Below are 121,643 nucleotides of genomic sequence, written 5' to 3' on the forward strand. Positions count from 1 at the left end.
CCAAACATTTTAGTTCTAGATTCATTTGTAAACGTTTCTCTCCTTTTCAGAATTGTGGCTATCCTTTGTATTTTTTGTAGTGAGTTGCTTTTACAAATAATTTTTAAATGAAAAAATATCCAACTATATAGCCAATTTAAGTTTTGGAACAATTTGTTGTATTTATAATGTCACAATTACATTTGATCTAACAAATAAATGTTTATTCAGAAAAAATAGATGGATTTTAGGAATGGGGTCCCTCATAAAAAGGTTCATCATATTTAGGGGACCTTGGCATCATAGTTTGAAAACACCTGTTCTAATGCATTCCGTTCTCTATAAGGAGAACACTTTTAGCTTTTATAATTCATTGAAATACGAATATTACTTCTTTATAATTTATGTCACGGGACAACAAACCTCTTCACCGTGAGTAAAATCATTACATATTAAAATCATAATGCCCATGAAAATTAAATAATAAAATAACTTGTTGTGGGTTATGTTATTTCATTTAATAATAACAATAAATAAAAAAAGGGCTATTAATTAAAAATAATAACTTATTCTTTTTTATTAAATTAATTTTCATACAATTATGACTTCTTGGTTGAAGCTGGCATAGCTTGAAAAATACTAAAATAAAATACTTTGTTGACCCTGCAAACAAACAGCTTGCCCCAAACAAACTGAGTTAAATTACCAAGAGAGAGTGTCCCAGTCGGGATGGGCTGCGAATACCATTCGGTAGGAGGTCCCTTTAAGTTTCCATTGAGGGAGGCAGCACTATGTCACATGATGGACATAATATAATGAAACGGCGAACTGAAAAGCCAAGTGTGTGTGTGTGTGTGTGTGTGTGTGTGTGTGTGTGTCCATGACTACAAAATAAGAATGTAAAGCTACGCAGTCGTCCAGTATACGCTCCATTTCCAGAGTTGAAGCTACTTGAGCCGCAGTATTTCAAACATCCCCCAGTGATGGGTTCAGTGCGGACCGGACTGCACCTGCTGCCACGCATAATACGCAAGAGGACGCACGAGAGTCCTCGCGTTCGCATGAAGTTATTTCAGTAGGGGTGGCTTCTTCAAATGATGAATGCCACAGTTACCGCAAACTCCTTGCTGCTGAAATGTGTGGATTGTTGTGAACATGACCATCTCTTAAAGTAAGTATAGAAGAATTCCTTGGCTTATGGTAGGCTAATGTAAGCTATGTGCATACTTGCTCAAGAACAACAACGGCTCTACCGTTGCTAAGAGGAGAATTTGATGATGTGCCACATTTAATGCTCTTTCTACCATCCCTTGCCAACGTCCGCATTCCGGTCTCTGTTGCGCAGAATAAAATCCAAAATTGCGAGCGAACATGAAAAAATATGATTTTTTTTTTTTTTAAATCCTAGATTTAATGTTGTTTGGGGATGGTGTCTTATTTAAAACCTCTAAGCGGTTAAAGAACAACATCACGCCCCCTGTAAGTGCGCAGTTGACGTAGGATTTTAGCAAGCGAATAGCTATCCCATATCTGCGTATAGCCGACTTCAGGCTTTAATATTGACAATTAACGAAATACACTGAGGTATGAAGCTTCCAGAAACGCGAGAGGGATCTAAAGCAGCAAAACCTCGAGCACTTTCAGAAGTTGCGCTGTTTTTCAGTACCATCGTCATCATCATCACAATTATACAGATAAAGCGGAACAGACGCTTCGGCGATATGAAGCAAAACTTCGCTGAGCCGGGTCGATGCCTCTCATAAACACGTAAGACTTTGGGGATTTTTAATTCATCATTTGAATGTTATTTTATAGCTATGTTTACGTATGTAGGTATAACGTTACATATATGTAGGTATGTGTTATATAAGCCTGCAGGAATTTGCAAATAATATATTGTTTTGGCAATAACTAGTTTGCCGCGTCACTATAAAGAGTATAAACATTGTGTTTTGTTGAGTTTCTGACACAAAGCGTTAAATCAGTATAAAAGTAGTTTATTTAATTTTTAAAAACATTAAGTGAGCGAGGTGGTTCGGCCAGTGGGGCAGGTCCAAAAGCTCGCGCTTATTTTCTAGATACGCAGAGCGAATTTCTGAGCATGACGCGCGAATATAGGCTACTCTAAACAGACGACGTACAGCTGTGTGGATCCATATATGAAACAATTAGGCGCTCTCAGATATCTGACGGAGTATGTTAAGATATTTATCCGCTATAACGTGCGACGCCAATACCTTGTTGTCGTGTAGGAAGAAAAACAACCCGAGCACCTGACAACAACCTGAGCGTGCGCGCTGCCAAGTCGAGAACGCGCAACATGTAGGTTGAGTGGCGTGCGTCGGACAGAGAAGCACTGCAAACCGAACATGCGTGACATATGTGCTGAATTCAAAACCGCATACTAGTACTATCAGATCTTTCTATTATAGAAATAGTAAGAGTAGCCTAGCATGCTAGTATGTGGTTCCGAACATAGCGATGGTTCTGATTTATTCAGTGACGTAAACCCGGGTTGTTATAAAGTAGGTCGCTAAGCAACCACGCAGGTCAAGGGCGAGGATTGACGTTGACGGTTCCGCAAATTATGATCACTCATCTTAACTTTGCTAATGTGTGCTATAAATAATAGGCCACTTTTAAAATATCATATTTCTGGGCATAGCTTGCATGGATTATGTAAGGCTTATTACTTAATTTACTTTTTGACTAGATTTTTTTAAGCCTTCGACCAGGACATATAGAAGGAGAGGAGGGGTGGACATTTAAACAATTTGAAATCTGCCATCTTTGGTTATGGCCACTCATCTCATTCTGCTGCCAATCATATCAGCTGAAAAAAACACGTGACTCAGGGAGGAAAATTATGTAATGACAAAGCTGATAGATCTTAAGCCTTTAACTATGAACTGGTCACTGGTAAAACATCTACTTTAATGAAATATTGGCTATTTACATACACATTTACATACGCATGTCCATTTTTACTTTTTTTTTTTTACATTTATGTATGAATATAATATTTTAAAACGAGGTTAAAATAATTTAAATAAAAAAATAAACACAAAATAGGAACCCAAATCCATCAAATGTGATTCATCACAATAACGAATGCTAGAACCACCATCAGCATTATTTACCTCTGCTAGATTTACTTCTGTGGGTAGCAAACAATGTATGCAGTGACGCCAAAACACCTTTTTACGTGTTGTGTGAACACAGGTTCTTTCAGCTTGTTGCTGAAAATGCATTTTCTATCTTGAGAAGGTGCTTGTACAGAGAGGATGGCAGTGATCATCAGCAGGTGTGAGGAGATATTGTTATGGCAACCATGCATTTCAAACTGATTCACTGAAAGATGCTCTAGTATGAAAGCATTGGCAAACCTGCATTGGCAATGAAACACCTTACCTTTTCTGCAGTGTCATCCAATTTTGGAGACTTAAAGGGTTAGTTCATCCACAAATAAAAATGACATAATTATTTACTCACCCTCATGTAGTTTCGAACCCATAAGACTTTAGTCTTTCAGAACACAAATTCAGATATTTTTAATGAAATCTGAGAGATTTGTGTCCCTCTTTTGATGCATCAAAATGTTAATAAAGAGATCGTAAAACTAATCCATATGAATCAGGCGGTTTAGTTCAAATTTTCTGAAGAAGAGACTTAATCACTTTAAATGAAGAACACATTAATTTAGGCTTTTCTTCGCATGTAAACATTGAACATAAACAGAAGCTACGAACCTGTTTGGTGCGCGAGAACAAACCTCATTGGTTCTTACAGAAGCTGAAGCGTGCTGCGTAACACGAGAATGAACCTCATTAGTTCTTGTAGAAGCTCAAATGTGCTGCGTAACATGAGAATGAACTTCATTGGTTCTTACAGAAGCTGAAACGTGTTGCGTAACACAAGAATGAGCCTTATTGGTTCTTACATTAGATCAAACGTGCTGCGTAACATGAGAATGAACCTCATTGGTTCTTACACGTCAAGTGAACATGCTTGAGCTTCCATTTACCACAACTGATGTGTTTTGTATGGTGTTCATCATATAAAAATTTTGTTCAGAAAATGTGGAGTAAACCACTCAATTCATATGGATTCGTTTTACGATTTCTTTATGAAGTTTTTGAAGGGTCAAAGTAATAGTTGCATGGACTGTCAAAGGAGGGGCATACATTTCTCAGATTTCATTGGAAATATCTATATTTGTTTTCCAAAGACGAATGAAAGTCTTATGGGTTTGGAATGGCTTCTGGTCACCCTAGATTTAAGTGATCTCAAACATCACAAATGGCTGTTAATGTGGTAAAGATGAGTGGACAGATTCACACTATATCTATAAAAACATCACAACTACCACCGAAACTCCATCTGTGCCTTGCGTGTCCCTTAAATAGCAGAGTAAGCCAAACGGCTGGCTTGTGTTCGAACTTATGTTGCCCTGAAAACCTATTGGCTGTGTGTCAAGTCACTTGACTTGACGTCCCTTGAAATGCAAGTCATTTGAGTAATAAGTGACAGAATTGTAATGGCTTTCCTGATTGTTTTGTATCTTACAAACATCCCCCGAAAAGGACATACATATGAGACTTGCTTGTCTTTTGTGAATGGGAAAAACCGACTTGAGGTCATGTTGTTCTGGGGAGAGTTAAGTGGATCAGTGTGCTGTAAGGAGTTATTTCCACTCTGGGGTGAATTAACAAGGCACATTTACCCACCACTGCATGGAGGAAAACAATAAGATTAACATTGCATTTAAATTGAACCAGGAGCTGCTGACGCATGGGAGAGGTTTGCTGTGGATGTTTGTGCGTGCACGTTAATGTGTGTTGCCGCTCGGCAAAAACAAACAGACATCATGAAGTGCGTCATCAGCTATGATGTACCAGGATTATTGGTAGAAATGCAGATCACATAAGCTTCAGAACTGAAACAAGCTACTTCTGGACGTTAAATTTGGTCTAATTTAGTCTATTACCTTACATCCCTTTTGCTAAATCATCATGCAGTTTCAGCTCAGATAACATCATTTTAAAGCTCCGTCTGACGTTCAACAGCTTCCTCTTTTGATGAGTCAACTATGACATGTCAGCTAATGCAAACATTTTACTGGAAACCCAAGGTAAAAGTACGCTTCTTGAGAACAGCTCAAAAAACAACAGCATGTGTGTTTCATTTCCTGATAAAAATGGCACTATTTAAATGCACGCTCACTGTTTGTCCAAGTGTTAATGTGCGTTTTATTTGAGGCATCTGCGTATGTCAGGTTGTTAAAGTTTAAAATAGCATGTCGTGATGATGTTCAAAGGTGCGTGATTAGGGGTTTGTTCAATGTATATGACTGTGTATGATTCATGCTCAGCTGTGAAACCTTGGTTTTCCGCTGTGGGGTGTGTGTGTGGCCATGATGTACTGCTCCCATGTGACTGCGTGTGTTTACATCCGACGGTGGACGGGAGGGGAAGTGAGCGATGACGCAGGAGCAGCAGTACAGAGGCAGAGGCTGCCGCCATTACCCTGAGCAAAAAAAGAGGACAGAATATGTGAAGAAAAGGAGACTAACAAGGCTTCAGAGAGGATATATGGTAGTAGAGTTGTAGAGAAAGCAAGAGAGGTGAAAAAATAGGACAACAGAGAAACTAGAAGAAAAGGTCAAACAAAGTGAACAACTTAATGCAGCGTGGATCATTTCAGAGCTATTCAACATGATATCTAAATTGACCGTGATTTCATTATATTTCCTCTAAAAATGAAGCTTTACCATTGGGCAGGGGTGTCTTGCAGTGTTTAACTCCAACATGCCCCAATGCACTTGCCTGGAAATTTCCTTAGCTGCGTTCTGACTGGCAGGGTCCCTACACAGTGTTCACTGCTCCCTATTTCCTGAGCACATGATATCTTTTGAAATGCACTTCACTTGACAAAACGTCAATGTCATCGTTCCAAACTCTTAAGACTTTCTTTCATCTTCAGAACACAAATTAAGACATTTGAGATTTTTGTCCCTTCATTGACAGACCACACAACTACTGCTTTGTCTCTTCAAAAAGTTCATAAAGAAATCGTAAAACAAATTTCAAGTTTAAACAAGTTTATATTCACGTATAAACATTCATCGACGCACATGGTAAACAGAAGCTCAAGCATGTGTGACGTGCGCAAACCAATGAGGTTTGTCAACTTGTTTGACGTGTAAAGTGGTACTAGAGGGACAGAAATCGAATTATTCCCTTCAGATTGGAACGTTACTTCACAGGGTATTCTGCCATCTTAAAGGGTTAGTTCACCCAAAAATGAAATTGTCATTCAACACCTGTAAGACCTCCGGTCATCTTCGGAACACAGTTTAAGATATTTTATATTTAGTCAGACATTGTATCTAAGTGTATGCACACTATACTGTCCATGTCCAGAAAGGGATTTAAAACATCAACAAAGTAGTCCATATGTGACATCAGTTGGTTAATTAGAATCTCTTGAAGCATCGAAAATACATTTTGGTCCAAAAATAGCAAAAACTACGACTTTATTCAGCATTGTCTTCTCTTTCGCATTTGTTTTCAAACCTCAATTGAAGTTTTATTAACTAATTTCGGGAGGAGCACTAACAGATAATTAAACAACGGAGCCATCAGCTAATCAAACCTAATTAACAAGGGGAGCACGTCAGATAATTAAACCTAATTAAACACAGGTGGACCATGGTAAGCTAATCGATACTCTGGGTTCGGGCAAAAATCCGAGCCCGGAGTCCTCCCCTGGACAGCACGCCAAATACGCATAATCTTTACTCTATTTAATTTGATGTAAGTGGGAACTCGTGAAATAAAGATTCAAACAGTCATGAATCAGCGTATTGATTCATGATTCGGATCGTCAATGTCACGTGATTTCAGCATTTTGGCAGTTTGACACGCGATCCGACATCAGGTTGAGTCATTAATGACATAAATTTCATTTTTGAGTGAACTAAGCCTTTAAGTCCACTTTCCAGGGCATTTTGGTCAAATGGAGCGCAGCTCTTGATGAGCTGGGTCAGGTATTTTTAATCAGGACTGGAGCAATTTTCAGATAGTGGCCCTTCAGAAGTACAATTGTACAGCCCTGACATTTGGATACATTGAGAACTTGATCTTCAGCCTCTTCGAAAATGGGTGCTGGAGGTGCGTCAGGAGAAGGGTAGTCCTTCAGAATCCACTTTTCAAAATCCAATCATTTCCAATAAATAACAACAAGAAAAAAGCAGTTTTACCTGGAAAATAAGTTACACAGTTAAAATAAAACGTAAAAAAAAAAAAAAAAAACGGGTTTTGAAGGCTGTCTCTTTTAAGTCTCTTTTAATTTACTTTGAAGTTCATCTATAGCTTGTAGCTCTCAAACTTGATCACCCAGTAGCCAACAAATCATTCTCTTTCATCTTTCCTTGCTGGTTTCAAGCATGCTAAGCCAACCCACAGCCATTTATGATATTCAAAGCACTAAATACCCCTTTGTATTCAAGAAAAACTCTGGTACTTATGGTTTAAAAGCCTTTATTCAATCCTTGGCTTTGAGAGAGATCCTTCCTCTCTTCCCAGGGCTTCTCAGGTTGGCAGGGAGAGTGTGGCGATGGCCGATATTTGTGTCGCGAGTTCCCGGTTCCCAAAGTGCTGAATGGGATAGGAATGCGCCCGGACAAGCAAAGCTGGCAGGGCCCCTGCCCGAGCCCTCCGCTGCCTAATGTGAACTCATATCTCACTCGGGATGCCAATGACAAAGAGCAACTCTCTACGGGCACTGTGTTCCACCCTACTCTAAACCTCATCTATCAAGAGTGAGGTCTGAGTGTGTTTGTGTGTGAAAGAGTTGGAGAGTTACTGTGGCTTGGCTTTCAAAGTGACCAGCATAAAGAGGATACATTTTCACAGAGTAATGACACAAGCTCGACTTGGCACCGGCCGGCAAAAACGCTTTGATTCCGCCGCACCGGAGAGCACAACGTGTTCCTTATGCAGATCCCTTAGCAGAGGAAGCAGTTCGGTCAACGTAATGCAGTAAACTTTAACAGGAAATGTAAAACGCTACATGCAAGAAGTCTAAACTGCAATATTAATGAAATTTTAAGCATATTTGCATCACACACAAAAAAAACACACAACAGTCCACCAAGGTCAGCTTCTGTTCTTAATTTAGCCATTTGGTCAATGAAAGAAACAATGTTGAGCAAGTGATTTCAAGTCAAATGACTTCCTTTAAACATTTAGCCAGCATTTCTATTGAGACTGCATAATAATGAGTCATTTTCTCTGGACTGTTTCTTTTGGACAGAACTGAAATGATTCCGGTAAATTCTGAACATAATTGTTCTGTTACAGAGAGTCCCTTTACAGATGTGTTTTTTTCCTGGTGGCGGTGGTGATTATTGTTGTAGAAACTTCCTTGGCGGTACAGTCTCGACTTGTTTTTCAACTAATAAAAGGACTCAGACAGGGTGTTTGAGTTGGAACCAAGGCCTTTGGGGACTTTAGTGAAAAGCAGGTCAATTCCACTGGGTCATTCCAGTCAGAGGAAAGCTGCCCTCATCCCATATTTAAAAACCATCCCTTCTCTCTATTTTCCTCATCTTTTTGTCATCTGCAAAGTAAACAAGCCAAAGGAGTTAAACCATACAAACAAATTAAGGAAGTCAATTGTCCATAGATAGTATTTTTCCCCCTCTAGCAGAGCCTCATTTTTATTTTTTGAAAACAGTGAAGCGTTTCTCCTTCTCGTTACCTTTAGTGCTTGCATTTCTAGCCATATAATTGGGATGTCCTTCTTTGGGATGTCTAAAAATGCTTTCTGTCAAGCTAAATAGAATGAACTGCTGACTCATAAGCTAACAACAAAAGATGTAGATAGTTGCATTTCTGAGCAGGTTTGCTGAACGCTGCTTGAGCCTTTTGGGAAAGGAAATGTATAAGCAGCTAGTTTTTTTATTTATTTTTTTATCACTGAATTTATTTTGTGGACGTGTGTGTTTTTATATAGCAAATTTGATTGATAGAATCCATCATATAATTTTAAATTTTTGTAGGACAGTCATTACAATAGGCCTGTGTATTCATTCTGTTTTCTTGTTTTATTTATAGGGCTAATAGTTTATTTCATTCATTGAGTCAATTAAATGTATGTGCATACGGTATCACGTTATATTGTTTGCATAGATTATGTGTCTTTGATTCCAAATCTGGATATCTAAAACAAATGAAAACGACTCGGCTTTGTCAGTGCATCTGTTGGTGAAGGCTTATGCAACATTTAGGAAAGTGTGATTTTTTTTTAATGTGTTAAGTGCTTGCATAATTTAATATTACACATGAGGATGATGGAATTATTACCCTAAAGGCAGTTCTATCGAGGGCTTGTTTTTAAAAGGAGTGGTTAAAAGGAAGAGGAAGCATGCTAAAAGATTTATTGGTGAATATTTCACGTCACATTTCACCTCAAAATCAATGGAAAACTAGTATAAAGTTATACAAGTTAAATTATATTTTGCATAAAAAAGTAGACTGTTTAGGATTAATAAAATGTTTAAGATGTGGCATGTTCATGCTAATTACGCAGATTTTGTTCCCATGTTCCTGTGTAAAGAGGTGTTTTATTTTGGCATTTGTTTATTATTTCTCATTGGAAAATTATTTAGAAATGCTGTAAAAGATAACTTCTTAACATGCTTCATGAGATTCACAATACTCCATTCCACCTAAATGCACAAGTCTGGGTCCTTGTGTTCAAATCCGTTCCTCTTTCTTTCTTCTTGTGTGCTCAAATGGCCTATATGTGATAAAAATGGACTTAGCATGCCTGCCATATTTAGCCAGATCACTGATTTCCCCTTATGAATTGCTGAAGAAAAACAGAAAGGAGAACCAATTGCAGCTTCTCTGCTAATAGCCAGAAAATTTACAGAGCATGTGTTGATAGAGATAATCTTACAGAACAATAACACAGAATATATTTCCCCCTTTCTTTTAGCATTCTTAGGGGCCAAGCACTGAAGGTGCTTAGGCACCTATTGTATCCGTTCCCGTTCTTATTATTATTCTTCCTTCTTCCGCTCTTGAGTCTATGGCAGCCCATAGAACCTTATGGTAAAAAAGTTGTGAAATTTGGCACACAGATAGAGGATAGTCCCAACTGTCACTATAGCATATTTTGAGAGTCTAACTCAATCCCTCTAGTGCCACCACCTGTCCAAATTTGCACTCATGTTTATGCTAATAACTTTTGATAATAACTCTAACCATAAGGGCTAGAAACAAAATAATTTTTCCTTTGATTCCTTGGCTCAAGCTGATTCGAGTGCACCATATGACATAATTTTCCGTCATGAAATCTTTTTCCAAAAAAACTACTTTTTTATAAGAAAAAGTAGTTTTTATGGGAAAAAGTAGTTGGCCGTTGCTCTGATTTTCACGACAATTGAACCAGATCATCTTCAGACCATGGCAACAAAAAGTTATTAAATTCTAGATGATTTGTCAAACCATTTTTGATAAACGCGTGAACAAATTTTAGGTAGCTGTTGCAAAAATACACTTAAGGCTCTATCTCTGCAATGCTTTATCGTATTCAAACCAAACTTGGTACATGTCATCACAACTTCACAAGCATGACCTGAAGTGATCTGCAGCGTTTCAGCGCAATGCCACCTGATATACAAACTGCTTATAACTTCTGATGGGTTTTTCCAAAAATCATAAAAGTAATGTTCTTGTTAGTAATGGTCATCATGCCGAGCCGACAGATATCCAATTATCCCATATCAGCCACTTTGGGCGTCGGCCATTTTGAATTTTCTCTAAAAATGCTGTATATTACGAATGCATTAACATATCGTTACGAAACTCGTTATGCCTCTTCTGTACCATGCCCTGAAGGTACTCTAACAGTTTCGGGGCAGTGCGACCTTGTGGTCAAAATGTGTAACAAAATTTACTAAAAGGTTAATAACGAAATATAATACATAGTCATAATACATTCCTTGGCTACTGCTGAGAACATAGATATCCATTTTGCTATATTTGGTAAAACTTCCTCTCCTCCATCTTGTTATTAGTTAAAAACCTACTTTTTCAAACTCCTCCTAGGCCGTTTGTCCGATTTTCACCAAAATTGAATCGTATCATCTTCAGGCCATCCCGACAAACGGTTACTGATTTCACATCAAAAGATGAAATTGTTTTTTGTTAAACACAGCGACGAAGCTGAGGCATGATGCCAAAATGACTCTTAAAGGTTGCATCTCTGCAATGTTTTGACAAACTGACACCAAACTCACCAATATGCGCTACCTATTGGACAAAAGTGATACATTATTAAAAAATAAAAACAAATTGACCCCTATGTATAATTGTATATTTATTTTGTCTCAGCTTATGGTAATAGGTCTTTAATGGTTCATTGTTGCAGCTGGTTACTCCCAGCCATGCTGGCATGTCTTATTTTCTTCTTTGCGCTTGGCCCCGGAATTACTGCTTGCAGCTATATTTTTGGCTTGCTTTTGTCATATAAACCTAATGCTGCATCTCTGATTTTTATCTACGGTTTTCCAGTTTTTTCTTCTATCTTTTTTTTTTTACCATGTCAGCCTGAAATTGTAACTACAGTCCTAGTATCCACCCATATGGTGCTGAAACATCAGCTTAAAAAGAGAAATCTCAGGGCATCATCGGCCAAAGGGTAGCTCATCATGACCAAGCAGTATCAGTACAGGCTCTATTACTCCATTACAGCTGCCTCCACCTAGTGGCTACTTCTCCATGCATTCTAAAACACATAATCGTGACCACTGACCCTAGATCAGGCTGTACGCTCAGATAAAGATAAGCAGATAGAATGCTTGTCAGGGATCAGTTCTCACCAGCATAAAGGAAGTTGAATCATGGCTAACGAAAAAGCCATGGCTGCTAGGCTTCCAGATCTATAGCTAGGTCAAGCTGCTAGGCTTCCAGATCTTTCTTTAGCATGGATAGCGTAGAAGGCCTCTGACACCTCACCAGACACGTAGGCAGATGCTTGGTCAGGAAGTGCTCACTATGCCAGTGCCACGTCACGGCACATACATATGCAAATACATACATGCACAGTGTGTCAAACATACTCCCACGCTAACACATAACAAATGCAAACATTTCCCTCCACAAACAGTGAAAGCGTACACACAAGCTCCCACACGCCGACCAAGTAAAAGAGGACAAACGCCCACATGCAGACGCTCACAAATATGGCTACACAGAGAAGCCACTATAATGTGGTCTAACTTTTCCTGATAACCGTATCGGTTTCGCTTTTGCATCTTTTATCCATTTAATTATTAGCATTGCTTTGAAAACATCACTGTTACTATTGCTTCTATATACATTTATTTATTATAAAGGGTGCACTAAAGGGTGTAGTCTGCTGCTTTAAATGCTCAAGCTCTTTAAAGTCAAGTTGATTCTGATTGGCTGTCAGTGTTTTTATCATTTCATCAGCTGGAAAAAGAAAACGTTCTGAAAGTGATTCCAATGATATTGCCCTTCTGTTTTGTCATCGTTTTAGCTGTGCTGTGGACCCCTATTCTCGCTGAATAAGTGTTAAATTTATTGTTATATATTGTAATTGTTATAATTATAATTTATGGTGTGCTACTATTGCACCAGAGCAATGACCTGAATCAACAGCATAGCAACCACCTATAACGCCCTAGCAATGACATAGCAACTTGCTAACAACCAGTCAGGGGTATGTTTCCAAAAAGCATCATAAACCATTAGCACCAATGGCCATTATGATCTACACTTAGACCAACTGTGCTTTTGGGAATCTCATCCCAGAACAAGTTAGCAACCCCATAGCAACCACCCAGAACACCCTAGCAACAACATAGCAATCTGAACATGTTGGACTGATTTTTGCCTAGCTTGCATTAAAATGGATGGGAAGGAATCTGTGTAATATAGCAATAGTAACTTATTATTGTAGCAACTTGCAAACAATCAATCAGAACATATTAGCGACACTATAGCAACAAGCCACAACATCCTAGCAATTACATAACTTGCTAACAACCAGTCAGGGCTGTGTTTCTAAAAAGGCACAAATGTCTCTGCAGTCTATATAGGCCAACTATACTTTTGGGAATTGCAGCCCAGAACATATTAGCAACACCTTAGCAACAACATAACTTTTTTAACAACCAATCAAAATATATTAGCAACACCATGGCAACCACCTAGAGCACCCTAGAAACAACACAACTTGCTTAAAAGATGTTAGCAAATGCATAGAAACTCATCGTCAGCGTGTTTATTCAGAGCAAATCTCTTGTCATTCTGATCTTCTCATCTATTGTAGTTAATACCTCATGTTGTGGTTTAAGTGCATGTGTTCTGTTCAATGTTTAGATGAAGGAAGTTATTTGTGAGTGTGTTCTGTGTTGACACAGTCCGTGGTTCTTTCACACTCTTTGCAGCTGCCGCCTCAGGCAAACACACCAAGGAAGTGATGGATAAAGAATAAAGAATAGCTTGGTTTAGATAATATGTACGGATTGGTAAGTAGAGAAATCACGTGACAGTTTCCAGCTGATGAGCAAACGTCTCTTCCTATCTCTGTTCTGCTGAACATGCGGGTGTATATGTGCATTATGTAACCATCTGTCTCATAGCTTTAGCATCACACACGCTATGGAAGTTGTTTTTCCGAAGGCAGTGCAGTCCAGGGACTCCCATAACTCCAGTTAAAGTGAGTTTTCACAATAAAAATATTAATCAGATCATGCAGGAATGCTCCTGGAATATGTGCGTAATATAACCTCAACGTTTTGGTTTTACTGTGTAGTGCATTTTGCTTCCACTAGAGGGCCGTAGTGCACTGATGCATGATGTATTATTAAGAGGGTGTGTGTGTGTTTGTTTGTGTGTCACACAATCTTGAGAATGTGTAGAATGTTATTTATATGTGTCAGCTGTTTATTGGCTGCAGGGATTGTGGTCTGACCATGTGACCCCACATTGTTATATCATTTACTAAAATTAGCTCTTGACAAACACACATACACACACACCACTTTAATTAGTAAGTAGTTAAATGTGCTTGAGCAAACCCATAGCTATTGTTGTGCTTCTATTGGTGTATACATAGATTTATGCAAATTTATACACACATACACATGGTCGTCGTGGGGAATTACACTCACACACACCAACACAAAACTCATGATAAATGCTCACACTCATTTGCTGAAAAGATGACAATGTGTGCAGACACTGTAATATACAAAGCAGTCATGCTCACAAGTACATGGACACATTCGTGCACAGCACACAAATCTGGCACATGGCATACAACACAACTCAACACATGAAATTGTGCGCTATTTCCCTTGCCCCTGCCTCCTCCCTGCTCCGATGACCATTGGCAACCTCACACTGAATGGCCCAATAGTCATTTTCATTGCATGCAGTCCTACCACACACTCTCCAACATTTGTGGAAGACTGTAAATGCTCTCTTCGATCAAGTGTAAATGTGTTCACACTTCTGTATGCACACACGTACTTGTCTCCAACAGTTCTGTGTCTTTCAGAAAAGACATGTCTTGTTTCCCAACTACATTGTGAATATTGCAGAAAGTAAAAGTCCACATGCACTTATAGACATAATTACAGGCAAATTTCCCACTCCAGCATTATTAACCTGGACCACGCTGAAATGTTGGGTCTCAGTTTGTTAATTTGTCTAAACTTAAATAAGGGTTGTCACCTTTTTTTTTTCAATTGAATTATGGTAATTATATATAATTAATTTCAATTTATATGTATGTGTGTGTGCACATTCATACTATTTGTTTAATTAAGCAATGTTAAATAAATGAAATTGACTATCCTTGCTTAAATGTGTTTTTTTAAAACAGTTAATGACTTAAATTTACATTTAATCATTTAGCAGACGCTTTTATCCAAAGCGACTTAAAAAAAGGGAGAGCAATTGCAACAAACAAGGCCAACAACCTGTAAGAGCTGTAAGAAGTCTCAATTAATTAGCACAGTACACAATTTTTTATTTATTTTTATTTTTTTATAGCCATCTACAATAGCCACCTACAACAAAAACTCACGTACGCAAAATACAGAACACTGGATTTTATAACAACCCATTAGGACTAAGGCTGTTGCCCCAACTGTTGTCGTTAATGCAGATTCAGTGGCCCAATGGGTTGGTTTTGTGTGGCATTCTAGCTAAACGTGCAGCAATAGCCATCTACAACAAAAACTCATGTGAACTTAAACTTGAACTTATTATAGGGATAGTTCACAAAAAATGACCTTTCTATCATTAATTCCTCAACCTCCTGTCGGTCCAAACCCATAAGACTTTCATTAATCTTCGAAACACAAATCAAGATCTTAATGATAAATCTGAGAGGTTTCTGTCCCTCCACTGGCAGCTACACAACGACCACTTTGATGCTTCATAATAGCTGAAATAAAGAGATCATAAATCAAATTCATGTGAATTGATGTTAGCTCAAAAGTGGTGCGTGTAACATGAGAATGAACCTCATTGGTTCTTGTAGAAGCTCAAATGTGTTCCGTAACACACAATAATAAACCTCATTGGTTATTGCAGAAGCTCAAACGTGCTGTGTAACACACAAGAATGAACCTCATTGGTTTTTGCAGAAGCCAAAACGTGCAGCGGAACACGAGAATGAACCTCACTGGTTCTTGCAGAAGCTCAAACGTGCTGCGTAACATGAGAATGAATCTCATTGGTTTTTGAGGAAGCTCAAATGTGCTGCGTAACACACGAGAATGAATTTCATTGGTTCTTGTAGAAGCCCAAACGTGCTGCGGAGCATGAGAACGAACCTCATTGGTTCTTACAGAAGCTCAAACGTGCTGCAGAACATGAGAATGAACCTCATTGGTTCTTGTGGAAGCTCAAGCGTGCTGCGTAACACAAGAATGAACATCATTGGTTCTTGTGGAAGCTCAAACGTGCTGTGTAACACAAGAATGAACATCATTGGTTCTTGAGGAAGCTCAAGCGTGCTGCGTAACACAAGAATGAACATAATTGGTTCTTGTGGAAGCTCAAACGTGCTGTGTAACACAAGAATGAACATCATTGGTTCTTGAGGAAGCTCAAACGTGCTGTGTAACACAAGAATAAACATCATTGGTTCTTGAGGAGGCTCAAACGTGCTGCTTAATGGGTCCTGGACACGGTGTGATTTTTCAAAATTCCTTATGAATGTTGCTTGTCAGACTGTACGAACATGATGCCAGATGTAAGCCATGTCACACTGTAAGATCTCTGTTGTCATTAATGTCAGACTGTACGATGGTCAAGGTACGGACGCACAGAAGAACACTCATCCGGAGTTTTATATCATCAATCAATGACGCGCTTGTTGACAGTGAGCTGCATTACACACAGAACTGAAATGTTGGCAAAGAAACCCACAGCCACATTACAAAGAAATCTCTAGCTCTCGTTTTGGTCATAGTTTGTCTTGAAAAACCAAGATATTTGAAGGTCGTCGTAGGAGAAGTAACATTGCAGGATTGTGCACCAAATCTTCTGACACCGCCAGAATTTCATCTGAGGTAAAATTTGATCGCAGTGGTCATTAATCTGCTGCCGGTGAACATGTCAAACTAACGATTAAAGACTTCAGATTTTAGCCTAGGATCAGAGGAATCTTTTAGGATTTGCAAAATTTGTCTCAGACGGAAAATCGCACTGTGCACCCGGCTTAACACATGAATTAACCTCATTGGTTCTCACACGTCAAGCGATTGTTTGAGCTTCTGTTTACCACAACTGATATCTGAGTTCATTAATCTTTACATGTGAATAAAAGCCTAAATTCAGTCTATTCATCATATAACGCGATCATGTCTCTTCAGAAATCTTGGACTAAAACGCTCACAATTCATATGGATTATTTTATGATCTCTTTGTGAACTTTTTGAAGCATCAAAGCTGTCAATGGAGGGACCAAAATCTCTCCGATTTTATTAAAATATCTTGATTTGTGTTTCGAAGATGATCGAAAGCCTTACGGGTTTGAAACAACATGAGGGAGGGTAACTAATGACATTTTTGTTAATTAATGTTTTTTCAGGGTGAAATAACTCTTTAAGTGCCTTGGTTCAACATGTCCAAACTGCAATGCATAATCACCTATGATTCTGAATTTATTTTTAACTAAATGTATGTACAATTATGCATTTAGGAGTTTTACCCAAAAAGATTCAGAAAGCATTCAAGGTACAATATTATATTAGTACACATTTCTATGCAAATTTAACTGATGACCTTGCCGTTGCTAGCACCATGCTGTACCAGTAGAGCTATAGAAAGATAACTTTGTGGGAGTCATTTCAGGAAAAAGGAGGGGGGAATAATAGATTGTAGACATTGCATAGCGATGGACTGTACATTTGTGCTAGTATATTGTACCTGATTGTATAATGAGCATAAGTCGGTTAGTCATCAGGAATCGTCATCAGGAATGTGGTTGCAATATTCATTACCAACCTCTCTGCCCTGGCACTGTTCTGGTTTATACAATTCTTTCCTTATCACAATGACTCACTTGGATTCTCTGCCAATAAAAAGCTCACACATATACCGTTCTGATAATCATTTTGATACCATTGCTGTCAGATACACTCACACAATTTCTACTTCCTTGAAAAGACTTGTCTATTGTACTAGGTCACTTTGAACACTGAGGTGAAAAAAAGTAATTACAAAAGTCCTTAGTCATGGTGACTATTACAAGTTGTTCAGCCCTGTTATTTCATCAGTCTAACAGTGTATCCTCAGGCAAGCTTTGACTCGAATTTGAATGCTGTTTTGTGATTTGCCAAACCCGATGTCATTGTGACATGATTTGCTAAAAGGATTGTATTTGTGTGGCTCCACTCTATTCCGTGGATGCTGTCTTTGCCCCAAGAACTGGAGTCCTTTGTGATTGGCTGAAATTGTATGATGCAACGAGTCGCCTCTGATTGGCTGATCAGGAGTGCTGGGGGTCATTTGAGTTAGTCTGAACGAGGCCATCTCCATAGTGTAGCATCTCCATAGCAACTCCATGGAGGTCAGTGTCTGGAATGCATGCGTCATTTTTAATCAAAAGCTCTTTATTGTATATTCTTGAAACCATTAAGCAATTGTAAATATTGTTAGTAATGGAAAGGGAGAGGGAAAAAAAGAAATTAGTTGAAGAAAGTGGTGGACCAGGACTGATCTAAAAGTAGGAAGTAAAAACTAAAAGTATGATCATGCCTTTAACATGCAGTTACCTTTAAGGTAGGGACAGCTTTTTTCAGATCTGGAGGAAACATAGATGATAAAGATAAAACTGCCAGAAGACTAAAGTACTGTGTTAGATAAGCTTCTTAGATTTTTTTTGGATGTCAGAATGACCTGAACAGCTCAAAGTACTTCACTCTTAGAAGAAAAGTGTCTTTATATTAGGTCTCTGCTCAAATTATAGAACCTTTTAGGGGTTCTATCATGGGATCTTATTTTTAATTACATTTTATGAATTGCAAAGTATGAAATGTGAAATAGAAAATGCGAAGTTGAAGTAATACAATAACCTAATGTGAATGACATGCACATAACAAAATTGCTAAAATAAAATTAACATTAAAAATATTGTTTTTAATATTTATGTAATAGTATGTAATTAATTTAGACTGGGTAAACCCAGCCTGATCTGCCAGCGATTTGATTTTGATTTGATTTTGCCCGGCAACTCCTGTAAAACCTGTACATTCATTTCTACTGCTTCTGTTACACTTTTGTGGGAACCAATCACAGACTGGCTTATTCACCTGGCGCGCTATTGGCGGGTTTAACATGATGGCGGATAGAGAAGGGATGAGTCATTGCCCGTTGATCAAGCCTCTTGTGGTCTGATTGGTTAAAGGACTATCCAGTTGCATACAGAGTCATTTGAACATTTGAATTATGCTCGTTGATCACACCTATTGTGCAGTAGAAAATACAGAGCAGACTCCCCAGACCAATGTTCAATCTTAAATTGAGCTTGGTCTAGTGATAGCCAGACAACAATTAATTCTAAAGTAAATTAAACTATTCCCTTTATATATATATATATATATATATATATATATATATATATATATATATATATATATATATATATATATATATATATATATATATATATATATAACAAAAAACATTTATAAAGCAAACTACAAAAGAAGAGCAAATGATGGGCAGGGGATTTTGTGAACACTACTTGACTCAACGAGTCAGCAAATCCACCTTTTGAGCCAGATCATGGAAATATACTGTCAGAACAAATTACTAAAACAAACCACCAAAACTAATCAAACCACAAAATGGATTCGAGAGAGAGAGAGAGAGAGAGAGAGAGAGAGAGAGCGAGAGAGCGAGAGAGAGAGAGAGAGAGAGAGAGAGAGAGAGAGAGAGAGAGAGAGAGAGAGAGAGAGAGAGAGAGAGAGAGAGAGAGAGAGAGAGAGAGAGAGAGAGAGAGAGAGAGGAACATTCCAGAAGAGAGTCTGATCAATTGCTCTGCTTGTAAGACTCTACAATACAATGTGGTCTAAAAGCTTTGCTTGTTTCTGGAAAATCTGCACAATATTGAAAACAGCTTCACATTACTGAAAAACCTACAGGGCTTCTTTTAGTATGCTATGCTAGACCACAGATGAGCACTTCTGACTTTCCCACAGAGATCGAAACATGTCTTATTTCATGTAGTTCACAAATATCAGCATTGACACGTCTGTTAGCTGGTTTCACAATGGATAACAATTTGCTCAGCTGTTTTTCATCACAATGCCCTCTGGCTTCTGAAGATGCAGCGATCCTTCTCTGTTTCTCCAGAACCCTACAGACGCTGCTGTGCATTATCTGCGAATGAAAATGAGTCGTGACAGCAGATGAGGGAAGTGACCGCGTACTGTGACTCACAGCCGGTCAACACCCATTTTCCACAGTCTACTGTGTATAGTTATTCTCGTACCCTCTGGTGCCTTTGCTCATTTTCTCTTTATGCTATTCTATGGAACTAAGAGTCACTATCAGGGCCTGAAATTAACCAAATTAATTTGTTGGCAAATGCAGGTGAATTTTGCAATTGGTGGGTAACACTGTTAATCTACCTGCCACATTGGCAGGTATGAGCATTGCGTGATTCATTAGGCAGTGTTTCGGAACGTTCATGCAATCTTCTCTATGTTAGGAAGTGCGAGTTAAAGGTTTCTAGAAATAAGGATTATTCAACTTCTTTCTTACATTTAGATATGTGGGAAAATGCATTTTTGTCTCAGTGCATCCATTGTTTTAGTTGGCAGGGTCGCTACTAGCTTAGCTTAGCATAATAAATGGAATCCTATATTGCCAGCTAGCATGTCTCGAGTAAAAGTAATCCAACACCCCCCCACCTAATTACTTCTTGTGGCTTGCGTATTCGGATCGCCAATGTCATGTGATTTTAGCAGTTTGACATGCGATCCGAATCATGAATCAATACGTTGATTAATTACCCTTTAAATCTTTTTTTGACGTTTGAAAACAAACGTGGAGGAGAAGACAACGCTTAATAAAGGACTCTCGGACTAAATATAAAATATCTTAATCTGTGTTCCGAAGATGAACGGAGGTCTTGCGGGTCTTGCACATTAGGGTGAGTCATTAATGATATACATTTCATTTTTTGGTGAACTAACTCTTTAAGACTAGGAGATTTCCTAGGCAGATATTGACTTGGGACTATATTATGGGGAAGCACAGGCAAAGCACTGCTAGTTGGGCGCAGAGATATCACACAACACATTGCGATCATTCAACAGCCAGAGGACGTGAGAATGAGAGCTGTGATATCTCTGTGCCAAAACAATGCATGCACTGAGACAAAAATGCATTTGCACACATATCTAAATGTAGAAAAGAAGTTGAATAAGCCCCATTTCTAAAAATGGTGGAGTGTTCCTTTAAACTGTTGTAAGATGGGATGAGAATGCAACTTTGACATAAAATACAGTACAATGACAATTACAGATGTGTGTGCGTGTGCGTTTAAACGGTGAGAAAATGTCCGGTACCCGATAACTTTACCAGTAATGATATTTATTTAGTTGAAGCTGTAACTAACAGCTACCATGACCATGACTAAATCAGCCAATCAACACAACCGTATGTGATTGGTTTAAGTTAAATACGAGCAGGCAAATGTTATATGTGACGCTCGTGCAGGCTCTCGTGAAGAAATGGAATTGAGCGCCTCTCACACAAAGAAACTCAGTTAACATAAGCAGTTAAAATGACAAATTGTGTTTTTGTTATATTTATAACCATGGGCGTCAGAACCATTGTGTGTGGGTGGGACAAGACCCACCCACTTTTTAAGACCAATGATATTGGACCCACTCACTTTTATCGTCTCTAATTCAGCACGCCTGTTTACCTTCGCTACCCCTTAACCGAGAAACTTATTAAGAAAATTATTATTAAACACATGTATTTCCCCTTTTCTAATATTTTGTCTTTTTTATTGAAAATAAATACCTTTCCGATCTGATATGTGATGGGGAAAGGGAGTAGAGTGAGTGTGGCAAAAGGCGGAAAAATGTGATGCCATGCGTCTTACCCCTAGACTATAGACACGGTAAATAATTCAGTGATTTCTGTAATTTTCTCTGTCCCAATCAATCGTTTGGTAAACGGCACTTTTTTTATCTGGGCACGGAGCATAAGAAACATGTAACTTGTTCATTATAATCATTATCTGTGAAACTGTTGATTTATATGGCAGTTAAATTAATATAGCTTTTTTATTAGACTATTTGTATTGACTTGTTTGAGGTCTTTTTTTTTAGTATAGGCAAGGGATATGGCCTAAACGCACCATAATGCAGGAAATCACATCTACGAAATAATTGTTTTTATTCAGTTCCATAAACAACTAATAAACATTAAGTCACTTACATTTTAGATGCAATATTGATTGTTTTTGTTTGATTTCAGCAGCGAAAATAGTTCCAAAAGATCACCGCAGAACCATAACGCATCTCACATCAACAGCGTGTTACTGAATGATTCAGCGTTTGAACAAATTGGTTGAATCAAAGATTCAATGACCTATTCAAAAACGACTGCTTTATTCTTAAATGAATCAGCCATTTCATTGAAAGCGACTCAATGACTCACTCATTAAGACGGTCCCCACGTAAAACAGTGGCTGATCCAGTGCCAGGCATGTAAAGCAGTGACAGATCCAGTGCCAGGCATGTAAAGCAGTTACAGATTTAGTGCCAGGCAGGTAAAACAGTGACAGGTTGAGTGTCAGGCACATAAAACAGTGACAGGTTGAGTGTCAGGCACATAAAACAGTGACAGGTTGAGTGTCAGGCACGTAAAGCAGTGACAGATTTAGTGCCAGGCATGTTAAGCAGTGACAGATCCAGTGCCAGGCACGTAAAGCAGTGACAGATCCAGTGCCAGGCACATAAAACAGTGACAGGTTGAGTGTCAGGCACGTAAAACAGTGACAGATCCAGTGCCAGGCACATAAAACAGTGACAGGTTGAGTGTCAGGCACGTAAAACAGTGACAAGTCTCATTGGCAGCTGCCCTTGCCACGGAAAGATTTTACCCCCTCTCCCCCTGCCGCTACTTAGTTTCATGCTTAAACATTCTTTCCAACATTTGTTATTTGTATATTCAAAATTTAAATAAATAAAAAATATATAATAATAATTTTAATGCAGTTGTTATTTTTAAGTGTAAATTATTCAATTGATTGGTAACCGCCCTATAGTGCCTTATTCTAGTTTAATTTATAGAATAATTGTAAGAATATAAATTGAAAGTTGAAGCACAGCCTATATTTAATAAGATTATGGGAAAAATGCCCTTTATAAAATGTGAAAATATAAAGACATGCAGATTTTAATATGGCAAAGCTGACTGAACACTATGAAACTTAGTAAGCAATAATACATCTTGTTAAACAAACTCTTTCAAGCAGCAAAAAAATGGTCAGCAGTCATATGGCTAGAAAATAAATTACAATATTTTTTTTTTATGTAACTAGAAAAACGTCTCACAAAGCCACAGTGATGTGACAGTTGATGTCTTGGTTTGAATCTGATGAGTGGACCAGTTTGAAAACACACACAAAAAAATTCCAGACAAGCACATTTTTACTCAGACAAGTGAATGACAGATATACTTGTCTGAATTAAGCAAGTGAACAAAAAGATAAAAACAAAACAACAACAAAACCTGGCAGGTAAAAAGTCACTGTGGCAGGTGGATTTTTAAGTTCACCTGCCACCGTGGCTGGTGGTCAACAGAGTTCATTTCAGGCCCTATGCACTATCCTTCTTGGAATAAAAATGGCTTGATGGTTTAATTAACTGGCTTGGGGATTTCCTAAAGCTAGATCTGATTACAAATCATTACCTCAGCCTCTAAACTGTACAGCAGAGCTCATTAATTTTTTGCATCGTGGATGAGAGAGCAGACATGGCGCTTGAAGAGGACACTTCTGGAGCGTGCTACAGTTTCTCAGTTTAGAGGCCGTTTCTATTTTAGAAACCATAACCATTTCCGTAGTTTGATCAAAATGGTCTGCGCTTTAGTTTGCATGATCTAAATATGCACAGCTTTTTGTTCTTCCTACATTTTTTTTTCCGACTGTTTTTTCTCTCCATAATATACCTCTGATAAACACTGAGCAAATGAGTCATCATGGAGATGAACATGTAAAGCTACAGTGATAATGTATCAGATATGTGTGTTGCCATAGTCAGATATAATTCACCATAAAAGGTAAAGTGCTGATGATTTTAGCAGCAAACCCTGCTCTCATTTCAAGCGAGCTGAAGGTATTAAATAGCTGCAGTTAACTGCCAAACACAGACTCAATCAGAAACTGGTCCACTCATCAGATTCAAACCAAGACATCAACTGCCGAATCAATGTGGCTTTGGGAGACGTTTTTCTAAAAAAACCCTTGTCATTTATTTCTCGCCATTTGAAAGAGTTTAACAAGATTTATTATTGCTTAGTAAGGTTTATACTTAGGGTTTAGAATAAGTCCTACAGACATGAATCATAATTTGTGTTCTTGGGGCATTGCTTGTGGTTGCAGGAAATAGGTGATTTCATGTTCTCAAACTAAACAAGGGCTATCCACAATAATACTCTGGTCTCAAGATATGACTTATGTCCATCTTTCAAATCAAGACTTAGGGATTTTCACCGGTTGTGTCTTCCACCAGGAAATAATCTGATTTAAAATGTACTAGCGAACATTTCCTCAACAAACTGCATGATCTTGAGACCAGGATATTATTTTGGATGGCCCTTGTTTAGTTTGAGAACATGAAATCACCTAGTTCCTGCAACCGCAAAGCAATACCACAAGAACATCCCATTGCAACACCCTAGCTTCCACCCATACCACCCTTACCCTAGGCGTGGTTTTGTATGGGGTCACATATTTTTCAGAAAATTTACTTTTTATTGTTAAGAATAGGCATTAAGAAGAACTAATAAATTGACACTCACATAGACAAAAACAACCTTGCTTGAACTAATAGAGTACAGTATTACTGTGAATAAATGTCCCCTATTCATATCCAGATCTCAGTTTAGCTGGTTTAGTTAATTAATGTGTGTATGTGTTTGCAGAATGGGCTGTTAGAATCGAATGTTCAGGGTTTTTACAATACCAGTCATATCACAAGTGTAATGTAAAAAGTGGTCAAGTGTGTAGCTGAAAAAGTTGTGGCTGTAGTATTTGCACATTGTGTGCAAATATATTAAAAGTGCAAAATATACAAATATAAATTGATCAAAAGTAACAAATTATTTCAAATAAATTGTTCTTTTGAAGAATCAAAAGAATCCTGAAAAGAAATAGTATCTCTGTTTCCACAAAAATATTTTTTTCAGCATTGATAAGAAAAAATGCTTCTTTGTAACAAAACTCAGCATATTAAAATGATTTGTGAAGGATCATGTGACACTGAAAACTGGAGTAATGATGCTGAAATATAATATTTCACTATTACTGTTTTTACATTAACACTTTATTTTACAGTCCTGTTAGCATAAACTATGTACTTAACTGGGTAAGTACTAACCCTGAACCTAAAACTAAACCTTAACCCGTTTAGTTACCATATATTTCCCAGTCAGGTATAGGGATGTTGTACATGCAAGTGCAAATACTGTAAAATAAAGTGCAACTGTTTTTACTGTGCTCGATCCAATAAATGCAGCTTCATTCAAAACCTGCAAACTGTATTTTATATTAATAATAATATGAACCATAACCATTAACCATAGAAACCACAGGGACAAACTGACCAGGGAAACCAATAAACACACTGACAGCAGAACAAGGGTCCCTTCTTCGTATCTCGCTTAATACATTTGAGACGATTTGACAGATCTCAGATCTTTTAATCTTGATAACTGATCTCTGACTAATTTGGTTCGTCAAACGAATTTCTGGATTGGATTAAAATATCTGGATTAAGTTATCTGCGGTCACTGCTCGTGCCTGTGTTCCCTGAAGAGGGCAGATGCATCGATACTCGAAACCACGATCAGCAATGCAGCGATTGGCTGGTGTCAAGACAACGTAATGACATCATATAATTAAAAAAGCCACCTGGCACAAACTTGTCAAAGAAAAAACAGAAAGAAGAAAAAAACTGATTTTCTGGACCTTTATATGGAAAACAACCAAACCGACATAAAAGCTAGATACATTAAATGTTCACTGTTTTGATGAACATGATTCCCGATTATTTATATTCACGATTTTCTAATATTTGTGTATTGTGTATTATGTTTTTTCTCTCTAATATTTTTATTTAAATGTTGTAATTTAATTTTTAATTCAGTTTGAAGCAGATGTTTTTGTGTGACAGTATTAATTAAAGTTTCTTAACAGTCAAGATCAAATTATCTGCATCTTGATCTGCATAAGCCATTCCCATAATATCTGTCATCACTCACATTAATGCACGACGAAGATTAACTGCACAATGTGTGTAAACCTTCAATACATCTATAAAGTTATCATTCCATCACAATTCGCAAAGGAATCTGTCAATCAAGTGACTGTGTCTATAGTATTATACGCACATTTTAAACAACATTAAAATATTATTTTCAAATAAACTTTTATATTTATTATTATTTTAAATTATTATTGCCCCTGGTTCAGTAATGAACTCTTGTAATAAAGTAGCAGTGGCTGGGACAGATTTTAAGTATCACCTCAAGTTGTAATCTAATCCTGTTTACATGAAATAAGCCTGCTCCCGAGAAGGTTAAGCTAACGGACCTGTTGCTATGACAGCAAGTCCAGGATGAGCTTTGAAGAACCAAACAATCCGAGATCAAGCCAAATCGTCAACAATCAAATCCAGCTAACTGAGTTAGCGACGTACGTAGAACGAGCCCCGGGACTAGAAATATAACAAACAGATCAAAAACAAAGTCTAAACAAACTCAAACCGTGACAATTAAGCTCTTGCGGTGATTAATGAGATTAAGTAATATCATTTTTTCCCCAAATGCTACATCTCATAACACTTAAATTAAAATTGTCTTTGGTAACTCGAAGGCAAATCAGGAACTCTTAAAAAAGCCCTATTAGTCACACCTATTTCAAAGGCCAATCAGAGGTGAACGGGATAAAGTCTTTGCATCTTCACCCCCATGTTTTTGGGTCTGGAGAATTTTGCATGAAAATATGATTGATACATTAAATGCAGCTTCATTATAAAACAAAATCTTACTGACCACAAACTGTAGAACTGTATTTGAATAATAAAACCTATATGAAGCTCTTGTGGTGTTTTATATATTGTATATGTGATTAAATATCAGGATTTTTCCATTTGAAAGTATCTGATAACTTGATCTCAATTATCATATTTCTTAAAGTAACGTTACACGTTCAAAACATGTTCATATCTCTGTCATCATATGTGTGATGCTGATGCATCACAAAATAAAAATTCACTCATCCCTTAATAGACACAAAAACGGTTTAAAGTAATCGACTGACAATGTGAGTAAAAAAACGTCAGCGCATTAAGGGTTTAAAAGTACGACTATTTTTATTAAAGTTCTTTTAATAATTATATATTTTATTATGCTATATCATGTTGTTTGAGCTACTAAAATTATCCTCCTAGCTGTGTGACTATAGTTTTTTTTAATTTTATTTTTAGCAAAATTTACTTCTGGTAACACGTTGTTGTGTTTTAAGTTTGCTCCATGGAAACATTACTTTGCAGATAGTTATGTCATCACATGAAAGTAGCAGCTGCACATTGTTGTGACAGCAATTTTATCACCATGATCATGTTAACATATAATGTTCAAACACTGCCTCGCCCAATCCTCTTCCACTAAGTGCTTCACTGTCAAAATGTGTTTTGATTGTTTTACACAAATTGAGGGATGAAACCGTTAATCTATGTAATCTTGTCAATATAGCTTAATGTACGTTACTTTTGTAGAAAAGTAAATTGTTATTCAAACCTGAAACAGTTCCATTGTCAAGATAATAACGCTGAATCTCGGCATCAAAACTTCCAAAAACCTTTCAGAGCGCAATTCGGTATCCTACCCTTCTCAAAACTTGTTTTCTCGCTGCAGTTGTTGTTGTTGTGTTTAAACATGAAATTGAATTGCATCAGCCCACCTCAAATTGGCCAATATGAATGAGAATCAAATTACTGCCTATGGATCACATCCGATTCTCTCACGCACAATTCTCAACATACAGACTAGATCAAGTCGATTGCTCCTGCTGTAAGTTCGGCAGGTAAACTTCAGCCTGAGCTGTTTACTTCCGGCTCCATCTCTCCTTTTATCTGTGTGGGAGTCACTATCAGGCTCACTGTTGTGTATGTGTTTGTGTGTATGTGTGCGTATATCCAGATGTGTACTGCTGTGCGCTTTGCCTGGTTGTGCAACCAGCATGAATCATTGGGCAACAGGTCATAAAAATAGTTATTCAAAGGAGCACTACACAAGACACTGGACTTTGGAGACCACAGGAGAGGTTGCACAGCTTTACCTGTTTCTGTGTGTGTGTGTGTGTGTGTGTGTGTGTGTGTGTGTGTGTGTGTGTGTGTGTGTGTGTGTGTGTGTGTGTGTGTGTGTGTGTGTGTGTGTGTGTGTGTGTGTGTGTGTGTGTGTGTCAGTGTCAACAGTTTCATTACCGGGAGGAATAGATGCAGCGCAACTGAAACAGAGCATGAGAAAACGAGAGAGCGAGTGATGTGAGCAGCACTCATTTGAAGAAGGGAAATGGCAGTGAACACTTGTCAGTTATGTTTTTTCTCTCTTTCTAGCACCTGATTGTCAACGTGGTTGGATGGATAGAGGACGAAAGAGAGACAGGCAGACAGAGAGGAGAGAGAGCCGGAGGTGAGTACACATCGTCCGCACACATTGTTTTGGTCTGTTGTTTTTTCCCCCCACTGTCGGCTTGCACCGGAGTGTTTATATGTCTGGAACATTCACAGTCACATGGGCTGACACTTCTAACTTCCTCTAGGGAATTCTTCCTTTGACAGAAATGAACTGTGGTACTTAAATAGATTTGCATATATGACATGCTTAAGAGATTTTGGTGCAATTTTGGCTTGTGACAGGGTTTTGCTAATATTTCCGTGTTATGTAAAATGGGATTGAATTGTACTCTGACAAGATTTCCCTAGACTTTTGAGACAACATGGCCATTGTATTCCTGATAATGTCGTACGTCATGTTAACATTTGTCAAATGGCATCTCCAACAGCTTGGATGTAATATTTATTTCTGAGAGCTCATTAATATCTCAATAGTTTCTTTTACAATCTTAAAAAAATAAAGTTTCCAAAAGTGTTTTTTTTTTGTTGCAGCAGTGCCATAGAAGAATTTTGGTTTTCCAAAAAAAACTCTCTTAAAAATGTGCAGTACATTTAATAATATAAAGAATTGTTTTTCTTGTGTGCTTCATAGAACCATCAATGCCAATAAAGAACCCTTACTTTTAAGAGGACAAAATTAACACGTGTCTATCTCTGAGTTTTAGAAGAAAGTCTGAAAAATTCAATATGAATTCAAACATTTCTCATCAATTTCTTCTAATACCAAATGATCAGATTTTTATTATCTTGATATTTCTAATTTTATTAAGAGAAACATCTGAGACGAAGTTGATATTTAAATAAAGCATAATTGAATAGTTTCTCAAACTATGAAAGATTGTAGTGGAGTCAATAAGTTCACCACGATGTGTATGTGTGGTTAGGATAACACACGCATAGTCAGAGCGACAGAGGAAGGCCTGTGACGAACATTACTGAAATGAATCTTGTTACAATTGGTTGGCTCCAGGATGACTGAGTGATGCGATTGGCTGAATGACGTGTCTGTCAAACCTATTGTGCTTGTGGTTGATCTGGCCGAATGCCAGACCTCCTGCGGGGATTTTACCGCTTTCTTAGGAAAGCAGTGTGCTGTCTGGGGTTTCCGGGGCCTGAGGCCTCACTACAGTTGTGAGAAAGAAACGCTTTTTAATCTCTACCTTGCTGCGCTTATTACATCTGAAAGTGTCCCATGCTCAAAGCCAGATCAAAGTTTCCTGACACATTTAGTCAGAGAGTGATGTTATTATCACTCGACTGAAGGTTTTGAATTGAGTTTTGAAAGTTAGATGAACACACTTGCACAGAGAAGCACAAAAATAATTCAGAAGTAGCCTATGTCTGCAAGTCGAGGGGGAATATGGCTTGTGAATATGGATATAAAGATTGTGCACATAAGCTGTGTTACAGACATGAGTGATACCACAAATCATACAGTACCTAGAGTTTATTATCTGTGGGGTTTTTTTCTAGGCAATCAGGCAGTGGTTTACTGCTCTAGCAACCACGCTAGAAATCACCCAGAACAACTTTACACGTAAAGTTTTTGACAAACTACAATGTGAATTCAAGCAAACACTTTTCTTAAAGGGATAGTTCACCCCAAAATTTACATTGTCATCATTTACTCAGCATCATGTCATTTTAAACCCCTGATTATTTTTTGTGTGTGCACTGTCACTTTAAGAACATGTAAAAAGTTTTGATGTAATGGGAATACATAAGGGAAAGAAGCAGAAAACATTAGAAATTGGGAAAGCCACATGGATAAAAGCAAGAAAGTGAGGAGGAGCAGAGAAACCTGGAGTCCTGTTGAGGCAGGGGCGAAGGTGACGCCAAAAAAGAACATTCTTTGGCCGGCTGATGGTTGTTGTAAAAAGACACTCAAGAACACAATGTTCAGCTCTCTGTTTGCCAAGAGGCACCGCAATGATAAACAAGACTCACGTGTGTCCAGAAAATGTCACAGTCATCCCCTGAAAAAAAGTGAACAAAACTATTTCTCTGTTTAAACAAAAGCTAAATCAATTTCCTGTTTCACCCCTATTTGTTTTTCTGACTGATTCATTCTGTTTTTGCTTTCTGACAGCTATTACCAGGCTGTGGACTGACATGCAATATAAGCGGTACTTTTTCCTAGGCTGACCAGCACAGTTTTTCCTTAATCTACAGTGTGTCAATAATCATTGTCAGCTCCAAAAAATGACAGTTAAACCTAGGATGGTCAGACATTTTTAGGGTTAGTGATTTCAAACAACTAATCTTAAGTATTACAAGTGCGTAACTCATCCACAATTAATTGAATATTACCGCAAATCATGTGACTTGATTAGGTGAGTTGTGCTCCTAATATATAATATTCATAATTCAGCAAATGTAAACTCCTACCCCTGTATTCCACATCCATGGCTTTAGCTTAGTCCCAGACTAAAATGCATGTTTGAACTATTTTAACTAAAAGCAATTTGCACTGATATAAGTCCTGTCTAGTGGAGCACTAGTTTTTCTCCTGACCACAAGATGGTAGTGTTAACACTAAGTAAATCTTGTTTCCTAAAAAGAGTCACTTAACACTGTGCCTTCATGCTTTTTGAACAAAGTCTGACAAGTCACTATCAATGATTTAGGACTCACAGGCCGTTCTAAACCCACCATCTGTTAGCATTTGCAATGTCCAGAACTGAAAGTTCAGACACTTCCTGAGCTTAAAAGGCAACGAGAATGAGAACACATTCTATTATGATGAAAACATGAAGGTGTGGACGTGTGTGTGTGTGTGTGTGTGAGATCCACTGCCGCAGTGTCATTAGCCAGAGCTGGGGGACCGCTCAGCAGTGACAGGGCTTTTAATGAGCCTATTAAGACAACAGCAAAGACCAGGCAAAGACCAGGCGTCATTAGTGGCACAGCGGACACGGCACACCCTGGGGAGAGGCTACTTTTGGCAGACACACTGGGCTGGTGAGGATAGGTTGTGTTTGGTGCTAACTGGAATCTCGTCGACATATGTGCACACACAGAAACAGGATGGGCGTTCTCCTGTGGCTGGTGTGGTAATTGCCTGGTACGCCAAAAATGTTGTTTTACAATCATCAGGCCCGGGCTGGACCGTTCAGTTCAGTTAACCGCTCTTTCTTAGAGTGTCAGTCAGCAAAATCAAAGTGCATATCTTTATCCACTTAATGTGGCCTTGCTGGGTTTTATTGGTTATCAGGAATATAAGCTCTTCAGCATTTATGTTGCATGCACTTCTCTTAAACTCCTCTGATCTTTCAGAGCACCAAGAGAGAATAAGCTTACTGAATAGAGGTATGTACAGTATAGCTCCTTTCAAGAAACCAATCATTCCATGAATGTCATCTACCGCCTACAGTGGCATGTAGGAACACAGGCTTCAGCCGCATTAATACAGCTTTCAACCAAGTGTTAGAGGTAAAATTTTGAAATAAGGTTTCACTTGTTAACATTAGTGAATCTGAGGATGAACAATGAGCAATAGTTCTATAACATTTATTAGTCTTGATGTTAATTTAATCATTAATGCATTTTAGATGTAATTTAAAGTAGTTTTTAACACTAGTTAAAGGGTTAGTTCACCCAAAAATTAAAATTCTGTCATTAATGACTTACCCTAATGTCGTTCGATACCCGTGAGACCTCTGTTCATCTTCTGAACACAAATGAAGATATTTTTGTTGAAATCCGATGGCTCAGAAAGGCTCTTTAGTGCCTTTTATGGGTCTCGAGAGAGGAAATGACATTGGTGTCAATGAAGACCTTTCTGAGCCATCGGATTTCAACACATATCTTCATTTGTGTTCCAAAGATAAACGGGTGTCGAACGACATGAGGGTAATTAATTATTGACAGAATTTTCATTTTTGGGTGAACTAACCCTTTAATGGACATTTAAAAAATGAATTAACATTAACAAAGATTGTTAAATGTTAATATTTAACTAATGTTAACAAATGAGAACTTGATTGTTAAGTGTTACCATGTTAGAAAATGAATTGATCCGGTTTTGAGTGCTCTAGTCAATACAGGCATATTACTTCTAGACATTATAAGATCTCATAAATTTCACCTAATGCATTTGACTCATTACTATTATGAGTCTCTAGGAGTCTCACATTTACAGAGATGAATACTGTTCACTTCAGTCGATCCATATTTAGTCATATCCTCTAGTCTAGTGCTGACTTAGTGTCCTCAGAAAGCGATGTCTTGACTGAGCGGCCCAGTGGTGACTTTCGAGCAAGCGATACTAAAAATGACATTTTGGAGGGAAAGCCGTGCACTGTTGGATGGCCGTATTATGTTAACGCTTTTAAATGGTGACAGATCACTGTGGTGATGATGAGAGATGGACTCAGTTTTATGGGAATTGTTATAAAGACTTGATCTCATAGGAGGATAGCACTTCAGATTATGTCAAGTGCGCAAATATGTCTCTGCGAAACGTGTGTTTTTCATTTCACTTGTTTTGATGCTAGAGGAACTGTAAGGTGTGCTGTTTCATATGAAAGCATGACTGACATTTTATCTTCTCTCTGATTATACAGCATGGACACTTACAAATGTCAGTGGAGGGTTAAAATTACACACCTTAGACAGTGACAGCTTTCTTGTAACCCTGAAATAGGGGGTTATTACTTGTGTTTTTGTATGTGCTTTCACAAAATGTAATTGCTGGGGTGCTTGCTAAGACAAGCATAGCTATTGCTCTTTCTCACTTAAGCTTAGCTTAAGGTTTGAAAAAAACCAATAAATGTGTGTGCTACAGATGTCAATCATAACAATTTACATACCAGCGAAAAAATCTCATTGATTTATCTTCCATGATGGATCAGAATATCATAGGACACTTTTGAATTGGGACAGTAATCAATTTCCTAGAAATCACCCAGAACACCCTAGCAACACACTAACCACCACCCAGAACCCCCAAGCAACCACCTTCAACACTTTATCTTCATGGCGATAAGTTTCCTATGGGGACACATTTAAAAATGTAATTATCATAGTAACACAATCCTCATTCACCATTTCCAGTCACCTTCACACTACATGTCCCATAATCCCTCCTGGCTCACACCTGCACACTCAGTCAGCCATGATGCCTCGGATAAATCACTCATCACCCATAAACAGGCTCATTATCTCCATACATAAAAAAGCACCAAAGACTCATTTATTGTCTCATTTATTGTCTCTGTCATCATAGCTAAAAGGACTGCCATGTTTTCATTTCATTGTTTACCCTGGTTGTTGTACACACTGGTACTTACCCGGCTACCAATCTGTGCTACTTACATGAGTCTTCAGTCATCTGTCTTCCTCATCCTATGATTCTCAAGATCTTCTTAACCTGCAAACACAAGACAGAACAGTTATTGTACAGCTAAGTCTCTTTAAACTATCCGACTGTTTCATCTGTCTCCTACTATCCACGCTAGCTGCCTGCTAGCTAGCTATCCATTCCTACAAATAAACTTAACACAGGTATAAGTGAAACACAATGGTGTCTTCTTCTGTCCCATGACAGAAGACCAAACCAATTAAGATGAACTTGAAAGGCAGGGCCTTTAGCTTTTAGTACGGACCGGTCATCTGAGATTAAATCTAGATATCATGCTCTCCATTGATCAGAATGGTCACAGTTTGGAGATGTATGTGGAGGGTTTTGTATAAACTTGCCATTTAGTAACCTGGAATTACCAAATTCTCATGGATTTGTTCTGGGTTGGATTATTCCATCACCTTGCGCAGTTGATTTCACCAGGTAACCCAACCCTCATCATGAAGCAATTTTTAGACTGGATGGTATTTAGTGGTTCTTTCCTCATTGTTGGCAAGGTTGAAGAACACACCAGTCCACTCCAGCCATCAGAGGCGTTGTCCATCGAGCAACCAAACTCCACAGAACTTCTCCCAAGTCCTTTGCCATTTTCACCCCTCATGCGAGCACAAGAGACCCCAGTCATCATGACTGCCAAGCCAGAATCTCCACTCTTCCCTCGAGCCCAGAAGATGGTATCGAACAGCACCTAAGTTCCCTATTTGCCCAGAGACGATGAGGGAGGTTGAGTTTTCAGCTTTTCGAGATGAACTATACAATATAGCCCTATATACTCCATCGCAGCCACTGAGACTGCTCCTGTAAATCTTTTTTTTGTGCTCTTGTCTATGCAGCTGAAGCTTAAATATTAGGAATTATGACTCAGAAATGTGTTTCATACTTGTGTCATTTAAAATTATGTATAACTGAATGTCTCAATCTCTATGGTTACAGATGATAAAGCATCACAGAGCCTCAATTATTCAACAAACGGAGAGTTTGAAAGTCTCTTATCTGACATAGTTACATAATATGCTAGATAATAGATGTTCTTGATCTTTCACACAGGAAAATAATATAATTACTGACTTTCAGTTGAGCGAGTTCTTGCACTGTGAAGAAAGTATTTAATTTGTGGAGATACATGTGTGTGTATCATTTTTTCTATGTCTGGTCAAGGTTAGTTGGGTAAGGAAAGCATGTTTGGCCAGTTGCCAGGACATTGTGGTGTAGGGATATTAGTGTTAGAAAACCTGAGCGGTGTGTCATGGCTGATCTCAGTACAAGCTAGGGGTCACTATGTAGTTTGTCTGATCCAAACAGTTCCTCTGCCACCAGGGATGATAAATTCCCCATATTACATGTGTATGTGTAATGGCTCCTTTGTTTACCTGGCTTGGGGAACGTCAAGAATGTGTGTGTTTGTGGATGTGTAGGCGAGTGTGTGCGTGATGGTACACGTTGTGAAACATGGTAATAATGGCATTCTGGCCATATCCCGTACCACACCTTTACTTTCGATAAGCAGAAGTTGAGCTGCTGAAGTGTGGAAAAAGGATCTCAGCTTCTTATGTGCTTGTGGTTGCTGATGCAAAGTATTCAACTATAACACATTACCCTCTCCACCAATCCGAATTGATTTCAGGGGAAAATAAATCTGATGAGGCTTTTACATTGATAGCCACCTGCCACAACAAAAACACCCTGAATAATTTTTACCAATGAGATTTGGTGACATTTTGTGTGTTTTTCAAACACTTTCCCTTACATTACATTGTAATTATATTTTCAAGACTGTTTTCATTGCAAACATGGCATATGGAGTAAATGTCTTTTTATGTCCAGATAGGAGTGGTAATTACAGTAAAACCGGTGGTGGATTCCCATGGGAGGTCTTGTTGTGATGTTGGAGGGTCTGGGATAACAGAGTGTCAAAGGATGAGGGTTTGTTAAGCAGCGGGAGGGCAAGGTGGCAGTGGCCAATTTTAGCAGATTCCTACAGAGAGAGTTGCTAGAGGGTTGTGGGTAGTGATTGATAAATTAGGGTGAGTGGAAGTGAGGGATCAAGTGACTCACTCATTTGTGAAGGAGGATGCAGGACTGGGTGAAGGGTCAGCGAAGCAAGAGAAGAGGAGTGTATATCACACACACACACACACACTTACCCTCACATTCCAGGGAGTTGAGGGAAATGACCGTAGTATGAGTCGAGCGACCGAGCCTGTGATCTCGTCGCGGTGCGGCGCCACTGTTGACTCGACTGCCCTTGTGTGAGGTCTGCCACCAGATTCCTGTGCCATGAGTGGAAGCGGCACCTGCAACAGTGGCCGCTCTCCTGTTACTGGATCCTTTCTGTGATGGCGATGAGCATGTGCACTCGCGGAATTCCCCCTGAGTAACAAAAGAGTCAGAAAGAGAGACAGCAGGATGGACTGCCTGCCCTTTTACAGTTATTAAACTTTCATTTTCACTCTCAGAATTAGCTCTGCTGTACATTTGTGCTCAATCATCTGCCTTTCATTTGTAGTTAACTAATTAGGAATATTTTAAGTTGCATTTTTGCAGTTTCTCTGCATTCCTGTGGTATGAATAAATGATACACTAACTCCAAACCAGTTACGCAACAAAACTAGCCACAAATGCAAGGAGCAACAAGCAACAGGATGTTTTGTTGATGATTTGGGTGCTAATTATGAAGCCCCACTCACTGTAAAATATCATCGGTCCAAAATTCTGCTCCACATAGGGGTATATCAACCAATATTTTGATTGGCTGTGATCATGCAGTGCCTTGTATGATTTTCACTTTCAGTGTAAACAAATTATGTAGGTTAGCTTGCGTGTTGTGTGTTGTGCTTGACGTGTTATTGTAAGTGAATTGTGTACGCAACTGATATCGCAAACTATATTTGTGCTACCTTCTGAACTTGCAGTAGTGTTTATTCTACATCTAGTTTGGGCTTTCCAGATGCAAAGAGAAACATTGTGAAAGAGAAACATTTTTCTTCAAAACATCTGTTGCGGTGACAAGTAGTCTTTGATTGAGCTCATCTATTTCCATTAGCCCTCTCTTTTCCTCTCTGCAACCCTGAAGCAACATGTCCTCAACCTCAAAACAACTTTCCTGCCTAACCACCGCTCCAGAGCCAACTTGTGAAAGAGCACACCTCAGTGGCCACATTAATATTGCAGCTATTCGAATGAAATAGTGCCTGATAGATGACACATGAAGCATTTACTGAAAGAGAGGCTTAGAGAGAAAAGGGGAGGGAGGAGAAAGAGTGGAAGAGAGAGAGAAAGTGAGATTGGCTTGCCTGCGGACTCACTTGGCAGGAATCGCTTGACTGGATGTGTTGTATATGACTGTGCAAAATGCACACACACACACACACACACACGCAGTGAGTGAAAGTAACAGAAGAGGCTGCTTGGGCTCACTCTGTTGTGGAAAGTAGAGCAGTAAGGTTCCTTCACAGGAACTTATTGGATTCTCTTTCAGGAGTTGTGGGATGGTGATCACAGTCAGGAGATGTCTGCATGACAGTGAGTGTTACTTTTAAAATCTGTAAATCATTCATCTGTGATGTTAAATCTTTTACTGAGATATGTTGAGTGAGCTTGTGTCTCCCTGGCTGGTGTCAGCACAGCGTGTCTCTAGTACCAGAAGGCTTCAGCACACAGGTGTACTGGCATTTGAGTAAGTAGCTTGTTGCCGTTTAACTACTAGATGAACAGAACATTTCTAACCAGTTTTGTTTGGCAGATGCTAATATACCAACTGACTCACAGAGGTTTCTCTTGATTAATATGAGTAATCCAAGTGAATCAAACTTATGATTCCAGCATTTCATCAGTCGCGCTACTTGAACAGAAACTGAAGCACATGAATGTACACGTTCTTCAGAATGCGAATTTACTAAACATTTTCAATTTGAATGAGATTTTATTATGTGGGGAATTCAGCCAAGTCTGTTTTAAGAAATGAGAATGTACAGTTCAATTTCCTGCTTGGAATTATTCCACTAAGACTTTCCTTTTCTCATTCCAGCTAATTTTGTCATAGGAATAAATGCCTTTTATTCATTGTATTGGTTCATCTTGTGGCATCTGCCCACGCTTTGGCTTGCGGAACGGCTGTTAGTGAATGAGGCTGTAGGTGTGGCCAGGACGCACCTTGACCTATTACGTCCACCTGCCCACCTGGAAATCTTTATCAGCTTTATTGCCATCTTTATCACCACCTACGTAGACACTACCAGTCAATAGTTAGAAGTTAGAACACACCTGCCCATTCGTTTGTGGTACCATTTTTTTATGTTTTAAAATGAACATCCTCTAGTCTAAACTGAAGTGGAATTATCTAGTGACATAAAATGCTAGCCAAATCAAAACTGCTTTAAGTGCATTCTGGGATGCTTTTTTTAAAGAGCAATGAGGGAATTAGTTTAAAGCCATTTAGGTATATTAATAATTTGTTACATTTGCTTTTTTATGGGTACTCAAAGCTTCATATATAAGGGGGAATCTCCTCAACCACATCCAATGTACAACATCCACCTGGATGATGCGACAACAGTATATAGAGGATGATTAGGAGGCTATAATGATGGAAATATTTGTCCAGGATGCCAGGATTACTACTCTATTTTGAAGGACATCCTATTTTATGACCAGAGCAAGTCAGGACCTCAGTTTAACGTCTCATCCAAAGGCTTTTTGACATTATTGTGTCCCCATCACTTACTATACTGGAGCATTAGGACCCACAGTGACCACAGGAGAAGCGCCCCCTGCTGGCCTTACTAACAACTCTCTCCCAATCCAGGTACTGACCAGGCTCAGCCCTGTTAAGTTTAAGTGGGCAACCAGTCTTGTACTACAGGGTGATAGCTGCTATTTTGAAGGGATCATTTCTCAAAAAATTTAATTATGCCATTTAACTCAACCTTGTTACAAGCCTGTACGACTTGTTCTTCTGTGGAACACGCAAGAAGATATTTTGAAGAATGTCCATACAATGGAAGTCTATGGTCCAAAGACTTTTTTTTTGAATATTTTCTGTTGTGGGTAACACTTTAGAATAATGGTATATAGTTAACATTAGTTAATGTATTAACTGACATGAACAGTGCATGTGTTAATGTATTAGTTAATCTTTGTTAACGTTAGTTCATAAAAATCCAGCTGTTCATTGTTTGTTCATGTTAGTTCACAGTGCATTAACTAATGTTAACAAGATTTTAAACATTATTTTGAAATTAACATTATAAATAAATGCTTTAAAAGTGCAGTTCATTATTAATTCATGTTAACTATTATAGTTAACTAATGACCATTATTCTAAAGTGTTATCCTTTTGTGTTTTTTGAAAAGAAAAACTGTGGGCCAGTAAATGACAATTTTCATTTTTGGGTGAACTGTCCCTTTAAGATTATGAGAAGGAAATTCTGTCAAATTTTAACTGTTAGGGTATTTAATGTCTGTGTACCAGTGTTGCCAAGTCTGTGATGATTTCCACCCCACGTAAATTTGATTTTACAAATTCATTGGAGGATTTGGCCACCCAATGGAGAAAAATCAAATTTTTGGGCTACGTTTGACTGGCCATTGGGTACTTTTGTTACACAGACCTGGCAACCCTGCTGTGTACACGTGTCACAGTACAATGCTGTTCATTTGCAGTGTATGTATTACAATGTATTGTTGAAAGAGTGTTATTTGCATACTCGCTTTGTCTGCGTTTGCATTCTTGAAGGCCTTATTCTGTCCTGTGTGCTGATTCATGGCAGGAGTATTTGAAAAGTTCACACTTATTAGCGGTATGTTAAGTCATATTTCAGTGCTACTAGGCGCCTTAATCACCACAGGCTCTAATGAGACTCGTACTGCTGACGCAGACAGGTGATGTCACTGCCCCTGAAATATTCTAGGTCAGGCCTGAGTTTAATCAATGATAGCTTTAATGTTGCAAGATCAGGATGACAAAAATGTTGCGGGTCAGTGGTTTTTCCATTTTACGAAATGTGTTTAAAATTAGTTAGAACTGGATGGATGTGCTGTGCGCATTTGAAACAAAAAGGGTTGCAAAGGATACAAGAGTGAATCAGACTCCCTCTCCTCCCCAGTCTCCACGGTAACAGGCTTGGGTGCCACTATTACAGATACTCAGTGTTTGAGTGTCAGTGGAGTGTGTGACCGGGGCGACATTTAAACTCTGCCTTCTTTCTTTGAATTCAAAGCTGAATGAGTAAAGGGGCAAAAATATTTGTGAATTTCGCTCCTTAAATTAATTGAAGAGATAAAAAGAGATGCAAATGAACTAATTGTTGCCGTACATTACATTTATACTGATATAAAATGATTGTGGAGAATAGCTCAGATAAATTTAAAGGGATAGTTTACCCAAAAGTAAGATGATAAATGTCTCCGGGTTTTGTCCATACAATGAAAGTTATTAGGGTCCTGTGTTGTTTTAGACCCCTTTAACTTTCAAAATACAATGTTTCACAGAATAATGTCAGTCCTACATGAGGGTGAGCAAAATATAATTTTTGGGTGAACTGTCCCTTTTGGCTATTAAGTCTCCATTTGCTCTATGTAATCTCATTGCTATCTTGGAGACACAATAGGGTTAAAGAGATTTAGCTTTTCTTTTGCTGTCATATCTAATGTGACCGTTATGAGAAGTATCAGCCTCATTTGCCCACCTGCATAGCCAGCTCCCACCATTACCCCACACAGACTATAGTCTCATAGTAATGTTGACACTGTGAACTCTTGGATTGTACGTGGGGGTTTGTGTTCTGACGAAACCACCACCAGTGCCAGCAAGAGGACAAGAGCTAGAGTTTCTCTCCCTTAATAGGAGAGCCAGGTTTCAGATTTTCTTTTATAAGGGTGTGTGCTTCCTTTTTCATTTTGTGTGTGTGTGTGTGTGTGTGTGTGTGTGTGTGTGTGTGTGTGTGTGTGTGTGTGTGTGTGTGTGTGTGTGTGTGTGTGTGTGTGTGTGTGTGTGTGTGTGTGTGTGTGTGTGTGTGTGTGAGAGAGAGAGTGTGAGATTGGGAGGGCTTACAGGGACACACCCATGCTGTTATAGAGGCTGATGTTAATGTGATTTCTCTTTCTCTGTTGTACAGTGCAACTGTATTGGTGGTCCTGGGGCAGGTGCCTTATAAATCAAGGGGTGGTCAGAGCTTTGGAAGGATGCCTGTATGTCATTAAATGCAGAAAGACCAGTGAAAGAGGCCACCGGCGTGTATGAGTGCTGCCAAGGGCATATTATCCAAGCTAAGGTAAGATGTAATCCTAAAATGACAGGTATTGTTGTTAGAAACCATGACGTGCATTTGTGGATGTAGCAACATTTGTGTTTGTGTAAGTGTGGGAGAAATGGCACAAGGTCTGTCCCAAAACATAGCGAGCTACTTACGCAGACGATTTCCAAGACAGCATCTTAATTGAATGAAAACCTCATAAATGGTTTATTTGAAATTATTTACATGGGCATTAACTCAGCTTACTAGCCAAAATAGTTCTAGAAAGATGCAATTCCAATGAAGTTTGACGTTAACATTGTGCTAAGCTAATGGCACATAACAATACAAAGTCTGTTTTAAGGTAGGCTTTGATTTTAAATGAAACATCAAGCATACATTCCTTATCCCGCCATCTTGGAATTTTTGGGACGGAATACCGAACTGCATTCTGGGATTGACTTATTCTCACAGGATACTTGCGATGCTGCCTTTAATTTCCGCAAGTTGGGTTGTGAACATGATTATGATGCCCTAAAAATCTGTTTTACTAGGCAGCTAGAAGGTTATGGAACTATTGTGTGCCAGACATAACAAACACAAAATGTGTGTATGTATGTGTGAGAGAGAGACACACGGACAGAAACTGAGAGCTGAAAGTACGTCAAAAGGAAGGTAACTCAATCTGGGCAGCTGTGAGCCATTCCGCTGCAGTGCCACGTCTTCAGTGCATTGACGTAGAGAGAATACCTGCTCTGGCTGTATGCTTTTTTGTGTGTGACAGCAGAAACAGTGGAGGTTTAAAAGCAAGCCAGGCCTAACATGGAGATGAATAAATCGAGAAAAATACTCTTTAAAAAAAACGGAGAGAAAAAGTGTCAACGAGAAAGATGAAGCTGTATTTCTGACGTATATGCCAGTGTGTCACGCCTTCTCTTCCATGTGCTCCCGGGCAAACAGCGGTGAATGTGTGTGCTCTGCCGTGCAGACAAATCATACCCCCGGGAAGATTTGAGAAAACATGTTTTGCGATGTGGAGTTGAGTAACTTTGAAGGAACTTGACTGGCCTCTCCTACTTGAGCTGTGAGAAAGTGACAAGATATGATTACATCACTACTTTAACAGCCAATGGCTGGGCTGAGCAAACACATGAGCGTGTGTGTGTGGTTTTATGAAGTGTTTCTGGTGTGGTATGCCTCCGGGCTTTGGCTTTGTATGTAAGGTAATCCCCCTGAAAAAGCTGAATTCGGAACACAATGTGTCTACAATGCATCTGTACTGCCCTGTGTGTATGTATTAGGGAATGTGCACGGTCTTGGTGGAACTGATTTTACACATTTTTATATTTAAAGCCACAATATGTCATTTTTCGCCGCTAGAGGTTGTGTATTCAAAACAAAAGATGTAGCTTGATGACGCCTTGATTTCGCAGAGCTTTTATGATGCCGAAGACAAGCGCTTCTGCTTCTTCCGTTCATGCGGATGTGGGGTAACGCAGCGCTGCTTTATCATAATAGATACAGTTGAGTGTGTCGAAGGTTTTGTTATAATGCTACTCTCTCTGTTCACTCAGTGCCTACAAGACACTTTATGCATACTGCAGTAAGCTAGATCGATATTAGGCATGGTAAAACATGGTACTCGCTGTAAATCAAGAAAATTGTATTTAAACAATAAGACTAACTGTGTTGAGCTATATAACAATGAATAATTTTTTGTCGATGAATGTATCCAAACAGTTGCTCACCTGTCTAATAAAACACATGATATATTAAAGCGTCTTTGATGTTTCCATGGTTTCTACAAATAGAACATGGGTATGATGTCATTGATAGGCGATGCACGGACACAGCCCTTGTCCTTGTTAATATTTCTTAAAACATTTGGGAAAATTTAAGTACACAAGTCAACAAAATATTTTACATTTTAATAAATATAATATATATATATATAATTCATTTAATGTGAAACATTCACAGCCAGTGCCAAATTTGATGTTTAATACGGTTGTGTGGCGAAATAATGTGGACCAAGTAAATTTAAATATGGGTGGGGCTACTGAGTGCAATGCCACACATTGAATCACTCGTTTGGGTTGTTGTGCCTATTACAGCACACTTCCAGTGTGGTGTTTATTTCTTAAGTGCATTGTTCTGTGGAGGTCAGTAGGTAGCTGGGTCAAGAATGGGTTTGATTTGTTCAAACTGTTTTCTTAAAGGCCATATCAGTCCATGATGTCATCTCAGACTATTTTTAGAGCTAGAAACAGAATCACAACTGCAAAACAACAACAACAACAAAAAAAACAACAACTGCCAAAGCATTTTTTTTTGTACTTTGTGTGTAACAAAATTCAGCCTGTAAATAATACGAAATTTTGCCGGTGTTTTACTCAGATCTAGTCTCGTTGGATAAGGTCCAAAATGAAGGACTTTGCCCTCTCATAACATTAAGGAAACATTGATTTAGCATGCACATTACGTGCCAGTGGACAATGAATTATACTGCAGTCCGTGGCTGGCTTGATGCCCGAACTTTCTTATGAAAGCTAGATTAATGTTTCCTCCCTGAAATACAGCTACCCCCCCCCCTCACTTTCTCTCTCTCTCTCTCTCTCTCTCTCTCTCTCTCTCTCTCTCCTCAGACTGTCAGGATTGTATTGAATTAATTAAATGTGTTTTTTTTAATCCTATAACTAGAGCACAACCAATCAGTACCCTGAATTCAAACATGTACCGTTACACAATCATTAAACCACCACTAATTCATTAATCACTGGGAGAGATTGAAAAACTGACTGTTTTGTGGTGTTATTGATGGATTGATTGATGTCAGATCTGTGAAGTCATTGAAGCAGGACGTCATTGTAGGACTTGGCACTCAAAGATATCACTCAGACCGGAGAACGAGGGGGAGGACTATTTCAAAACACAGAGGAGTCATCAGTCTAATCGTTAAAAGACAGGTTACAATTACCCATAAGAAAATAACAGTGTAGGCAGTCGTTCGGATTTATATTGCATGTCTCCGATAGTGTGTATCCTTGGCTGATTTCGTTTCATCCTTGCATGGGATGTTATCAGGCAGTCGTAATGTAACATGAGGTAGGTGGTAACCTAATTCGCAAAAATACCCAGCAGCATAATCACGTCAGAGACGTTTTAGTGTTTCAAGCACTCCGCAATGAGAGTTTACAACTGAAAAGATGTATTGTATTATGGGTATTCAGATCTCAATATTAATTAATTGCAGTATGTGTTAAATATTAATTAACAGGTTGCTTACGTCACATCTACGTCGTCAAGCTCAGTCTCAGCCTGCGCAGTTCGCTCAGCCATCAGGAAGTGAGTGCCTCTGATTGACCTCATTTTCCGCCGTTGAAGTCTATGGGAACGCTCTGTCCATTTCTTTTACTGTCTATGGGTCCGTACCAGGGTGCGTTTGCATCATCATAGCAGCAGCTGTTTACCTCTTTGCTTGGTAACAACTGGAGCGAGAAGGAATATAAAAGAATACTTTTATAGTTTTGTTTTTGAACCATTTTTTTTGGTTTTCAAAGCTTGGGTCTATCCGCCGTAAATGTACTGCAAAATGCTCTAAGGAATGCTCTCTGCTTGAAGTACATCAGTCACGCTAGCCAGGACAATGAGTGAAACACACAAACAAATCAAATCATACACCACTAATAGCATTCTTTTATTATTAATAGTTCACATGAATCAGACTCCAAACAACCTTTTAAAGCAGACTCATGTACAGCGTTCACATCATACAAATGTCAACTCTGCCGTCAATCAGTGTGAAAGCACCCTTAAAAGATTTTTTATTATTTCAAAATGTTTCCTGAGGTGCACTTATATTGGTACTATGGTTTTTACATCAATTTTTTTTATAATTTAGAAATAAAAAGCATTTTTTCTATACTGATATTAGCCCTCTGGCTTGAATGCTTGGTTTCAAGGGGCGTGTCTGCAGTGAAAACACCCACTGTTGTGATTGGCTGATATCTTTGCATTTGAAATGAGTATAGATTATGTCTCGGAGGGGGTGTGGTTTAGTAAAGCGCAAGCAGAGAGAGACGGAGAGCTGGGGAAACATTGCTTAGAAAGTGTTATTGTACCGAGTTGTTGAGAGCGCTGTGAGTGCGAGTTTAGTTTGTTTGTGTCTTAGAGCTCTGAAGAAACTCGAGTGAACTTTGCAGCGTTATTTCTCTCACAAAATGCTTTCACCACAACTAACAACAAACACGACATCGACATGAATACAGTAAGAGCTTCTATTGTGCAGTCATTCATAATAACGGTAGTTTGGACAAGTGTGCACTGTGATTGACAGATCTGAACATTATTTAACTATTAACAGATTTGTATCATGCTACTAACAGAAATGACGTGAAGTTGATTGTTTTAGTCACTGGCTTGATTCACTGATGCATCAAGACGACCAGCAGCGGGACTAACAGTATTAAATGATTTAGAAAGAAAGTCTGAGTGAACTTGAATGATTAGCTACACATCAGAACTCACTGATCCCAGATCAGGCATTAATGAAAAAAGCAGAGGAAGGGGAGGTAACCGTTCCTGGTATGACGTCGTAACAGGAGAATTCAAAATCAGCTCTTCTGAGCTCTCAGTTTCTCAAAGGCAGAGAAAGACAGCTAAGAACTCCTAGCTAGACAGCTAGGTTTACACCGATCAAAATTTCTTGCCACTTGGGGATAATATTCAGGCTAGGGGAACTCATATTAATGTTGAAAAACCTTATAAAAAGAAAATTTCATGCCATGATGGGACCTTTAAAGAAATTGAACAGGAAATATATTAGGAAAGGGAAAGCAAATATCCCTCTACTAAAATGTAATGGTATTTTAAAGCCACCGGTTGCATCTATGTTTAGTATTAATTTATCCATCCATCTTTCCATCTGTCTATCCATACGTCAATCTGTCTGTCCCTCTATCTACAGTATCTATTCACTGTCTATCAATCTACACCAACCATTTATCCATCTATCTGTCTATCAGCTTATTAATTTACAGTATCCATGGATCTATTCATCTGTCAATTTATCTGTCTGTCCCCATTTATCTATTTTTCTGTCTGCTGTATCTGTCTATCCATCCATGTCTACAGTATCCATCATCTGTCTGAATGCAAAGATTTTAAAGGTGGGTTGATGTGTGAAAACTTGAATTATTAGCTATTAAATACAAAAGCAGACATTGGTTTGTTTGGGTCCTTACACAATAATTAGCTTGACTTAGTTTAATCACACCTCACACAATGCAATTCCTAGTAGACTGTTTCTTTTGTGTGTGCTGGACTGTAACGTCACCCGGGCCCCACAGTAAGTTTCTGGGAACTAGAGTCACGTTTACTGTAAAGTGTTTTTTTCTGTCTCAAGCACATCAGTTTTGGGAAGCAGTCTTGGCTTCGGGCCCTCTGTTAAGAGATCTGTGCCTTATGACTCGCTCCTGTGGTTAGCTGGAAGGCTGACCCTGTGCCGCTGACAAGTCATCAAAGCAAAGACTGCGTGAACAACATGCAGGCCACTGCGGCAGAGTTATTTTTTTCCTTTGCTGTTAATCGCCGCAGATGGACCCTCTGACAGATGATCTGATTTAAGGCCTGTTTGCGGCGTGAGTCAGAGGAAGTGCGCTTCAGCGCAAGTGCAGTGAAATGAAGAACAAATGTGCACTGTAAACCCAGGGAGAGGGGGGTAAGAGATCCCTACGGTTTGCTGCGGGAGTGGTGAGTCACGTGAGCCGTAGCCGACGGCTAGACATGAGTCAGTTAAGACTCATGTTATTTATTCAATTATGCATACAGTACAGTTATATTAGGGGCTATGAGACTTCCAAGAAGCCATTCCTTCAGACAGGAATGTGTCATTTCTCAGAAATCAGTGTTAATTTAAATATAAACGTGACAATCGTTGCACATAGTGTTTCGTTTGTGCTTTTTCACAGCCCCTCAACCCACATCCTATAGGGTGTAGTGGTTTAATGTGAAATTTATGTGAGTGAACGCAATAGCACTGATTTATTATAATTTCACGAGTTTGCCAGCAAAGTTTTTGGCTGGGGGGGGGGGGGGGGGGTGAACTTTAGTTTATATGAGTCATATGACTATGTCCTTTTAGGAGCTCCATATACCATGACAATCTTCCTACCTGCCATGGTTCTCAAAACTCTTTAGCATTTACTACTATACATTTCATCTTAGCATGATGCATTCACACAGCACGTCATTGATTTTAAATGTCGGATTTACAGGGAAAATGTAATTTCTTCGATTAATGTGAACTGTTTAACGCGATACATTTACAGAGCAGCCTTTTTCACTTAAAGAGGCTACGCCAATGCATTTTTCAGTTCTATTCTCTTCTCACACTGATTACGTTTAGAGAAAGTGTTGAATGGTATGTTTGCAAGATTATAAGATACAAGATCATCATTTATCGCACCTAACCAAAAAGTGTCTGATAAACGACTGCTGACTTGCTGAGCTCTGCATGAGGGTTACCGCATGTTTCGTGCGAGTGCAGGTAATGGCAGTTTAGAGGTTATCAGAGAGCAGACATGCGTAATAAGCTTCACACTATGCCATTAGGAAATGTAAAATTACTGATTTGCGCAGTGGTATTTCTGTTGGCAAGGCCATTCCAGATGAGCGCAGGCCGGGTTTCCCGGGAACGCTTCTCAGAACAGCTCATTTAGTTCAAGATACCCTGGGAATTTGTAGTTGCAGGTCACTGTAATTTTCTTCCTCCTTTGTCAAAAGCCACTTGGTAAAATCACTTATGTGTCAGGTGTTGCTATACATAGGTTCAGCGGAAGAGGTATACCAAAAATAAACTAGCACATTATTGCAAGCTATAAGAAAAAGGCTCCTTGAGTTAGTATCACTTCCTTTTAACGTCATACCGCACATCACTGAAGCATTTAGATTAAGTCTACGTGTGTGTGTTAGTGCCAAAAAGGAACATGAGCAGATAGTCCTTGACATTTCAAATATGGTTCCTGGAAACTCTTGCTTATTATCCTCATTCTCCCCATTTTTCTATTATTCCACTCTGTTTACGCTGTGTATTTACTCAGGCTCTAAATTTGGCCCACTTTTCTGATAGGGTTGTCAAGGGTGTTTATCTGTTTTTGCCCAGAAAGGAACATTCTCCTGTGGCTATGTCACACTGCGCGTGTACAAGTGGGCCAAAGTTCAGCCTCTTCCTGTAAATAGATCAAAAGGAACAGCCAGATGTCTGAAATTCCCCACGAAATGTCCAAGAATTCCAGAGAACTTGCGCACCAAGAGCATGATTTGGGACGATGCACTGCCAAAATGGCTGTGGATAATGCCAGGAGCTGAAGAGGGGGAAATATATATTTGGTTATTATGAAAGAAATGTGTCGTGTTATGTATAGCGGTGTGTGGGCGCCTGTTTGCATGAGTATTTATGTACAAATACTGCATCTATAAAAATATATACAGGGAAGATCCAAAAGTCTGAGAGCACATTGAAAATCTGAGATTCAACATTTTTACCTAGGAATAAATCAAGACTGTTAGGATTCTGAAAATGTGTACTAAAAAATTTAAATGATACTTAATTGGTCTAAGATCTAACTAACAAAAGACTTTTTATGACCAAACTTTATACATATTTAATTTTCTTGTAGCTTTAGAGTTGTTGCATTGAGTGGATTTAATAAATCTCACACAGAAGCACCACTTTTCAGCTTTGATTTATAAATAGGTGGCAGTCTCCTTTAGAGTACTTTCTAATTAAAGAAAGGAAAAAAGAGAGAATGAGTGTGCGACCTGCTGCCATTATAGCCATCACTCTCCATGCCCTATGCATGAACTCAAGAGAGCATGCTAAGCCATATTAACACCATGCTGAACTCTATTGACTGATCTGCATTAACTTCTGGGACTTGCTCGCTCTTACACACACACAGCAGCGTTAAAACCATCTATCCTCACGGCACTGCCTCATGCTGTTCTTTTAATCGCAAAGTCTTTACAGACTGAATCCTGCTGCACTCATGTGTATCTCTCTATAAGATATACATGAGTGCGGTGTGCAGTCATGCCACACAGAGGATGTTTAAAGTGCCCCTATTATACTACTTTAAACATTCCTGCAATGCAATTCCAACAATAGGTTGCCAGCAAAGTTTCTGGGTGATTCCAAGGTAAAAATACTGTAATTTAATAACGTTGGACATTACCTCTTTTCTCCGAGTATGAAACGTCTCAATAAAGGATTCAGTCTCTCCTAAGGCGGGTTCACACTGGCCACGATTTGGTCATCCGAGTCAAATTTTGACAATCGTAAAAGATTCCTCTGATCCTAGGCTAAAATCTGGGCTGTTAGTTTGACATGTTCTCTGACAGCCGATTAATGTCGATTAACAGTCACACCCACTTTCACGATGATCGTTAAATTGACTTGTTTGTTTTTTTCAAGACGAGCCATGATAAAACGAACACTAGATATTTCTTTGTTAGCCACCATTTCAGTCCACTTGCATCCGTTTTTAACATGTCAGGACTGTCGTACAGTCGACATTAATGACAGCTGAGATCCCAGAGTGTGACATAAGTATCATGTTCGTACAGTCTGACAAGCAACTATTGTAAAGGACTATTATAAATCGGTGTGTGCCCAGCTTAAGGCCCATTTACTCATAATGCATTTGTCAATCGGATCACAAGTAGATTAGGTAGACACATAACCATTTCCACCTGGTGTTTTAATTCATCTGTCCACTTTTAATCACTTCTGCCCTGATTTCTTCGAGGGGAGGGTCTATGTAATGATCTTTTTCAGATCTTCTGATCTAATGGACAAAATAAGCTTGCACAATTTACTTATGAACTTGAAAGTGGCTAGCGCATTTCCCATAATGTTTATGAGTTAGGTCAGTAGGCCATTGCTGAGACAAACATGACCAAAAGTTGGTTAGAGTACATTTCATAAATGTTGCACAGAAGTCTTTACTGAAATAAACAGATTCGGAGTTGACAATCAGGTTAACACACTCACCATTTTATCACCACAAATAACGCTGACTTGACTAACACGACATTCATAACCAGCTTTATTACACACTGCATGAAAGGTAATATTGAAAAAGCATAAAAGGTGGACTATAAATAATTAGGATGTAGGTAACTAATATTTGACCATGCTGTGAAATGTGTTGTCCATGTTGGCTTCTGTTCCTGGAACTGTTCTGTTTAATTATTGATCTTTGAGGAACCGTTTATAGGAATTAGTTACTGCTCTGAGATCAGTAAAGTGGTGTGCACTTTTGTGGATCTGAGTCATAACTGTGTTTGTGTACGTGTGTCATAGTTGGCCACTGACAAGATTAAAATAAAACACACCTGCCTGCTATGATTCACATCTGACTCATCAGGTAAAACTACGTACATCCTTGCATCATCTTTCTCACTCACAACCCAACATCAGACCAGCATAGATTCTTTAAATGGGGTAAACTGCTTGTCCGATGAATAAACGGACTGAGCAATAGAGTTTGTGGTAATAAGGAATGACTATACTAGTATCTATTGGTGTCACAGCAGCAGAGTGTTTGCTGAAGCCCTTATTTATGCTGGTGAATAATGTGGGGGGACTAATTGAGGTGATGATGAGTTTCTATGGGCAGCATGCATTGTTGGGTTTCTAGCATTTGTTGGAGGAAAAAACAACTACACCGATGTATGTGTGCACGTATGCTGCATACGTTTAGTAATAAAAAAAAAAAAGTGATGGGCAGATTGTCATGCCGTTCTAAAACCTGCTTTGACGCACATTCTGAAGTGCTTGCTTTTTCTGACTGTTTTGCCCCATCAGCCTTTAGTTCTCAAACCACAGTCTCTTTAATGCATATAGCACACTGTTAAAAATGTCAGACCAAGATTAAGATAAACTGATTTTATCCAAGTCATTATGTAATATACAACACAAGTATTTTTGAAAGTCAACAACCCATTGTCTGATGCATTTGTCTGACGTAAGTTAAATGGGATACAACAAGAAAAAAAGATTCAAGCATAGAGTTGGTGGTTGAAAATAAAGAGGGATTGGTGATATGTGCTGGGAGTTTTAAAGAGGGACCTATTATGTTCTATTTCAAGATCTTGATTTTGTTCATTTGACACATGAATTTCTAAGGCCTCAACATGACCAACACTTGAAAAACCTGTTGCACACAATTAAAATGCCTTTTAGTTGTAAAAAAAAAAAAAAAAAAAAGGACAAAGTTGTGGGTTGTGATACATGTCTTTTTGCAGTGAAATCCATAGTCGTTTAAAATAAAACTTAATATCTTTTGTTAGTAATATTTTAAGGTGAACGTTTACTGGTCTGAAGCAACTTAGATTTACTTGATTTTTCAAAAAAAAAAAAAAAAAAAAAAAAAGATAAATGAGTAGGCTATCATGTTGAAATTAATCAGATATAATTCAACAGGCTTTTGAGGAAAGTATTATCTCTCAATCATCATTGAATTTATTTGCATTGCATTTTGCCCCCCACAATTAAAAATGCAAAACTTTGATAATAAAAATAAACATTTAAATTTAATCTTACTAAGACATTACTGAGAGATGAAGATACTACCGATATTTGTATATAAAATGTATATATAAATACTTTTTGGCCATATAAATGATTGCCTATTCTTGAACTGTTTGGGTCTTTAAAGTCCCCCTGTATATAATTATATCCTTTAGAACCCTTTAAAAGTTCATGCCTTAAAATATCTTGAATGGAACTCTACACCCTTGTTTCATTTAGTATACACAGGTGCAGATTAGCCCTGCTTCCACTCACACCGGCTCAGAGATCCTCTCGCTCAACTTTACTGTAGTAAACGCTGCACAAGGACAAGTGGAAATACTGGTTTAATTCAGTCATATTTGTTTGAACCAGTAACTGATTTAGAAGAAGAAGTGGAAGAGTAAACTATACAGGCGTGTGTATACAACAAGTCGATGTATCAGAATGGTAATGCGTTTCATGTAATGCTCTCTACAACGTCAGACACATAACAGTAATTAATATGATTAGCCTTTTGCTTGACTATGCTAATAATATGTTGACCATCATAAAACGTCAGTGGAGAAAGGCATAGTTCATTATAACATTGTAATATACATCATATACATAATTTACCTGCAAAATTGCTAAATGTACCGGTCGTCATGCTCCGATTGTAGTCAGAATATGAGTCAGATGCTGCTCTATTGGGCTGTGATTATGGGGCATTTCAACTGAACCAAGTCAACCACGTTGACTTGATCAACCCTGACGCATAGTTGTCAAAAGAACTCAACTGCACGCACGCTGGAAGAAGAAGATGAGTGTAAACGATCTTTGCCGGCATTGTTAAAAAAAAGAATTTCAGGACACACAGAGGACTTACCCACACGATCATCATTTTTGAGAGATATAGTAAAGGTGAATGCATATACGAACAAGTTCTCCATTTAGGATTAGAACGAATTCAGCCCAAGTGCTCTTTGCTGACGATTTGGCTGACAATTAGATCCGAACAGCTCCTGTTCGGGCATAGTTGCTTCACATGGGATCAAGTCCAGACCGAACTTCCCGACCTCAGACCTCAGGCTAAGTTCTGCCAGCATCCAGGCTACAAGTTTTCATATCAACAGAAAAATATAACCTGACTGCCCTTGACTTTAGAGCGGTCATAGTCATAGTTAATGATATGTTAAAGCCCATCCACACATTGACGTTATTGGTGACAAGTTTGTGACAACCACTACATCGGTTTTTGTCAGTTTTAAGTAGAAAATACTCAGGAATGCTGTTGACTTATGAATTTGCTCATGGTTTGTCTTTAAGCATATTAAAAATACCACATAAATAAACAACATTAAAAACCTGATTTTCACCACAGGGAGTCTTTAAATTAAATTAAAAAGTGCAAGCTCCATTTTTTTATTATATCATGGGCCATAAAAGTCTGATGTAATATGATACATAAAACATACTCCTACTTTTGCTTTGTATTCTTTTTGTAATAATTTGAAATGGTTCCATTTAAAAAAAAATATTAACATGTCAGGCTTTAAAGGGAAAGTTCAGAATTTTAATTTCTGGATGAATTCTCTGTTTAAGGGTCAGATTAGGTCAGAATGTTTCCTTCAGCTGCTGAATTTCACTTGACACAGTCAATATAATCAATATAAAGAAGCGTCACGCCGCCTCTCTAACCGATACAGCAGTGAGAAACACTCATGTGTCTGGACAGACTAATCACTTCTGGGCCACGTCATTACAGAGCTCACTCGATCCAAGCCACCAAAGAGGAGTGTTGTTTCTGTTCACCAACATGCACTCGCAGACAAGAAAACATTTAGCTGTCCTTCTTGACGGCAAGGCTCGGCTAGTACAATATAAACTGACAAAAGAGAAAGACATGTTGAGCGGACAACCGAGACTGAAGGAGTGCTCAAAGCAGGTTGTTACATAAAATAGGAGGTCTTGTCATTCTCTGTTTAAAAAATTAGGCCAAGGAGGCAACGGGCGGGAGGGGTGATGTCATCACTGGTAGCAACGGGCAATCATGCATGCAGTCCATTCATTTCTGTGAGTTTCTGTGTGTATGTGTGTGCGCACACGAGCGAGTTTCTGTCTTCTGCGTGTCACTTCCTGGGATTGAATAGAGCAGGAAGTAGAGTGACAGGGCGCAAAGAACAACACCTCCATGGTGGGCTTTTCACACACACACCAGAGAGCAGGACTCACATGTGTGTTTGTGTATTCACTGAATTGGCAGCAGTCCCTTCAGCTCTGCTGCCCTATTTTTGCTGGTTATTTGCGTCTTAATGAGCTGTACTGAAACACTGCCCTCTTCTGTTTGCTTTCAGAAGTTCAAAAAAGTTCGACACCTGCTGTTCTAAATGGATCTGGTAAGTTGAGCTGTCAGTAATTACAATCAACAGAACTATTAGGATGTGTTTTAGGGGTATGCTTACATGAAATTTCTGCTCACAGAACTTGATTTCAATTAAATGTGGACCTTTTCCAACATTTTAATGTATTACATTTTGACCCCAAATATGATGACAAAGTACACAGCACATTTACGTATACAAAGACCCTTTTATGCTGTTCGAGAAAAAAGGCAATGCTATATTTTGAAGTTCTTATTTTCAAAATAATGTTTTGTATAATATATTATATAATTGTACTAAAACTGAAAGATTACAAAAATATTGTTCAGCTACGTTTTTAAGTTAACAGTGTTTCTGCCAAATTATTTACAAAACGCTTTTCGCAATAAATATCACAGCAGAATGCTACAAACTTACTTGAACGCATTGACAGCACTAAAAATACATAAAAAAAACATATATTTTAATCATCTTATCATTTTTGCAGACCCTAGTTTAAAGGGGGGGGTGAAATGCTGTTTCATGCATACTGATCTTTTTACACTGTTAAAGACTTGGAATCCCATACTAAACATAGACAAAGTTTCAAAAGTTAAGGTGGACGTTTGATGGGAGTATTTCTTTGTCAAAAATACTACTTCCGGTTAGTCATAAGTTTCGGCAAGTTTTTTGAGATCATGCGTCCCCTTTGATGTTAATGGGGGCGGAATTTCCTTGTATGGGCCTTACGGACAATTCTACCGGAAGCGCGTGAGAGAGAGCGAGGGAGAGAGCGAAAGCAACAGCCTACGCCCATCAAAGCGCTGGCTTGTAGGATGCTGGATAGGTGGTGCCAGACCAAGACAGTCCTGCACAGATTCCCCAAAACCCCGCGTTAAGGCAACAGTGGATGTAATTTGCTTTTCCGGATCAGCAACTGAGTTGCGCGAATGTTTATATCTGTTCGCTGCATTTCGGTGCCGACTGTTTCATAAACAAGGCCCAGCTCGACGCCGGATTTTCCCAATCGCCTAATGCTGAATGATGGAGCAGTCCCAACGTTAGAAGGGTGAGTGAGACTGCTTCAAATGTCTGTGTTTTTTTTAGTCCGCTTACTGTCTACACAAACCACGCGTAAACACACAAACACACGTGCACAACTGCACTTCCCACATGTACACCTTCAAAGACAAAAATACGACGATATAATTCAAGTATAAATATGTAAATAACACAAGCCGCTAAGCATATTATATAGTTAGTGTATAACTTGTACCACATAGAGACGTCCTGCTCTAGTCGTTTTTGCTGCTGCTCCTGTTCAACTGCAGCCTCTGGGTCTGATTCCGGATCATAGATGTATGGCTGTATCTGATTAAAAGCCATATTTTTATTTTGAATAAAGTTTTTTTCCCGCTGTTAGGGATGACGCACTCGACTCAACACACAGCGCGCTGCTGCACACGTCATTATTTAGCTCCGCTCACACGATACGCCCCCACCCGCTCGGCTTTTTTCGGAAAGACTCGGAACAGCGCATCTTTCTTATATAATTATTAAAAAAATAAAGACTTTTCGGAGATATGCAGGATGCAATGCTACTCTATAGGTACTCAAGATTGACATGACACTGACTGAAACTGAGTGTTTCGCCCCCCCTTTAAAAAAAAAGAAAAGGAAAAAATAATGTCCTCTAAAAGGAACTATCGCTGAGTCCACATTTTACCATGTGCCAAATCCATTCTCTAGAATTCTACATATTTTCCCTCAAAATCAACACAGAAAATATGAGAGTCCAAAGATTTCATCTGGGCCTACATATATAATATTTGTTCAGACAAATATCTTTAAAAGCTATGTAGCCATTTTCTGCACTTCTAGTGGCATTATATGGAATTGCAGAAGTAATCGTTCCGAATTAAATAAAGCTTCCGAAATGCTTCCTCCATTTGCCATTGTCTGAAAACAGGTAGCCCTAAACTCATGCCGCTAGTTGTGGTTTCTCAGTGGACCACGGTCACATTGTTAGTTGCCATTTACAGAGCTTAGTGCTGATAGACACAGGTGTGATTTCTCAGACCAGCCATTTTAGTAATATCTAGCTGTAAAAAAGAATTCAGAATAGCTTTTAATAAGCGTCACAGGCTGCTAGTGTTGTGCTATTCTGAATAGTGTATGTTATACAAGATGATATTTTTGTTCCAATTAAAGTGACAAAACTGAACACCAAAGATAGTGCTGGTTAATAGAAGACAGTTAACTGTCACTTCTTGTAAAAAACAAAGCTGCATTTCTTTCCCTCTTATACAACAGTCAATGCCGGGTGACTGAGGCCATTAAATCAGACACCTCCTGTAGATTCCATGAGAAACAGATAATAAGGCATGTAATAATACACGGTAAGCCGAATCTGTGTGGGCTTCTTAGCATCCATTGGAGACCTTATGCAAGCTGGTAAAAGAAAGTATTGACAATAGTGTGCAGCTTATTGTTGCAGGCCATGTGTGGTGATTATTCTTGGTGAGAAATATATGGAAATAAAACAGTCAAAAAGATAAACATAGCGATTAACCCTAATGGAAGCTTTAAAAGGGACAGTTCACCTAAAAATTCATTATCTGTCATCATTTATTCACCAGTTATTCTAAAACTAGTACTGACTTTCTTCTGTGGAACCAAAAGATATTTTAAAAAAAGATTCTGTGAAAGTCAATGAGGTCCAATGTGGTTGTTTTGGCCCCCATTGACTTTCATTGTATGGACAAAACATGTCTTCAAGGGTTAGTTCACCCAAAAATGAAAATGATGTCATTAATGACTCACCCTAATGTCGTTCCACACCCGTAAGGAACACAGTTTATTTAGTCAGAGAGCTTTTCTGTTCCTCCAGTGAAAGTGTATGCACACTATACCGTCCATGTCCAGAAAGGGAATAAAAACATCATCAAAGTAGTCCATATGTGACATCAGTGTGTTAATTAGAATCTCTTGAAGCATCGAAAATACATTTTGGTCCAAAAATAGCAAAAACTACAACTTTATTCAGCATTGTCTTCTCTTCCGTGTTTGTTTTCAATCCGCAAACAAAGACTCAAACGGTCATTAATCAGCATATTGATTCATGATTCGGATCGCGTGTCAAACTGCTGAAATCACGTGACATTGGCGATCCGAATCATGAATCAAGAGATTCTAATTACCCAACTGATGTCACATATGGACTACTTTGATGATGTTTTTATTCCCTTTCTGGACATGAACAGTATAGTGTGCATACACTTTCATTAGAGGAACAGAAAAGCTCTCAGACTAAATATAAAATATCTTAAACTGTGTTCTGAAGATGAACGGAGGTCTTGCGGGTGTGGAACGACATTAGGGCGAGTCAATAATGACATCAATTTCGTTTTTGGGTGAACCCTTTCAGTGTTCCACAAGTCATACAGGTTTGGAACGACATGAAGGCGAGTAGATGAACTGTTGCGTTTACCCAAACTTACAAATAAATATCTCATTAGTTTCCTTTTTGATTGACACAGATATGTTGCCTATTAATTGTTTGACTGTGACCTATTGTGTTTTAATATTGACCAACACAGTCTCTGCAGTCTTCCTCACTAAAACTAAAACCAGAGGTGGTCAATCCTGTTCCTACAGACAGAGTTCAGATCCAACCTTGATCCAACAATGGTTCAACTGTGTTTGATCAGGGGTGGAGCTGAACTTTGCAGGAAGGTAGATTTCAAGGAACAGGATTGGGCACCCCTGACTAAAACCATTAAAAATATTTTTTTGTTAATTGAAATGCATTTTTAAATCAAATAGATGTATATAATATATCAAATATTAGATGGATAACTTAAACGGAAATTAGAAACTGGAGTAAAGGGTGTAGCTGAAGTATAACAGAAATACTAAAGTTACTTGAACTGAAATGAAAATACATGAAAGCTAGATAGCCTACTAAAACAAATGAAAATGGATAAAACATAAAAACAAAACTTAACTCAAAGTATTCATATTACATAATAAATGCTATTTTAGTATATAAATAACACTTTCTCATAGATAGAATACAGTGATTTAACGGGTGGCAGAGTGACTACATCACTGTGAAGTGAAAAATGAGGAGGAGCCATGGAGAGGTGTGGTGCATTAAACACGATACAAAGCAATTAATACAGCGTGCCACGTCTAAACGCATTTATTTGCTAGTGGGCCCGAGACTATATCAGACTTGTGCTGATGGTAAGTACGCAAATAACTTCAAGGACCTTCAGTGGCCCAGCCGCAGGTGAGCGACCAATCCGGGTCGTCTTTGACGTCTACTTTGAATGATGACATTGTTTAGAGATCTTTCAGTGACTCATATTTTCCATCTCCCACAGTTCTCCTTTGAAAAAGGGCTGGCGTCATCCTCCCACGGACAAAACCGATGCAGGGATTCTTTCTGGGCAATCAAGGGTCTATTTATACACAAACACGCCATACATCAAAGCACATTGTGTATTAAGATGTAGTTACTTTGCTATATTAATGTTCCTACTCAACTGATCAACAAGCAGAGGTTTACGAAGTCTGCTATCAGTGAAGGAAACTGGACATCACTATTAAAAACCGCAACCATGACCATGGTGACCATGACCGTGACATTTGTTTTGACAGAGTCACTTCCTTTTAAAGCAGGCCCACTGGTGTTTTAACCTTTTGCCTTTCCTCTTATGTTAATCATCAGCCCAGCCAGTGACACAGGGACTTCTGATGGGATTGTTTGCACTCCTGGACGCTTCCTCCAGATGCTGGTTTCACATGGTGGTTTAGATGTGTTCTGCCAGTGTCTAGCACCATTTGAAATCAGTGTTCTTGGGGAGGGAATTGCTGCTGGATCTCTTTTCGCAGTGATGGACGATCCCAAGAGAAGCCAAAGAATAGCAAAAGAGGACAAGGAAACTTTAGTGGGTGGAGTGGCTTTTCGAGAGAAGTTAGGGAAGTGCATATATTGAATCACAGTAGAGCCAGATAGCGCTCATGACTTGCCCGAAGCGCTCGAATGAACTCACTGATATACTGGAAGTCAAATGAATGTGGTGCGAACAAGCCAGCCTAGTCCCACGAGGGGGAAAAAATGATATGAACAATAAGTCATGACATTGTTTTCCCATTACTTAAACCAATTTCAAAAAAATTATTTTTATTTTTTTACGAGATTCTACTCTCTAAGTTAGCTGAATATATCTCTAGTCTGAATGAGATGTATAGGCAATTTGATTATATTTAAGTTTAACTTTAAGAGTTTTTTTTAGAGGTTTCTGCAAGGCCCTGTTTTGCATGATACCATGTCTGTGACGTATGAATTTTAGATGTTCAGTTTTCACTTTTAGTTTTAGTAATTAAATAGAGTAATAGCTAATTTGTATCTTTGTTGCCAAGGAAAGATTTATACTTTTCTCTTTTAAGTTTTAAGTTGTTATTATTAATAAATATTATTTAATATTTGAATAAATGAAAAATTTTAGTTTAAGTTGATAACTTTGACTTGATGAAATGTCACTGGACCTCATTTAATTTGATTTTCTAATTAAAAACGCAATCAAATCACCTGACTAACAAGTAACCGAATTCTTCAAAATAAGGTTTAACGATTTTATAACGCATTAATAAATGTCAAAAGAGTAGAGTTTCCTTGTGGGAGGAACAAGCAGGGATCAGGCACTGTGCATTAAACCGTTTTTAATTATGACTGAGTTACTTCACTGCTCGCTGACGGTATACTCTATGAATACATCATGAAAGTTGTTTGGTTGAGTCTACTTGTCTATCTCACTTTCTTCATAGGAGTTTTTTTTAGTTTATTTGTTTTTCCCTACACTCTACACTTTTAAACTGTTAACATTGCCTGAGTGCCAGTAAAGAGAGACTGTGTTCTCTGAAGCTCTTTCTCCCTCTCTGGCTGCTCCTGCCCCCATTTCTCCCCACCAAAGGATGACTGATTTCCTCTGGTGCTGAGAGTCCCTTCTATCATCTAGCACCATTTGAAATCGGTTATAATGACTGGGGATCAATTCTTCTGCTTCCCATTGCTCTCAGAGCGATCAGTGCCCTTTTACTACAGCAGGTGCTCAAGCCTTTAAAGAGGTTATTGCGAATATACAGGGAAATAAAATGTCCTTTCAGCTGAATATATGAGTGACATTTCAATTAGCTCGGTTGTTATTTTGAGGCAGCCTAGCTATGTGTTCATCAACAAATAAATCAACACTTCAAGACAAAACCTGCTCCAAGACTGATTTATTCTGCAGTGAAATTCTGCCCTCTGCTGGTTTGAAGGCTCTAGAAGCTTAAAGTGTCAGAATGTAGTCATAAGGCATTATATGGGCTAATTTGGGTAATAATAATAATAGTTGGAAGTCAAGTCAATTGTATTTGTATAACATTTTTCATAATAAAGTGTATTTAAAAGAAAACCATATTTTAGTCTTCAGGCTTTAAATTTGCATTTATCAGATTAAATCTGGATTATATTGTTTATGTTAGCTAAAGTATAACATCAAATGTTGTTTAATCTATAAGCTATATTGCCTTTATATTAATTTCCCCTCATATTCCTCTATATAGTGATGTTGATGACTTTGAGAAACACTTATATTTTAAAAATGTATACTTGGGAAAATTTAATTCTGTATGAAATAAAAGACTGTAAACATTTGCCTAATAAACTGTAACCATAATAACGTGACTGAAACATGAATCAAATGTACATTAAAATAATCACGAAGCATCCTTTTGGTTCTGTTAGTTTTGCTTTACCAACATCATATTTGTGGAACATGTTGTGGAATACTAATACAAGAATTAAACTGTTAATATAATAGCTATAAATGTGTAACAACCTACTACATGTTTATTGTGCAGGGGCTTTCACAATAACAGACCCACAAAAAAAGAAGAAACAACAAACAAATGGGCTTACTGTTTTATTGACTCACAGTTACAAACGTTTATTCATTGAGAACTATCAAGCTTTTCTTTGTGCATTTACAATGCTTGGTCTGTTTTTTGTTTTGTTTTTAAATTACCCATTCACAACAGGCATCATTAGTTTGAGATAAGCAAGCTTAACGTTTTCAGCTCTAATGAGGTCTGGATATTGTGAGGGGTAGCCTAAAACTGCCTCCGTCTATAGACTGGCCCTCAACACTTAAGAAACACCAGTAGGCAACACAAACTGACATCCTTTACATCTGATTTGTATCCAAATGTAGTTAAGATGCCATATTTATTCAGATTTCTTTAAATATTCTAGAAATAAGAACCTTTAAGTATGTTGTGTTGAGTAAAAAAAAGGCTTCAGTGCCTTTCACAGCTTAGTTTCTGTTATATAGGCTATTGTAGGCTGTCTATCTTTATTAGAAATATTAATTGAAAATTACAATTATATAAAATGATGCAATTAGCCTACATAAAATCGCCAAAGGTTTTTAAGAAATGTTTAAAAAACATTTAGCTACATTTAAAATAAATAGCCTATCATTTGAAAACAATGTTGTTGTTTAGCTTTAGTTTTTATTTCCTATATCGTTTTTAGGTACTGATTAGTTTCATTACAATGCAACTTCACTTCTGAAGTCGCTTATCCCATTCAAATTTTGACTTGAGAGAGTGTTTATGTCAATTTTCTTTTTAAATAAATATATAATTTCGACAAAAAACACGTGAAGGCAGCAATAAAAACAAACGAATAAAAATAACATGAGACAGACAGCAGGCGCGCAAATGTTTCGTCACTAGCAGCCTTAAATCCCTCCCCTATGCCCACTTCTGATTGGACGCGATTTCAGATTTCCGCCATATTCAAAATCCGTCCCATCCGTTGAATTATCAATAACTTCCCCCATTCTATTCACCCTGCCCTCAAATAGTCAATTTTAATATACAATTTACATTAGCGTATTACAAGTCGACTTTTTCAAATGGAGGAAACCGAGGGATCTCCAGTACCGAAGGCAGAGTCGGTGAACGAAAGACCGAAGAGGAACAAGAGAAAATCGTCGATGGTGGACATGGACGTGTCCCCGGAGCGCAATTTCAAACGGTAAGGAATATCATATCGGATACTTTGTAGTTGTTTTAGGTGTTAGTCATTATTATTTTACAACTCGCAAGTTCTTCTTATTCCTTTGCAAATTATCCCACTGTCCAATTGTGCGAATTGTAATGGAGAACGGTATTAACTTAGCTGATTGTTATGCATTTAAACTGTTTTATCTGTGCGTTATAAACCATATCTAACGTTAATGGTTAGAATTATCTTGAAATATACGACTGAACGGGATAATATAGGTCAAGGAGTATGTTGTTTTCAAAGTGAGAAAAACTTCCGCAATATGTCGACACAAAAACAAAGAATGACGACAGGAGGGCACTAAGTATATTACAGCAATGTTTTGTCCTACCACACGGTGGCGCGCATGCCTCATAAAATGAAGCGGTGTTCAAGCCACGACATTGGAAATACAGCTCAACTCTCCTAATACGGTCTTAAACAGTGCACTCTATTACTAAAACAACAATTTTACTTTGTTTACAAAACATAAAATGGCAACTTTACCAGCATTATAAGGGCAACTGTTAATGTGTCATGCGCCCTGTATAAATAGATCATGCCAAATTTATACAAGATATCCCACATAAACCCTGAGAAATAAGACGGGGATGGAAAGCATCAAAATGTGCTTTTATCACAGGCTAAAATTATACGTTTATTTTGGCAAAGGGTCCGATTTCTTTCTGTCATGCCTTCTGAGTCAGAAAACACCAGTTTGTGACCCGAATTGCCTCCTACAATAAAAAACAAAAAGCTACCATTTATATTTATAATTATATTTATTTATTTTTGGAAAATGTAAGTACTACTTGTCACTCTATGATGTAAAGATATAGTTATGATGACCTAATTGTTTTTTTTAAAATGTTTTTTTAGTGTTGCTATGCATTTGTAAGGGTGGTTATGAAAATGACAAATCATGATACAATTATTATTGTTGCATAATAAATCCAGCTCACCTCTTTAATTTTTGGTGGTGCGTTTTCACTGGTAATTTCCGGAACTACACTAACAGTTGATATTTTGATCTTATTTTTTTTTTTTAAATGTATTATTTAAAAAGCTATGTGTGGAATTCAAAAACCTTTGTTATTAGCAACACCCATGGCTGTTAAAGGAGTAGTTCACTTTAAAATGAAAATTAGCTACCCCATGATTTACTCACCCTCGAGCCATCCTAGGTGTACATGACTTTCATCTTTCTGATGAACACAATCATCAGATCATCATATTAATACATATCCTGATGCTCCCATTGAGTTTAAAGCACAATAAAGTGAATCCATTCTTTATAAACGTAATTTATGCGTTCGCAATCCTGAATTGCGATTTTTAAAATGCAATTTAAAAACACATAAGCCCCTTTCACACTGCACGTCGGACCCGCAATATTCCCGGAACATTGCCGGGTCGCCTTCTGTGTGAAAGCAACCACGTCCCGGCATTGATTACCGAATTCGACCCGGGTCGGGGACCTAGTAATATTGCGGTATTCGACCCGGGACGAGCGCTGTGAACAAAAGCCGAAACTAATGCCGCCACTTGTACGTAGTTATCGTGCGACTCATAGAGCTTGTTTTTTCAATAATACAGCCCTGCAGTGCCAGAAGAGCTCGTCGGTGTTTTAAATGCAGAGAGTGTTCGTATACAAAAGAAACAAAAATTAAACAAGCAGAAATGTGCGCAAACTGGACACAAGTCGAGACCACGGAGCTTCTTACCATCCGCGCTGAAGCTGAGATCGCTCGCGATTATACGTCACATCAGGATGTCACGTGTCAACTCGACCCGGGACCGTTACGGGTTGTGTGTGAAAGCGCACATATTACGGTATTTCACTGGCAGTGTGAATGGACCAAATCTAGCGGCCCGGGAACAAATGCCGGGTCGCATTATCCATGTATTTGCCGGAATCGCCGTGTGAAAGGGGCTATAGATAGATAGATAGATAGATAGATAGATAGATAGATAGATAGATAGATAGATAGATAGATAGATAAACACCAGGTGCTTGTAGGGCTGCAGCCTTAGGAAATACATTTGCATTGATATCCAACTTAAATTTTCAAAACAGTTTGACCTATAAACCAGCATGTTGATAATTAAGACAATACATTCAAATTATATGCTAAGAAACACAACTTGCACTTTCAAGCAGCATAACCAGCCATTTTGTACAGCTAAAAATAACTAAAGTGAATGACACCGGAAGCCAAACACATTCAAATTAGAAATGGCCATAACCGCTATTTTAATGTGGAATGGATTCTGTTAAAGGCACAATATGTAAGATTTTTGGATAAAATGTCCAAAAACCACTCGATCAATGTTATACAGGTGCTAGTCATTTAATTAGAATATCATCAAAAAGTTGATTTATTTCACTAATTCCATTCAAAAAGTGAAACATGTATATTATATTTAGGCGATGCACCGATAACATTTTTTCAGAACCGATCGATATAAAAAATTCTGAGTATCGGTCGATACCGATCCGATACCAATGCAGTTTTGTTTAAAAATTCTATGTAGAATTTATAAATCTCAATGTGTTGAATTGATAATCACTAATTGATTATCACATTATTGATAATTTAGTGATTGATAATCACTAAATTGATAATTTAGTGATTGATAATCACTAAATTGATAATCACAATTGTGAGTTAAACACAATCAACTAAATACAAAAACAAAAAAATCTGTGCTTATGATTTTGCCATAATCAAGCAGCCCTAATTGCTAGTAATGCTTGCCCTTTTATATGAATTATGGAAAAAAAAAGCTCATGACCTGAAAAGCTCAACATATGTTTTGATGAACATAGTGTTGTGTCACAGAAAAGCGAAACAGACTTTTATTAAATGTCTTGTTTTTTGACCTTGTTTTCCCCCAGTAATTCCCCAAGGAATTGGTCAACAATAACTTGCTTCATTTCATACCCACTGAAAAACTGATATAGTTGAGATAAGAGCACAACGTCACTGTAACGTATAGTGGGATGTCGTAGGCATTTAAGGCAACCGTTATCCAATTTCAGATTATCTTTTCTCTGAGCCGTTTTGACACTCAAGCCCTTTGCGTGGCCTTTTACAGGTTTGTTATATATGACGTCTCATATTTGACAGTGAAAACCACAACAATGAACGCTTTTGAAGTCGTATTAAAATGATCTCGATGAGTAAGTGACATATCATTCCTCCAAGGCCTCTCCTTTGTTTGCTGCGTAAAGCATGGTGAAACCAAACCTACTTATCTTAACCTGAGTCCTTTCAAGTGTTTTCCCACCTTAACATCAGTGGGATTGACAGAAGAAATAAACACCTGAAACCGACGCTGACCGTTCCCTTAAAACTATTGGTTTGAATAGTACACTGTGACTACTTAGGACAGAAAAAAACTGAATAAAAGCATGTAGGAAGTGTAGTTGTATTTATAAATTCCTACTCAAATAGCACACATCTAAATGACCAACGTATCAATGACGTCACCTTGTGAAAACACCAAGTTACATCTTACATGTTCCCACACTCGTGTCGGATCAGCTGACAAATCAACAGGGGTAATAGTGATGTACTTTTCTTTCGAAGTTCTTAAAACAGGCCAAGCCTCATTTTTGGTGTATTTGTGTATTCTGTTATGTTGCCTGTTAGTGTTAGAGTGGTGTGTTGATGCAACCATCACAGGTGTGTGCGCTATTTGTTCCATGTTTGTCATGCCAATGTCCAGCGTTTCAGACAACACCTTGGCATTCCAGACATTTTTTAGAAGCAATACGCATTTACAGGATCCCTACTCAGTTCCTGAAGCTCCTAGACAGCACACATTTTTGATGTCTTCCCTTATTAGATACACCCGTTTCAGGCTTTGGAGTCTCGGCTATTTAGCTGAAGTTGAATAAGGTTTCTGAATGGAGAATGTGTTGAAGGCTTCCAGTAACGGGCTTGGAAACCACTGCTTTAGGCATTTTACACAATATGGCTACAGGTCATGGGTGTGTTTTGTTCTGCCTTACAGTCAATACCACAAACATTCATATCAAATTTTTTGAGGTAGTCTGGAATTCAGTCTTCTCAGCATTTGTATGTAAATTGGATCGTGAAATCAATGAAGGACAGCATTGGGCAAGATGTGGAATAGGTGTGTTTTTCAATAAAATAAAAACAATTGGCAGCCCACTTTATAGATGGCCTTAACTACTATGTACTAACATTTGAATTAATCATTTGATACAATGCACGTATTGTGTACATGTTTTTACATTGTACTTACATTTTAAAATTACCTGCATGTAATTACGTCTGTTATTCATTTCTGTAGTTACAATTGTAATTACACAGTTGGCACTTCCCTTACACCTAACCCTACCCTTAAACTGACCCATATCACCACACCTGTCCCTAACTCTACCCGTATCCCTCCTCAATATCAGCAAAAGTGCTTTGCGATACAATTTGAACACAGTAAGTACATTGTACTTATTTGTTGTTGTAAGTACATAGTACTTAAGGCCACCTAATATAAAGTGGGGCCCAATTGGCTTTTTATCCAATTAATCTGAAAAATAAATTGGCCAACTAATCATTTACCAAAATAATTGTGAGTTGTAGACTGTAGCCCTAATTATTATCTAGTTATCGTCTGTGAAAAAACGTTGACAAAAATGACAAGTTATTTGTTCACACAGGGACTGGCTGTGTGAGAAGTTCTGTGCGCGCAACACGCATCCAAAGTGCGCGCCCAGAAAGTTGCCTCTCGGACAGCGTGCAAATACTGAATTGAGTTCTCTTTCATGTCTTTTTACACGGACATACTAAATCGAACAATGTCAAAATGCTGGTATTGGCGAGTGTCCTCATAATCAGTCTGTCTTAAACGAAGGTAAACACTTATATATTATATAGCAAAATAAAACATGTCTAACAGTATACATGGAATCCATTGAGTCGTTAAAGTGACAGCAACCTAAAAAAATCTGCTGCTGTCAGTGTTTTTATGTTAATCAATCAAACAAACACTGCTTTTGACTGAATAACTTTTGTAACTTTAATAAGGATTAATCTGTATTTAACTTTTTTTCAGTGAAGACTATGCATTTGATTATTCAATTTCTGTACCTGAAACTACTGTTAGACGTACCTGAAAAGCAATAATATTTTTAAAGGTATCAATCTAAAAGTTGTGTGTATTTTAAGATAATGAATATGTTTTACAAACTGTGTGTCAAAAGGTTGTGTGGTATGAAGAATTTTATGACTTGGCACAGCATGTCCCAATATTGGCATGTTACTTTACTGCACACCTAAATATGTACTTCCTAGAAGTACATACTTGTGTTTTTTTATCTGGGTAACTTAATCATGTCATCTACTTGTTACTATGGTCTATTCCTCATCAGGTCAGCGTGGAATGAAGGACACTCAATCATGGGATTGGCAGCGTCATTTGACCTACATATTTAGGCTCCTGTTGTCTTTAGCAGTTGAGACCACCCACTGTAGAGTCTTTTTCTAGTGGACACTGATATAGATTCTGTACTCTGTTAACACATGAATAGACTCTGACTGGTCAGATTATACCACACCCAGGTTCACCCAGCTTCATAATATTCTATTCACTGCTTTTCTTACATTGCAACGTAGTTCAGAATCAATACATCATCGCACAAAATTCAATTAAGGTAAATGAGTCGCATTTAAACTTTGAATCTTTCCGTGAGAACCAGCTTCTCTCACTTCACACTTACATTCTTTAGATTTATTTTACTCTAATTACATCATTCTCTCATATGCCACCTGCACTCATTCCCAAGTGACGGAATAATAAACAGACAATTGATGGAGAGATAGAAAGATGGGGTATGCCTGCAGAAACCACATCAGACAGAATAAGAGGAATTTGCTCAAGCAAACACATGCCTTCACCTCTGCCAGGACCCCAGGGTGATGGCAACCAGATAACAATTGTCTTCATATCACAATGAATCACCACTTAAAACAGTAGGCAACAAAATTAAGTTTTCCCAAACTTAATAAACACTATTATAATACACCCCCATATGTTATCATAAATGAATGCATGAGGATGAGTCAAGGTTTGACCGCATCCAAGACACATTCACCACACATTAACTTAAATATTATTAACTTAAAGGGGTGGTTGCATGCAATTTCCCTTTTTTAACTTCAGTTATTAGTGTGTAATGTTGCTGCTTGAGCATAAACAGTATCTGAAAAGTTACCTTCAGATAAACGGCCGGGTTGGACTACAACGAGCTTCTTCCCGGGTTGGTGACATCATAAACCCTTGCTAGTCACAGCAGATTTGACTTCTGCCCGTAATGATAAGGGGCGTGGCATTTAAAATACATGAAGCTACATTTGGCCATCTAACCAATCTAACCGTGCGTTTACACCGCCGCCGGCAAAAGCGTCAATTCCCTCTTGCCGCCCTGACAACGACGCTGTAGAAAGCTCCGTGGACGTGCTGCCGCTCTGACGTAGATCGAATGTTTTTTCTTTTTTTAAACTGTATTTAAAGAGGCCGCAAATCAAACAAAAATGTGGTTGGGTATACTAACCACAAGTAGGGTATAAATTAACTTCATGAAATCGTTTAAATGTGAACGAGAGAATTAATTGCATACCCGCTGAACAACGAGCGTTCTAGCGCCTGTAAAATAGTGTTGCGCGACTTCTTAACAAATTACACATCACTATGAATGATCTTGTCATAAATGATAGGGAAACCCGCATAGCAATGATCAACCTATCCTACAATTTGCTTGGGAACTAATGTGGTCGGAACCAAAGTTTACAGGCCTGCGTTATCTGGATTTCTCTCAAGCGGAGCACTTCTACATTCTGACTGGTTGCCGCCTGTTGCCGCCGAACCACGTCATAGCTCATTACCATAAAGTTGAGCTGATTTCAACTCTCCTTGACGCCCAAATCGTCCAAGACGTGCCGTGCCGGAGCTCGCCGCCCGGCTCCCATTGAAAATTAATGACTTCCGGGCAGCTTGCCGCTCTTGCCGCCGGCGGTGTGAACGCACAGTAAGACCATTGCGTTTTTCAGAGGGATGGGCTTCATAGAAGCAGGAAGCAAACAAGCTGTTCAGAGTACAGTGGAGATAGCGGTGTGGAATAAAGGTCAAATATAAGGAAAATATGGCGTAAAAAAAAAAGAAGTATTAAGACATGTTATACCGTGCCCCATAAACACAACCAAGCCTAGAAAAAAAACACGGAACCACCCCTTTTATATAGTTCTGGGGTCTGACAACTTTGATGACAGCTAAAGTGTAGAACTGACCATTGTCCCATACAGCCAATTTCCTATGCAGTTGTACTTGATTTGTCTATTGCTCTTCTCATGTATTTGAGATGAAAATTTCAATGTATTTATTTGCCCTACCATTTAAAAGTTTCAGGTCATTAAAGGAAGTTTATGTAAGATTGTGTGCCGAAACTGGTACTGCAATCACTATTTCCTTACTAAGGATCATGCGACAGAAGACAGGAGTAATGATACTGAAAATTCAGCTTTGCCATCACAGGAAATAAAATAAATGGAGTGTCTTTTCACACTAAGTGCAAATAGCGTGCCTTGTTGGCAAGTGCTATTCACACTAGCTCCGCCTAACAATGCCTGGCTGTGCAAAACAAGATAACAAAAAAACGCCAATAGTTCAACGTCTGCAGTGGCGCAATCAGTAAAGTGTATGCATGGCTAATAGATCAACGTTTTGTCGTGATCAACACAGCTTCGAATCCGCCTTATGCAAAGATTGCTCTTCTTTCTTTTCTCATCACAAATCACATCGGAAAGGCATTTATTTTCAATAAAAAATTAAGAAAATATTTTAAATGTGGAGGTAAAGTGCCAAACAAAATATTTAATAATAATAAAAAAGCATTTATTGGGTAAGCATTTATTTATTTTCCCTTTATAAGGCGACATTCCATTTAATAATTGAAATACAAATAATTGACACTGTTATCATTGCATCCTGTTAATGTACAACAATATTGAATCTGTCAAAATAAATTATAAATTACATGTAATTACTATTTATATGGTAAAGAACTACTTTTATATGGTGTAAATCAGGGATGGAAATTAGCACCCGCCACCAGCCAAATGCGGGTGATTTTGCGTTGTGGCGGGTAAACTCGCTTCACCTACCGGCCACCGTGGCGGGTAAATAAAAATAGCATACTGTTTCCCCTCTAATGCGAGTGCGGCCGCACTATGTATGTCCGAATATGACCAGTCGTTTTCGCCGTCATTACCCGGATGTAGTGCCAGAAGACGCGAATAATAACCATAATAACTCGCGCGCACTGAGAGAAGATCCGTCACTGTCATCCGGAAGCGCGCACCCGTCTCACAGCGCGCAAATATTGAGTTCTCTTTCAAGTCTTGTGCTTAAACGGACAAACTCACACAAAAAGTATGCCAACATGTTCATCTTGATGAGAATTCTAGCAGACATAGTCTGAATATGCCTTAAGTGAACTTTATACAGTCGTGAAAGATGACGCATATCCCTCTATTAGGTCTTAAAGGGGCAGTAGCCTTTACTGCTCTGTTTAATGTCAAACAAACGATAAGGACATCACTCACTGCTCTTGATTGAATAGCTTTTGTAAGTTTAATAAGGAATAATCTTTCATTTAAACAGTTAAATATGCAGTTATTTTACATTTGATTACTTTATTACATTTCTGTAGGCTAGTAGACCTGTACATTATTATTTAATGTACACATGAGTGAGGTCAAGTTAAACATTTTACTTTGAATTTTATTTTATACTGTTTGATGTTGCAATGTGCTAAATAAATATTTGCATAATTTGTAATTGATTTATTATTTGAAACTTTAATATTAATTAATGCAATTGCAATGCCTTGATTTTTAGTAAAGTTACTCAGTCATAGCATTAGCCATAAATGCAATGGATAATTGGCATAATTTCTTTTAGTGCTTCGGTTTCAGCCAATAATTTTTATTTCGGGGCATCCCTACTGACAATGTTCTGCTCGGTATGTCGTCAACACGCTTCAGAAGATGCCAAAACTAATAGTTTCATTGTTGGTACTAAAAACCTAAAACTGGAAGCCATAAAAGAATCATCCAAATGCCACATCCAGGTAAAAAAAAAAAAAAAGAGAGAGAACACAGAGCCCTACTCATTTAATGAAATGTATATCAGTTCATGGTTTGTGTGTGTATAAGAGTGAAAAAATGTCAGTATTTCATTGAGATTTGAGATTAAATAAACAGCTTAAGTATTGTAGAGCTTGTAGTATTAATTTTCACATGCAGTTACACATTATCGGTTAAAAACAAGAAAGTGGCTGGTAAAAACGTTGAGTGGCTGGTAGATTTTGAAATCCACCAGCCACAGTGGCCGGTGGACAAAAAAATTAATTTCCATCCCTGGTGTAAATAGAATATATCACTATTTTCACTTCCCTTAGTGTAAATATCATCCATCGCTAAGAAAAGGTTATTTTTCCTGAGTGTAAATAGAATCTAGTTTCTGTTAACATTTGGTGTAAATAGTATCTATCACTATTTGCACTTAATGTGAATAGCAGCTAGATTTTATTTATATTTAGTCAAAATAGTCACTGCCAAAAAAAATTAAAACGATTCAAATATAATGATATTTTAAATTGTATTTATATTTCACAATATAACCGTTTTACTGTATTTGATGAAATATATAAAACCTCGTTGGGCATAAGAATGCAAAACGTTTGAACAGTAGTGCATTTATTTGGCCACTAGCCATATAATAATGTATTTAATATAGTGTATGTTGAAAAGTTTTCCTCAGACAAGAATGATTTCACTAACAAAGGAAGTTACTACATTTTGAATCCCTGGATTATGTAAAGCTCTTTTCTAGAAAACTTGCTGACATGCTTCAGGATAATTACTCATCTAGTTTCAATTTTGCTAAAATTAACAACCCAATGGTAATGCCACATTTGCCTTCATTTCTGAGGACCTAAAATTATCTAAATCACAATCATGTAGATTAGCTGATAATAAATGTGAAAATTTCTCACTGGCTTTAATTTTTTTTATTTGATTTAGCAGGGCGTCCCATTATAATAGCTGAAAAAAGCAGCAGCTCTTCTGAAAAAGGAACCCTGGGTATCTTTGTAATCATGACCTCGCTGAAACAGGTGTTACCAATCCCCAAATAAGGGTCCAGCCAACAATGAGGGGCAGTGCATTTGTGAGTAAAAGAGGACATGAAGGAGAGGGCACGTGGGTGAAAGACAGCAGAAACTGGGTGTCTTAGTGTGAGTTAGAGAGATTAGTGACATTCTCTCTGTATCAGTTCTGCAGACGATGATGCAGTGTCACAGGAGACAGAGCTACACCAGGCTTGGTGTGTGGTACGTACAGGATGGGTTTTTACATTTATGGGCTTTTCTTGTGGGCACACTGACATTGCTGGGTTACAGACATACTAATGGATCTACAAGGTTTGGCTGCACGTTCTCTGTCATTACTGCACAACCAGAGGTCTGGGTCTGGTTGGATGCTTTGTGTTTGTCTAGTTGTCTGTATGAAGAGGGGATTAAATGTTTGATTTCAAATGGCTTTTGAAGTGTAATTGTTTTGAGAATCTTATTTTTCTTTTGTTTTTCTTGCTCTAGGCCATCTTTGAGACGAGGAAGTTCTTTCACCTTCCTGACACCTGGACCTCAGTGGGACTTCACGCTGGTGAGTAGCTTATGATATCTATATGGACTTATATCTCTCTCAGGAATACAAAACACTTTCCTGTAGCTCTATTGTCAACATTGGCAGCTAACTACTGAGGTGACATCTTAAACGTCACATGCTGTGTTTCCATCCAAAGCTGTGAATTTAACTTGCAACGTGTTTTTTTTTTAACTTAGCTTGCAAAAATTGTGTTACGTAAAACATTTACAGACCAAAGCACATTTCCATCACGTTCAAGAAAACAGAATCATCTTGGGAAATGTAATCCTGTAATAAATCTATAATAAAAATGAAAGTTGCAATGGGGGAAACAACTGGGTATTTTTCATGCGTCATAAATTACTTGCGCCACATAGTGTGCAGATGAAACGCAATAAACAGTCATGTTATCTTGAGTTCAGAGGGGAATGCCTAGTGTTCAGGAACACTATAGTGAGACTATTCTGGGAAGTAAATCTAACAATTGAATTCAGCACATATGTTTTTTATGCGCATTTTTTGTATTTATGTGCATCCTTGAGTTTTCATCCATTTTTTCATTAAAATTATGGATAGAAAACATAGCTACTAAATGTGTAACTCAAAGAATTTGTAATTTATTCTCAGTTTATGAGTAAACTCCCACTTTATATTAAGTGTCCAGCTACTTGTACTAGTACACCCTGTAACTAAACCCACCCATACCACAAAACTTTTGTCTTTTAACTGTGTCACTCCTCCAAAGCAGCAAAAGTGTTTTGCAATAAAATACATTAAGTACACTGTACCTAACAGTTGATTTTTGATGCAAATACACAAGTTAAAAGACATCGATTATAAAGTTTAATATAAAACTTTGAACATACAACAGATGACCTTTGTATTTTAAGTGACGTGAATGCTGTAGCCCCATTAATGGTGCTTTGCTACGGTTCATCAGTTTTCATGCCTCAAAAAACTCTTAATACTACACCCAAAAGGTCATTTTTGTTAAACTTTCCATCCTTTGCGCAAATGTGCTGGTGTACTTTCCTCTTGCCCTTTATGAAAATTTTGGCAGATATTGTTTTCCACTCAACCATCATGTTGTCGCCAACTGATGACATCTTAATCCTCACATGGCATTGCGTGCCTCTGGTTAAACTGATGCACAAATTGCAAACGATAAATTCCCAAGTGGATTTCCATCCAACTAAACCCAACATAGCCCTTATTCCCACTGAATCAGTTAAGCAGTAAATGCAAATTAGTTTGTGATTGAAAACAGAGTAGAGCCCGTTTAGAGCATTCCAAAGTTTATGAAGGCCAAGCGAAATGCAATCCATCTCTCATCTGTAGGAAAATGGGGGGGTGCACAAAGACGGGAAAGACGACGGACCGCTTTATCACATGCCAAAATGTTCCTTTGATATGTATTTTTTTTTGAATACGCACACATTAGCTCATCTAGGGGGCACATGGGCCTCATTAGGCTTCCAGCTCAAGCACCATTATCTCACCTTCAAAACCCTGTCAAGGTAAAAGTATTCCTCCCTCCTCTTATTGCTGATCAAACTCCTGGAACATGAAAGCAGAGTCTTTGTGTTTAATGTGGAAGTAGTTCTTCTGGTCTCGGCCGTCTGCATGGCCGCAGGGTGTCCGTGGTTGTGCAACAACAGAAGGATTATGCAGGAAGCGGCCTGCAGACCTGTGATACTGCCGGATTTAATTTAGACATCACGTTGTGCCAACATGCAAGAAATATATCGTAATTTTTTGTTACATCATTTATTATTAAGTCTCAAGGCTTGCATTGTGTTTCCAATTAATTCAAATATTAAGATATATCGTTTACTCAAAGAATTCAAGGCTGTTCCTATGAAAATTGTTTGTTGGTTTGGTTTTTTTTTTCCTGTAGTGTCTGAATTTGTGTTACAACGTGTAGAAGACGCAGGGAACAGCTTGAGGCAGCTGGACTTTCTACTTTTTCTTTTTCTTTAAATTTCTATCACTGATTACGTTATACGACATAGCCTGTTTATGCCTTAATACAGTCAAAAAAGACAACGGATATCCATGCATTACAACCGGTCTCTAGACCTGCATATTGTGTTTTTAACTGCAAAACCGCATCCTGCGTGAATGCCCCTAAACTGATTAAAATATAAACAGTGCACTTTTATTTCAGTGCTGTTATTTAAACAGTCAGCTTGCCTCGTACATTCAGTTTACAGCATCAACAGCAAGCCAAAGAGGGCAAGGTTTCAACTGAACTATGTAAATGCTTTTTAAACACTTAACTACATTATGTTCTAGATCTGTCCACGCAATAAATGCACATTCTTAAATGTGACAAGTTTTTTTAAAGCTAATTTCAAATTGGCATGAATAAAAAAATCTAATCAGAGAATGAATATTTACAAGATATTCTCTAATACAATGCCTCGTAATTACCTTAAAGCTGCTGTCCGTAACTTTTTTTGTGTTCAAGATTTACAAAAATTATCTAATGAGAATGTACAACATGAATCCATTTTCCAAACCGTGTTTTTGTCTGAATCATTATGGTACACTTATAATAAGTATTTATATTGGGACTATTTCAGGCCAGACTGGTAGGTACCACTGCGGAGGAGCACAGTCCCTGCCTGATCCACCATAGACATAAACAGAGAGAAATGGCTCCGGCTGCAATGTTCTTCCGCAAGATGCATGCAGTTCTGCTTATTAACCACTAGAGTGCAAGAAGTTACGGACTGCAGCTTTAATAGAACGATATTTCTAATATATTTCAAATATTTCAGCCCGTTTTCGTTTGTGACTGCAGCCTCTGCTTTTCTGCTATACAGACTGAAGCAGCGCACGCAGCCTATATGGCACCACAGCGTTATTTCTTTAGTTAATAATGTGAAAAAATACTGACATTCTAGGAATAATAATTTCTGGTGTTATTTTTGTGATTGTTTGGGGTATTCTACAGCCCTTCATCAAAACTTACACCACAGAGCCCACCTCAGATTGTTTTAATCAACGCACAAATCGTAAAAAACAACAACAACAAAAACGCTATCAGTTCCTAAATTCGGAATGGGTGGGCAAGGCAGACGTTTGGGTGGGATCAGCCTTGGGATCACCCTGCCTATGCCTAGAACCGGCCCCTATATCTAGTGTCCGATTTACAAACGCCATGGGAGCACCATCTGGAGTCAGTGTTTGTCGGACCTGCTCACATAGTAACGGTTGCTATGAAGGGTGATTGGACAATGGCCGTTTTCGGGGGAGGGGCCGGCGAAAGGCTAAGTGATGCCATGAGTTTAGCTCTAGAATCTATACTTCCTTGAACATTGGCCTTGCTGGCAGCGTTCGTGCACGAATGTACCTCACAAAACTGATTTCGGACAGACTTCTGATGCAGCATAAAGTATTAATTATCTACAACAATGTATATGCTTGATACTATATGCTTGATACTGATTTTTTATGTAAAAGATATTTGGCGATAACTTTGTGGATATTTAATTACTATAATACAAATTTCTCGCTAGAAATGACATCAAAAGTGAAAAATGTTGATCTAAAACATTCATTGACAAACTGACCACCAACCACAGCTTTCAGCCATCTTTATTTTTTAGCTTAACTGTCACAGACTGAATGCACAGGATTGTGGGATATCAAAAGGTAACAAAAGATACATCTATGCTGCCTTTAAAAATCCATCAGTTTTCAGACACAGCGGCATTTTCAAAAAGCCATCTTCTTTTTGAACTCCACCAACCAACATGAGTCCACTGTTCACATCCAGTCAGCCTGATTAACATCTTGCTTTCTAATTGAAAATCTAGTTTTACTTGGAAAGTGTCACATTCCAGAAGTGAAATGGATTGTGAACTGTTTCATGTTGACTTTAATTCTTTGATTTAAGACTTTTTCCCATCGATTGGTAGTGTTCTTTCTCTAACAGATGGGCTTCATTCATGCATATTGTTTTTTTTCTCCAGATCTGTCAAATCAAAATATGCAAACCACATGTCCTGGCCATCATGTGCACAATCTCTTTATTCTAGATCTTACTGACCCCTGCAACATGCAGTGTGTACCAAAAACGTGACTTAGATTGAGCTTGTTTGTAATAATCCATTTTTTTTCTGTGCCAGCAGCTGTTTGCTCTCATACATTCTTTGCTGTATTATCCATTTATGGTTTGTCCACAAAGTAACTGCAGTTTGGAGCCAAAACATACACAGCTTGTCTATCATTTTGAACAGTTCTCCTTGTTTCTCTGTTTTTTTTTCTTCTTCTTGTGAAGCTTTAGTTTTATTGCACGCACTTGCACCGCGGTTCACATCTGAAGACGCATCTTTAATATGGGTTGTAACTTGAAAATAATCCTTTATGTATATTTCTGTCATGCTGGCTTTAAGAAAAACATGGGCAAAACGGTCTATCTTTGTAAACTGTGTACAATGGATGCGAGTGCTGCTGTATGACCCGTCATTTTTGCTGTCATCATCACCCGAGTATATTCGCCAGAAGACGAGAATGAGAACTCGCGTGTCTCACTGCACACAATTATTGAGTTCTCTTTCGAGTCTTGCGCTTGATAGGACAAACTCACACAAAAAGTAGCCTATGTCAACATATCCATCTTGAGGAGTATCCAAGCAGACATAAGGCTTCTTCGATTTAACTCAGCGATGCGCAGACCGATCGACGGCAGACTTGAAGCACTGTATGCCGGTTAGAAATTTTGTCCGACTTGAGGCAGCACCGACGGCACGTGACTGTGACTGTGATGCATGTCAACAAAGTACCACGAGAGCGATTCGAGACCAGCCGGCTGATGCAGCCATAGACAGTAAAAGAAATGGACAGAGCGTTCCCATAGACTTCAACGGCGGAAAATGAGGTCAATCAAGAGGCACTCACTTCCTGATGGCTGAGCGAACTGCGCAGGCTCAGACTGAGCTTGACGACGTAGATGTGACGTAAGCAACCCATCTGACAGTTGAAGGTCTTCTAGTAGTTGTAAATTCTGAATCACGTTGTTTAAATATTTTCTCCCGTTGCTTTTGGCTAACTATGGGCTTCTCCCCATTCTTCTCCCTTGACTTTATCGGACTTTATCGGACCTCCCGACTGCCTCATAGACAGTAAAAGATTGCTTCTGAGCATCTTCTCCTGTCTATACGGTAATTGTCCGCTTATAGGACCCAACTTGGTAGCGGTTTTAAATGCCTGATCAAAAGCCTTTTATACATGGTTCTGTACAAGAAATTGTTTTAAAATAAACAATGAATTCATTGCCATACTAAGTACACACACACACACACAAAAATATATGTAATTGATTGCTATAATGGGAGCAATAACATGTTCTAAATTATTTCAACTGATAAACTAAGTAATACCAATACAAAATCATAACATACTGTAGTAAGTAACTATAATGTAAATAATAAAGAATAATAATATACAGAACAGGTGCACAAAATAAATAGATTATATACGAGATATGCTACTAGTATATGAAACATGATTTGTAAGACATTAAAGACTATTTTAACACAATTTAAACAGCAAAAATCAAAACGTCATTTTGTAAAAATTGTAATCAGGCTCTGAACAGATTACCCATTAAAGTTCTTTTAGCTAATAGAATCGCTCTCGGGTCCTAAGCGGACACGATTTCACAGGCGGACGCGATTTGTCATGACACCGGTGCAGATTCTCAAGGGGGACTGCAGCGGCTACAAGAGTCCTGATGATGACACAGCTGATCCACGATTGGCCAGATTCAACGCATGACAGCGATCACGTGTTTCGTGTTTATTCTAAAACCTTATGTTATGCTAATGCTCACAAATCATTAATTTATAACAGTAAAACCTCTTTTCATGTAGTCGCAATGTTATATTGTCATGTTTATCAAACTAAAACTGATAAAAACCGTTGACAACACTTCATTGATAGTGTAGGTTTATATGTTGAACTTTAATCTTGTCCAAATAGACGCTGTTTTTAAGCAGTACATAAAGTATTGAATGAAAATGCCATTTGAAACATCTGTGTATTTGAGAACTATTGCATTTATTTAACTTCAGTTGTGATAAAGTTTGCAAACGCAGCGCAAGCATCACTGCGGGAAGCAGAAAGTGTCCGACTTCATGTCTCCGTTTGCAGCTCCTCCCACGCCTGCACTCGGCTACTCTCGCCGATCGCATTCATTCAGCCGCAGCTGATGTCGAACACACCTATAGTTTTTATATGGCTTAATGAACTTTATACAGTTGAGAAAGACAACACATATCCTTGCATTAGGTCTTAAAGGGGCAGTAGCTCTTACTGTGGACTGTTTAATGTCAAACAAAAAATAAGAAAATCACTCGCTGCTCTTGATTGAATAGCTTTTGTAAGTTTAATAAGGATTCATCTTTAATTTAAACAGTTAAATATGCAGCTATTTTACATTTGAGTTCTTTATTTAATGTATTTACCTTAAAACTAATGTTAGACCTACCTGAAAAACCTGAAAAGCATAATTTTTTTTAGTATCTTTGCCCAATAGTATTTATTTGTGCTGCTGCTTGTATTTAAGTTATCTGAGTTAGGAATAATTCTGATTTTCTTATATAAGTATTTTCTCTAGCAAATACCGAACCGTACTGAAACTGTGAACCTAATTCTGTGATACAAAGCGAACCGTGAGCAATCTGTACCGTTACACCCCTAGCGTGACTTATGCGAGGGGGTGCCACAAAATTATGAAATTTTTTAAAGGGTGCCATGACTGAAAAAAGGTTGGAAAACACTGACCTAGAGAATCCACGCATGCACTGCAGGTTTAGTTTAGAAAACTGTGCACATAGTGCATGCTTTTACTGTGTGAATTACTCTAAAATGCAAGAATCTTTTCTAATATACTTAGGGCAATCACACAATGAGTGTTACTTTAATTACTTTAATAAACAAGAAGTTAATATTAAGTGACTTACTTTTTAGGCACAATATTGCCTATTTTTGCTCCTTTTTTTTGCCAACGAAAATTGTTACAAACAAAGGCACAGCAGAACTGTTTTGCATCTCTGAGCAGCACAATCCTTTGTTACTGAATGAAACGGTCCTTTTGAACGAATCGTTTGAATGAAGAATTCAGTGACTTGCTCATGAACAGCGTCTCAAAACATTTATTCATTTGTAACTGCAGGTTAAATGCATTTGTCACCCTCTGAGCTGCATTAAACGGTCTGTGTAAATGCATTTAAATGCCACTTCAGATGTAGCTTCTGTTTCCTCTGCATTGCAAAGATGGATCTTGTTGATACTAATTTAATGTGATTAATAAGGGTTCTATAATGTCTTATTATTCTAACATTGACATAAATGTAAGAATTTGACAAGATGATGCATAGTCTACATTTAAATAAGCAAGAAAGAAAACAAATTGCTCTTATAAATAGGTTACAAACAACAATTTAAACGTATTGGACATTTTCATTTCTGTATCTGCTGCAAACTTACCACTGCACAGAATAGGAAGAATATCAAAAACTTTAAGAGTCGGCTCCTAAACCTGCCATGGATCCAGCATTACAACACACTCAGCAAAGTATTGTCTGAGTACTGTTATCGTCAAAATCCCAGAAAATATCAAGATACCATTTTTTTGTAAGTATTGCATACCCCTATTGTAAACTTACAATTCTATTAGCTTTTCTCCACTCTCATATAACACAAAAGTAGCCGCTTATCTGTTAAAACGTACAAACCCAAACACCAGGAGTAACCTGTGATTCACTCAGTTGCTCAGCGATCATTGGCCAGCAATCATTACTGACAACTAAAACGCTTCAATCAGGGTCTTGATTAATTCTCCCTCATTGTCTATGAATGGGGATTTGCTAAATGATAGCTTGTCGTTTATTGTTTTAGTATGTTTGCTGTGAATGGGTCTGATGTTAAATTTGCCTAATCTACTCAGTTTCGGTGAAACTGGAGGTGAGCTGGCTGCAGTGTTTGGTTTTGATCACATGACTTTAAATATGCTTTCACCCTATAAGAACCTCAAGACGTTACTTCTGTTAGTGGCAGCAGCATCAAGAAGACTAGTTTTTCAATTGATACTAGCCTATAATACTGAAGTTAGTGAAGTATTATTAGTAGTATTATAAATCAAATTATAATTGTTTTTATTATTAAAGCTGCTGTCTGCTAACTTTTTTTGTGTTCAAGATTTACAAAAATTATATAATGAGAATGTACAACATGAATTATGGTTTTTATCAGGACTATTTCAGACCGTTCTGGTAGGAACTGCTACAGAGGAGCACAGTCCCTGCATGACTCGCCACAGAGAGAAGTAGCTGTAATGTTCTTCTGCAAGACGCATGCAGTTCTTTTTATAAACTGCTAGAGCACAAAGTTACGGACTGCAGCTTTAACGCATAATGTTGTTTCATTATGACAAAAAAAAAAAAAGCGATATATTGAATATTAGCAATAATATCCTAATAATTTTAATGACGATATAAAATTGTAAAATATATCATGAATATAGAATATTTCAAATTCAAGCATACTTTCCCAAAGTACATTACCAGATAATGCAGATCGTGCTTCCACTGTTTGACCTAATATTCTGTGTGATTTAACATGAAAAATAGAAAACCTCTCCATGCTTGGCTAAATAACTTTCATGTATTTATTAAGAATCAGTGTATAGTTAATTTATAGAATGAAGACTAAGATATATATTTTTTCTTGACTTGTTAAATAGACCTAATGTAGCTGAAAAATAAAGCACAGTTTTTGTCATTATTTGTATTTTGTTCCACTTCTTTTTTTAAACAAAGATTAAATTAAAAATCTATATTGTAATTATAAAAGTACATTTAAAAAATATATTAAATTACTCGTATCATGAAATAAGATTTTGGTCATCCCAACCTGTTCACTAAACATAAACATTTTGCATTTAATTTAGTTCTAAATAGTTTTTGTTGTTTTTAATGTGGGCAAAAGAAAAACTTTTTTTATTATTGAAAAGCAATTGCAAACATATCGTGATATATATCGATTAGCTGAAAAAGATAAAAAATCTCTATATTCCATGCAATTTATTAAATTGAGGGACCGATGTCTTCCTGGGAGGTTCATTATGCTATAATTCAGCCACCAACGGAACTGTCTTAAACGTTCTGCCTTGAACAGTTTCGTGAAGTTTCTTTTGGGAAAAGTCCAGTAAAGAGAACACGGGGCATTAGCAAAGACCTTAAGGGCTCTAGGTGGTCACTGCAGTGCCACAGAAATGTTTACAACCCCTTCACACCCTGCACACACTCCACAGGTAGAATTTTCACTAGCCAGCCTAGATGCCACACCAGCCCCCGACTCCCACACACAGGTGCTAAAAGGCCTCAGGGATAATGATGTCCTTCCTGTGTCTGACTGGACCTCCTTAGGAGCCATTGTAAACCATAATAATACCAACTTTCGGGGCAGCACTTTGCATACTCTTTAGGAAACCAAAAGAAAAGACTTCCTTGGGTCCTCTCTGAAAGCCAGAAAGTTTACATTTTTGTAAGTGTGTTTAGATGTGTATTGTGCTACAGATTCTAATACACCGTTGTTGTTTTTTTTACAGAAACGCAAGCGCAGAGAGAAGGACGATGCGGACGCAGTCAGTCTCTGTAGCTTTGACTTCAAGGTAAGAAAACCAGCAAAACAAAATAGGTTTTGCAAGGTCAGATTTGGCACAACAGATTTATCAAAATACACAAATGAAGAGGTTTTTTTTAATTACTTCCCGAAGTCAGTCTGCATGTCTCAAAACAACATTATGGTCTCATTATAATGACACTAAAATAAATATTGTGGAATTTGATCTTCTTTCCACTGATCCAAAAGGTCATTCCTCCATATCCGTAAACTTTGCATGATTACCATCTATAATTATTCTAATTTCAGCAAGGACTTAATTGAGATGCACTGCTGTAAACAACAAAAACGGTGTAATTTGACTTCACACTGACTTTGACTCATCTCTGGTTTATTTTCATACTTTTTTCCATCTGAAAGGTAACAGTTGACTTAATACACATCCATAGCAACCAAACATGTTTTTTTACATTTTAGTAAGATATTGCACAGAGCACGCCCAAATCCTCTGCATTTTGACAGAGAGGTGAACAAGAGAGCTAAAATGACTTTCTTCAGTCTTACGCCTACAAGATAAGGCAAGTGGAGCTCTGATTCACCAAGAGCCTTTATGCCTTAAGCAATGGAAAATTGTTATTACATAAAAAGGTCAAGTTATTACACCAAAACAAAATATATTGTAACATAACCATTTTTATTTAGTATTGTTAGAATAGATTATAAAGGATAGATGGATGAACAAAGAAACACAAGACAACATTGATCAAATATATCAGTTTATACATTTATGTGTACAATAGTATTATTTTTGGACTTTGTGACTTTCATTTTATAGTTTTAGCAAAACATTCATTAAAATGGTAACACTTTGGATTAGTGGTACAATTCTCACTATTACCTAATTGCTTAACATGCATATTACTAGGATATTAGCTGTTTATTAGTACTTATAAAGCACATATTAATGTCTTATTCTGCATGACCATATTCTACATCCTATACCTTAACTTAAAAACTACCTAACTATTAATAAGCAGTAATTAGGAGTTTAAGGCAAAAGTCATAGTTAATAGTTAAAGGGTTATTACACCCGTAAGATCTCCGTTCATCTTCGGAACACAGTTTAAGATAATGTGCATACACTTGCGTACGCTCTCGGACTAAATATAAAATATCTTAAACTGTGTTCTGAAGATGAACGGAGGTCTTACGGGTGTGGAACGACATTAGGGTTTAATGACATAAATTTAATTTTTGGGTGAACTAACCCTTTAATAGTGACAACTAAAGTGTAACCAAAAACATGTATATAAAATTCACATCTGTGCAATGTTTCAATCATTTGTCCATTCTCACTAAGACTATTGTATAGAGTAAAACTTGTTTCGCTAGACATTGCAGTAAACAAAAGTTCCAACTCCCTACCCCACAGCACATCTTTGAGAGTGCATATTGGGGGAGGTGTGGGCTTTGTATAAATCACCTGTCTTGATGGTACCCCTTTTATTGCCCTCTGCATTCCCCTCAGGACCTTGTTCTGAAGAAATTAGATTGTCATCCTGAGACTGTTGAATTGAGATTTGACTAATGCGTACTTTTCAGATTCTGCGTAATGCAGCTGAGAATTTGCACAATGAAGCTGAGGTGTCAATGTTGCCTTTACATGGTTATAGTTGAAGTCCTTTAGGATGGAGTGACTAATTTAATTTGCATGGCAGGAAGACTGACTAAACATTTTAGCCCAGATTGCAATTGTTGAAGTCTGTGAAAAAGAGAAAGAAAGAGACGTGTGTGGTATGCGTCCTGACTGTGTTGTGTGTCTGGACAAAGGGGTGTGTTATTAGTTACCTGCTCTGTTTGGTGGCAACCATCTCTGTTGAGATGTGCATTGACTTACTCAGAGTGAAATATGTCTGAGAAACATCAGGTTGTGTGAGCTTTTTATCTGGCATACCAAAATAAATCACAACAAAAAATACAGATAAAAAATGATGGTTCCACACATTTAATGAAACCACTATAGTAATCAAAATGTTGACATTGATTATTGTGCCACATATTATGTTTTACTGCAAGCCACATTATAACTTAAATGGATAGAGAAATTTTGAAAACCTTCCTGCACGCGCTTCTCCATATAATGTCAGTGAATGGTGAACAGGCTAAAACTTTACAAAAGGACACAAAGGTATAACGCAGTGATACAGTGAGGCGCCCGCCATATATATAAAGTGTTCAGAAGGCTTACTATAAGGTTTTGCGAAGAAGAAACCTTATCATTCAGTCAAAATACTGAGCTCAGCCGTTACTCTGTGGCGGGGAGTGTATGCGAGCCGTCAGCAAGTGGCTCATGCTTACTTGCAATATTGTCATGACAACTGGTACACAACATTCATGACAGGAGGTTTTTCTTAGTAGTATTATTGTATTATTTCTTTTTTACCTTAGTCATGTTTGTTTCTAATGAGCCTGATATCTCTAAATCAGAAAACCTTATAGTAAGCCTCCTGAACACTTTCTATATATGGCACGCGTCTCACTTTCTCATTGCTTGATACTTTATCTTTTTTGTAAAGTTTTAGCCTGGTCACCACTTACTGCCATTATATGGAGCGTGGGATGGATGGTTTTCAAAATTTCTCTGTTTGAGGTCAGAGAAAGATAGAAGGACATTAGAACAATAGCAGGGTGAGTAAAAGATGACTTGATTTTTATCCAGGGTGAACTATCCCTTTAAGTTAGAGGTTTAGATTTATCTGCCTGTAGGCCTTCAGATTTTTTTCCTTTCAGTTTCTTTGTCTATGCTGAGCGGATGTTGCCAAATGACTTTTCTAAGGAACTGAGATGTATTATATGGGATAGAGGATAGTTTACTTTAAAACGAAACGCTTGTCATTTCCTTAGCTTCATGTTGTTACAAATAGGGGTGGGCAATATGACATTTCATCACAATGCAAGTAATTTCATGAAAACGACAAAAAAAGTCTGCTTTTAAATAAGGTTTTTTAAGTTAACTAAACTGTTCTTTTTTTTAACAAAAAGAACAAAGATTTTCAAGCAATAGGACAGAACTACAATAAAACAAAAGACACAAATTAAATGGACTGACCTGAAAAATTCAAGCACTAAATAAGAAATACTAGGCTACATAAACTGTATCAAAGTAATTCAATGTATATAAAAAAAAACACTGCATAGTGAAGACAGAGTGTAAATTAAACATCATATGAGCACATATACACGATAGAGACTTTAGTACAAATATCTATACCGTTGTCTTTAATGGAACACAAAAAGAGATGTTTTGAAATGCTTGTTCCACAAAGGTTTGGAACATTATGCGGGTGCTAGTACTTTTTAATATTTTTATAATTATAATAATTAAACCAACTTTTTAGTTTTGCACAACCTGTTTTAGAGCAGCCTAGTTCACAGCGAATGCAGCTACCTCCATCTCGGCGTGTGCTGTGAGTTTAACATGCATTTGGGAACAAAATGTGCACCAGCCACACATTATCATATTTGCCTAATTTCTACAAATGATTTCAGCATTTCAAATATGCACGTTTGACAGTTGGGTAAATCTGTTAACAAGATTAAAGCTCAAGGGTTTATCCCTTTTAAATCGAAGAAGTTAGAATTAAAGTATTATAATTTCCCTACTGTAGAGTAATATACTTGTAATTTACTTCCATTGTATGCCCATTTATTCCATTTTAACCCTTTTGCAGTATAATACTTCATTATTATTATTATTATTATTATTATCATAATATACTAATTGTTTGGCTTCATAAAACACCAAATTAGATTGAAACACTACATCACAGCTAAAAAGAGGTTTGAGTCGACAATAAAGTCCAGATACAAGTCAAATACTTGTTACTCTGTTCAATCCGGACACTGAACATGGGTTATATTTAACTTTAACTGTACAAATATTTCTTCCAGAGGGGATGGACATAGAGGGACCACATTTTACAAAATTCTGTAGGAAACACTGCATACATTGTTGAATTTTGTAACCAACTTTGGATGATTATATTATGGAAGGAAAAAGATGGATAAGAACCCACAGAGGATGAATGAAGGTTGGGCCATGAAGTAAAGGCAGCAAAGGAGTGATTCCAGAGTAAAAGAGTTGGTGTTCCTGTGTTGAGATACACCCACACACTCAGACGTCACAAGCACCGACAGTCTACCCAGTACAGGCTTGTCTTGTAACCACGCCTTTGTTATAGTAGATGAATATCTAGTTCCTTTACAGATACAATTTCCTCTACCACTGATGAGATATTGGAAGCTTTCAAGGAACTTGGACGGAAGAGGTTATGTAGAGGGCTTTATCGTTCCCAGTAATGAGGCATTCTTTACACTGCTAATAAAAGTCAGATGACGCATCCTGGAACATCAAGCCACAAAGAAATACAATTTGAAATGCCATGACAGTCATCTAGCAGCGTTTACACTGCAAGTCTTAATGCACAGATCGGTTATATCTGTGAAGCTTGTTAGTTACAATACAGCAAAGTAGTGGATAGTGCAGCTTGTTAAATTAAAGCAAAGTTGTCACATACATTTTTTGTGCCAGTGTAAACATAGCCCTAGACTGCAGTACCACTGATTCATCCACCAGGGGGCAGGAATATGATCCGCCGCACAACACTAGGCTTGCTGCCTATTCGACAGAAGTTTATCAGATCAGAGCGTAGCAAGTTAGCTCACATTTTCCCTGTCAGGCAAGCTCGTACACGGACCACATGAAGTGAGTCACTCTTGTGTGATGGTGTTTAGCACTAAAGTAGGAGTGCTGTGTTTGTGCTTCACACCCAGATGTCCAGCTGTCATGTGTGTCGAGGTGTTAGCCCGCAGGGGGTGCAGGCTGAGCCGCGCTCATGCAATATGGCTGACACGCCTCTCATCAAAACACATGAGAACTGTATGAAATTGTCTCCCCATGGGATGAGTAATAAGGAACCCTGTTATTGACTTCATCTATACTGACATTTGACTTCCAACCATACATATTTTCATTATTTTGTGCACAACTGTTATGGTGCTGATTAGAAGCACTGATTTTGGAGATGCACACAGATTCGTTATGAACATGGGTATAATGTGTTTTTTTTGTATAATAGGAAAAAGCTAAAGGTGGAAGGTGTCCTGATCCAAACACACTAAAGCATGTCCTGTTTCACACTTTTGTATTGACACAGGAGAGTAAGCTTAGAATCTGCACATCGTTTATCTCCATTTGCTTAACACACACCCCAATGCTTTCACACTTTTTAACACAAATCCCTATTAAAACCAGCTGACACATCATGCCAGTCTAAATATTGTTGCTGAGAGTGTGAGAAGGTAGCAGTAAAAGTTTTGGGTCTGTAGTGAACCATACTCCTTGGTAACACAAATGTGGTGATCAACGGGTGTGTGATTTTGTGCACACTGAGAATAGCAGCTTTTGTTAAGCAGGATTTGTTTACAGCATGGTCTGGGTCAGTTTCTGGTTCGGACCACTGAAACTTTGAGACTCATCAGTCCTTCCCACACTCTAATACACAGATAGCAACCAGCACTCTGTGTGCATGTGACCCCCTCAGCCCTGATTGATATTGTAATTGATCATCCCCCTCCCCTGCTGATGAGTGGGTGATAACGACCCAGTTCTTCATTAGGCAGATCTCAAAGCAAATATGCCTGTACTTTACAGCCTTCATGCAACTCAAAGACATACATAAACCAATCCACATTGCAAATAGAAACAGACTTGCTTTCAGTTACCACAAAACTTTTTTACCCCATTTAATCTTTTCTGCGAAATGGGGAATCTAAGAGGTTTTAGTTGGTTAATTTGTTTGTTTTGAGCTCCAAAATTACTTTATCAGGATGTAAGTCTTTATATTTTAAAGGCAGAAAAAAAGTTTCTAAAAATGTGTTTGTGCCCTAAAGATTTAAACAAGCATTTTATGAAAGGATTATAAGCTCTCCTGCTTTATGGACAGCGGCATATTTTGACACTACTGAAACGTACTAACGTAGCATCTAGTAGGCATTTGCTTTGAAAATTTGCTTTGTTGATTTGAGGTAGCAGAGATGGTCAGGTTCTCCCAGACTTTGTCTGTTCAGAGTCATTTACATATCCCCAGCTCCATGCTCTTGCCATTGGTTAGTTTACATTGACTCCACCCTTTCAGAACTCTGTATATAAGCACTCCTACCTCTCACGTCCCTAGAACAAAGTTAGAGATTGTTAGAGCACACGCATACCAAGAGTGTGTTTAGAAGTTAGAACGCTCCGCTCAGGCGGACAATCACGAGGTTGGGGGGGGGACGTTGAGGTTTAGACCTCATGTTACATCACGTTTTTATTTAAGAATCACTTGTGGATTATTGCCGACCCTTGGAAATAACAGAAACCAGCCAGTGGATTTTATTGAAAGAAATGGTGGCTTACGATGAACCTTGTGTGGTACCTATCAAACGGACTTTACAGAAGATAGACTATCAGAACCAGACTTACAAAGAACTAGAGGTGAGACCCAAAAGCGATTAATCACAAATTCTGTTCTCCTGTTTTTTGTTTTTTTTTGCTCTTTGTTTTTCATGATAAAAGCGTGTTTGAGTTCCCACTCTTTCTTTATCAGCCAAGTCAGAACCTTGCCCTGTTGTTATCTTGCACACACACTGGCCTTTAAAGGAGTAAAAATCACAGGTGTGTTTCTCAAGAGTGTGTGTTTGGTGGGGTGAGACTTGAGAGTGTGTGAGTGCTCTACCTAAATTGACCTTTAGCCTCATTGATTTGCAGTCATTGAAATACTGGATTGCATTTAAACAGTTTTCAGCATCTTTTGAAATCGTCTTGCCCAGTTTATTATGCATATACACAAAGTTTAAAGCCAGTGTGTTTGGTTGTACACCTGGGCAAAAGTTTCACAGGTATACTTATGGTTTAAGGGACCTTTCAGGGTTTTTTTTGTGAAGATGTGAGCATGCAGAGATTAAGAGCATTCTAGCTATCTGAAAGAAGTCATTAGCACGGGTATGTTTGAGCATTGCTTTGAGCGTTTAGAAATGTATTCAAGATCCAGAAAGAGGCTTTAATCTTACTTCTCTTTAGCAGGCTGCTATTCCTATTTGCAGTTTCAACTTTGATTCGGAAGTGGCCACAGAAAGGGTTTAGTTGTCGGGAAGGCTAAAGCAGAAGTAGCAAATTATGAATGAATCAGGAGATTTTAGGAAGTTGTGGCTCAAAGCTGATGAACTTTGCTTTAGCCACAACAATCTTTTATTTGGTTCCCTACATTCATTTTATAATCACAACTTATTGTTTGTTTGCCAGGCAATTGTGTGGCTTGCCAGTAAGAATTCAAATGATCTAATCTGTTCAGAAGGATTTTGATGAAAGAACAGAAACAATACCACAGACTTCCATTGTTTTTATGTACAGCTAATTATAATTACTTAGGGACTGAATTTTTATTTTACCTCTGAGGTAAATCATCCTCACATGGCGATATCTCCACATTTAGCCAACTTCTAGTGACAATAATTTCTCCAAAGTTTAGCCAAGCAAGCAAACTGTTACACAGCAGTAGTCTAAACTTTAGTTCCTGTGGGGGAGGCTTCCCCCTGATAAGTTATCCTAATCCAACTCTCCAGGGGGGTCCCTAAAAAGTCAACACAACCAGAAATAGCCACAGTATCAGTCTAGCTGTCTGTCTACATGTTACTCTTTCCACAAGATAATCTATAATTTCAAAAAAGAGAGTGTTTGTTATTGCAGGGCTTCCCTAAACAGCAGGAAGAGCACAATGGGCAGCAGCAACACGCTGATTATTTTCGTAGAGCCACTAATCGCTCACACAGGTACTGCTGTGCTCTTTTGAGTTCAGTTTTGGGCCAGACTGCTTCCTCTGCGTTCAGTCTCCCCAACATCTTGTGTTTTTGGCCACCAGTGGAGAAGGTTCAGATGTGGTCTTCATGTTTACTTGCATGATGTTACTGCGGAGGAAGGGCAGGCGGGCAGAACTGGGTGGCCAAGTCCAGTTGGGCTTTGGCCACAGTTGCTACTAAAGTGAAGTTGTAGATCTGCTTGGCAGCTGTCTCTGCCAGTCAGTGGAATGGTTTGGTTTAACTTTGCCAAGATGAGAACAACACATCCCTTTTTAAATACTTTTAGCAGCTGGAAAAGCATCCAAGCACTGGAAAATGTATTGAAATGTGCAGTTTAAAAAGTGCCAAGCACATAGTGATTTTTGTTCCTGTAGCTTGAAAGGACGCAAACACTTTCTGACGACAAAGCTCACGTTGTTCCAGGAACTGTAGACGTTTTTTCAGTTAGATCTCTAGAGTGAGTGTAGGATCAACGTCTGAGATTGGTTTGGCTTTGAGTCTCCCCCCTTTTCTCAGGTCTGTTGAGGTTGGCTGGAGGCCCAGTCATTATGGATGTAGGGTTTGAGAGTGCTCACCTCCCCCTCTTCCAGGGGGTTCAGGTGTGCCTGTATCTCTCACGCAAGGGCCACAGGGCCTGCCTAAACACGAAACCATAAACAGCTCTTAATGGAAGAAAGGAAAAAGGTGGGGGGGGGGGGGGGGGTAGAGTACTCCCTGTTTACAGGGCCTGGGTCAAATCTGTAACTCATCGTGGTGGTCCATCTGACCCAAATAAATACACACAACCAAGGGTTCTCAAACTTCCCCTTGAAAGTGCAAATTTATCTTTAAGTTAACAACAGCACTGATTATGAGACCTGTTTGCTATAGTTAGACCATGATGTCGAGTTTATGCGTGTCATCAGTGTGGGACAGCTGACTGGAGTCTCCTACATTCCAGTCATGCCTCTTGAACCCTAGGTGTCCAGGGTTGCAGTCATAGAGGGTTTTTGTGTGTGTGTATATATATATATATATATATATATATATATATATATATATATATATATATATATATATGTGTGTGTGTGTGTGTGTGTGTGTGTGTGTGTGTGTGTGTGTGTATATATGTATTTTTTGCTGAAAGGGTCAATCTCATCTGACTGGCATAACAGCTGCTAACTCCAGAGGTTAGGAATTATACGATAGCCTCCGTTTAAGTAAGGCCGCAATTTGTGGTCTCAATTTAGTCTTCTTGTATTGGCAGTAATGAAGCACTAAGGAATCTGTTGTGGTCAGTAGCGGGTGATTTTAAGTTTTAACATTTATTTTCATCCATGTGTCTCGTAGGAACCCTGTACTAAGCGTGTGAGGCCTCTTGGCCGAGTGACCTCGCTGGCTAACCTCATCTCTCCCGTGAAGAATGGGGCCGTCCGACGCTTCGGCCAGACCCTCCAGGCCTCGTTCCGGGGCGACGGGCGGTCTCCGGGCGTGCCCCAGCAGAAGCCCTGCAGCAAGGCCGCAGCTCCCACACCACCCAAACGCCGCAACAGCACACTCTGGTCCGAGACTCTGGACGTCCACCAGAAAGGAACCTTTTCCACCAAAGAGATTAAGAGACAAGAGGTGAGTACAGTCGGAACTATGGATTCCAGACAGCACTGAAAAACCTAGACTATTAAATCCACTCCCAGTCTTCCTGCCAGACGCTACTGAATCAGGCCTGTGTGACTTATTAAACCCAAAGGGCCTGGGGCTTGGAAAGTGTTCCTTCTCCCTCTGTTGTTATTCTCCATCGCTTTACCGCTCTTGGTCTGGCTATGTTTTTTTGGCGTGTGTTTTTAACACGCAATGGAATGGAGCAGAGAGAGTCTGGCTGTATTCTGCCATCTCAGAGTTAGGCGTACAGTGCTAACACAGACTGGCCAGTCTGACACACAAAGTCTCCACCTCTCATTCACAACTAGACTAAGTAATCAGACATAACAGCAAACTGTGAGCCCCTCAAATATTTCCCACTAAAGAGAGAATCAGACGGATGTCTAGGGGCTTGGCCAAAAATAACCTGAACAATTTTCTTGGTTTTGAATGTAACCATCCGTTTTGTCTCTCCAGGCAATTTTTGAGTTGTCTCGTGGAGAACAGGACCTGATTGAAGACCTGAAGTTAGCCCGAAAGGTTTGTACATTTCGATTTTTGCTTGGAACATTCAAAGGAAATAGACCAAATAAGTTCTTGGCTGTGCTTTCAAAGTTAGACATACTGGCTGGCTTCCTTCCTCCATTTATGGCCATAAATATCTCTCTTTAAAATTAGAAGCTGTAGCTATTATTTACAAATTTCTTTCATTTTGTGTGTCCAGGCGTACCATGACCCCATGCTGAAACTCTCGATCATGTCTGAGGAGGAGCTAACAGCCATCTTTGGAGACTTGGATGCTTATATTCCTCTTCATGAAGGTAGCTATTGTACCTGCACATCTTTATTTATTTTAGTGTTAACGGTAACGACAAGAAGTGCTAACTCATTCTTTACCCAATCAGATCTTCTTGCTCAGTTGGCGAAGGCTACAGGCCCAGATGGGACAGTGGGACAGATCGGCAAGATTGTTGTGAACTGGGTAAGTGTCTTTTTTCTGTCTTTATATTATGTACATTAATTGTTGAGCATTGTAAGAGTGTTAACACTAACTCTCGCTTTGCTCCACAGCTTCCGAGGTTAAATGCGTACAGGGAATATTGCAGTAAACAGTTAGCCGCAAAAGCCTTGCTTGACCAGAAGAAACAGGACCCAAGAGTTCAGGACTTTCTACAGCGCTGCCTTGAGTCACCTTTCAGCAGGAAACTAGACTTGTGGAGTTTCTTGGACATCCCTCGTTCACGATTAGTCAAATACCCTCTTCTTTTGAAAGAAATTTTAAGACACACACCACCAGATCATCCAGACACAGCAAGCCTTGAGGAGGCGGTAAGTACAAACACACATCTAGCAACTATAGGCTTTTAAATTGAGCTGTTTGGGTAACATTTGATGTTAATGCTGCCTTTGTTCCTCTTCTCCAGATAAGCATTATTCAGGCTGTGTTGGCTGACATCAACATGAAGAAAGGAGAGTCAGAATGTCAATACTATATCGATAAGCTGGAATATTTGGAGGATAGACAGAAAGACCCACGCATAGAACATTGCAAAAGCCTGCTTTGCCATGGTGAACTTCGCAACAAAAGTGGCACGGTGAGTTATTGTCTTCCACTCAAACACACCTATGAACGCTTGGGGCAAATTATTTTTGTCTTTATTTTTCTGGAAATATAAACACAAAGACGACCATATTCCAAATAAGGCCATCAAAGGAAAGCAATTGGCTCTCTTTAATATTCAAACACATGACACAATGACAGGGGAATCTTTTGAGAACGCCAGGGGAGAAAAATGTTAATACTTGCAAATCAGTCCAACGTTCAAACATGTCAATAACCAGACCACTCTTTTTCCTTTTCCCCCCTTCATTATTATGCTTAGAAGTTGCATGTGTTCCTGTTCACGGAGGTTCTGGTCTTGACCCGACCTGTGACACGGAATGATCGGCATTGTTTCCAAGTGTACCGCCAGCCAATCCCCGTGCAGGATCTCGTATTGGAAGACCTGCAGGACGGAGACGTTCGCATGGGCGGCTCATTCCGAGGGGCCTTTAGTAACGCAGATAAAGGTAAGGTTGATGCCTCTCAGCGTCCGGCTGATCACACCATTTCCTTTGGTCATTTTTTTATTTAATTGAATTTTACTCATGGATCTTTTTTTTTTCCTTCTCCCCTGTAGCCAAGAACATCTTCCGGGTGCGCTTCCAGGACACATCTCAGGGTCAGTCCCACACACTGCAGGTCAATAACATCTTTCAAAAGCAACAGTGGCTCAACTGTCTCCGCAGCGCCATGTCAACCCAGAAAGATTCACCGCTCCCTGAGAACGAATCCTTGTCCACCCCTGCCAGTGCCGACGTTTGCACCAAACGACGCTCATCTTCAGTCTCCGCCATCATCCACATGGAAGAGATGGATGAAAACTGTCCACGGGCCGCAGTTTCCGCCCCTTCTTCCCCCAGCTCAGAGGAGCCTCCCAGCCCCACGCCCTCCGCAACCTCTACCCTCTCCTCATCCTCTTCATCTTCTTCAATTTCCGCCCCCTTCCTGCCCCGCAAATCAAAAAAGGACAAGCGTTCACTCTGCTCGTTGGGCAAGAGGAAGGAGACCATGGTGTAAAGACTAAGCTATCCCAGGGTGCAGATGGAGTGGCACCTTGCGGAGGACTTGTATTTATGTACGTGTATAGACTGTGTGTTCTACAGCAGTGTTTTCGTGTTACTGTCCACAACGGCAGCTATTATTACCAAATCCCTCCCCCAAAAACCCTCCCAGGTCCACATGGGCCACACCAGTACCAGAAAGACAGTATTTGTGAGGTGACTGTGTGGATCTCAAGGGATTGAAGATTGAAGACATCCCTCACACTTTAAAATCACCATGTTGATTTGTGTGAGCGCAAGATCACACATCTAGTCTTGTTTACTGTTAGTTTGGTCATTTTTTGTTGTTTATTTTATTAATATTGATTTTTTTTTTGTAATTAAAGTTATACTTTTTTAAACTTCTCAATAAGATATTTACTGTAGCTCTTTTTTGTTTTTATTAAAAGCACTGTGTTTAGCTTTTAGAAGGGAAGAATACCCACTAAGAAAAGAGATGAAATATCTAACGTAATAAATACTTTGTAAATGTCTGATTCATAGCTCTACTGGAAGGCAAGTCTTACAAGTACATTCCCATTAAACGGATACTTTAAAAGCTCCATTTTATATTTAAATCAGATGGTATAATTTATCAAGACAAAAATGCTATGTTCGGTAGCAATAGGATTTGTAGTTTCCAATTGGAAAATGTCCATTTTGTTAATGCAAAAATGAAACCTGAGCCATATTTTTTTTCACCCCCTAAAATGATGGATGAATATTTCAATGTAGCATCTTGCATGGAGCTTTACTTGTTGAGTCCTGCCTTTATTATCATGAGGGCCCAGTGCATGTACATGCTTGTCGAAGCAGAAAGTTGACTTAGAACGGAGAGTCGCCTAGAAGAGAAGTTGAATGTTGAATGAGGGCTTGAGAAATGTTGACGTGATATTTAGAAGGAAACTTTGGAATAGAGTTGGAAATGACTAGAGGGGCTTGATGATTGGCGCTACTTGATATTAGCAACCATCCATGGACTTTGGTTTGCTGTTATTTTTATTTCGTAGTGTCGTCATGAAGTAGGAAGGTTCGATACACTGGTAAAAAGCCAATGTATTGTTTTGAGAAGCAGGAAAGATGAAAAGTATGTTTAGGAGAATGAGCTGTTAAAGAAGGTTAAAGAATGTGATGACCACTTCAAAATGTAAATGTCTGTAAATGTCTGAGAACGTTGGATGTACAGTATTGAGAGGGACTGTGGTGGACTGTATGTACAGTATTTGGTGTAAAAATCAACTATTAAGAACAATAAAGGTCTGTGTAAGATTTGCATCTAACAACAGTTTCTTCTCTTCTGATATGAATTGCTGTTCTACACTTCAAAGCATAAATCCAACAAAGGCATTTGAGACGTTACCTAAATGTTTAACACATGCCGATGTGATCATGAAAAAGATATCACAAAATTCTTTCCATAAATTCCAGGTAGACAGGCACTCAATAAGCATACCGTCACAAATTCACCCACACGCAGGTTAATTAGTACTAACTACTTCTGTGTTTTTCTCCATTGACAATGAATCACTCAAAAGGACTTTAAACAAATCCCCCAAAATGGGCGACATGCCTAAATCATCTCCCATTTTTAGCATTTGGATGATTTTCATACACTGAATCTGTGTCTTATCCAGCTCCACTGCCCTAAACCCCCTCTCCATTTCATCTAGAACTTGGCAGCTGCATAAAGTAAGTCTGTATTAAACAAATACCTTCATTTATCTCCACAAACCCCCTTCACTGATGGTATTTGCCTCTGATAATCTCTTTAGTGGGAGGCCTAAAACAAATGAGCTGTCAGGAGTCACTTAGCACGTCCGCTGACGCGCTTTGGAGTCTGGATTCGAATAACACACGATCGCTTTGTTTGTCTGACCGTTCAATCAGAGAGTTTGTGTGTGAACACTGACGACGGGTCCCAAGAATGCGATCGGTTCTTGTTTAAAGCTAATCTCAGCCAGTGAGTTCACAGAATGGATTGATTTTACGTGTGTTAAGTCATTTGGCTCTTAGATGCTCAAAATGGCCTTTCTGTGCTTGGCAAGGCCACTTTTAGGAGGTTCAGGTTTTATGGAGAAATTGCCTCATGTCTGCCTTTTAGGGATAACGGAATTCTCTTAAATGTTCGGTTGTTTTGCTCGGGGAGACTGCCTGCTGTTGCTGATTTACTTTAATAAACGCTAATAATGTAGACACACAACCTTCCTGGGGTCAGTGGATGGCCGTATGCATTTACAAGCGGTTTGGGTTATCATAAAGCGGGTTTGTATTGTGAAGCAACACTCCCGCACATTGTTCCACACTGTACGGGAGGAAACAGCATTTATTGAGTCTACTGGGAGGAACTCAAACAAACAGATGATGATGATGATGATGGTCAGTTTACAACTGCAAACAGAAACATGCACTGGGGGTTGAGAGAGGATGACCTGCTCATAAAACCATCCCCAATTTAACAACATTTCAATATAATTTGGTGTGAAAACCGCCCAACGTTATGGCAACGAAGGTCTTGAAGCACACTGTCAAAACAGCCACTTAAACAGTCGCTGAATTAGCACCTACCCCCTTGAGTGTCTAAACAAATATAAGGAGACTCTTGGCTCCAGAGTAAATCATTATGGTTACATAAGCGAATGTGTCTTCACCGTGTGTCTCTTAGATGATTAGGGTTATGTAACATTAGACAGACCAATGGACACTACATTTTTCAAATGAGAAGCTAACAGGTCAATGTCCTCACGTTGTTATAAGTTGTGATGGAGTGACACAAACCTTGGGCGTAAGAGATCTCTTTAGCTTGGATTACGTCTTCGTGCATTGAGGAATTAGCTCTTGGTTGTGATTTCATGGTTATTTGATCATGAGTTTGAAGTATACAGTGTATCACTATTATCAACCCAAAGGCACAGCAGAGCAAAAAGGCAGATGAATCCATTCAAGTTCAGAAGGGGTTTGGATGTCTTTTTTTTGTTTTCCATACATAGTTTGTGTCTGAAAAAGGCATCCAAATTCAATGTTTGCATCACATCGTGTCTAATAAGATTCCTTCTAGTCAGCTCTAATGTCTGGAGCTAATAAAAGGAATTAATCAATGTTGATTTGCTTGGTTGCATCTAAAGCTCACCTGAATTTATTCTAGATCAGTAGCCACAATGTTATTGTGACTTGGAAGCCTGTCTGAGCCAGTTTCATTTGGCGGTACAGTCATACATAAACACAGCATGTTAGGTCATTGACTTGACTAGCCAACTGCCTGTTTCAGACACAAGCATAAACAAAAAGCTCTCGATATGTAGGACAAGCAGCGCAAAAGTAATCTTATTAACCTGAATTTCTTATAAGACAACAGAGTCAAAGACTGACTGACATAAGCTAGCGTGCTATTATTAAGCTCTCAGATACCCACCCTGGGACACTTTGAATGGTTTAGTTAGACAGAACATGACTTCATTCACCCAGAGGTGCTACAGAAAAGAATAGAATGCAAAACCATAACTTCCGAACTAAAGCTGGGAACTGGTGTCAATTTCAGAGAAATGCTATGAATCACACAGTACTAGTAAAAGACTGACACCCTATTGATCCTTCCTGTTTCTTGTACATATTGTTCACATTCTAGCTCAAACTCGGGGACAAAACAGCCAACAAAATGGAGCAATGGCCCAATGTGAATAGCGCACAGGATTTGTTCATGCAAGTGATTCTCTCCAAGTACTTTTCTCTTTCGTTATGGTATCAATTATATACATTTTAAATTCTGTCATGACAACTATTGAAATGTTTGGCATGGTAATGGTATGACAATATTGATATATTTGGTATTGGCAAAATATAACCGTTACGCAGCGGGAAGAAATAAAATCACAAATATTTCCTTGACCAGCCGCAACGGCAACACATTGCAAAATTATTTACGTACTTTGCATAAGAGTAACACATAATCCTTGCTCGCCGTGCCTCCCCAATCATTTCTTCCTCCCTAAACTGTTTTACTTTTTCAGCGCACGGACAATTTGGATCACAAGCTTCTTAGAGGGCCATCATTTTTAAAAACAATTTTGGTCTCTCACACAAGTGATCTTGCATCATTTCCTATCACTTCTTGCAAAACGAGACAGAGTTGTCTGCGATTTTTCCTATTGTTAAGTCATGCAATGTGAAACCCCCTGTCGCCGTTCCAGTCCTGTGTGAACACAGCCACATCTGAATCCTACCCCAGATATCATGCAGTGTGAAAAGAGCAGTGATCTGATGAGTTAGAAATTGTGCAGTGTGAACTCGGCACAAGAAATGCTGCTGCTGTACAATACTGCATAAATGAATTACCATTGTTGCCACAGTCACTTTGAAAAAGTAAATTGATTGCTGATTACTCCTTTAAAAAGTAACTTAGTTACTTTACAGATTACTTTATTTCAAAAGTAACTAAGTAAGATTACAAGTTACTTTATTAGTTACATTCAGCAGTTGCCGACAACACCCCTGCCGCCTCAACATAGAAATGACAAACGTTTTTGCCAACACACATTATTGGAAGTGCATTTTTAACAGTAACGTCAACAATGTATCTCCTGACATTTTAAGTTGAAATTAAAAAATATTTCCTGAAAAATACTCTCCCTGAGATGCAATGGATTACTGGTTTGGAAATAGTAAAGTGTTAGAATACTCGTTACTGGAAAAAAGTAGTCCGATTAGAGTAACGTGTTACTAAGTAACACGGTACTGGCATCACTGTGAACTGTGAACTAGCAGATCTATACAGGTGGAGCTGGGGAAGGTGAAGGGTTTCTGAAAGTGTGCTGCACTGCAATGGCCGGCGACACACTGCAGGCATGGCGTGAGCGTCTCGGCTGCGTGGCTTGTCGGTTTTTATTTTGGCTCCCATGTTAACAGGTTGGAGTTTGCACGTTGCCAGTGACACGCACGTCTCAGCCACGACGAAAATGCGTGCATGCTAGAAATAGAACCGACGTCAATTTTTCACCCGACATGCAAGCGTGTTGGAAGCGTTTCCAGGCAGAATACAATAGGAAAAATGCTTAGATGTCATTTTGACATAAATACATATTGATACATTACATTTATGCTTGAAAGTCTTTAGGTTGACATAAATCCAGATATAACCGATTTAAATAAATAAATAATAATTATCGATTATTGCACAGAACAAAATATTCTGCAGCCTATTTTACCGTCAATACTGCCTACGTTGTCTTTGCTGTACCAGTAGGCTATATATTTATATTTAACATGAAGTATACATGCAGTATTGGCTATCCCTGTACGTCAACTAGCAGCAGCAGTGCTGCGTCAGACACACTTCTGGTGTGCAAAGGCATAGAAAACGGCACACCGCTGAAACGCAACAGAAACGCCACGCTCATGCCACGCTTGCAGTATGTCTCCGGCCTAAGGCAAATGCTACCCAAGTATTTGAAGGTTGCAAGTTCATTGGCTGCTGATACAGCAGGAACCAGATATCACAGGGATCAGATATAGAGAATAATGTGATTGCAAGCAGGCTAAGGACATTATTAGCCTGCGCTATCTAGAGTTTCAAGACAGAACTTTGTATTTTGTATGTGGACCCTTTAATAAATGTCCCTTTACATCAAATCAGTCTCTTGCCGGCCATCTAGGCAACACCTCTGTTTACCTCAGTTCAAAGTAGGCAACAAGTGTAAACACAGCCAAAATATCAAAAATAGAATGAAATCAAATCAAATATTACATACATATATATATAAAAATATATAATATATTTTTAGTAAATATTTATGGTAAATTAATGTTCTGTTAAATATTTAAATGCATATAATAATGTTAGGTTCAAATGCTTTAGATGATTGTATCTTTATGGCAGTGATTATGTTTCCAGCATATGTTTGGCAACAGTTCTTCTAAAAATTTATGGAAATATCTCAACATTTATTTCCTTCAAGAGGTGCCATTTTTGGTGAAGATCTTGTTTTGAATCAAGTTTCCTCCAGCACATCCCAAAGACTTTCAATGAATTTAAGGTCTGGACTCCGGGAGGTGCCAATTCATGAGTGAAAATGATTTTTTCATTCTCCCTCCCAACATTCTTTCACAATCTGAGCCTGATGAATCTTGACATTGTCATCCTGGAATATGACCATGATGTGTCTTACGTGGTTGTTTAAGAAATGAAAAGCTACACACTCCGACAATAACGGTTAAAAAAACTGCTGACAAACATTTGATCACTGAAGAGATGTCTGATATTTGAATCATGTGTTCCCAAATTTCACTTATTGCATAAATTGCATTTTGTTTTCAGGCCATGATTTTAAAATTTCCAGCTTATGCAAGAGGATCTATTCCTGACGGGAGTTACAGCCAAACTATGAGTCAGTTCTGTCAGTGGGGTGGACACCGTTCAGGGAATCTTCCATTTTCCGTTTCTCTCTCTTCATGGGTGATTGCGACATATTATAATGCCATCAGGATATATTAGTTTCCTTTCTGTGCTAAAGCTTTGTATAAAATTACATTTAGCAGACCGTTTATATTTGTATATACACACACAAGATCTAGTTATTATATTTATCTTTAACTTCTCTTTCCAAATTTCATTGTTTAACTCAACAAGAGAACTCTTAATGCTCGTGTTGTAGAAACTACATTTCATTATCTGCAATTATCGCTGCTTAGTTGTCGTCAAATCTCAGGACCACACCTACTATACTCTCACTTGAGACAATTACAGAACAATAAACCGCATAGTTCAGAGTTACAGTAAATGTGTGCATATCTTGCCAACTTAGACTGAAGCAGTCGATGAAAAGCGTAAAAACGTATAAAACCGTGCCGTATTTCTTTTTGTAGGTGCGATATTTTTTAAACCATTATAAACATAATATCTCAAAGCCATTCAAAGTTTAGCGATAGCATCATAATATTTGCATATTGAGTTCTTGGATTTTTTTTTACATACTGAATTGTGAGTATAGTCTTTCTTGAGAAATTGCACTGGAAAGATGACAATAGCAAAATCAAAAAACAAACTTCTGGTGCATTGGAAGTATCTGCATTTCCTTAAACACAAATCTAGTTTCATTAGATGACTGCTTGCCCAGTTGAAACCCACTGACAGATATGGAAATGGTTATTAAAATAGTGAGGAGTACTAGAAGAAAAAAGCTTGAGTTGAGTTTTCATAGAGGTTATATGCTCCCTACTCGACTCTTTCAGGATCATTGACACTCACAACATCAATGGCCATTAAAGGACAACATAAGCCAGTATTATCTATTATCCTCTCTGGTCAAATCAATGCCATGTTAAATAACACTAATTCAAACATGATGATATTACTTATAATTTAAGCCTTATGTATTCCTTTAGTTAGTGAACAACTCAAATCTGTGCATGTTCTGAGTAAAAATAGAATAATGATACTTGGTAAATTATGAGGAAGGATTTGGATTTTGAAATAGATCTTTCCTCACACACTATTGCACAAAACAGTATGTTCTGTTGCTTCAGTCAACTTGAATTATGTTTTTATTACAAAAACAAGCGGAGTCTGCTGTACTTTAATTTCCTCCCTGAATACCTGATGGCTTAGAAACATTTAAAGATGCAGCTTTAGTTTTAGGCTAGACCTTTGGCTTACGTTGTGTTTTCATCCACCAGTTATACAGTCACGAGAATAAGACCTTCGATGTCCGTATACAAACATTCAGCGTTCCATCTGGAATAACAAAACGTGCACGTAGGCCACGTCTTTATATCTCCCCCTGAATGTTACCTTCGCCTTATGTAACATATTGCACTGGATTTTGACTGTATCTTCTAGCGAACCCGCTGTACACAGGCTTGCGAGACTTTGTATTTGTAGAACTTTATCTTTTGATAAGTTTGCACACAAACACACTTATTAGACACTATTGGTTTTCACTACATGTGCCCCAGAGACTTGTGGGTAGCTTAAAATTAAACTTTCCAAGTCAGCACAACTTTAAATTTAACTGCAAGCAAATTGAGAGAACAATGCTTTAAGATCCTCGCTATCAGTTATTGGTTTGAATCATGATTCACTCACTCAGTGAAATGGTCTGTGATCTGAACTACAACCACAAGTCATTACTTTGGTCATGTTTAATAAAAATGAACCAAGATCTTGTGTACACTGAAATAAAAACCTTTTAAAAAATAAGTTACCTGGTTGCTTTAAAATTAAGTTCATACAATCATACTTGAGTCAATACAATGAACGTTTTTGAGAAACAACAACATTTATTCAAATATTATTAAAAGATAATGTAAGCATATTGGATAATTGTGCGTGTTTTATTTGTGATGATGCAGTGAAACACGCCAAATTGTGCTATTTTCATGATTTAACACATTTTATGTGGTTCAGATACAATAATATTTTGAGTTTCTATTTATTAAACCAATTTCCCTCATTCCTTCAATACATAATTTTTTTAAGGCAACCAGGATAATTTAAGTTAAACCAACAATATTTTTTTACAGTGTACTTGAGGCGAGGGAGATTCAAGTTCTGGTTGTTTGTGTGACAAAAACTGTCAGAAAATCTTGTGTATCAAATATCTTTACACACTGTAAAAAAAAAAGTATTTGATCAAAAAGATAGACAACCTATGTTTTTACATCGCTTTAACAAAAGTTAAGCAAGTTATACAAGAGTCAGTTTAACATTTAATGTAACAAGTTAAAAATGACTTAAATCATCCAAGTTGATTGTACTTGGAATTAAAAGCAACTTTAATAAACTTGTATGCATTTATAATTAAAAGCATGAAATGCTGCTAAAAAAGGCATTTTTTTATCTTGTGTAGAAAGAGTTTGATTTGAATAGTTTGTGTCAGTTTCATGATTGTGTAAGTGCACAGGCAGGGCTGACAGTATCACCTTATAAATAACAGACAATCTGCTCCTCTTAAATGCTCTTATGGCACACAACATTCAACACAAAACAGACCAAAGCTTTTAGGGAGACCAAAGGGATTCTACTGAAACTGTGATCATTGTCAGACCACCCATTCACTACCACAGTATTCCTCAAACCACTAGAATCTAAAAATACAGTCATTAATGATGCAATTTCTTGAGAAGATAGCCCAATTTAGAATAGAGATGTTGAGATTGAGGTTGTAATTGTGTGTGTGTGTGGAAAGGGAGGGGGGTTAAAGGTCTGGGTGGAGTTGGACAATGAGATGTCCGCTGATTAAACCAGGTCCAAATCAAACACACAGCACTGGGGGGTCTGTTTTTCATGCAAGAGAATCATTCGCTCTTCCTGTTGAAACAGATTTAGAGCTTTAGACAGTGATGAAGACCTTGCATTATTTTTTCTCCAGTGACCTCAGCGTCCACGACTCCAAACGGTCTGTTCCGAGGGCCCCGAGGGCCTTAAAAATATTGGAAAATCACAGTTTTACACAGTCAGGGACTTTTTTTTAGACCCACAGTGACATCAAAGGTTCTCTCTCTCTCGCTCTCTCGCTCTCTCGCTCTCTCTCTCTCTCTCTCTCTCTCTCTCTCTCTCTCTCTCTCTCTCTCAAGGATCTGAAGGTGTGTTACACAAGTGGTCCTAAGCTTCTTCCAGGCCAACACACTCAATCTCTCTAATGGAAAACATCAAAGGAGGAAGCAGCAGTCCTGAAGCTCAAATGATGTGTTCCTGACGTGACTGCAATACAAACACAGACAAGACTGAACAGACTTCAGCCATGTCAACAAGTGCTCATCTATCTCTGAATAGGTTCGGCTTTAGTGTCTGTATATAGGCTAGCATCTCTGTTGCATCTTCCCATTCCAGAACAATCTCTCTCTAGTCTTTCACCTGATATTGAAACTTTCCTATTTTTATTAAATCCTAAATCAAACTCTCAGAGCAGCTCTGGCTCAACCAATAGCATAGGTGGATGAATGTATGAATGTATGAATATCAGTCAGATTCATTTTGTGTCACTAGATATCTGTTTGTCTCACTGGTGGAACTGAGGCGTCCATTCTATGGAGCTTTCAACTCGACTTTTGGAAATGAAACACTGGGATTTCGTTTCAGTGTAAACAGACCAAAATGGAGACTTGAAAATGATTGGGTCTTCTGGATTATTGCTTATCCTTTCCTGATTTGTCACGCACCTATACCGTATGACCATTATGCTACTGGAACACAAAAATAAAAGACCAGCCTTGACGATCATGTGAACAATAAATAAAAAAAACAAATAAAAAAACAGCAAGACCTAAAGCTAAGCACATTCTCTCAATGAATCCAGGATTGAAATCTTGCATCCTGTACCGACCCTTCAACTAGAATTTCCTGTATCATAACTTATCCTTCACAAAACCTTCATGTAAACTCAGGACCTAAAACAGTGTGAAAGCTTTTTGGCCATTTGAACAGCAAATTTTACAGTTTTTTTTTAAAGGAAAGCAGGGGACTCAAACTCATGGAGGTCAATTGGTGTCTTTATCAGGGGTCAGCTGACCAGTCACAACATAAACAACCACACGTTTTTACAACCACAATTATTAACAGTGATTCACACAAGTTATATTTATTCATTCATGAACGGACCTTTTCCAAGTTTCGGACTCGTCTTTTCCTCATTCCTTGCATACTGCTCTGCATGAGCGGATTAATGACACCTGAGATTGCGTTCCTTGAGAACGCTAATTCTGTCCTTGTGAAACCGTAAGCACAAGCTGTGCCTAAAACCAGTTCTTATGCCCTATATAGTGCACTATGTAGCATGCATTGACTGTAGGGAACAGTGAAAAATTAACCATTCAGCCATCTCATTTGCCTGCTGAGAGTTTTACTGCCAGTAATGTTATTTCCAAGAATGAAAAGACTAATGTGTGATAAGAAGATGCCCTCTGAATTGTTATCAGGGATTGAGAGCATTGTGAAACCAGTGTCTTTCCTTTGAAAGGAAGAGGTTACGCTGAGCTGTCAGTGTGTTGTGGACTCATTCTCTGGTCGATGCTTGTGTTTGTGTGAAAGTGAGTGTTGTCTCTGTTTGAGGCTGTGGTCAGCAGTCAGTGAGCTGAACTGCAGAGTCATCTGCTATGCTCTGAAACGTTGTTTGCGGCCCTACAGCGGTGATTCCCAGAAAACCTCCCATCATGCATTGCTAGGAAGGCAGATAAGACTCATAATTCTCCTGCAAATGATTTTGCTGCATCAGCAGAGCTGCGAGAGCGATCAAAGAACACAGAGACCCTCGAAGCAAACCAAGAGACAAAACAAGAGTTATCATGCAGGACAGACAGCAGAGATCTGAGAGAGGCTTAGAGAGGGCAAATCATTGAATTAAATGGTCGATAAAAATAAATATAATGATGAAGAAAGAGGTGAGATCACAAAGCCTATCAAGAATAAGACCAGGTCATAATAAGCAAACAGGACCCAAACCTAAAGTCTTACCAATCTCTTTTTATTTTGGGGGTATAATATGACCGTGACATGTTTGTGTGATATTCACTGCAATATACACTATAAAGATATCCTGTAACTGAATTGATGGGCAAAAATAAGCAGTATGAGGCATACTGAAATACAGCCGTTACATTTAATAATCACATATTTGATCCTGGTTTCCCTCCAAACAGGTTAACACACAGCTTTGAAACATGCAAGTTAGAAACAGCCACTGCCTGTTAGCAGCTATTCTGTAGGCTATCTAGTAAAGTTATCTAGAATATAACCGAGGTGGTTTCCAAACATTTTAGGACACATAACCACAAGCAAGGCACAACCTGTTACTGTTAAATGTGTAAAATATTTGGACATGAAGCAAGCGATGAAGCTGCCGTATCACACCCTTAATTTGCCTGGAAGGCTTATTCTCCAAACTCTCCTGGAAGGTTTCGATTTATCAGTTAAAAAGGTTGTTGGGTTAATTAAAGAGTCTGTTAAAAGGCTGTCAAGAACAAGACCAGGTCGTAATTCATAAAATAAAAATTGAAAATGTTGATACATTTTACATCCCAATTAAATGCAATAAACATACTGATAGCATATTTCTATATTGTACAGCTTGTAAAATGGTTATAAGAATGACTTTTGACAAACTGTATTTGTCGTTTGAGTTCACAAAACTGACATATTTTAAGTAATCTGAATCGTTTCATTGTTTTGCGTTTTATGATGCACTTAAATTTAACTGAAACTGGGCTGGGATGTATATTTCCCAGCATGCTTTGCCATGCCACTCAAAAGGGAGTGTAAAATAAAGTGTTATATAATGTTTTTTGGTGCGAGATTAATGTTAAGGTGGAGATTTAGTAGTGTTTAATGTTTTGCTATGTTAGTTTAAAAGAGTTCCACCATGACGAGTAGAGCATGAGTTTAGTTTGAGAACAGATATAGAGCATGTTAAATGTATTATATTGCTGAACTCATTCAGTAAGTGCTATGCTATCAGAGCATTGTGTCAACAATTATCAAGGTAGCATTTATTGAATTAGCTATTTAAAGCTAGCCAAGTTTCCACTACTAAAAATATTAAAGTCGATTATTTGATTTTAAATGTATGAAATAGCTTGATCAAATGTTTGACGTTAAGAGCAAATCTACAAAATAAAAAGTTCTGCTTATTTAAAATTAATTTCTTAACTTCAAACATTTGATGTAACAAATTGCCAAGTTTTGCCAACTTTTAAATACAACTTTATTTATTTTGTATTTATTTTTAACAACTGGTATTACCATGTAATCATTTATTACCATTCCCCCCCCCCCACCCCAAAAAAAATGAAAAATAAAAATGAAAAAAACTTTTAGTCGTATTAAGATTAGGGTCCCATTCTCATCCATTAAATACCACTTTCGCCTCTAACTCCTAATTACTGCTTAATAATAGTTAGTAATGTTGTTTTTAAGTTTAGGTTGGGTAGGACTGAGGGATGTTGAATATGATCATGCAGAACAAGGCATAAATATGTGCTTTATAAATGCTAATAAACAGGCAATAATATGCATGCTAAGCAACTAGTTAATATTTGACCCAAACTTGAAGTGATACCAATAGTTTTTATTTTGGGATATAATATGACCGTGACATTTTGCTGTTGTTGTTGTGATATTTACCTTAATAATGAAAAGATCAGTCATGTACAGCATAAAGATGTTGACTTCCCATAACTGAATTGATGATCAAAAATAAGCTGTATGGTGCGCGCGATCAGTGAGTGTGGCCTGCTGGCCTGCACGACAGCGTTCTGCACACTAGTGCTGCAGTGCAGGGTTTGCGTGTGAAAGGTTCCCCTCACTGGAGAACTGCCATGGCTCGGAGCATAATTCTGCCTTACTCACCTGTTGAGTCAGCCAGTCACACATAATCTCCAATTTCACCTCACATAGACACCAGACAAAAAGACAAACAAAGAAAGATAAAGAGAAAAAGACAAAGAGAGAGTGAACAAATGAGAGCTGAAAGCTCAGAGAAAGAGACACAAAACAGGGAGAACCAAAATCTGGATATAGTTATAGCAGATTAAAATCACAGCAGAACTTCTCAACATGGTTGCATAACACCTTCAACGGCTTTCCTATCCGCACACGTGCCCGGCCGCACAAACAGTTTGGCTAAACACTTCAGCATCTGTCCGCACAGTAGCACATTGCGAAGCGTAAACTACAGCAGAAGAGCCAGTTATCTAACCGCTCCTCAGAGTTTCTACAAAAACAATGTCCTCCCGGTTCTCAGACTTTACGAAAACACGGCAGAGACCTTCTCAACAACCTTCAGAAGCAAACGCAGCAGCCAAAACAGTCTGCAAGGCCACCACTTTCCATCTGCACCAATCTTGAGAATAACATGTTTTTGAAGACCTTTATCATGTCAATGAGTTTCAGGCTTTTAAAATGTCACCTGAAGATCATTTTATGTTCCTTTTAAGCTATATTCTTAAGGGATAATTCACCACAGAATGACACCCTCACTAATTTAAGGTCTCTGTCTCGTCGACTAAAAATAGAGTTCTAGTCTTAAGAGGAAATTCTTTCTTTTTTGAGCAGGCAATAAAATCAAAGTTTATATTTTTAGTAACACTGAAATACAGCCATTACATTTGATTACACTATAATATTATAACAGTCACATATTTGCTGCTGGTTTCCCTCCAACAGAGTAAACACACACAGCTTTGACAACTTAAGCAAGTTAGAAACAGCTACCGCCTGTTAACAGCTTCTGAAAAAGTTGTCTAGTGTATAACCGAGGTGGTTTCTAACCATTTTAGGACCCATAACCACATGCAAGACACAACCTGTTATCATTAAATGATACACGCAACCCGCCAACCTGCCAATCGCGGGTGAAAATTAACCGTGGCGGGCAACACTGTCAAGTCACAAGCCATTTTGGCGAGTTACTTATGTTTGCTCACTTTGGGAAGTTTGTATAAGCTGAATCTGTGCAGATTTAGCACAAACTTGTGAGCCATCATAATATATTAAATACAATGCATTGCGCAAAATCTGCGCATATCTGGCTTGCTTGAACATTCACGTCATTATGTAACAAACAACGGCACACTTGTTCATTTGCATTGAAGCAATACCAAAGATTACAAAAAAACAATATGGCTTTTTTTTCATGTGGAGAGGTCCTTTCTACTGTATTGATCTTTCCACCTAAAATACATTTATGAGGATGATATACACACACAATGGATTTATAATTCATGTTTGTTTGTGGGATATATGGTGTGAAATGTTGAGACAAAACAGAAGATTCTTTCTTTCACGTCAATTGAATTAATTTGAATAATTGAAACATGCAGTCAAACTCTCACTACAACAGTGGCCGTAAAGGCGCATCCTAAGAGAAATATTCCCACCTGTAAGGTTAACCAGGTGTAATTTCATCCGAAGGGACTTTTGGCCTGCGTGCAAACAGGGCTTTGCTCCCCATTGCAGAGAATAGACCTGGGGTGCTGTGACCTGATTTCTCTGCTCTCAATTTCAAGCTTGATTGCTCAACTTCAGGTCTGTTTATGCACCAAAGTGACCTCGGTGTCTTCACAATGCAACATCTGCAAGATCTCAAGAACACCTTGTAAACAACCTTATACTGTCAACAAGCTCCGTGGGGATCTGATAATTTCACTTAAGAAATTCAGATGAAAGAGCTCCATGTCTGAAGTCAAAGGACGTTTTCTGGGAAATATACCATGAGACCATGAAATCAAAATACATTTGTTGTGTTAAAAAAAGAAAAGGAAAAAAGAGTTGAAGGGAATGAAAACAAACATAAAACTATAATAGACCCAAGGAAATTCCTACGAAACAAACATTCCGTTTATAGTGGTACCAAACCCAAAATAGATGTTTGCTTTTTCAAATGTACTGATTACATCTAAACAGATTTACTACTTTTTCCTGTGTCCAAATCAATGTTCAGAATACAGTCAAATGAGCTTCTGTACTTAACTCTCCTATTAGACAGAAAACAGAAAAATGGCTGGAGGCAGGGGGATAATTTAGTCTATAAAAAGAAATGAGTTTATTTAGTATATTTAAAGTAAAGGTGGACAACAACCCAAAAGGGAAAGGTGGCAGGTTCAATCACAATCCTTGGGATCCCTAGGAATCCTTAGAATGGGATCACACACACACACACATAAAATATATGCCTTGAATGCATGCATGTCTGCTAAATGCATAAATGTAGGTGACCCAAAAACTGTAGAGTCGAACTGGAGCCTTGCGAAAGGCTCTTAACCCCATTTTGAGTTTGGACAACTAGCTGTAAACAGCATGTGGGAGATTACTTTTGTATGAAAAGCGTCTGTTAAATTGCAAATAACTTAAGATAAACCAAGACGATCAACTTTAGATAACTCTTGCTGCTGCTTTTCCTCTCACACGTAAGTAAACAGAACAATGCATTGGTCTTTGTGCATTCTGACTTATCAGTTTCAGTATCTCACACTTAAACAGACACGCATACAATGAGCCTCCCACTATCCTTGATGGGTGCAACACTTTGGCCTTCGCTGGTAGAATAAAAACAATAACAGTGTTGCTAGGGACATTAAACCAACAATACTGTCCTTCATGACTCATTCGAATCTGTAAAAATGTCCCTACATTACCAATACATTACAAGGCTTCACTGCAGGTACTGATAAGATGATAAGCGTTCAGCCACAAGATATTCAAAAGACTCATCCCTAGATAAAAGAATGATGGTTTCTATTACAATAGATTAAGTCGAGTGATGTAAAAAATGGCTTGTAATCCTGCTAATGATTCAAAACTTTAAAATTCTCATATTTGGCACGATGACTACTAGAGTCGACCATGAGTCCCCTTCAAAAGTAGAACAAAAGGGAATTGTGCTTCTTTAAATGCACACTATCATTGGCCCTAATTTGATTCCACTTATTAGGTTATTCTTTATCCTGTAGCATTTTATTTTACAGTCTTGTTTCCCATGTGCATACAATGTACTACTTATAGTGATTACAATAACTGGGTAATAGCTAGGTACTAATCCAGAACCCACCCCTTAACCCAACCTTAACCAAGTTACATTATATTACCCATAGGTAGGGCAAGTACACAAGTGTAATTATACATGTATCCAACAAGTAATATTAACTAACTACATGTACTAAATATATGGTTAGATTAAGGATTAGGGCTTGTTTTATCGCAAGTATGTTATACAAATTATAAATCATTTGTTTTTACTACAGTAGCCAAATGTTATATGTAACAAGGACACTGTCAAATAAAATTTTACTCTATATTATCATTTAATATTAATTCACCTTATTTCAAATATTGGTATCAATGTAAAAATTAAAATGACTTATTCGTTGAAAAAGCTGAAATAAAAAAGTAACATTGTTTTACAGTGTCCTTGTTACACGTTACAAGTTTCTGTAATAACAAGAAATGACGCATATTTACATGCAACTAACCCTAAACCAAACCCCTCAAAGTACACATAGTTAATTTATTATTATTATTACATTGTGGTACCCAATCGCTGGGTTAGTCCATATTTGACCCAACATTGGGTTAAAACAACCCAGCATTTTTTAGAGTGTATATATTATATATAAACTGCTTTAAAGGGGTTTTAGTCATTTTGAATATTCACTAATGATTCAGGATTATAAAAATGAAAGAAAAAAACCCAACTGAAATGAATATGAAAACCCTCAAGCTAAGTGCTGGTAACCAGAAGGTTTCTAGTTTGAGCCCCATAATTCCTAATCAAAATTTTGCCCGTCAGGAACACATTTAACTCCAAGATTATTCCAGGTGGATCATCCCTGTAAGAAATGACCTGGAGGTCATTTCATGGACACTTAACTTACGCCTTACTGCATTAGTCTCTCATTCACTAGCATTAATGTCCGAAAGATTATGTAAAGGGAAACCTTGCCACTGTCTGTTGCAAGAAAAACAAAACAAACAAAACTGGTTCAGCAAGATGGCAGTTTCTCTGCAAGCATCCTGGGTGTGTAAGAACACAGAACCTTGACAAAACAAACCATTTTTCATCTTTTATCTTACAAGCATACAATCCACTATATCTTTAGCCGAAAACAACAAGACCGCAAGGCTTAGGCAACACAAACAATCAGGCAGTCAAGGGACAGATAATTATCATTACTACTACAGCAGAAGGCGGAATAAATGTAGTTTTAAAGAGGAGTCTCAACAATCAGGCAGTCAGGGGCAGATCACTATCATTACGATGGGAAGATGAGTAATCTAGCTGAGACTGAGGTGATAGAGAGCACCGTATGCCCCCTCTAGCAGTGGAGTTTTAACAGCTCAAGTCATTCACACACACGTCTGGTTCCAGCTGTTACAGTAACAGCTGGTGAGTGCATTACTGCCCTCACAGACACAACAAGCCTCTCAGAGCGAGGAGCAGCACAGGAAGCCCTTGATTAAAGCACTTCCTGTCTCGCTGCCCGGAGCTTGAGGGAACAGTGTGGCATTTGCGGTGCCGTTTTTCTTCAAGTGTGAGAGCATATCGCCAGATTAACTTCCTGATGTAGTTTATTAGAGTAATATGAAACCAAACTGGCTTAGACCACAAGCAATGGTGTACACTGCAAATATCAGCTCTTTCAGCCCAGTGCACAGACGAGCTTTATATGAAAACTAAGAGAAAAACTATTGTTTAAAGTGAGGTTTATCGCTAAGGTTACTCATACTGATAACAGATGGAGATAAATTAAATGTCAGTGTGCATTACATTACTATGTAGGCATAAAATTTCGGAAAATGTAACTGCTCATGTGTTCTTACTGTGATGCAGCTCTGGTTCAGCATTAATAAATCTGTAACTTTTAGTCAGTTTTTACTTTGCCATCATAACAGCGTTTTAATGTTGTGTTTGTGTACTTATCAAAATCATTCATGGCTATTTATTTAAACGCTGATCATGTTCCATTGGTTCCTCAAATTATATGAATTTAAACTATAGCCTAACGGGGCGTTTATGAGACACTGTTTTCAACTAAAACTTAGTTCCAAAGCAGTATGCCTGCCATAAATAATAAAGCGATTTGAGTTGTTTTCGCAGATCTCTGTGAACATGAATCATTTTGACAATGACGTCATCTTCACACAAAACTTCAACGCAAAAGGAAAAACATTTTGTTGTGTAAACACCGTAAAACTGAAACCAAAATTTAAAAACAATTTTTTTTCAATCAATCATTTAAATCAATCATTCAAAAAACTACTTAATTTTTTTTTTTAAATAGCATCAAAATAAAAGCACATTTATAAATGCTAACCTTGTTGCAAACTGCAAGTGTTTTACAGATAAGTTTAATTTAAAAGTTCTGTGGAAAGAACTGTGTCAGTTTAAAAAGTAAGAAACTGTAAATTGGATTTCACAATAGCAACCTAAAAGGCGCCTGAAACCATAAATGTCAAGTCATAATGTGGTCTTCCTGGTGTTGAACTGCAGCCAACATCGTCTTTGTCTTGACTATGCGAGGAACAGAACGTCTGGGGAGTCTCTGTCTACTTTTAGCGTCTGTTTTAGATTTTGAGTCAGTGTCAGATCGGCAACAGATGTTATCGCATTGGTGACTCAAAATCTATATCATTGTCTGCCAGGCAGGAAACCACTGTCACTGCTTTTACACAGAGGAATCGCTGGTGTAATCAACGAAATGACTCTTCACTGTCACTCTCTCTCTCTCCCTCTCACTCACAACATATGTCTTACTCAAGCCCACCCTATAGATAACTTCATAATTAGTCCAGCTACTTCAAGTAATATAAACAATATTAACATATCTTTCACACTCAAGATTAACAATCCTGGCGTTATCTTGTATGTTTTACATACATCAACTCAGAGTTGCAGTTTGACATTGTTGATCCTGACTACCTAAGGTAATATTATTAATGACATTCATGAGGCCAACAGTATTGATTAGACAAATATAGGCAACATATTTTTGATAGATATTTAGACATTCTACTAAGTAAGTTACTGAGGAAGTACCAGTCATTAGAGTATCAATAGTCTGTCTGCTTAATACACCATACTGCCAAACATTTTGGGATGCCTGCCTTTACATACACATAAACTTTAATGACATCCCATTCTTAATCCGTAGGCTTTAATATGGAGTTGGCCCACCCTTTGCAGCTATAACAGCTTCTACTCTTCTGGAAAGACTTTCCACAAGATTTAGGAGTGTGTTTTTTTGGGAATTTTTGACCATTCTTCTAGAGGAGCATTTGTGAGGTCAGGCACTGATGTTGGATGAGAAGGCCTGGCTCACAGTCTCCGCTCTGATTCATCCCAAAGGTGTTCTATCAGGTTGAAGTCAGGACTCTGTGTAGGTCAGTCAAGTTCCTCCACACCAAACTCAACTATCCATGCCTTTATGGACCTTGCTTTGTGCATTGGTGCACAGTCATGTTTGAACAGGAAGGGGGCATCCCCAAACTGTTCACGTAAAGTTGGGAGCATGAAATTGTCCAAAATGTCTTGGTATGCTGAAGCATTAAAAGTCCCCTTAACTGGAAACAAGGGGCCAAGCCCAACCCCTGAAAAACAACCCCACACCATAATCCCCCTCCACCAAACTTTACACTTGGCACAATGCAGTCAGGCAGCCATTCTCCTGGTAACCGCCAAACCCAGACTCGTCCATCGGATTGTCAGACAGAGAAGCATGATTTGTCATTCCAGAGACATAGAGCCCAGTGGCGGCATGCTTTACACCACTGCATCCGACGGTTTGCATTGCACTTGGTGAGTGATGTAAGGCTTGGATGCAGCTGCTCGGTCATGGAAACCCATTCCATGAAGCTCTTTAAGCACTGTTCTTAAGCTAATCTGAAGGCCTCACAAAGTTTGGAGGTTTGTAGATGTTGACTCTGCAGAAAGTTGGCGACTTCTGTGTACTGTGCACCTCAGATGCGCTGACTCCGCTCTGTGATTTCCTAACTGCTTCCAATTTTTATATAATATCACTAACAGTTGACTGTGGAATGTATAGTACTGAGCAACCCATTCTTTCACAAATATTTGTAGGAGCAGTCTGCAGGACTAAGTGTTTGATTTAATACACCTGTGGCCATGAAAGTGATTGGAACACCCGAATTCTGTGATTTGAAGGGGTGTCCTAATACTTTTGGCAATAAAGTGTATCTGCGATATACTTTATTTTGATGGCCTGCCAACATACATTAAGTAGGTTTTTAAGTACATGTCAGCTTATTCTACTAACTCGAACCCAACAGTCTATCAACAGACCTATTCCAAGGACAGTTAGTTGACATGTAGTTATTCTTATAGTAATTGAATGTCTACTCGAAAAGTGCAATCCAAATATATGCAAGTGAAAATGTATCCATAAAAAGTTCACTCTGGTTGTATTAAGTCTGCTAAAATGTACAAAAACAAATACGTTCACCTTTGGATATTTTCATTTCTGCCTCAGACACTGAAACCAAATTGCATGTGGAAGTTTCTGTGGCTATACAAATCTCATGAATATTTAAATGAGCTAAACGCTTATGCAGTTTCTGACTGGTTGTCTAACCTCCTTTCAAAGTCTGCCGTTTTAAAAGACCCATGGTTCAACATGGTGAGAAAAACCTTGTAGGGAAAAGCCTGTTGATTCACTGTAAGTCTCAGCATTGTGGCATGTTATTCCTTACCAGAGCTTTCCAGGACACTGTTAAATAACAGATCTAACCCTGCGGGAACACAGTGTACTATACCCCGTCAATACATCATGGCGACAGAAAATGAGACAAAGATATTGATGTATTGAAATTGCCTCATTTTGGATATGAGGTCACATTGGTATATTTAGATGTGCATTACATGATCATGTCTGGATCCACGCTAGGTTGCAGTGTCATAGGCCTAATTCTAGCCACCAGCTACAGCTGTTCCCGTAAAGGATGTCATCAAAGGTGAATCAGAAATATGCTAGTCCATAACTAATTCCAGCTCCTACATTTGGCATGTATATCTGAGCAGAGTCTATACTTGAAAAAAACCCCAGCGAATGCATCTTTATTTAGATGAATTCTCTCCGTAACAAGCAGGCGACAGAGATGTGCGCTTTATCTGTTTTGACAGTTTCACCGTCATGACATCATACTTTGTTCTTAGCCGGTTCGGTCACCCGACAGGAAACGCCAATGGGTTTTCCTTCCAACTCTGTACGCCTTTCTCTCTATTTACTATCACTTAATCTTTCTGCTGTCTGGCAAACAACAATGAGCTGTTTTTTGTCTGTATTTTAGCACATACCACTGGAGCCAGCAGACCTGTGAAGCGCTTTGTTCCAGGTTTAACCCTCATCATTGAAGGTTCAAAAAGATACAGCAAACAATAGGGCTAGTGAGAAAATACAGTTTAAGTTTGTGTTAGTTCTGATCTGACAGACAAAATGCTTGTTAGCCAATTTGTTATTTGAACATGATGGTCAGATACAACACTTCTACAAAAGTTTACTGTTTGCTAACTTGCTTCTCCTGTTTGGAGTACAAACAAGATTTACAAGAAAGAAGCAGCTAGGATTAGTCAAAGTTTGTGGTTTGCATTTGCGTTATATTTTCCCCCTATACCTAGCATAGCCTGATTGGAAAAACCTGCCTCAACTCATGTATAACTCCAAAACATACCTACTGTACATACAATCCACTGCAGTTTCCAGCTGAGATGAAAAAGCCAACCAAATGTCCACAAACTCCATAGTTAGGTAGAACAAAAAAATAAAAACTGTAGAGAGGAACATTTTGATAAATATATATATATATATACTATATTACATATTCATTATATTTGTACTGTGTATATTTAAATGTATATATAATAAAATCAAGTTTTAACTAGTTACACTTTATTTTAAGGTTACACAACATTAAACTTACTCAAATAAGTACTGGGTAATATTAATTAACTACATGTACTAGCTATAGAGTTATGGTTAGGGTTTGGTTTAGAGTTATTTCATGAAGTAATGTGTAACTGTTTCACCTTAAAATAAAGCCTTACCAAATATTTGTATACAAATAAGTTTAATATTTTTAACTTAATATAACAAATGTACTGACTGACAGTGCTCCCTAAATAGTTTACAGCAGTAGAGATTTTTTTCCTGTATCTGATATATATCTAAATTAATAACCAGAATTAAACTGAATCGAAACCAGAATCTAATCGAAATCATATAAGCTTATCAGTACTGTGAATTTTGTTAATGCCCAGCTTTATTATCAATGAATAAAGACTTATTTTTGCAGTGTTTCATCACATAACCAGGGGCATATGGTTTTTCTGGTAAAATTTCTTAGTTGGTCACCTGTTACATCAATGCACTTGTGACGCAAATCGCTCCGATATCAGCTCCGCAAAACATGAAATCGCATTAAAAGAGCTCAAAGACTTGTACAAGCAAGTTAAAAATGGCACTGCTGCTTCAGCAAATGAGCTCTCTCAAATTTGTGTTTGCTCACTAGGTGTTTGCGGTTAGGTTTAGGGAAGGGTTTAGTGTATTTTTAAACATGAAAGAGTATTCAACTTTCAGTGCTACTAATTATACATTTAATTTCTGAACTGCTGCGATATTTACATAAAAGCAGCATAAAACATGGTGAGATTCATATACTAAAAACATGTTTTAGTACCGCTCACTGAAAACCAACTGCGAAACATGCAAGCAGCAATATAATAATATTCTAAAGAAATGTCGCATGGGTAATAAAGCATAAGCATGGGTATTTAAGCAGCAAGCATTGAGCTTCCAACATGGCCTCCTGCTCATGTGCTGTCAAACATTATGCTTAAAGCAGAAGCATGTCATGTTTGTGCTACTAGCTCTAATTGCACTACTAGTAATAAACTGATTTTATTTAACTATTCTCAATTAGCGTCGCTGTTAAATTATGGAGTTACATCAGCTCTACTTGTGAGGCACCTTCATTTAAACTAATGTTGCGAGACCCAACAACTATCCACAACCTCTTTCTGCCTCTGCATTTGACATCCAGTCAGCATTCTGCGATTACCAGTATGTGAAAGTAGAATCTCAACCTTATGTATCTGTCTGAATTTGTTTTCACACAATACAGAACAGCATGCAACTGTAAAAAAAAAAAAAGGAAAAGAAAAAAAGATAAAGACCATATAGACCAATAAGAGTATCCACCTTGTTTACACAGCATCTGACAGACAAGAACATGACAATGCAGAACAATTTAATCGCTGTGTTTTGTTAGCACAGGTGACAGTTGTGGACAAACAGACAATGACAAAGCAAAGCAGATGGCCCGAGGTTCTTCAACATTTCAGGTTGAACTTCACGATTATGAAGTGGTGATTAGATATAAAGAACATGGTGGAAGCTGGAAGGGGACAGTTGTCCAGCAGTTTATAACATCCTGTTCATTGCCACATGACAGCTGCGATAAGATCAGCACTGGGACGTAACCACAATTACTGAAGCTACAAACTACATTATTTTGCCAGCATTTGAACGGTTCTCAAAACAGTCTTTTCGCTTTTTCAGGTACTAAACATGCTGTCACAACATGTCTTTAACAGTTTTGTGGCAAAATATGCTGTTTATCGCCATGTTGTCAACTAAATTATAGTAGGGTTTGTTTTTGTGAAGTTAGGAGTTTATTTTTTAAATTGTCAAAATGTAATGATGCTATATTGGAATAAAATGTATTTTTACTTTTAAATAACAAATAATATAATTTAGCAGCGTAAAAATATATTGCTTTACATAGTTTTAAAACAGTTGGCAAGAGCTGAAAGTTGCTCTGCAAACTGAAGTAACTTTTCTCACTAAACTGTGGTTTACAGTAAATGCACACACACGCACACACACACACACACACACACACACACACACACACACACACACACACACACACACACACACACACACACACACACCATGATATTGAAAGCATACCCTCACTGTAAAAAATTTCCCTGTAAAATAACAGTAAAGAGCTGGCAGCAGAGACGCCAGCAGTATACCGTTATTTTTACGGTATTCAGATGTAAAATGATTTTACGGTAGTAGTCTGTAAACTAGAAAAACGGTATATTTCTGTATTTTTATAATTTACAGTAAAGAGCTGGCAGCAGAGACGCCAGCAGTATACCGTTATTTTTACGGTATTCATATGTAAAATGATTTTACGGTAGTAGTCTGTAAACTAGAAAAACGGTATATTTCTGTATTTTTATAATTTACAGTAAAGAGCTGGCAGCAGAGACGCCAGCAGTATACCGTTATTTTTACGGTATTCATATGTAAAATGACTTTACAGTAGTAGTCTGTAAACCAGAAATGCTGTATATGTCTGTAGTCACACTGTTAAATGATTTCACAGTCTAATACAGTAAACTGTGAGAATTAAAGTAACAACCTAAACAGTATATTTTCAATATATAAATATATTATAATTTTCAAATAATCACAGAAATATGTTGCATTTTTTAAATAAGTTTTTTATTTTTTACTGTATTAGAAACACAATAAATTTAGCAGTTTCCTAAAATATCAGTCTTCATTGCAATCAATATTAATTGCAATTAACTTCAGTATTCTCAGGGCTATAGGCAATTGCTTAAGATATGCATTATTGTGAATATTATGGAAAATAAGCAATAACTTCAAAATCAAATACTATTCCAAAGAGCAATGTCAATTTTAGCATGAATACAAAAAATGGAAAAAAATAAAATAAAACAAAATCCTGTTGGGCATTTCTACGAGATTTCTAGTAGCAAAAAGAGCCTAGTAGTATCTGTTTTAGACTATGGCAATAAACTTGAAGAGTTAGTTCACCCAGCCCATGATTTACTAACCTTCAAGTCAGTATGACATTCTTCTTTTAGATTCTTCTTTTTATTTCAAAATGCTTACACTACGTCTGACGTGCGTAACTGGTGTGCAATGTCAGACGAAGCGCAAGCGTTTTGAACTGCGAGAGGCGCTACACTTTTTTCATAAGCTGAATAAGAACGGTGATTAGCCTGAAGCTGGATAATTTACTTTATACAATTTTAAATATGGACATTTTTCTGACACAAACGCAATAATTCACTTAAGAAGGCCCTTTTTAACCCGCCAGAGCCGTGTGGAGCAGTTATATGATGTATGTGCACTTTTATGGACTTAAAAAAACAGAACAACAATCACTGCCGTTATAAAGCTTGGAAGAGCTAGGACATTTATTAATATAACTCTGACTGTATTCGTCTGAAAGAATAATGTCATATACACATAGGATGACTTGAGGGTAGGAAATCATGGGCTAATTTTCATTTTTGTGTGAACTAACCCTTTAAATTCTTAAATTGCTCAGAGACTGCCCCTAACCCTTACCAAACATGAAGGAAAAAACCTAGTTAAATAAAACCTAGTTTAATTTAACACATAAGTTTGAAGACCTACAAAGTACAGTACAACATTTTGACAGTAGGCATCAATAATATGCATCAATTAAAACATTTTAGGGTTTATTTCATTTCAGGTTACTCTTTAAATTGTCCTGTGAGGTAGGCTTGTATTTTTACTGCTTAAAATAGTCATTTGAGGTAGCTTGTGTATTTACATCTTAGTTTATATGGATCCAGGAGAGATGTCCATCACTCTGGTAGCCGCTGTTCCTCTCTGCAGTATTATTCCAGTGTTGTCACTGTCAAACAACAACAAACAATCATAATAATAAATAAACTGTAAAATCACGAACGTACAGTATACACTCCAAGCTAATGCTTACAAAAGTTAATAATACCAGTTCTCTTGTGGTTTAATTTGGTAATGCCAGACTGTCAAAACAAAGAGAGCGAGATTAAAGAGCTCACCGATTTATATCAAAGTTCCATTGAAAGTCAAGGAGATTCTTCAGTAGCATGGCGACGTCTCAAAAGACTTCTTCTGGACGATCATACCGTTCTTCTTGGAGACAACCTTGCCCCTTTTGGCCTTCGTCCCTTTCTCTGGATTTATACCAACAAAGCACCTGAAATCAAAATAGTCTAAGATCAGAGTGTTGCAACAACATGCTTTCAGTTAAATGCAATAAATTGTTTTGTTTTTTGTCTTTCTTCATTGCACAAATAGAGTGGACTTGAATGACATATAAAAGTGACAATGTGAATGATTATATTAAAGTCAAGTCAACTTTATTTCTATAGCACTTTTTCCAATGCAGATTTTTTCAAAGCAGTTACACAGTGTTAAACATGAAAATAATGCAACAGAACTTGATTTGGCTGTACAGCCACTCTGGAGAAAAAAAGTGATGTCATCAGCTCATTTCAAATATCATATAGCGACAATGTGGGCAGATCAGTAATTTAGTTTATAATAGTTAATTTAGTTTAGTAATTACATTTATTTGGATATTTAGTTAAAAAAATTATATACATACATATATATTTTTAATTATTACAATTTAGTATATAAAGCCTGTATAGTCAAGCAAAATACCATGTGTCGGGCTTGAAATGTACAGTACTAATACCATTTTATGCGG

The 121,643-nt window shown here is 38.1% G+C and overlaps 1 protein-coding gene and 2 long non-coding RNA genes across 7 annotated transcripts in view; 2 read left to right on the forward strand and 1 right to left on the reverse strand.

Annotated features, from left to right (window-relative positions):
• The first annotated feature begins 839 nt into the window (after positions 1–839).
• On the forward strand, positions 840–60,752 carry LOC137049679 (uncharacterized). Of its 3 annotated transcripts, none has more exons than XR_010899681.1 (5): positions 840–1,150; positions 28,406–28,481; positions 40,943–41,098; positions 53,969–54,010; positions 58,363–60,752. It is a non-coding gene; the product is annotated as an uncharacterized lncRNA (long non-coding RNA). The 3 variants fall into 3 exon arrangements; XR_010899680.1 differs by lacking the exon at positions 840–1,150 and adding an exon at positions 1,431–1,746; XR_010899679.1 differs by lacking the exon at positions 840–1,150 and having other exon boundaries at positions 27,726–28,481.
• Positions 60,753–61,832: 1,080 nt separating this feature from the next.
• Positions 61,833–95,869, forward strand: net1 (neuroepithelial cell transforming 1). 3 transcript variants are annotated; one of them, XM_067427322.1, is made up of 12 exons: positions 72,300–72,332; positions 72,446–72,495; positions 72,760–72,826; positions 82,431–82,493; positions 91,670–91,945; positions 92,435–92,497; positions 92,682–92,778; positions 92,863–92,939; positions 93,029–93,286; positions 93,382–93,552; positions 93,841–94,027; positions 94,138–95,869. In XM_067427322.1, exons 1-12 carry the CDS (start codon positions 72,315–72,317, stop codon positions 94,575–94,577), a joined length of 1,767 nt encoding a protein of 588 aa, XP_067283423.1. In that variant the 5' UTR covers positions 72,300–72,314; the 3' UTR covers positions 94,578–95,869. The 3 variants fall into 3 exon arrangements, with proteins under 3 accessions (XP_067283422.1, XP_067283423.1, XP_067283424.1); XM_067427321.1 differs by lacking the exons at positions 72,300–72,332; positions 72,446–72,495 and adding an exon at positions 61,833–62,066; XM_067427323.1 differs by lacking the exons at positions 72,300–72,332; positions 72,446–72,495; positions 72,760–72,826; positions 82,431–82,493 and adding an exon at positions 88,697–88,979.
• A 24,280-nt stretch (positions 95,870–120,149) lies between these two features.
• Positions 120,150–121,643, reverse strand: part of LOC137049616 (uncharacterized) — a 2,631-nt gene continuing 1,137 nt past the window's right edge. Inside the window, exons 2-3 of the long non-coding RNA XR_010899659.1 lie at positions 120,970–121,127; positions 120,150–120,800 (exon numbers count right to left, since the gene is read on the reverse strand). This is a non-coding gene — a long non-coding RNA (uncharacterized lncRNA). The remainder of the gene's footprint in view (positions 120,801–120,969; positions 121,128–121,643) is intronic.

The sequence above is a fragment of the Pseudorasbora parva genome, chromosome 20, assembly GCF_024679245.1.
Source record: "Pseudorasbora parva isolate DD20220531a chromosome 20, ASM2467924v1, whole genome shotgun sequence".
Lineage (NCBI taxonomy): Eukaryota > Metazoa > Chordata > Actinopteri > Cypriniformes > Gobionidae > Pseudorasbora > Pseudorasbora parva.

Bases quoted from the DNA above. Each gene is read 5' to 3' on its own strand.
- net1 (XM_067427321.1), top strand. From the start codon at position 61,945: ATGGAGGAAACCGAGGGATCTCCAGTACCGAAGGCAGAGTCGGTGAAC. The intron at 92,779-92,862 runs GTAGCTATTGTA...TTACCCAATCAG, and splicing joins TTATATTCCTCTTCATGAAG to ATCTTCTTGCTCAGTTGGCG. The intron at 92,940-93,028 runs GTAAGTGTCTTT...TTTGCTCCACAG, and splicing joins GCAAGATTGTTGTGAACTGG to CTTCCGAGGTTAAATGCGTA.